This window comes from Mauremys reevesii, linkage group 8, assembly GCF_016161935.1.
Source record: "Mauremys reevesii isolate NIE-2019 linkage group 8, ASM1616193v1, whole genome shotgun sequence".
NCBI classification, from domain to species: Eukaryota; Metazoa; Chordata; order Testudines; family Geoemydidae; genus Mauremys; species Mauremys reevesii.
Window position 1 is genome coordinate 60105009 of NC_052630.1, and position 105550 is coordinate 60210558.

The window sequence follows — 105550 nt, forward strand, 5'->3', positions numbered from 1 at the left end:
CATTAGGTTTCATAAATTGCATGGAGAGCCAGTTAGGGAAGGGGGTTGTAGCCCGGCCCCCACCTTCTATCTGCCCCCCCCCGGAATCCTGCCCCATCCAACCCCCCCGTTCCCTGATGGCCCCTCTGGGACCCTGTCCTCTGACTGTCCCCAGACGCCATCTGGCCCATCCAACCCCTCCTCTCATTCCTGATGGCCCCCCGGGACCCCTGCCCATCCAACCACCCCTTCTCCCTGTCCCTTGACTGCCCCCGGAACTCCTGCCCCTGACTGCCCCCTGCCACTCCAACCAACCCGCTCTCCTTCCTGACTGCTCCCCGGGACACCTGCTCCCATTCAACCCCCTGTTTCCCCACCCGACCACCATCCACACCCCCACCCCCTGACCATCACCCCAAACTCTTCTGCCCCCTTACCACGCTGCCTGGAGCACCGGTGGCTGGCTGGCTTACCACACTGCTCTGCTGGAGCTGGGTCATGCTGCTGCTGCCACCGCCACCACGAAGCACAGAGACTGGGTCACGCCGAGCTCTGCAGCTGCGCTGCCCCAGGAGCTCACAACCCTGCTGCCCACAGCATTGTGCCAGCGGCAGAGCAAACGTGCGGGGGAAGGGGGGACAGCAGGGGAAGGGCTGGGAGCTAGCATCCTGGGCCAGGAGCTCGGGGGCCGGGAAGGACGATCCCACATATTTGGCCTGTGGGCTGTAGTTTGCCCACTCCTGGTTTACAATCTCAGATTTGTCAAGGTTTAATGAGCTCTCCCTAGGACACACATCATGACAAAAAGGGTATGAGGGTGATGGCTCATTTTCCAAATGCCCAATCTGGGGTTCCTCAGCAGTGCAGACAGAGAACCGTCCTTTCCCCTCATTTGTGTGCTGGAAACAAATGGCAGTATAGGGGTTAGAACTCCTTCACCCTTTCATCGTCTGCATCTGCACTTGGTTTGCGGAGTTGGAAAATGGAGAAGGGGCACAGGAGGCAGCAACTGAAGGTGGGAGGGCAAGGAGGAAGAGAAAAGTGGCTAGTCCTATACGAAAAGGGGAAAAGTCAGTGGAGATACCCTGAGAGTTCAGAGCCCCAGGAGGATACAAAGATTGCAAAGGAGAATAAAATACAAGAGGACTTGGAGCCAGAAAGAACAAGAGGAATGTTGGAGAATCACACCATCACCAGGACAGACAGATCTACATGACTGGGGACTCCTTATTAAGAATAACAGGCAGATGTGTCACCAGAGCTGATATGGAAAACAGAAGGGTGTGCTGTCTGCCGGGAGCGAAGATACAGGATGTGGACCTGAGACTGAAGAGGAGCAGGAAAGAATTGACTGATCATCCTTTACGTGGGAACAAATGATATAGCTAGATTCTCACTGGAATGTACCAAGATACACTATGCCAGATGGGGAAGACACTTAAGGAAATGGAGGCTCAGGTGATTCTACCTGTCCCTAGATGAGGAGAACAAAGGCAAGATGAGAAGATGATCAACAGGTGGCTGAGGAAATGGTGCTATAAGCAGGGTTTTTTGGATGTTTGACCACTATGATGCATTCATGGACAGAGGACTGATTTTATGGGATAGACTGCACCTGAGTAGGGAGGGAAATAGATTTCTGGGATGGAGATTGGCAAAACTGATTAAAAGAGCTTTAAACCAGGATCTTGAGGGAGGCAGCTGAGAGATATTCATATAATCTCCATGCTAGATTTTTAACATTGAGAGGGAAGAAAATCATGTAAGAAAGGAAACAATAATGCAGAAAGGACACTTTCTGATACCAAGGAAGCTAACAGTTAGGATTGTGATACTGGTAGTAGAATGACTGACTGTACCCAAATTGGGTGAGGAATGAGGGTGAAGCCAAGCAGCAACAATTAAGATATTTGTACACCAATGCAAGGAGCCTGGGTAACAAAATGGAGGAACTAGAACTACTGGTGAAGGAAGTAAAACCAGATATTATCGGAGTAACAGAAAGAGGATAGAATAGTAGTCATGACTGGAGTAAAAGTATTGAAGAGTATGTGCTCTTCAGGAAAGACAAAATAAAGGCAAAGGTGGTGGAGTATTAATGATGAGATAAACTGTAAAGAAATTAGAATTGATGGAATGGATAAGACAGTCTGTTTAAGCTAAAATAACTTAGGGGAAAAACTGAGAGGTTTCACTAGGCTAGTACTTGGGGTATGCCGCAGAACCCCAGGATCAGATTTGGATATGTATAGAGACCTCTTTAATGTTGCTAATGAAGTGAATGTGATTATGGGAGAATTTAAATTCCCAGATATAGTTTGGAGGACAAGTGCTACTAATAATAGTAGGGCCCAGATTTTCATGGATGTGATAGCTGACAGATTTCTTCACCAAATAGTCACTGAACCATCAAGAGGTGACACAATTCTAGATTTGTTATTGGTGAATATTAAGGACATCATAGAAAAACTGGTTGTAGAGGACAACCGTGGATCTAGTGATCATGAGCTAATTCACTTTAAACTAAATGGAAGGATTTAAAACAATCTACAACTAGGGCCCTTCATTTCAAAAGGGATAACTTTAAAAAAAAAGGGAATAAGGGAAGTAGACTGGACTGAGAAACTCAAAGATCTGAATGTGGAGGAGGCATGCAATGTCTTTGTCATAGTTCAGAAACTATCTGAAGCCTGAATCCTAACCAAGGGGAAAAAAATTATAGGGAAAGGTTGCAGACCAAGCTGGATGAGAAGTGGGTATTCACCCACAAAAGCTCATGCTCCAAAACATCTGTTAGTCTACAAGTGCCACAGGACTCTTTGCTGCTTTTACAGATCCAGACTAACACGGCTACCCCTCTGATACTATCTCAAATAGGTGCATAAGTGAAAGCAGAAAACATGCATGGAATAGAAGATGGGATGGCTCAGCAAGGAAAGCTACCCCTTGGAGGTCAGAAAGTGTAGGGATAAAGTAAGAACTGCCAAAAACCCAGCAGAGTTGGACTTTGCAAAGGGAATTAAAACTAATACTTAAAGGTTCTATAGCCATATAAATAAAAAGAAAAGAAGGGAAGAAGTGGAACTGCTAAACACTGAGAGTGGGATGAAGATTAAAGATAATCTAGGCATGGCCCAACACCTAAACAAATACTTTGCCTCAGTTTTTAATAAGGCTAATAAAAAGCTTAGGGGTAGTGGCAGGGTGGCTGTGATGCATGGCTGGAAAGGTTAAGCATCCTGCAGGGTAAATTATTCAAATTCAACCCTTAAAAACCTATGGGTAAATAATGTTTGTGTTTTTGTGTATTTACATATATATTGGTAGAGATAAACAATGTAATCAAATATTCCCTGTCTATGCTGTATTCTGTTAATTCAGAGATCAAAAGGACATCTTAACATTTAAACTGTAAACATCAGATATCGCTGTATTCATCTCTCTTTGAAATGTATAGCAAATCATCTGCAGATGGTAGAAAAACAGGCAATTGCCTTATGTTAATCTGTGTGAATAATTACCAGTGATGCTTAGGAAATGGGTCCACTTCAAAGTCCACATGAGTGCCTATTGTTCCCTGAAGGATTCCAAGCTGTCAAAGAAGGCCTGAAACTGTATAAAAGATATTTGGGTCCCAATCCTTTTTAACTCAGATCTGCTTGAGGCTTCATGCAGGGGAAGCCTAAACCATAAGGACTGAGATCCCAGTTCTGACTAGACCACCCTGAATACAAACATTGGACTATAACCTATGAAGTATTTCTGAAAGAACTCTTTGCAGCTACAACGCTCACCATCTCTGCTATGAATCTGAAGCTCAAGACTGTATTTATGTCTCTATGTATATTGACCTTTTAACCTATACATTCTCTTTTCCTTTTTAATAAATTTTAGTTTAGTTAATAAGAATTGTCTGTAAGACTGTATTTGGGTAAGATCTGGAATATTCGTTAACCTGGGAGGTAATGTGCCCGATCCTTTGGGCTTTGTAGAACTTTTTTATATGATGAAAAAGATTTTCAGTAATCCTCATCATTTTTACTTGGGTGTCTAGGTGGAGGTCTGAGGCTGGGTTACTTTAAGGGAACTGTGGTGTTGACTTCTGAGTAACCACTGAGGTATAATAAAAGCTGTTTTGTGCTGGCTTGGTAAATCTAAGTATTGAAATAACCACTAGCTTTGGGGATTGTCTGTCCCATTCTTTGCCGTTTACCCTAATTGAGTGAACTCATTTGGCTCCTCTGGGATTCCAATCACAGTGGCAAATGGGAATGAGGATATGGAAGTATAAATTACCACATCTGAGGTGAAAGTCAAACTCAAACAGCTTAATGGGACTCTAAATCAGGGGGGTACGGACAATCTCTATTGAAGAATATTAAAGGAAGTGGCACATGAAATTGCAAGCCCAATTGCTAATACAGTTCTTATTTTTAAGAAAGAGAAAAAATGTGATTAGGGAAACTAAAGGCCTGTTAGTTTGATCTCAATTGTATGCAAGGTCTTAGAACAAATTCTGAAAGAGAAAGTAGTTAAGGACTTAGAGGTGATTGGTAACTGGGATAAAATACAACATGATTTTACAAAAGACAGATCATGCCAGACCAACCTGGTCTCCTTTAAAAAGGTAACTGATATTTTAGACAAAAGAAATGCAGATTTAATCTGCCTGGATTTGAGTAAGGCATTTGATACAGTTTCAAATTATTAGTTAAATTGGTGAAGATGGGGATTAATATGAGAATTGAAAGATGGATAAGGAACTGCTTAATGGGGACACTAAAATGTGTCATACTGAAAGATGAACTGTCAGGTTGGAGGGAGGTTTTCATTTTGGTCTTTGCCAAAGAGTTGTTCTGTTTGGATAAAATTAGAAAGAAACTATCAAGTTAAGCAGCTTGGGGGGGGAGGAGGGAGTGATGTTTAAGGGTCTTCATACATTATTGCTTCTGAAACATGCAGATTCTCAGCCTTACTGACTGAGTGGTTCTTGGTTTTGGATTAATTGAGAAGTGCATGCCTTTTTCTTATCCTGTTATATGCAAAAAGAGGTTTTAGTCATGGTGTGTACATTTTCTGTCACTCATAAATTAAAATGAAATTATGGATTTAACCAAATTGGTCTCTGAAAGGGGCTTTCTTTCTGTGAAATCTAATAACTAGCAAAGATTTTCTTAAAATAGTCACCCAGAGCACAGCTGGGGGAAGAAAAATAAGCAGCTAGAATGAGAAACAATAAATAAATAATCTGAACCCCATCAATCACTCAAATAAGGAGACATTCAATAACTGGCTGGAACTCAAATATCAAAAGCGAAATCATGCTCTCATTTACAGATGTACATGGGAATCATTTCAAAGGAGTTTACCTGAATTTTAGACCCATATAATAGAAATCAGAATTTCATAGATTCAAAGGCAGGAAGAGACCATTGTGATCTAGTCTGAGCTCCTATGTCACACTATGTCACAAGCCATAGATTCTCCCCAAAATAATTCCTAGAGCAGAGCTTTTAGACAAACATCCAAATGTGATTTTCAAATGGCCAATGATGGGGAATGCTCCAGGACCCTTGATAAATTGTTCTAATGGTTAATTGCCCTCATTGTTAAAAATATGCATCTTATAATTTGCTTCATAGTATTGGAGCTTCCTTATATATCATTATTCAAAAAAGCAGTAGATACTAATACCAAAGACATTGAAAAACTTAACTAACCCTGAAGGAAAGATTCTTTGTTATCTTTTCCATTTAAAAGTAAATAATTGTATAATGGCTACACAAACATTCTCCATCACATGCATATTAAAGTTGGGCACATACATGCTACTGATAACTGCATTTGCATGATAATTTTATAGAAGAAAATTGACTTGTAAGAGTGCTGCATGTTTCAGAATTGATTTGTAATATGTATTTTAGTGTATTTAATGAAAACAAACATATACAGAATGCAATAAAAAGATTCATCATCAGATAAAATATACAGTATACAATCTTTCTCTAAGGCCTGGTCTACACTAGGACCTTAAATCGAATTTAGCAGCGTTAATTCGAACTAATCGCTCAACCGTCCACACCAGGAAGCCATTTAATTCGAACTAGGGGGCTCCTTAGTTCGAATTTGGTACTCCACCCCGACAGGTGGAGTAACGCTAAATTCGCACTTGCTAGCTCGAATTAGGCTAGGTGTGGATGCAAATCGAACTTAGTAGCTCCGGGAGCTATCCCACACTGCACCACTCTGTTGACGCTCTGGACAGCAGTCCGAGCTTGGATTTTCTGAGCAGCCACACAGGAAATGACCCGGGAAAATTTGAATTCCTTTTCCTGTCTGGACAGTTAGAATCTCATTTCTTGCTTTGACATCGGGGCGAGCTCCGCGGCACCTGCAACGGTGCAGAGCTCTCCAGCAGAGGAGTCAGCCCAGTGGAAGAATAGAAAGAGATCCCCAGCATGGACAGACCGGAAAGTCCAGGATCTGATCGCTGTGTGGGGCGAGGAGTCTGTGCTGTCGGAGCTGCGCTCCAACAAGCGTAATGCAAAGACCTTCGAGAAGGTCTCCCAAGCCATGACACAGAAAGGATACAGCCGGGATGCAATGCAGTGCCGCGTGAAAGTCAAGGACCTGAGGCACGGCTATCAAACAGTCAGAGCGGCAAGCGGACGCTCGGGCACAGCCCCAGACATGCCGCTTCTACGAGGCACTGCATGCCATTCTCGGTGGGTCTGCCACCACTGTCCCACCAGTGACCGTGGACTCAGTGGATGGCATAGTGAACCAGGACAGTTCCTACTCGATGTTCGCCGATGGGGAAGACGACGAAGGGTCCGTGGAGGAAGGCGCAGGCGACAGCGAACACAATGCCGCTTTCCCTGACAGCCAGGATCTCTTCCTCACCCTCACAGAGATCCCCTACCAACCCTCCCCGGCCGTGAACCCGGACTCAGAGTCAGGGGAAGGATCAGGCGGTAAGTCGTATAAACAAGAAAACATTTATTTGTACGAAAACATGTATACAAAAAATAGAAATTCTATATCTAAATACTATATCTAAAAGTTTTTAACGGGAAACTATACGAACAGTAGGTCCACACAGATTGGGATGGAACAATAGTCCTCCATGGACAATTCCACAAATGCGTCAAAAAGTTCCTCAAATACCCTCCGCAGGAGGTTTCTAGGAAGAGGTGCCTTATTTGGTCCTCCGGTGAAGCACACTCTTCCACGCCACGACATCCGTAGATACAGGGGAACCATCGCCTCAACCAGCATGGCCGCGTAGGGTCCCGGTCGGTGAAGTGCTTCCCTTAACATCCTGTCTTTCTGTACTTGAGAGACCCGCCTCAGGGTAATCTCATTCATGAAGTGCTGCATCTAATTAGGGCAATTAGCGAATAGTTACTGTTCTTAATGGTTTACTTATACTTTGCATAACAAAGCCCCTCGCTTAGCAGCCAGGTGCTGTAAGCCACAGAGGAAAAGCATACATTGATCTTTCCCCTGCAGTGTCGGGAGTGGCTGGAAAAGGGTCATAGTATCTGATTTCCAGATTGCCTTTAGCAGGAGGGCACAGCTATCCGTTAACTGATAAGCATAATGTACTGTAAGGCTTACCAGGACTGTCTGCTAGACAGATTCAGCTATCTCTCCCGACTTCTCCGCTCTCCTGTGCAATGCCGCAGCCAATCAGAGCGTAGCCCAAAATGTCGTGCTTCTCTTGAGACCACGTGAGACTTGTTGCCCGGTACGGTCTTGTTCATAGAAATTGACTAGACGGTGTTCACTGTTCGCAAAAATGTATCTGTTCAAGGAAATCACTAACTTTCCCCATCACACAGCTTCGGCTCTTTCCCGGACTGCCCCGGCATCCCCCTCGCAGAGACTGGCAATGATTAGACGATGAAAGAAGAAGACTAGGGACGAGATGTTCGCTGAACTGATGGCCTGCTCCCGAGCAGAGGCTGCAGAGCAGAAACACTGGAGGGAGACCCTATATGAGCAGCATCGCACACTCATGGAACGTGAGGATAGGTGGCGGCAGGAAGACCAGCAGACCACCCAAACGCTGCTTGGCCCCATGAAGGAACAAACGGACACGCTTCGTCGCCTTGTTGATGTCCTGCAGGACCGCAGGCTGGAGGACAGGGCCCCCCTGCAGTGTCTCTGCAATCGCCCTCCCCCGCCAAGAAGTTCTGGCCCCCCCTCACCCAAAAGTACAAGACGGAGGGGCGGTAGGGGACGTGAGAACTGTCACTGAACCAGAACAGAGCGACCGTGTACCCCGCACTTCTCACGTTAGAAATTTGTAGAAGTGCTTCCCTTATAGGCTCAGCCAGTCCCAAATCCAAGGTTCATCCCCCCACTGTTTATTAGATTAATAAAAGATGTTTGCTGTTAATCACTGTTTCGGTCATGTCTTTCCTGTCAGAGGATTTTTCGGTGTATGGGGTGGACAGGGGTTTCATACTTGCACGGTATAGCCTACAGTACCAGGGTACAGACTTGGGGAAAGGATCAACTGCGGGGCACACACACACTGCAGTCAGTAGGCACCAGGGTCATTCTGTGTTGTGTATGCTGCCCCTGGTCATTCCGTAATGTGTATGCTTGTCCAGGGTCCTAGCGCCTGCCACGCCATTAATGTAAAGGCAGGCTGCCCTTACCATGCAGTTCCAACGGATCAACGAGCCTATCCGCTGCCCTGAGCCCCAACAAGAGCCCTCATCCACGGACAGATACTCACCCTTCTCCCACACCCATCACCCCTTCCTACGCACAAACCTGCAGCCCACTGCCGTCATCCAAACCCCTATGCAAAGAAGGCACCACTCGCCCCTTCCTGCAAACCCTCCCCTTCATGCAGAACCACTTTCAGCCGTCCCCCACCCCAGAGACCTATGTAGGAGCAGGAGGATGTCAGTCCTCTATGGAGGAAGCGGACTGTACGTCAGTGCACACCGTGCCCAGCACAGTATGCATCCATGTTTCAACACCAGAACAGAAATGCAAAGTAAAACAAAGATTTATTAATAATGAGTGTAACAATTACTTTGCTTTAAAACGTGCTTTGGAAGTGGGGGAAACTTGGAGAACGCGGCATGTAGCCGCAGATCGAAATCGACACAAACAGACACAGGCCCAGGGTCAGTTTCTCTTGAAAGCAAGTGGAGAGTCATATGTTACCCTGATCTCCGAGGAAACTTGCTTTCAAAGCCTCCCGGATACACAGCGCTTCCCGCTGGGATATTCTCTCGGCACGGGTGTCTGGCTGAGCGTAAACTGCAGCCAGGCGATTTGCCTCAACATCCCATCCGGACAAAAAGGCCTCGCCCTTGCTCTCACACAGATTGTGCAGCACACAGCAAGCAGCAATAACTACGGGGATATTCTTTTCGCTGATGTCCGAGCAAGTCAGTAAGGTCCGCCATCTCCCCTTGAGACGTCCGAAAGCACACTCCACCACCATTCTGCACTTGCTCAGCCGGTAGTTGAAGAGTTCCTTCTCTCTGTCCAGGGCGCCTGTATAGGGCTTCATGAGCCAGGGCATTAGCGGGTAGGCTGGGTCCCCGAGGATCACTGTAGGCATCTGCACATCCCCAACCGTTATTTTGTGGTCCGGGAAGAAAGTACCTGCCTGGAGGAGTCTAAAGAGACCAGAGCTCCTGAACACACGCGCGTCATGAACCTTGCCCGCCCACCCGACGTTGATGTTGGTAAAACGTCCCCTATGGTCCACCAGTCCTTGCAGCACCATGGAAAAGTAGCCCTTTCGGTTAATGTACTCGCTGGCCTGGTGGGCTGGTGCCAGGATAGGGATGTGAGTCCCATCTATAGCCCCACCGCAGTTTGGGAATCCCATCGCAGCGAAGCCGTCTATGATGACCTGAACGTTTCCCAGGTTCACTACCTTTGAGAGCAGTTGCTCAACGATTGCTTGGGCTACTTGAATCACAGCAACCCCCACGGTAGATTTGCCCACGCCAAAGTGGTTCGCTACTGACCGGTAGCTGTCTGGCGTGGCAAGTTTCCAGAGGGCTATGGCCACTCGCTTCTGCACACTCAGGGCTGCTTGCATCCGGGTGTCCTGGCGCTTCAGGGCAGGGGCCAGCAAGTCACAGAGTTCAAGGAAAGTGCCCTTACGCATCCTGAAGTTTCGCAGCCACTCTGTTTCATCCCAGACCTGCAGCACTATGCGGTCCCACCAGTCCGTGCTTGTTTCCCGGGCCCAGAATCTCCGTTCCACACCATGAACTTGACCCATTGCCACCATGATCTCCACTGCCCGGCGTACCCTGCTTTCTGAGAGGTCTGCGCCACTCTCCTCACCGCGCTGCCGGAGCCTCCTCGCCCGATTTCTCAGCAGCTGACCGTGGAAGAGGTGGACGATAAGGTGCAAGGAGTTGACAACGGCCATAAGTGCAGCGATGATCGCAGCGGCCTCCATGATCGCAGTGCTGTGGCGTCCGCGCTGTAACCGACCAGAAAAGTGCGTGAACAGATTTCCCGCCGGCGCTTTCAGGGAGGGAGGGCGGTTGTGAGTGACGGTTGAATGATGACAGTTACCCAAAACCACCCTCGACACATTTTTCCCCCAGCAGGCATTGCGAGCTCTACCCAGCATTCCAATGGGCAGCGGGGACTGCGGGAACTGTGGGATAGCTTCCCACAGTGCACCGCTTCCTAAGTCGACGCTGGCCCCGTTAATGTGGACTCAGAAATTCGAATTAGTGTATTTAGTATGGATACACAAATTCGACTTCATAAGGTCGAATCCACAAATTCGAACTAAGTTGATTCGAAATAGTCTTGTAGTGTAGACAAGGCCTAAATGGTGGTGGTTTGCATGACAGGGAGGAGATTTTCAGCACTTAATTACTTAACTCTGCTCTCATTGACTCAGCAGAAGCAGACTTTGGCTAACAGTGAGTATTTTTGAAAGTCACATGTTCTAAATAGAGACTGGAATTTCCCAAACTGTTGAAGGATTTGGACACCCAACTCCCATGTAAAATGAATACAAATGAATCCCTTAAATGGCTGTGTAAGCCCCAATAATACTTTTTCTTTGTAGTTCCCTAACCTTTTTTAATCCTTTTTGGACAGGGATTCTGTTTTAAAGGCTCTCTTTTTCCCATCATGCCTTTCTGGTACTGGCCCTTTAAATTTGGCAGTGGCAAGCAGCTGATGCTCCTAAGTGGCCATCTCGTAACTTACTGCTGCTTACTATGTTACTTGCTCTTCTCAGTGGTAAGTGTTCTTAAATCCTACAGTATTTTCCCTTTACTCTTCCTATCTTATTCCTGAAAAGATAGTAAATTATTGTATATACACCACACATACATCACTCTGACTCCACTCCTATAGTATTGTGTTTTATGCAGTGGAGAATTAAAATATTTATAAGACCTTATGCATTGAAACAATGAGGGGAAAACCCCTCTTAAAAATTCAGTTAGGAATAGAATGAATAGGAGATAAAAGAAGGAAGAGCATTTCATTCCCAAATCCTATCACTAATTCACCATGGCCTATCATGTTTTTTCACTTTTAAGAGCCCTTTGGGGAGTTGAGTGTCTTGCCAATGCGTCTGATGAAGTGGGTATTCACCCACGGAACCTTATGCTCCAATACATCTGTTAGTCTATAAGGTCCCACAGGACTCTGTCACTTTTTACAGATCAAGACTAACACGGCTACCCCGCTGATACTTGCCAATACTTGTGATTTCATCACAAATCTCATGATAATGGGTGGTTTTCTAAAAATTCCACCTCCTGGAGTTCTCATCACCCTGGGGCTCCCTGACCGTATTTATGGAGTTTAAAAGGTGCAGCATAGTTTCCTAACCCTACCCCAGCCAGCCAGATCTGGTGACTCATGCGTAGGGATACAGTCATGCCTATGCCTCCTGTACACCATGTTGTTCCTTTTTTATCACAGCTCCTGTGTTCACCTGACCACAGGGGCTACAAACTTGGCTGATGTATACATGGGCCACACACAAGGGGGGAATTCTTTATTCCCCTTCCCTGTGCAGTCACATGTGGGTTTATCCCAATATAATCCCTAGTGACATTAATTATTTGCAAAGATTTTAATGGAGACTGCTGTAGATCAGCCCACCACGAAATCATAAATTAAAATCCCAGCTTTAGAGAAATATATGTAATTCTCCCTTAGCTGCATTTGTCAGGCTTTCCATCTCCTAGGCAGATGTGATAGTTTGACACTATATGCCAAGTAGTGGGATGTAAAGCATTTAGCCATATTCTTTATGGCATATCAATCTGCCATTAGCAGATACATTGCTGGCGTTGCTCTAAATTTTCCTGCTCTAAGAGAAGCACAGTAGCAGAGAGGAAAATATTGTACAAAGCTTGCAATGTTCAGAATTCTAGCAAAGACTAGAAAAAGATGAGCTTAGCACAGTGAAGAAACTTGGCCTCCATTTGTAAAGCACTTTGGGTAGTAAATAATAAAAACAAATAAAACAGCACATAGTCATGAAGACCTTGTGTGCAGAGCTGCACAGTGTGTGTATTTGTGTATGTATATGTATACATCTATAGCAATGTCTTTCATAGCAAGTAACACAGAGTACTTGATTGGATTTCCAAAAACGAAAATAAAAAAACAGATCTGTTTCACAAACTGTAGTAAAGGTGCTCTCGAAAAATTGTCTGAATAATTCAGCAGTGTGCTTCACTTAAAAAACAAACAAACAAACAAACAAAAACTATAGCTACTGTTTGTTTAAAGAAAAGTGGGCTGTGTAATAAATTGGCTTAATTGTGTTCCTAATTATCCATAAAGAATGTGTCCATCCTACAAATAGGAAATCCTATCCAATATAGGTCATGTACACGTTTTGTAATTGTTCCACCCACTATGGTGACACAATTTAGTGATTCTGAAGAGTTCATCCGATCTTTAAATTAGTGTAATTCTGCAACCCATTAGTTGGCAAGATTCCATCAATTATTGCTATCAATCCAGTAGTTGCCAGAAAAGGCTAACAACCTCCCATGTGAGTCATCATTATCAGGGTTCAAGCCCTCCCAGACTGAGCACAGCACAGACCTGTATTATTTGAAAGGTGTGAATAATTTTATTAGTTGGGAGCACTAGTTAGTTGTTTTTCTATGTGGACCAATCACTAGAACAATGTTCCCCAAACTATGGGGTGTGCCTCCGTAAGGGGGCATGGAGGAATATTTGTGAGGAGTGTGCAGCAGGGCACAGGCCAGCCCCTATGGGAGACAGGAAGGGAGCATCCCCAACCCTGCTCCGCCCCAGCCATAGCTCCACTCTAGCCCTGCCTTCATTCCTGCTCCACCCCCAGGCCGCCTCTAGCCCCAGCTCCTCCCTCCCCCGCCAGTTCTGCCCACAACTCTGCTTTCAGCCCAAGCTCCCCTGCTGAGCTAATTTTGCAGTAATGGAGGGGGGCACAGACAAATTCCATTACTGGTAAGGTGCAGGGCTTGACAGGAAAAGTTTGGGCACCACTACACTAGAAGGTTAGCATTGCTTGGAGGTGTACCTTATACCATCAGCTACATTGGATTTACCCATAACTTTTTTCTTCCTCCCTCAAAGGTAATGAAAATTGTTGGCTAACACTCCTGCAATGCTTTGAAAATTCAGGTTTAGTGAATTCCCACTTGGAGAAAGGTTTTCTTTCTTTGGTCAGTCAGACTTGGTATTAACCTCTTTGGATACTGAGCTGTCTGGATTTTTAGGAACTTTGAAAGAAGCACATCATGTAGCAGTCATTCAGTTTAGTGTGCTTTAAATAGTTATTTATTGTCACTGGTTACAGTCTTTTAAATTCCTTATCTGTGACAAGAAAGGCACTTTCCTTTCCTACTGCTGTATCCTCACTTATGTGTGTTGCTTCTCTCAACTAAGAATTGCAATTGTGTTCCTTGAAGGCTATTGTATTGTAACCAAGAACTTAACATTTTTATTAACTATGCTTCATAAAGCTGAAGAGAAAGGAAATCAGCAGTAAGTTAAATAAAAGTTTGGTGTTAGACTTTTAAATACTTATTATTTGATTTTGTTAAATTTATACCTAATGATTTGCTATTCCCTGTATTAATATAATCCTCGAGATCTGGAAAAATTATACAAACCCAAACAGGGTTATGGGGTTATAGTCCAGTCTCTAGGCTGAAATAATGTTGCTACTCAGGGGCTTTCCTACATGTTTTTTGTGGTGGGATGGAGTATTCATCTGACACCACCTTTTCAGGGGTTGAAGGTAGCTCAGAAGAGGCTAATTAACCTAATAGGCTGCATCTGTGGGAAGATTTAGGCTTGACTGGTGTTGCAGTGTGGAGCTCTACAGTCACAGTGAGGAAATAGAAGCCCTGGGATCCTGATCCTGAGGGAAGGGGTTTACCCAGAGGGATGGTGGAGTAGGAAGGTGGTCAGGGAATTGGCAGTAAGAATTGAGACCGTGCAGAACTTCGGTGCTAATTGTAGGGTCCTGGGCTGGAGCCTGGGGTAGTGGGTAGGGCTGGGATCCTCTATCAGCGCCTGAGAGAGTGGCACAGTCTTGAATTGGAAAACTGCCTGAAAAAAACATCTGGCCAGATGATCTGGTGAGACTTTGATGCTCCAGAAGGGGAAAACTGTACAGTGACCTGGCCAGAAGGTGCCAAACTATGAAGAGGAAGCACTGAGACTCCTAGAGAGCAAGAGGGATTGTGGTGCAAGTGAGCAAAGAAACTGGGCATCAGACCTGGCAGAACTAAGCCCGACCTAGCCACAAGGAGGGACCCCAGCAGTGAATAGTAAGTCTGTTACAAATGAATTCTACCTTTGCAACCTCTTATGGAGTTCCCTGTATGAAGCCTATCATAATATCCTCTTGCAGTTATGCTGTTTGGTCACTAAATGTTTAAGTGTTGTGTGGAAAATTCTACAATATGGAGTGGTGTCTGGTCAAAAATAAAAGATGGAAGACAACATGTTTCATCTGAAACTTCTTGCTGTTCTTCCTAACATATTCCTGATGTTGAAGGACTGGACTCCATAGATTGTGACAGAGCTCCATTCCACTGGCTTTGTGCTGGGAGGGGGAGGGGAAAGAGTGTTGTGCAAATTTCACCCATAACAGCCCTTGTTAAGGTACTTCATTTTGTTTTCATTTCAACAGGGGTTGCACATGATTGTGTTCCAAAGCTGATTTAAAATGGTAGAAATTTAAATGCTAACATTGTTATGTTTAACAGGATTATGCTGAGGGTGCTGAGCTTCTGAGTAGTTATGTATGTGATGTGATTTGTTTATGGATAACTTATTCCCCTTCTTCTGTATAAGGCAGAATTTTTCAGGATAGATTCAATAGCCATTTATTATTCTTATCACAATGGTGGTGTCTGGATTCCACTTTATTATCATTAGAGGCACAGGTGAGTCTACTGAACCCACTTGGTAGGTGCTGTCTTTGCCTGATGGAGCACTTCAGCTTCCAGTTAGTGAGATTTTTGTTCAATCAATACATAGTGCTGAGGTGACACATCCTGTTTCAAATTGTGCCGGGTATTTTTAAATATTCTGCTGTAATGTTCAATGTCAGAGTATGAAAGTGATATATTTAAATTTAAAAATGCCTTACTGGCTTTAAGTGCAATAAATTTACCTTTTGTGAGTGATAATTATAAGTTTGACTTTACAAAAGTTTGGCAAAGTCTTTCTTTTCTTCCAGCAAAAATTAAAAGTGAGTTGCTCTTTCTTTAATAGCCCATTTCCGTGCAATCTTCTTAGCTATTCCCAGCAAGTCAGCAGTAGATGTCAGAGAGTTCAGTTTTTATCATTGTAAACAAGCTGCGATGTGACTGTATTACTGAGGTTCTTTGGTTAGGACACGTTTCCTTTATGAAATGCAAACTTCTTGAATTTGGCTTCCAAACTCAGACAAACTGTTAAACAAATGTAAAACAAACAATAAATAAACACAAATTACCATGTCTCCCCCACCACAGACTTTTCAGTGAGTAAATTGACAGCTCACTAAGAACATCAAAAGGGAATAAATCTATAGGAGAGAGCTATTCATGGCCCAGGCTTGTAAGGTTTAGTTGCGGATGTGTGTTAACTTAATTCCCAACCAATGTTATAAAGGAGAAATTGCTCCTAGCTGTGTCACTTCCATCATTTTAAAACTTGAATTGAAAATGATCAGAAGTAAATATTAGGGCAAGTACAACTCTAGGTAATGTCATGTTACAATGCAGGAGAAATGATGTGTGAGATTCTTAGGTCAGGGCAAGCTCTGCTTGATGCGGGACTCAAAGGATGGCATATCAACTTTACGTTCCCACATCCTACTTCTGGGACAGCAGGGAGTCAGTTCTCCTACCCACGTAACTTGGAGGTGCTTCAGGGCTTCTGCTCTTAGACATACCACTGCACTAGCCTAGGATTTCTGGAGTGCAAAGTGGTCTGGTCACACTCTCAAGATGTTCCCTGAACATCACCTATGACTAAAGAGGGGTGGCCAGTACCTGATGGTGTAGAGCTGGTTTTCTGGCTTTATGCTGCCTGGACAATCCCCAGTGGGCTATGAAGCTGCCTTTCAACCAAAAGAACAACATAAAGTGGGTGAAAAAAGACCAAGAATTTAGCCAAGTGTTTTATGGCAGGTGCTGCTATCTATGTAGATAATATATGCTCTAAATAGGGGTTCAACATAAGTACTCCCTCATATATGTTAAAAGTAAAGAAAAAATAATTAACTCCATCTACATGCTGCACAATCATTTTGTATGCTTCAAGGAGACAGAATATTACCATGCATAAAACATTTTTCACACTTGAAGAGAGCATCTTGAAAGGGATTATTTTTTTTCTACAAAGTGATACACAGCAGGTACATTGTTGCTCTGTGTTGCTGACACTTCATCTTGGTGGTGGCGGTGTTTTTTGGGGGGGATGTTTGTGTGAAAGGTATGGCATTTTAGGGTTTTTAAAGTTTTTTCCCCTCATTCCAATGGGGGGGGGATTTTTTTTCTGTATTTATAATACATTTAAGGTGTCCTTTTGCTCATGTTGTATATTGCTCCTTTTTTAACTAGCAATTTTAGAACTCCTTCACTGTGCTTAACTTACTATGCATTTGTCCCAGCAGTAGTTGTTGGAAACAATGTGTTCAGATATTCTCCTAGGTACTTGTCTATACAACATGCACCTGTTCCCTGGCTGTAGTTAACATATCATGAAAGAGAGTGCCAACTCTTAAAGGGAGAGTCTGTGAGCAGATCAGCAGGATGGTAAGGCTCCACATCTGAAAAGTTAGCAGCATTGCAGCAGTTATAGTACTATAATTTTATCATGGAAGGGACCCTTTATACTGGGGGGTGGCAAGCTTATTGATTTTCCTACTGACTCCTTGTTCTTTCTCTTATTCTAAAACTTTTTGAGAAGAGAGATTTGCATTCTTTCATTGAATTTCAGTAGGCGTTTTAGGTGAAATTAATCTATTGGGTAGTAAGTAAGTGCAAGGCCCTCTGCACCACTTATGTCATAAGAGCATGGCGGGGGGCACTGCAGGTGGATCCCTCTGCATCCTGAATATGGTCACCTCACTAGCCCCATTGTAGGCTGGTAGGCAAGTTTATAGTCAGAGAAGGCCGAAGGAGAAGCTGCAGATCTGAATGTGTATGGATCTAGTGGTCATAAATCTTTTGCAACTGGTCACTGAAGGGGCTGTGACAACTTTATCTAAGCCATAGGCAGGAATAGCAGTTGTAGAACCACCCACCTACTGTAGCCCAATGTCCAGGTATTGGGATGGGGGACTAGATTTAAATCCTTTACCTTCTACCTGCATAAAGTCTGAATGTATTGTGTGGGTGAAAAGTATTGGCAACGTTGGAAGCCATCACTAGAACAGACAAGGCTTGAGTATAATCTCACTGGAGAAAATGGACAATGTATATAACTGCGGCAAGCAGAGGGTCAAATGCTGCTCACTGTACTGATGCAATAGTCCTGTTGACTTCAGTGGATTATGCTCTTAGAACCTTGTCTACGCTAAAGAATGCTCATATTGTAGCTGCCAACTGGGGATCTGAACTGGTGTCAGCAAAAGTGAATAAAGTTCCCGAGTACATGCTAGGAGTCTGGGATTTGGTCTGAGATCCAGTTTGTTGTGATCCCGTCCAATTGTGTCAGGTTTTTGTAATGGGTGACACCTGTATTTTCATAGCACAGTACTTCAAGTTGTATGGAATTGCATTTGGTGAATATTCCAGTTTATTTTCATTGCCTAAACTGAGTGAAAAACAAAATATTCTTTTGTCATTTTTGCTGTTTGTTTATATTATACTTTTAGAACTTCTGTGTTAATTATTTAGGGCTAGATGGAGACATTACTCCCAGCTCCTGGTAAGGGGCAATATGTAGCTATGCCACCAGTGGAGCAGTTCAGAGAACAAATTGTGAATCTAAGTCACAATTGCCTCCGTGGCTTCCCCTTTTCCCTCTAGCAGGAAGTAATCGGGTACTTGTCTATACCAGTGGTTCTCAACCTTCCCAGACTACTGTACCCCTTTCAGGAGTCTGATTTGTTTTGCGTACTCCCAAGTTACCTCACTTCTATACTACTTGCTTACAAAATCAGACATAAAAATACAAAAGTGTCATAGCATACTATTAGTGAAAAATTGTGTACTTTCTCATTTTTACTATATCATTATAAAATAAATCATTTGGAATACAAATATTCTACTTACATTTCAGGGTATAGTATATAGAGCAGTATAAATATTTCATTGTATGAAATTTTAGTTTGTACTGACTTCGCTAGTGCTTTTTATGTAGCCTGTTGTAAAACTAGGCCGATATCTAGATGAGATGATGTACCCCCTGGAAGACTTCTGTGCACCCCTGGTTGAGAACCACTGGTCTATATTACTAGAAGATTATTCTAGTGTGCTGGCTTAGCTCTGCCCATGCACCTTTCTGCATGTTCCCTAACCAACTGCAACTGATAGACAAGCAGAAATTGCTTTTCCCCCTTCTCGCATAGACTGTTGATGTAGGTAGCCCATGCTGAGGAATAAGTTAACACCATCAGTAGTGAAAATACACTGAAAAAGGAGGGGGAGCTGGGGAAGCACTACTTATGAAGTCAGGGATAGAAGATGGAGCTTTCTTATGTTTTAATCAAAGGCAGGGTTGCTGTAATAGGCCCCCATTAACACTGAACATGTTACGTGCCACTTGCTGCCTTCTGCGAGCTAAGAGGAATCTTGCCCTTAATGTAGTTATAACAGCAATAGTAGGGTATAAAAGATGACCACCTCTATTTGCCAAAACCAACCTAAATTTTATGTTTAAATATAGTTGGACTTGGATCTGAACTACCCAATGATGTTTTGTAAAAGGACAGCCACTCGGGCTTTGCCTGTCTCCAGTAAAATAATCTAAAATATTTAAATTACAGGAGGAGCTGGAATCACCTCCTATTATTAATGTTGTCCGGCATTTCCCATTGTAAGATGCTGCTTACAACTTTTTCAAACTTTAATTGTTTGGACAGAAAGTTTCCATGTTGGTTGTCTGCCTCAGGCTGATTTTTGTTTTGTTTTTAATTTCAGCCAAAACTGTTCAGGTGTTTCTGAGAATGAGATTCATTTCAATAAGTCGTTTTGCACTTGTTAGAAAATTCTGGTGACCTTTATTTGAAAAGCTCTAGTATCACCCATATTTTGGATCAGCAACTTGACATTTGTCAAAGGGGTGGCCTTTGTGTCAAGGATATGCCTTTTGCAACCCCTGTTAAAATCTGGTCAAGTTATAAGCCTTTGAATAAGCATCTTTTGCACATGCTAAGTAGACACTAATATTTTAGCAACTAAATTTCCTGATGATTCTTCTGTCACACTGGGCATGTTCCAACTTGGGGCAGAGCACGACTTTCCCTGCAATTGTGGCTCTGGTCTGCTGTAGGCCAGGCTGGGTCAAAGTTTGGGCACCTGAACTGAAAGCGAGGAGATTGCTTGTGTCTAGAAGGAGGGTTCATTGAGAGCATAAAAGGCAATGTGGAGAAGAAAGGTTTCTGATTAGAATGCTGAGGAGAACCACCACCACCCTCCCCCAGCCTGTGAAGAGGGTATGGGCAGAAGGAGAAGAGTGGGCAGGGGAGACTGGGATTGGTGGAGTGTAAGAGGGAAATAGACTGAGAATTGGGGTGAAAGGGTGAAGCCCCTTATGGGACTGAGAATTGGGGTGAAGCCCCTTATGGGACTAAAACTGGCTGGGCAAGGAGACTGGGACTGTAAGCTGTTTGGAGGGGCGGGGGTAGCAGTAAGGAGGAGACTGCACCTCTTAATTCTGGCATTTCCTAACTTTTGAATGCTTGTGTTCTTGTAACATTATGTATGTCTATACAATACATGTGACATCCTTTTAAGAGTCAAGGCAAAGTTACCAAATGTGATTTTGTTTGCTTTTTCATTTGCTCTCTGCTAAGGAGAAAACACAAGGACCAAGGAAACAATAATTGATTTGAGAATGGTAATACTATTAAAATGAATGGGAACTTTCCTAGAAAAATATTTAATTTTCTTTCTAGCAATAAATTATTTCCAACTCTTTAGTTTTCAGAAGATCCTGTTAGTAAATTATTAGTAAAGAATGACTTTAATTAATTCTTATTGCATCCCTTTGGGCTCAGGTTTTACTGAGTTATTAGAGAAACCCTTAAAGTTTACATTCGTGTAGATTTATTTGCCCTTGAACATGTTTTAATTAAGTTTGAAGTATGACAGGTTTTTTTAATTCCTTATGGATAAATAAGACAGGGGATATACATCAGTAGGGCCATCTTTGAACTCTAGTAAAGCATTTATATTGGAAATGTTTGATATTCCAGTGTTTTCCCCCTCTGTAAAGCTCCTTATTTTGTTTTTTAAATAATTATGCTATATGTGCCCTCTGAATAGAGACACTGACTGCATAGATCAGGAGTACATTGAACTTTGACAAATGGCTTCACTTGAGCCTTCCTGGAGCAAGATTTTGAGCTCACTTTCCACATCTGGGAGTTCTCAAAGTTAAGTCATTTTAATGCACAAAACACTGTTGTTTACAATTTAATGCCTTGAAAGGACAGGAAGATATTCCCCGGGAAGCCAGGATCTGCGTCAGAAAGGCCTTGTTAGATCACACGGAAGACACCAACACAACTTAACTTCAGTACTTCCCACCCATGGTAGCACTTGGAAGACTTTGATTTTGCTTACACATGTAATTAAAATAGATAACCATAAACAGAGGAACATTTTGCCTTTTGCTCCTGTTAGGATCATTGTTGCTCTCATTCTTGGCCACAGAGTCCTTTTAAAGCCCATAAGTAATTAAAGTCAAACCATTCATTTCTACTAAAATGACAACTGATTGTTGTTTTCAGCTCTGATTTATTATTGTCAGCCTTTGAAGGCAGGGAAGAGAGTTCTTTGGTAACTTGGGAACAAGGAGGAGAACGAAGCAGGCTCCTGATTACGATGGGCAGGATTCCAGCTGCAAGCCTGGGAACCTTTTGCAGACATAAGGGAATCTCTCTTGCTTGCTTCAGAGATCCGGCTCTGTAATGATTGAGGGAGAAAGGGGTGGGGCAGGGGAGTTAGTGATGGATGAGTTTTAAACATTTTGTAAATTTTTGTGTGGGAGAAGAGTTTACCTCACACAATACTCACCTTATACCATTTAAAAGTATTGAATAACTACAATAAGGAGTAAAATCTTTATCATCACACATAGCAGATTGGACACAACACATTCTAATAGGTTTTGTATGTGCAATTTGCATTAGAAACCAGAACAGTAAAAGTTTGATTTTTACAACAGGGTAAGAGTGAAAGTGGTGAAGAATGGTTTTGCTCTTCCAAACTTTGTTTTTGGAATTTCCCATATTTCTTTGCATTTCAGAATTCTATTTGCATTTCAGTTCCTTTTTAGTATGTTTTGGCGTTGGTACTATGAAAGAGACAAGGAGACAAGATTCCATCTTACTTTTCCCAACAGCAACTACAGACCAGATGAAAATTTTGTCTTGGCTTAATATAAATATCTCAGTAAAATATTGTTTGAAGTACAGAGAACTATTGCGATAAAGAGGATGACCTATCGTTCTTTGCACATCAATGTCTCTTCTTCCTCATGATCCTCCACTCCACTTCAATTCTTACCAATGTTAATTACAGTAGCAAAGCAGCACATTGTCAGCACCCCGTCTTGCCATTTATAACACAGTTGCCCTTGTACTAGCAAGGTGTTTATTGTGAGTTCAAAATGTTACAAACACCAGTGAATGTTTTGTTCTAGAATAGTCCTGCATACGTTGTAGAACCTAGGTTGTGCAAACAAAGTGGAATATTTTGCGCACTCGTGATAGAACTTGTCTTGTGTGCATATGTTGTATAGAGGACTATTGTCTTTGGTTATACAAGTCCACGGTAGGTTTATATTTTTCAAATGATGATGCCTTCTTTGTAGACTTTCAAAAACTGAAATAAAAAAGTCAGATGCTAGGGACCCATTCGTGTTCCCATTGCGTTTAGTGGCAACACTCTCAATGGCTTCAGCAGCACTGATGCCAAATCAGGCTTGTTACTGTGCTCAGGCTACATGCTGTTCTCCATTTGCATAAAGTTTGTGTGAGGATTCAGGTTCTGAAAGTCCAATGAAGCAGTGTATTGTCCCTTTCAGACAGCTTTCCTAGAATCCCAGAATGCCTTTCTGCTATAGCTCTTATTCATTTGTTTATCCTGGCTCAGGGGAGACTTTTTTTTTTTTTTAAGGAAGAATATACCTAGTAATGTGTTCTGTTCATTAGCACTATCCCTCATGCACACCGATGGTTCACTACTACTTGTGCTCTGCCTTTTAAAAATCCTGAAGTCTTCCAAAATAATATTCATGGGGATGAGAAAATTGTCTCTTCACTGCATGATTCCTCCTAAGCAATATTTTACAGAGCATAACAGCTCCTTATCTTAAGCAAAATAAAGAGAAGCAGAGAGAAGGTTTGATCTCTGGATGAAAAACCAAAGGGTAAAGTAAGGAAAAGTTCCTACAAGCCATTTCAGCTACTCACTGTCCCCTCAATATGCTAACTCTTATTCTGATGTGAATCAGGAACTTTCTCACAATGGTTACACATGTAACAGACCTTGTTGCTTAAATTTTGTAGCTAACATGGAGAGAGGCTTTTTACCCAATTTTTTTTACTTGTGTGTGTGCTTCAGGCATGCTGCAGAAGCTGTGCTGTGCTTGTTGTGTGTACATTATGGGTTGTACATGTGGTTATCTATTTTTTTTTCTATATTTCTTTTGTGGGTGAATAAACAAATTTGGGAGTGAGTAAGCAAATTTGTTCTATAGAAGATAAGATCTATTAACTAGCCACATGGCACAGACTGCTAATAGTGCACAATGAATCAGCTTATTTTACCTTACAAGAATGATGAATATTCAGAAATGGACCTATTTGGGGGTTAGATCAATAATCCTTATGGGACTGATACACATGAGCTGAGCCTTTATCCTGTTGGATAAAGTCTACCCCAGTGGAGAGGGCCAGCAAAACCCACTACAGCACATAAATCCCTTTCCGTTCTTATTTAAGAACTTGAGTGGTGCTTAGTCCTTTGTGCTGGCCTTTTGCATGGGGTGAATTTCACCCACTGAACTTCAGGAGATATTTTAGCTATATCATATTATTTGAAAGACACTTACTTTTTCTCATTTGTGTGCAACCCTATGGGCAGCCTAAAATTTCAGAGTCAAGGGAGAAATTCAGAGCACTCTAATGTATATTAATATATTATATTAATAAAATATATAATATTTGTTTGGTGAGAGTGGAAGGAAGCTATAATGAAGTTGGAGGGATCCCATCTTCAGTTCAGAAGGTAATACCTTGTCCAGATTTATAATAGGTGAGGTGGTTCACAAGGCTAATACATGAATTAGAGAATAATTCATTCTTGCTCTGACTCTAGCCCGATGATTTTTCAAGTATTTTGTTGAAGCTGTTCAACTTAGTATCAAATACTTGTACAGTCATTGGGGAGAGGGAGGGAGAAGGAGAGTGTTTGTCTATCTAGCTTTGTGTTTAGGGCATTCTGTTACTGTGAGAGAAACCTGGCTTCAAGCCCCTGGTCTAAAGAATATTTAATTATTTATACCATGTGGTAAAGCTTCATTAGGAGAAAATGAGAACCCTGTCCCACTGTATCCCATAGTCCAGTGAGGGCACTTACCAGAGTGGGAGGAGACATTGGTTCAAGTCTCTGCTCCAGAATAAGGGTTCAAATCTGTCTCCCCCAAGCCCTTTGTGAATGCCCCAACCACTGGGCTATAAGATAAGTGAGGGCAAAACTCCGTCCCCATCTTCCTCCTCATTGTGAATGTAGATCAAAAAATCCAAACATTTTATTTTGATAACATTGAAAGGATTCACGTAGACATTTCTGGGTATATGTGTGTGTGGGGGGGTAATTTTGACCTAAACAATGTGCCAGATTCAACACATTTCCAACATGTTTTGGTAAACACGAATCTGCTTTTTTTTCTCTCTCTCTTTTCCAGTGGTGGGGGAAAAAAAGTTATGACAGAAAATTTTTACCCAGCTCTAGTTTTTCTATATAAAGGAAATACATCATCACATCCATCAGGGTCTACTGCTTTGTGGGAAACTATACAGAAGCTGAAATTAAAAGAAAATGCACTACTCATATTACTTAATTTTTACAAGGTTTTCAGTATTTGAGATGCAATTCTGCAAGAGGAACCTGCCATTATATCTTCTTGTTGCTATGACAGTGGTTAAGTAATGGAAACTAATTAATAAAGAATGACTTTTAGGCTGCTGGTTTAAAAATGTTGGCCCTAAGGGCCATATTTAAGCATTTAAATAAAAATGGCTTGATCTTTCAAAGATCTTGAGCAATTGCTCCCCTTGACTTCACTGGAGTTTGTGACTGCTCAGAACTTTGGGAAATCAGAGACTAACTGAAGGCACCTGGGTCTGATGTTTGTTCTGCTGTGTGCAGGGGTGAAAAGCATATTAAAAAGTAAAGGTGCTACTCTAGTGTCTTTCTTGCTTTAGAGTGTAAGGACCAGATCTTGAGCTAGTCTAAATCAGTGTAACTCTCGGAGCTAAACTTATTTACAGTTGATAAGGATTTGGCCCTTAATTTTTCCACAGATTTGTACCATGATCTCATGTACTTCCTCACTCTGCTCATAGAAGTCCTTTGCGTTTGTAACTAACCATGTCTGTGCACATTCAGCATTTGTCCTTGGTTTTACCACTTTGCAGAAAAGCTGAGCATGTATTTGAATTGAGAATGAAAAATATCAAGAAAGGATGTTCTCTTCTATCATTTAGGTGTATTATATGAACTAGATTTGGGTATATTTATGACATTTCCAGAGGCTGAACAATTTCTACAGCTATTGTGAAACCTGCAGGAAAGAAGGTTTCAAGTTTGAATGTCGAGCTCATCTTTAAACCTTTGACATTTTCTGATATCAGTATTCATGCCAGTCCAATAAGTAACTTCCAACCTTTTTCAATAAACTCAAGTGCCCCGATAGAGATTGCAATACAAAGACATGTAGACCATAGCATTTTAGTAACTTGGGCACACATTTCATTTTGTACATTTCTTGTCCATTCTAGTTATAGCATTTAAAGTAAACTTTGTCATTTCAAATAGCAAAAATTTTACATGACATGATTCCCTGAACACTCATTCAGAGAATTATGTGTGTTTGCAAATATTCAGTATCAGAGTTGGTTTACTGAGCTTGCGAAATGACTTCTTCCCCAGTAAAAATGGGTGATATGGCTCAGTAACATCTTTATAAATGTAGCACTTCTCTGTTAGGTTGCTAATTGAATATAGGTGTTTTCATTTGAAACCTAAATGTATTTGGTTTTTTTGCTTCAAATTTATTTTTAGGTGCCTGACCCTTAAAGAGTTCAATGCAGTGCAGTTTTACTAAAACTATCTCAAAGTATTTCTTTGCTGCTCTAACCCCAGTCTCTCCCTTTCCACTATTTTTAGTTGTATCCTCTCTCTCATTCTGAATTCCTTCACCCCTCTCCCATACTTTCCTGTCTGCATCTCTAATCCCTAGTCAATATTTTGCAAATCTGTTCTCTTATCTCCAGTCTTGCTTTCATGCTACCTAATGACTTTGGAGAAAGTCCAGTGGATATGTTGACCTCTTCCATGCTAATATGCAGTTCTGCTCCATTGTTGTTTATTTGCTTTGTAGTAGTGCTTAGAGGGCCCAGCCAGGCACTGCACAAATATATAGCAAAGAGATGGTCCCGGCCATGAAGAGTTTGCAAACTAAGTAGTGTACTTTAAAATGTGATCATAGCAATATCATTCCACATCTGCTCCCTGAACATTTTCACAATAAGACTTGCTAGTTCAGTGACCAACATAAGTGTGTACCGCTGTCTGATCCTTTTACCTCAAAAGTGAGGCATTGAACAGGTGTAGCCATGGACCTGCTCCAGCCGCAGAACCCTTTTCTTTAAGGGGGAAGGGCATGATTATAAGCTGGAAGGAACCCAGCTTGGTTTTCAGGCCTCTAGTTGAATTTGCAGACTGACTAGTTCTCTTTACCTATACGTGGATCATGCTTGATATGAAAATCACTGAGATAAGAGAAAGGTAGAACTTTTTTACTGAAATAGAACCACACTAAGGAGGGGGTGGGGAAAAGCCTCAGGTTTCTCTCAGTTCTGCCCTCTTCCTTTCCAAAGAACTTTACTTCTCCCTAATGAACTCTTTTGCCTATAACCCCTGCTGACCTTTGTCTTCAGTTCCTTTCTTAAATCTTTTTTCAAACACCTTTTTTTTCCTTCTCCCCATCCTTTTCCTTCCTAGAATCTAGCCAATCTCAGCAAAACCAAAACTGACAGTAATAGGCAAGGAGGAGAAGAAACCTTGCCAATCCCCACTCTTCCTCCCTAGTTTGATACTCTCATCCTTTAGGCCTGTTTCCAACTGAGTGTTCCATGCATGCTTTGTTATTTGTATTGTGATAATGTCTGTACAAATATATGGCGAGGCATAGCCAGGGCCGGCTCCAGGCACCAGCTTATCAAGCAGATGCTTGGGGCAGCAACTCCGGAGCGGGGCAGCAGCACTTTCAGGTATTCGGCAATTCGGCGGAGGGTCCCTCGCTCCAGTTCGGAGCGAAGGACCTCCCGCTGAATTGCCACAGATCGCGATCGCGGCTTTTTTTGGCTGCTTGGGGCAGCAAAACCCCTGGAGCCGGCCCTGGGCATAGCCCTGGTTCTGATGAGATTACAATTAATTTAGAGACAGACTGTAACAAAAAAAAATTGGGAAATACTGAGGTGGTAACAATAATCAGTTAATCATGAGCAAAAAGGTGCTTCTGAATCATCGAAGTATTGTTTTGTTGTGGGGGTCTCATATTTTTTCTTGAAAAACAATCCACTCAGGCTTTAAAATACGTAAATATCAAATAACACAATCTGTTCTGCAACCTAACCATCAGTAGAATTCTTGTAGATTTCACAGCAAAAGTGGGTTTGAGAAAAGGGATTCGAAAGAGGAGAGAGTAGTGGTCTTTTTCCCTAATTCTTGTATTTATCCCCTTGACCCTACTCCTTTTTGCCTGCCTCAGTTACAATGGTCCTGATTCATCAAAACACTAGCATGAGGCAAAGTTCATCCCTAATTCAGCAAACCACTTTTAGCATTTTATTTAAGTGTTTTGTTAAATCAGGGCCTCTGTTCTCCTGGTACTTCTTACTGATCACTCCTTTAATAGCTCTTCATTCCTCCCCTCGTGTTGTTGGGTTTTTGTTTTGTTTTTTGTCCCCCCCCCCATGTAATGGTGACCCTCAGGGTTCAATTCTCAGTTCCCTCATCTTCTCTCCCTCCTTTTATGTATTTTTTGGTTTCACCTACCCACCTCTATAGTGATCTTTCTCCAGTGTACCACTGCATACTTGAGTGCTTCTATTTCATCCAGTTGCACAGCTCTAGCTCCCTTTGTGACATTTCCTCTTGGATGTCCAGACATTTCTGCACTCAGTATCATTCCTCATCCATATCACTTCACTTCTGTGTCACTCTACAGTATGGGATAGTAGATAGGGTACTGAAATTGAGGTAAATGGAAGTCTATGTTATAGAGCTTGATTATCTGTACATATTTTGAGTATATGGGAATGACCAGTAGTATTGAGTTCTTAACCCACCTAAAGTTAAACAGGTAAATTTTGGAGTTGGCTAATGTTGATTCACTCAGCATATAATGAAGTCCTTTTTTCTTCAGGCACAGGTGCTGGAACTAGAGGTTCTGGGGGTCCTGCCACACCCCCTGACTTGAAGTAGTAACAACCCAATACATGATTTCTGCCTTCAGCACCCCAACTGTAAAGAATGTTCTAGCACCACTGTTTTCAGGAATGTTTTGTATATTAACTATAATTAGGGTGACCATATTTCCCTTTGCTGAATACAGGACACCTGGTAAAATTACTCCTATTCAAATGAGTTCAACAGTAATCAATTGTACAAATGTTCAAATTATCATCCAGCTGACTGAGTCCCCATTAAAAAGACATACTGCATAGTTGAATTCTTTTTATTTACCTTCTTATCTGTAAGGCTTTAGGGTTCATGTGGGGAGGGGTCTCTCTCTCTCTCTCTCTCACACACACACACACACACACACACACACACACACAGACTCACACACACTCACACTCCCATACACCTCTCTGACGCGGGGGGGTGAAGGAGGGGATATGACCAACCAACCCAACCCTCCCTGCCTGGCACTCTCCACCCTCTATGCCTGGCTGAGCCCCCAGGATATACCCACCTCTCATGGTACCTGGCACCATGTCTTCCCAAGGCAACACATGGAGGGGCATTCAGGGCCACATGCCCCCTCCCCAGCTGGTGAGCAGGGATCCGTCCAGCAGCAGGACCCACCAGTAGTGATGGGGGGGTATGGAGATAGAAAATATGAGACAATTTGCCCATTTTTAAGAAAAAGTCAGGACACCTCCAGGAGGGCTTAAATACCTCACTGTCCCTTTAAAAATGGGATTTCTGGTCCCCCTAACTTTAACAGACAAAATCTTGCTTGCTTGAAAAATCAACTGAACAGTGAAATAACCAAGCAAATATTGCTTTTTTTCCTATCTAAAATAGATGTCATGTTTTGAATGTTGTTGGGTTGTTGTTTTTTTTTAACCCAACCTGGAATTTCTGGTGGGAACACTATCACTCAACAAATGCATGCTTCTTCAGTAGGGCATTTATAATTTCCTCACTTTTAAAAAAAGTTGCTTAATATCCTCCAGAATGATTCTTGGAAATGAGACTGGGAATAAGAGACAAACTACAATCTCCTAGCACTAAAGACGATAGTACATTTTTATTTGATATGGCACCAATATACCTAAATGTTCTTAAACACTTATAGAGATTTAACAGTGTTATGTTTCTAACATTAAAGTGTGTCACAACTTAATCAAATTAAGGTTTTCAGGCCTGTTTAAGAGGTTAATTCCACGACTTTAAGAAAAAAGGTATTCGAGAGGCCAAGGACTGTGAAGGCCAAAATATCTTCAGAATCAATTCTGCCACAGTTCTTAGTTGCAGACCTAAAAGTTTAATTCACTCCAACCTAAGAGAACAAGATGATAGGCAATAACTGTAGCCCAGTAAGATACCCACACTGAGATTTGGAAGGTGGTCTAGGGGTTTAGACAGCTGCCTTTCACTATTTTCAAGTAGAAGATTTCCCTCCAATCACTTTGAAAAGCTTGATCCTGGTGTGCAGACCCGTTAGGTCTCCATGAACATTTAGCTGAAAACTTTAAAATCATTCCATGTTTCAAAACACAGTGCAAAGTAGCAGCTATACTGAGTCAAACTACTGGATCATCTGAAAAAAAATATAAAAAATACAGCAAAATAGTCAAATTAGAAACATTTTTAGTCTGCATTGACAACTAGGTTTTATTACATTCATTGTCAATAGAAGTTTAACAAACTTTTCCCCCAAGTTTAAATAGATAATAGTGAATTTTATGTTTAAAAATATTAATCCTTTTTAATGAACTGAAATGGAAATGTCAAAAATAATACTTTCTTGGGTTAGACAAACCTAATTTATAAGATTATGGTTAATTTCTTAACCCACAGCTAGGTTAATTTTGGCATATTTAACTTCAAAATATATTTCTTCAAGTAAGGAACATTTGGGTGATTTAAAACAAAGCGTTTTCAGAAATGCATGGATAAACGAGCAATAACCTTTTTCTAGCGTAACACTACTGTACCCTTTAGTTAAAAAAAAAAAAAAAGGCGAGACAGAGAGAATTTGAATCTTAAGTAGTAATTAGCCAAACTAGAAGTACTCTCTTGTTAAATGATGTACCCCTGGATTGCTCCATGCAGTTTTCCCTTTCTTTTCTCAAGCATAGCCTTGAATTTAATTGCACGTTATAATTGCACATCTTTCCTTTTGAATTTCCTAAATTATTCCTGTAATTCTCTTTGTATTTCTCTTGATTCTGAGCAAAAGCATTCTTCAGAAACTCATTATTACTGATGCTGCAATTACAATACTTTTTTTTTTATTTTGTTTTGTTTCCACTTGTAAATGGCTAAAGAGCTTATGCTCAGTTTAGTGTGTGTGATTTGTCTTGGAAAAAAAACCAAATTAAAAAAAAAAAGTGCTGTAAGCCACATTTAAACACCACCACCACCACCAAAATCAACCTTTTAATTCTGGACTTATTGATACTATTTCAGCTACCGAGAGCACTACAATGACAATATACATTATGCAAAAACTGGTGATTCAGTTGAAGGTTAATGGCTAGCATTGCAGGAACACCAGTGTACAGGCTATAATTAGGAGTGTCTGATGGAAGCTCACACTATAATATAAACAGAAAACATCTGCATGTTCATGGTAATGACTGTCTCCATCTCTCTCCATACCATTTTTCGTGTTTTAATAGCATGTTTATCACTAAATCTTATTTTTCCCTATAGCCTGAGATTTAATGAGAAACTAAGTTCGAATTGCAGTTAAGTAAATGGAGGAGTATTGCTTCTTTACGTCCTTTCCACTACTAGCTAAATGCTACTAATGCATTTTGCTCTTCACGTTGTATTGTACAACTAGGCTATGGAATATGAAGGATTTCTATTTTTAATAGAGGTATATGTGCGTTTCAGTAAAAGCTTGTGTGGAGAGAGCTTTTCGTTCATTTAATTACTGACTGATTTGAGTGTATTTATCTGAGTGTTTCCTTTCCTCATCTGATTCCCAAAAGAACTGTTTTAGAAGGTGTGAGAGAAGAACAGTGACCTGTAAACCACACATTGGCCTAGATCCTTAGCTAGTGTTGTTCGGCATATATCCGTGGGAATTAGTCCAGCTAACTCTAGCTGAAGATCTGGCCATTTTAGGCTCTTAAGCAGAACTCAGAGTGTGCTGGATGTATTTATTTATTTATTTTTGGAAACTTTTCATCGAGCAAGCACAGTGGTGCAGAATTGCTTCATGTTATAAGTCTTGGGTTTCAGGAAAATTAAACCATTGGTGAATTTGGCCCATTGTGAACTGTAAAACTGGGGAAGTGAATATCCCCGTCGGGTTCCCTGAGTGCCTGTGCGGCGCTAATAGGCTGCTGAGCAGCTGCGCTGCTTACATGGAACATAGGTCCCAAGTTGGGCACCATAAGTCACTAATTGATTTTGAAAATCAGGCCCCATATTTTCATGAGATGGATTCATTTTCTGTCATTCTCTATCCTATTTATTAATTATATGACTGCAGGGCTTCAGCAATTAGTGAAGTTGATAGGAAAAAAGCAGTCAAAAACCAAATGTGTTGCAATGTTGAAATATCAGTTAATTTTCACAGTGATGCAGATGTAGATATGCCAGAAATAAACCTATGCAAATACTTAATTTGTCACATGTACATCCTATTTTCAAATCAGCTACCAATAGGGTTCATGTAACTTTGGAATGCAGCATTTAAGTCAGATGTTCAAAAACAGAAGAGTACCACATTGAAAAATATAAATCCTGCTGTGAAGAACCATGATCCTTTTAAAAAATATTGTGATAAACTTCCAATGAGTAACTATATCAAAAAGTTCAAAAGATCTTTTCAAATTTTTCACTTTTCAAATATATAATCAATGTGATAACATTTTTTTTGCTCCATATACATAAATATTGAAATGTAATGAGCTCACATGAGTGATGTGAACACCCCAGTGATGTGAAATGATGAAGAAAATAATCATGCAGGCATACTGTGTAACTATTTTGTCCAGCAGCTCAGTCCTGTCTGTTGTCCTTTTATTTTAGGATTTTCTTTAGCGCTATGGTATCTAAGCACTTAATATGTAACTTTTGTTTGGGACTCTACATATTCAAGGCACTATACAGAGGTTAATCCCAATACATTTGTAAAATAGGTGAAAGTTGTTATGTGCACTTTAGAGATAAAGAAACTGAGTGAGAAAGGTGAAAGTCAGTAGCAGAGCTAGGTTGAGAACTTGAGGCCCCTCCTAATCTTAATTTTGCTGTTCCAGGCCAGTGAAACTGCAACATTTTACACAGCTTTAATTTTACTCCAAAGGTGACTGTTTCAGCAATAGCTATCAAATGTTTCCTTTTGTTGATACAGCCTGGAAAGCATTCTGGGAGCCTTCTAAATGAAAGTCACTTTATAAATAGGAGTCATTATTGTTGTTTTATTGTACTGCATTAATGTCAGGATCATCTATCTTTGAATATACGAGCTAGCTGTCTCAATGAATTAATATTGATCTGCTTGTTGCTAATGAGAGACAGAAGCAAACCAGTACAATGCAGCAATGTGAAAGAAGGGGATGGCACCGATAATTCTGAAGCCCCCAGGAGACCCAAGCACTCAGCCCCTCCATCTATTTTTCCATCACAGCTTAATATCTTGCTAGATATACTGTCATTACTACATAGGCTGACCATTGATATGATCAAATGAGTTGGGGTCAGATATGTTTGAACTTTAGAGTACCCCTGTAATTGGAGCATGAGGTGAAGAGGTCACCATTAAACATCTATTCAATACTACCATTTGGACGAATTAATGTTACCACAATATTCATGATGTGCCCATATTGAGTATAAAGGAATGGCACATAAAAATAATTACAAGTAGCAATTGTAAAGAATGTAATGGTGACCACTCTTTGGAACCTTTTCTCTGTCAACTCAGACCTCCCCTTCCATATCCACTATATATTCAAAATGGGCATATCTAGTCCTCTCTTCTGCAACTGGGGAAATACCCGGTGCAGATGGACTATTACAGTTCTGTTGTTCAAGCAGGACTGGAATGTGAGGTAGCTGAATAAGGGCTGTTAACTGGACCTTGCTGAAGTTTTCTCAATGTTTTTCATTAAAAATGGGGTTTTGTCAAAAATGAAAACTTGAAAAATTGTTTGTGGTTAATGGGGAGGGGTGGGGAGGAAATACAACATTAAAATCCAAATTGATTTTTTGTTTTAATTCTTGAAAATGTTCATTGCAAAGCAGTGCAAAAATTCCCACTCTGTGGGTTTTTGTTTGGTTTGGTTTGGTTTTTTTTATAGCCTGCTTCCCTCCCCGGTTTTCCACTAGAAAAATAGAGAAAAAAAGTTTAAAAACAAAAATATGAGAAAGAAAAGGTGGGTTTTCTTCTAATTTAATTTTTCTCCTTTATAAAGGGAGGTTTTTTTAAATGGGTAGGAGGATAATGAAGTGCTTTCTTTCCCCATGTTCTCTTACTTTTGTTGCTTTTCCCCACCTTTTTTCTCACTTTTTTAATTTTTAAATATTTTTAAATGAAAACTGAAAGTAAACAATTTTACGCAAAATTAAAAAATGTTAATTTTCTTTTGAAACTGTGAGGGGAGGACCCAAATTTGAACCAGATCTACTGTACATTGTGAATCTCTATATGTGGCAGCAAGCAATTGGCAAATGGATACTGAGCATAGGTGGAGCAAGGAATCTTCTGCAGGACAGAAACTCAACACCTCCCTTTGGTGGGTCTCATGTAACATACTGCACCCACTAGTTCCATTATTGGGCTAAAGTGGCCTCCACGGTGTCTTGTACATCTTTAAGGAAAAATGTACAAAATTAAACTGGTCATAGAAGATTGAAAGTGTATCAGATTTGATTTTATTTCTCCCATGAATGGCCTCTGTTTCTATGGGACCCTATCCAACTCCCATTAAAGAAAATAGAAAGATTGTCATTCACTTCACTAACAATTGGGTCACGCGCTTGGTGATCAAGTGTGTATGTAATGGAGAGAGAAAGCATAGAGACCCTCTTCACCTCATGGGATCACCATGTTGGATTTCTTCAGCACCATTTCCTAGGAGAGACAAGAGGCTAATATACCTGCTAGAAATAACATGATGCCTTGGTTCTGTTGAAGTCAATGGGGATTTTCACATTAACCTGATTTAATCCAGCTTTTCACCCGCAAACAAGTTAAGCTATAGCTCCAGCAATCTACTGTAAGCCTATAGTTAGTCTAGTAACTTAGTTCATACAGAGTAAAATTAGAAGGGAAGGAATTATGGGATCTTTTTCACATAATGAACTCACTCTTTGATTCTCTATAAAATAGCTTCACAAATACAAACTCTCCTGAAGATTAGATCATTTACCCTTTTTATTACTAAAGGTAGTAATACACCAAAGTGAAGCTTTTAGAGATCCCCTCGTAGTTTTGGACTGTAAGTTGTAAGAGGTTTTTGTATAATGTTCCTAGCAATAATGAGTATGGGGTTCTTTCATATGGTATGAGCATTTGGTTTAGATATGTCAAACTGTGTAAACTATAAAGAAATACAAATAGTGAGATCAGTCCTTTTACTCAGTCACCAAACAGGAAGGAGTTTAATGTTCTGATCGAAGGAAACCACGTGCATGATTAGCTGGTGAAATGAGACATAGTGTCACAATTTCAAACCACCACCATTACCCTTATTGATTAGTAATATAAAACACATGAATAAGTCCAGTTCTGTCTGCAGTTGCACCTGTGCTAGCCTAAGAGCTTTAATACTGAAGCCATGAATTAAATTCCTTGATTCCAAGTCTGTAAGGAAGAATTGTGATCCTATAGTTTTGATCTTCTGTATAACATAGGCCATAGGACTTCCCAAAAATAATTCCTAGAGTATCTTTTAGAAAAACATCCAATCTTGATTTTAAAATTGTCAGTGATGGAGAATCCACTATGAACTTTGGTAAATTATTCAATGGTTAATTACTCACTGGTAAAAATCTATGCCTTGTTACAGTATTTGTCTAGCTTCAACTTCCAACCATTGTACTGAGTTCTGTCTTTCTTTGCTAGATTGAAAAGCCTAGTATTAAATATTTGTTCCGCATGTAGATACTTATAGACTGTAATAGTCACCCCTCAAACTTATATTGTTAAGTTAAATAGTTTGAGCTCTTTGAGTCTACCACTATAGGCATATTTGTAATCATTGTCATGGCGTTTCTCTGAATCCTCTCCAATTAATCAACATATTTATTGAATTGTGGGCACTAGAACTGGACACAGTTTTCCAGCAGCAGTCAACCAGATGTAAAATAACCTTTCTACTCTTACTCAAGATTCCCCTGATTACACAACTCAGGATCTCAGAAGCTCTCTTGGTCACAGTGTCACACTGGGAGCTCATGTTCAGCTAATTATTAGACACCTCTGATCTTTATGAGAATCACTGCTTCCCATGATATAATCCTGCACCCTGTTCAAATTGCCTACATTCTTTGTTCCTAGATGTATACATTTACATTTAGCCACCTTAAAACATGCGTTATTTGCTTGCACCCAGTTTATCAAACAATCCAGATAGCTCTGAATAAGTGATCTATCTTTATTATTTACCATTTCCCCCCATTTGTATCATCTGCAAATTTTATCAATAGTGATTTCATGTTTTCTTCTAGGTCATTAATAAAAATGTTAAATATCATAAGGTCAAGAACTGTTACTTCCAGTACCCTACTGGAAACACATCTGCTTAATGATGATTCCCTGTTTACATTTTGAAACCTTTCAATTTGTAATCCATTTAACATGTGTCATGTTAATTTTATATTCTATAGTTTAATCAAAATGCTGTGGTACCAAGTTAACACCTTACGTCAGCCTAAGTATAGCAACACTATTAATCAACAAAACTTGTATTCTCTAATATTGTTCCCAGGGTCATATAAGTATTGCAGCTGCCTCTTTTAAGAATTCCAACAGTCTGGTGTATCTAAATAGCTTCACTTTCTGTACTCCCTAATGCTCATGTTCATAGGGATATCTTAACAGGAGTGATTGTCTTGAAATAACATGATTCAGTAGCTGAGTTCTCTTCTGAGGAGTCATTTTTATTTAAAAACAAAAACTTGTTTCCTTTGATCTATGCCTTTTGAATGTGGGCTGATTCCACAACTCTCTCTGAAGCTTTCAAATAATTTTTTTCCCCTCACATTGGAATTATTGACTAAAACCTCATAAATACCTGTCTTTAAATATCACCAGTTCACCTATGACAGCCTAAAAAACTTCAAGTGGAATTGTAGTAATATCAATGGATATACGTTTGAGTGCTCTAGGTTTTGAAATAATATTTCTCTATCCTAGAGGGCTGGAATTCAAATGTTACAGGAGACCAATAGCTCACTGAAAGTCAAGATAGCACATTCCCTCTCTAGCTTATTAGTCAGTTCTTTTCAGGTAACAGATACATGTAGGATACAAGTAGGATTCTGAGGAATGCTAGGGAGCTAGTTTGGGGCAACATAATAAAGGAAAAAACCAACAAAGCACATACCTACATTTTCAAAAGTGACTTAAGTCCCTATTTTTAAAGGTATTGGGTGTTTCTCCAAACAGCATTGCAACTTCTATCTAACTCTGGAGTCTGTCTCATTTTCAAAAGTGACTTAGGCACTGAGCAGACCAATGCCTAAATGCCTTTAAAAATTTGAGCCTTAGGCACTTAATGGAATGATTCCCACTGAAAGTAAAAAATGGGAGTTAGGTGTCTGACTCACTTTGACTCTTAATGGGAGTTAGGCCCCAGCTTCCCTTTGTATATCTCTCCCTAGACTAGTGGCTCCCAACCACCATTAGTTTTGGATTCCATATAATCAGATATCAGAGGGGTAGCCGTGTTAGTCTGGATCTGTAAAAGCAGCAAAGAGTCTTGTGGCACCTTATAGACTAACAGACGTTTTGGAGCATGAGCTTTCGTGGGTGAATACCCACTACATCGGATGCTCATGCTCCAAAACGTCTGTTAGTGTATCAGGTTCCACAAGACTCTTTGCTGCATTTAATCAGAGTCTGTGGAAGGCTCTTGTGCCTATTCAGCTGCCACATGCTTAGTCATGAATATAACTTGTGCAGTTCTTATTGGGAAAAACTAAGGTTTCAAGCATCAGAGCAATAGTTGGAAGACTCAGCAAATCTCTTCACCTGGATATTTTCTGAATAAGTGTCACTCTGGGACTGGCCTGGTACAATTATTATGTCCCAGAGAGGATTATGTTTTGTTTGACTCTTGCACATTTTGAGATATTGGAAGCAAGTATTCTAAGGCATGAACTTCAGGGAGCTCCTGAGTTCCCAATAGATAGAGGTTCCCTGGAGTCTGTCACCATTGCAGATAGGACAGAAGGCCTGTGGTTGGACTGCCCAAACAATGTGGTGCTAAAAATATATTTTAAGATTGGGAGAGATTGGACTTATTCAAAAGAAGGAATATTGTATAAAGGGGAAGCATTGAAGAACATTTAGCTAATCATCCAAAATATTTCAGGCTTGCCCATCACTGCAGTCCTAATTCTGAACAGTGCCAATTGCTCGGCATTGCTGATTTTGGAGGTGCACCTACTTCCTGCCACACTGACAGATTTCTATAACATAAACCATGTCTGTTGCTGACCTCCTTGTTTTTTGTGTCCCTGCACCCTATAACATGAGCGTTTATTTCTCACATTTTCATATCCCATTGTGTGTTTTTACTTGATGAGCCATTTTCTCAGATAATGAAAATTGTTATAGATAAGTTAATGTAGCTGTGCTGATTTTATACTAACTGTAGTAGGAAGAGACATAAACCCTTGTATTAGAGGCCTGGTATGAAGCTGTTGTATCAACCAGCCAAGGTACTAACAAACTTCAACAGGACTTTATTTTTAAAGTGGAAACCTCTTTACCAAGCCACTGCTGCACCCTCTGTAATTCTCACTCAAACTCCTCAACTCCTCCCCGCCGTTCCTGTTTCCTGTTCTTTCAGACTCCCAACAGCCAGTGCTCCCAGTTCTAATAATCACAAGCAACATCTAAACACTACAGAAGCCTGAGGCCTGGGCTAAAGTAGCGGTCAAAACTTTGCAGATATAAAGTAAAATCAGGCTATGAGCTAGAGGCGGGCCCTGCTCACAGAATCTGACAAGAACAGAGCTAATATTGAAGAAACACACATTACTAAGAAGTGCTAGGCACAAAACACTCACAAACACATTCCAGAAGGGTGGCACCAGAACACCCCATTATCAGGAATGGTACAAACACATTCCCCAGAGATAGGGGCGGCTCTAGGCACCAGCAAACCAAGCTGGTGCCTTGGGCGGCAAAATCTAGGGGGCGGCAAAAGGCTGGGGCCCCAGCTCATCCTGCCGCTGCGAGCCGAGGAGCGGCCCGTCCCCTGCGGCCGGGGGGGCAGCAGGCTGGGCCAGCGGACCTGCCGCAGTCATGCCTGCGGGAGGTCCACCGGAGCCCCGGGACGACTGGACCTGCCGCAGGCATGACTGCGGAGGGGGCGCTCGTCCCGCGGCTCGGCTGGACCTCCCGCAGGCATGACTGCGGCAGCTCAAGCGGAGCCGCCAAACCCGCGAACCGTCCGCAGCCGCGGGAGGTCCAGCCGAGCCACGCGGGACCAGCGGTCCCTCTGCAGTCATGCCCGCGGGAGGTCCGCTGCTCCCGCGGCTCCAGGGCGCCTCCCGCGCATGACTGCTTGGGGCGGCCAAAAACGTAGAGCCGCCCCTGCCCAGAGATAACAGGATCACACCGACACCTCCTAAAGATAAGGTCAGGATGACAGTGTGATGGATAGAAATATACAAAGTGATGAGTGGTAACATCAGAGGGTGTCAACTAACTACATTAGAGCGGCCATACGTAACTTGTTTGCATCTGTATATAAAGATTATCTCAAAGGGAGTGTCTGTCTAGCCAGTGGGGGAACAGAAAGTCTCACCATTCACTGAGCTGGTCCATTGTTATGGGCACGCATGTAATAGTGGTCTGGTAGAGGCTGTGGGATACTAGTACCATGCTTTGTCAACAATAAACCTGGGTGGGTGTCTTCATATGCTAACAGATCTTGTGGTCATTGGGCGGGTCGCTCGAGGTCTGCCATGCCAGCTGTCTGTGCAGGGCTGGAGCGGCACACAGAGGGAACACACAGCCAGACATCTAACCACACTGGTGAAGGATGAATTCAAACTGGAACAGCTGCAGAGAAGGGCTATAAGGATGATCAGAAGAATGGTGAACCTGCTTTATGAGAGGAGACTTAATGAGCTTGCAAAATAAAAATAAGTTAGGGACTAATGTTGGCACAAGAATAAATGGATACAAATTGACTATCAACCAATTTAGACTTGAAATTAGACAAAGGTTTCTAACAATCAGAGGAGTGAAGTTCTGGAATAACCTTCCAAGGGGAGAAGTGGGGGCAAAAAGCCTAACTTGTTTCAAGACCGAGCTTGATAAGTTTTGTGGAGTGGATAGTATGAAGAGATTGGGATAAGGCCTATCTGCATCTTCTATTAGCAAATATTTCCATCAGCCTGAGATGGGGCACTAGACGGGGAACACTGAGTTACTAAAGAGAATCACCATATTTGGAGTTAGGAACGAATCTTCTCCCATGTGAGATTGGCCAAGACCCTAGGGGTTTTCACTTTCCTCTGCAGCATGGGGCACTGGTCACTTCCTGGTTTGAACTAAAGTGAATGGTAGATTCTCTGTAACTTAATCTTTCAAACAAGATTTGAGGACTTCAGTAACTCAGCCAGAGGTTGTGGATCTATTGCAGGAATGGGTGAGTGAGGTTCTGTGGCCTGCAATGTGCAGGCGGTTAGATTAGATGAACATGATGGTACCTTCTGTCCTTAAAGTCTGAGTCTATAAGGATCTGGCCCTCTATTTTTAAAGTTTTCTTCTCTTGAAACAGATGTTATCACTGACATTAAAAGGAGATTGTTTGTTTTAGATATCAATAATGGCATGACGAAACAGAATGTGCCTATCAGGCCTAGGCAGATAAAGTGAAAGTTTTTTTGGGGGGAGGTTAAGTGTTTTGTTATAAAATGCACAATTAAAATTTAAAGTAATGTACATGTGCATTCTTTAATGGAATTGGAGTCTTAAACAGTATTTAAAATTTATTAAAAAAATTTACTGTGAACATAGAATGACTGCAATTTAACTGCAGCATTTCAGACCCATAATCCATAATGTGAACTGCTCCTTCGTAGATATTTGCTTACAAAATAAAAATAAATTTAACATATCGGGGTTTAAAATGCAGCTGCTGTAAATTCTTCCTAAGTAACTACTTTTCATAAAGACTATTACTACAAGATTGATATTCTGGTCCATTACAAATACATGTGTAATGTAGTTCCATAATTTGCAGATTATGCTTTTGTTAATATTAATTCACAGCATACTCTCTAAAAGATTCAAAGGAGCTGCTATGCTGTGAATGCATGTTAAGAATAAACAAAACTTAGCTAAATGAATGCTCTAATTTGAATCCATATTTATGGAATACATGCTATTCATGCATATTCTATACCATAATTGTTCTGAAGGCATAAGCTATGAATGCATATAAGAGATTCAATTTGACAAGCTATTAATGGGTCACATTACAGAATGTGGGGTTAGAAGAAATTTTGCATGAGAATAACATTTTTTTTTAATTCTATCATAAAAAAGCTTTTGTTTTGGATTTGGCTATCTTAAAAAATTAGAGTGGAAGCAGTCATGATGTTGAAGGCCTGGTTATGTTGTGTAATTCTACAAGTATTATTTCCTGCTTATGTTCAGGTGGACTAATTTTATTAAAGGCAAAATTATCCCCTCCAAACTGCACTGTGCATCTTCTATTTTGTTGTGCCTGTCTTCAATGGGTATTTCACAGGTATTCCACACACAGAGATCTCTTATGTGTAAGACAGTTAAGTGCATGGCACAAGTAAAGTCACACTTTTACCACAAAGCCTACAAGTAATTAACTTATTAATACATTAAACTAAAACTTAAAAGGAAAATCCAAACCTTTGTTCATTAACACACAGCCAACTGCATCTCATGCCCACTTCTGCATAAGTCACTTTAGCTCTTATGTCTTCTCTTAACTTCAGGACCAAGATTTTCAAAAGTAATAGTGATATAGGTCACCTCAATTGTTGGGAGCATAACTAGATAAGCCAGAAAGTTCTGAGAACCTGCCTTCCTGTAATTGGGTCCTCTAGCCTTTCTCAAATTGAATATCCACACTCTCTACTCTCTTTAAAAATCTTGGCCTAGATTCAGTTACATTAGCCAGAAATCTTTCTAGCTTTCTGTTCTGTTAGGTGCCTTGTGTACATCTTTGGCTGTAGAACAAATAATAATTAAGGGCTTAGTTGTGTCCTATCCTTTCGTGGCCACATGAGGTAAAAATGTGATAGGAACTATCCCATCTTCCCTTCCTGCAGAAGGACAAAACTCTTTTTTTCCTCATCAGGGTCAGAATGAGAAGAAGGATGGTTAGGGTGCTTTCTTGGGACTTCAATTCCCTGTTCCCCCACAGATTTCCTCTGACCTTCAACCTGTCATTCTGGGCATGTCTACACTTACCTCCAGATCAATTGATCCAGCAGGGGTTGATTTATCGCATGTAGTGATGACACGATAAATCGACCGCTGAGCACTCTCCCATTGACTCGGTACTCCACCGGAGCGAGAAGCATAGGCAGAGTTGACAGGGGAGCGTCAGCAGTCAACCTACTACAGTGAAGACACTGCAGTAAGTAGCTCTATGTACGTTGACTTCAGCTATGCTATTTTCGTACCTGAAGTTGTGTAACTTAGACCGACTTAGGTCACACTCCCCCGACTCCCACTGTAGACCAGACCTTTGTCTGTCTGCCTCAGTTCCCTATGTCTAAACTGGGGGTAATAGCACTTCCTATCCTCCAAGGGGTCTTGTGAGGATATATACACTAAAAGACTGTGTGACACTTAGAAACTATAGGGCCATACACACACACACACACACACACAAAATAGAGGTAGATAGGTTCCCCAGTGTATAATCATTTTACACCTATGCAAATTATTGTATTTTTATTACTATTAACTTGTGTTAAGTTAAATACAGCAGCAGCATTGATGTGTCTGGATCTCCCAAGGGAATTTGGCTTGGAAGATTGTAACTGTGAAAAAGGGCCTAGACTCATAGACTTTAAGGTCAGAAGGGACCATTATGATCATCTAGTCTGACCTCCTGCACAATGCAGGCCACAGAATCTCCCCCACCCACTCCTGTAACAACCCCCTAACCTATGTGTGCAGTAAAAATAAGAGGTCTCATCAGAAAGCCTTCTATAAGAAAGAAAGAGAATTTCTTCTCTCTCATTTCTTTTCCTTTACCCTCTCAGCCCCACACAAGAATATGACTTTCACAATAAAATGATTGTGTCTGGCATCTGCAGTTCACAGGTCACATACAGGCTGATCCTGTTTCCACTGAAGTGAATGGTAAAAGTCATATTGACTTCAGTGGAAACAGGATCAGCCTACTTAGAATTACTTAACCTGGGCCAAAATTCTAACTTTTGGATGCATGTGCTCTGTTGCCATTCATTTTTGTGGGAGTCAGTCATGCCCTTTGGCCTGATTCTCTACTGTTTCACATTCCTGTGTAGTAATGGAGACTTCAAAGGTGTGCAACATACTACCATATTGATTTTGTTTTTATGTGTTACACATATTTTGAACATAAATAATTAGACAAGGAGCAAGAAGGTGGTGAATCTGGCCTCTTATGAAGAGAATAAGGATATTTGCTTTCTCTCCAAATGTAGAACTACATGACGTAACTGGCATCTGGGGTTATGTGTATCCCCAGTCTTTATTATGAATAAGATGTGACAGAAATTTTGCATAAGCATGCTTGTGTTCTTTTATAAATCTTTCTTATGCCTGTTTGTTTTTCATTAATTATGCAAGTTTCTCTGTAGAAGTTCCTCAATCTCAATATGTGGTAGTCTACATTCTAGTATTTATATTTTGATGCACAATGAGGAGGCCAACTCCTGTGGGTAATATTTAATATATCTGTTAGTTAATCCAGCTCAAATCCTCTTTCAAAGTCCATTCTGCCTTTGCACTATTTCTAGGTGTTTTCTTCTGGGCCTATTCAACACTCATCTAGGTACTGCTTACAAGTAAATTTTCAGGATGCAATATTAGTGGAATCTGTTTATGCTTTTAATTTGCATGTAACAGAGTTCAAGGTATTATGGGAACTTTTCAGCAATTAATATATTCAAATTCTCACTGAGTCATGCTCAGGGGCTTGCACAATGAATTCAGGTAACATTTTGTGTGCAGATGAATAAGCCTAGCTTTGTAATAATCTGTTTGCAGACTCCTGTGTTTTTTTCCTCTCCCAGTGAATAATTAATGGGTGTTAAGGATCATCACCCTATCCAATGGTGTATAAACCCAGATGAAAGAAGAGGCTTGTAGCTTTAATCTTAACAGAAGGCAGAAATCGCATGCTGTTCAGACACTTCTGGATAAAATGTCACTTTGTCCATGGTGATAAACTGCTTGTCTATGTAATGTAAGGATTCTCCTAGAAAATACTTGAAGCCAAGGCATAATGAAGTTCTTCCCTTGAAATGCAATATGAATTTTTAATGCCAAGTAGATGATGTAGCTTTCATAAATATAAAATAAATAAAATGGAGAAATGGTTCTCCCTAGCAACCTGATTAATTCCCGTGTAATTATTACTGCTGCTCAATACCAGAGTACAGCAAACCCCTACATTGCCAGTACCATGCCAGGTGTACCACAACTTTGAGGCAAGCACTGTAGGTGCTTCAGCAGCTAGGTCTTGTAGGCACTAGCCCTGGTGGGTTCTAATAACCACTAATACACATGGCTAAGAGAAGAGTTATTTTACTAAGGGTGGTAGGAAAAGAAAATATATGAAGGATGAATATAAACAAATAACACAAGTATGTAGGGGCAAAATGAGAATAAATTAGCTAGAGACATAAAGGGTAACAAGAAAACATTCTATAAATACATTAAAATCAAGAGGAAGACCAAGGTCTGTTACTCAATGAGATGGTGGCGAGAGAAACAACAACAGAAAATGTGGAAATGGCAGAAGTGCTAAATGATTTTTGTTGTTGTTGTTTGTTGTTTTCATCAAAAAGGTTAGCAGTGATTGGATGTCTAACATAGTGAATGCCAGGAAAAATGAGATAGGATCAGAGGCCAAAAATAGTGAAAGAACAAACAAAGTTACTTAGACAAGTTAGATACCTTCAAGTGACCAAGGCCTGATTAAATACATCCTAAAATACTCAGGGAGCTGATTGAGGAGATATCAGAGCCATTAACGATTATCTTCATAAAGTAATAAAGATGGGAGAGGTTCCAGAGGACTGAAAAAAGGCAAATATAGTGTCCATCTATAAAAAGGGGAATAAAGACAACCTGGAAAATTACAGTCCAGACAGTTTAATGTCAGTACGCAAAAAGATAATGGAGCAAATAATTAAGCAATCAATTTGAAGACACCTAATAAGATAATATTATAACTGATAAGTAACAGTCAGCATGGATTTGTCAAGAACTTCCCAACTGTCACTGGAATAAATTGACTAGTGAGACTGTGGAATCTCCATCATTGTCCAACATTGTCTTAAATATCCCCAAACTCTTGTCAGGGTTGAACTAAATATTATCTAGACCTGCCATGAGTGCAGGGGACTGAACTAGATAACCTCTCGAGGTCCCTTCCAGTTCTACAATTGCATACCAAAGGACAGAGGCTGAAACAGTTACAGTTCAAAGTGAGAGATGGTTATACATGTTTGGGTCCTTGGGGCAGCCCAATCAAGAGTCAGGGGTCTTCAGGGTTGCTGCCCTGCAAGGCCCTCTCCATTGCAGTCTATATTCAAAGAAAATAGGAGCTTTTGGGTTTCTGGGCCAGGCTCAGTTAGTGTCTCTCTTTGGGGCTTCTCTGCACTTTCTTCCTGACCAGCCGATGCTGCTTCTCCAGAAGCCCAAAACAGGCCTGCACTCAGCTGTATGTCTGGCAGTCAAAGCCTGTTCTACATATGGCTGTGCATCTGTTTCTGCTTCCAGCTTCCTGCTCACCTGAGCAGAGGAAATGTGAAGTTCGGTGAGGGCTGATGAGAGTTGTAGTCCTCTGCTTAGCAGATCCATCACACTACTTTCTCATCACTAAATGAGAACTGAGAGTTCAAATTTTGTCAGTTCTTGCACATATTTTAATCTAGATACGTTGTAGTAAAAAAAGTATAAATAAATCAAGTGTGGCAACACTTATGTGAACTTCAATAAAATCTACCCTGTGCACAATGCTTTAAACATGTCAAAGAGTTGACATAGAGACCTACCAATAGTCATTTAAAATAAATTTATCAGTTAGCAGCCTTCTAATGACAAGGATGAAAAGCATAAAAATAATATTTAAAAGATAACTTACAGCAACTCATTAACAATAATAGCTCACTAACATGAAGGAAACAAATTCATACTGTATTGCAGAAGACTTAGTAACTACAACAAAGCATTGTATTCCTTATATTTGTAAAAATAATCAAGAGCAAATACATCCCGGGGAGGCCTGAAAGAGCATTTGGGCTTCTATCAATCAAATGTGTCTACTTTCCTTAATATGGAATGTTTCCTACTTGAGAAAACTAAAGAAACAGTGAAGCCTGTGATAATGGGTAGTGCAGCATTGCTATTATAGATGAAAAATTAATGCTGATTCACCTATTTATCATCAGAAATGGGTTCACAAATCAAGAAACTGATTATAAAGGTCATATAATCACTTTGACTTTGTAGGGTTTCATAATTGGTCACCGACTTTCCCAAAAAAAAAAGTATTCTATTCGCTATGCAGTCATACATCTAGTGAAAGATTATGAAACTAAACTGCTGAGTATAGAAATAAGAAAATTAAACTTTGTATTGCTTCGGCCGCAATTAAATGAGTTTGAATATTGTTCCCTAGTCACATTTATGACAATGTCTCCCTACCACAACCACCGTCCGCTCACTTGCTCTTGACCACACACTAGCACCTTTATAAGACTGGGGATGCATGTGGGAATAATGTGGGCTTGGGTGAAATGGACATATCTTGTTTCATGCCCCATGAAGATTATCTAGAACATATAACGCGTCTTAAGGTTCTGCAGAGCCCTCTCTGCCTGGAAGTGCTGACTGTTAGAGGCCTGACATTGCAGCTCCAGTGCAGATGGCTCTACCCTACTAAGAATCTTCTAGAATCTGCAGGATTTTAGATAGACCCCATGACCGGCTCCAGCTGTGGGAGAAACCCACCCCCTCTGAAAAGGACTCTGAGGGAATTGTAGAATTTGTTGTAGAATTGTTGTAGAATTTCTTCTTTTAGAGCCCCTCTCAAAGCTTTTCTTACCCTCTAAGTCAGTGTATGTCTTATCTCTCCCCAACCCCTGCTAAGTTCATAGGCTGCGACTGTTACAATTGTCAGTAAAAGAGCCTTCATTTAGCTCTGCAGCTCCCTAGTTTAAATCCCCAATGTTGGCTAAGATGGAGGCCATCATGTTTTCATCCAGGGAAGAGTTAATCTGGCCCTAAGAAAATGAAAATGAGCTCTCTTCCAACTATGACAAAGTCTGTATTTGACATTCATCAAATTACTGGAATGGATATTCCCCGCAAATTGCTTATAGAAAATCTAGTATTAAAGGATTCTTTTTTCCATTTTCTTCTAGTTGAGAGGGAGAGATGGTCTGCTGTAGATGCTTTTATTCCTTTTTAGCTATAAAAGTTGCTAGAATCCAGTATGTTGTTTCAATGTAACATCCTTCATGTTTAAATTTTGTGTTTGGTTTTCTTTTTTTTTGTGAGTGTGCTCATGAAGATGAGTGACTAACAGAATTGTTGAAACTCAGGCACAGTATAAAATTCTCCACTCTGCTGCCCAAACACCTTGGCTGTGACCTGCAACGCACTAGTGAGTTCAGTCTGATTCTTATGGTTTTCCCCCCTATAAACCAACAGGAAAATGTGTATTTTTTTCAGTCTTTATTACTTATTTCAGATGAAGGAAAATGACAAAGCAGCAATATAAATAGGCTTGGAAAAAGAACACAGTGACTCATTCTTTTAGCAAATCAGTCTGTGAACTAAAACACACAATGGCAGTGGCATCTCAAACAGCCTACATTTAAAGGTATAGTACACAGAAAACAGAATATTTCCTCATAGTTAATATAATTTTGGTTGTTAGAGAGTTCAGGAGGCTAAAGCTATTTGTAAACATCATTCAATTTGTATTGATAACTTATTCAAGCATGGTCTTTCAATAAATATAGTTATTATAAGATATTCTATCATAGAGGGAAAACATCCTAATTTTTCTGAAAAATTAAATCTAATATTTCTTGCAAGTTTATCTTCTAAGAGTATACAAAACACAATAGACATACTCTAAAAATATTAGGTCATTCCCCCCCCCCCAAATTGTCATTGATTATATTTATTACAATAGTGCCTACAGGCCAGCCAAGAATGGGGTCCCATTACATTGATATCTGTAGATTTCATTTAAACAAGCTAGTAATACTGTTGTCCATTAGCTCAGTTGGCAGTAAGCTTGCCTTTGATACAGCAGACCATTAATTCAATTCCTCCTTAGGAAGTCTGCTTGCACACATTTCTGAAAGTGCTGAGCAATAGTGTGTGTGCTGCAATGCTAAAGGCATTGCTATCACTTAGATAAGCCAATTAATTGAGGCACCACCTTTGACTGTAAAAATATATATTTGAAATATTTTCTGGCATTTATCAAAAGACAGGCTACATGAAATAGCCTCCCTGTCCTGACTCGCATTCTCTCTCAGTGGAACAGTCCAAGTCCATTTTTTTTACCTTATTCTGAGCACAAGAGCTGCCACGTTCACTTACAAGGCCAATGTCTGACTCATTATTGCAAAGAACTTTGAGATGCCTTGTGTATGAGAGAGCTGCTGTATCAATCTTTCCTTTCTATTTGTTAAATCAACCCAACCATGCAGAAGACGCCATTCCAATATCCTTGACCATTGTCTGAGCAGAGGCAACATAAATGCTTATGTAAAAGCTGAAGTTTAGTCAAAATTTTCCACCCATTTTAAATGGTCTTTCAGAAGACAATTTATTGATAATGATGTGACTGTAATGTAAGGGCTGTCAATGGATATTGATATTTATTGTTTGTATTATAGTATTTCCTAGAAATCTGAACCAAATTGGGACTAGGTTTAGTGTACACACACACACATATCATAATCATAGAATCATAGAATCTCAGGGTTGGAAGGGACCTCAGGAGGTCATCTAGTCCAACCCCCTGCTCAAAGCAGGACCAAACACAACTAAATCATCCCAGCAAGGGCTTTGTCAAGCCTGACCTTAAAAACGTCTAAGGAAGGAGATTCCACTACCTCCCTAGGTAACCCATTCCAGTGCCTCACCACCCTACTAGTGAAAAAGTTTTTCCTAATGTCCAACCTAAACCTCCCCCTCTGCAACTTGAGACCATTACTCCTTGTTCTGTCATCTTCTACCACCGAGAACAGTCTAGATCCATCCTCTTTGGAACCCCCTTTCAGGTAGTTGAAAGCAGCTATCAAATCCCCCCTCATTCTTCTCTTCTGCAGACAAAACAATCCCAGTTCCCTCAGCCTCTCCTCATAAGTCATGTGCTCCAGCCCCCTAATGATTTTTGTTGCCCTCCGCTGGACTCTCTCCAATTTATCTACATCCTTCTTGTAGTGTGGGGCCCAAAACTGGACACAGTACTCCAAATGAGGCCTCACCAGTGCTGAGTAGAGGGGAATGATCACATCCCTCGATCTGCTGGAAATGCCCCTACTTATACAACCCAAAATGCCATTAGCCTTCTTGGCAACAAGGGCACACTGTTGACTCATATTCAGCTTTTCGTCCACCGTAACCCCTAGGTCCTTTTCTGCAGAACTGCTGCCCAGCCATTCGGTCCCTAGTCTGTAACAGTGCATGGGATTCTTCTGTCCTAAGTGCAGGACTCTGCACTTGTCCTTGTTGAACCTCATCATATTTCTTTTGGCCCAATCCTCTAATTTGTCTAGGTCCCTCTGTATCCTATCCCTACCCTCCAGCGTATCAACCTCTCCTCCCAGTTTAGTGTCATCTGCAAACTTGCTAAGGGTGCAGTCCACACCATCCTCCAGATCGTTAATGAAGATATTGAACAAAACCGGCCCCAGCACCGACCCTTGGGGCACCCCACTTGATACCGGCTGCCAACTAGACATGGAACCATTGATCACTACCCGTTGAGCCCGACCATCTAGCCAGTTTTCTATCCACCTTACCATCCATTCATCCAGCCCATACTTCTTTAACTTGCTGGCAAGAATACTGTGGGAGACTGTATCAAAAGCTTTGCTAAAGTCCAGAAATAGCACATCCACTGCTTTCCCCTCATCAACAGAGCCGGTTATCTCATCATAGAAGGCAATTAGGTTAGCCAGGCATGACTTGCCCTTGGTGAATCCATGCTGACTGTTCCTGATCACTTTCCCCTCCTTTAAGTGGTTCAGGATTGATTCCTTGAGGACCTGTTCCATGACTTTTCCAGGGACTGAGGTGAGACTGACTGGCCTGTAGTTCCCTGGATCTTCCTTCTTCCCTTTTTTAAGGGAAGACAGGTCCCATCTCCAAGTAGCAACATGAATTTGAAAATCAGTCACATTCAGATTCAAAGAATGCTCTAACACAGTGCTTAACTGAATACTATTTTTTTCTTTTTTACTGGATGTACTTTGCTTAACTTGTAATTTTTTTTTTCATCTTTACTCATAATCCTAAACTCAAGAGTGCTTGGGATTCTATTTGAACATGGAGTACTTTGATGACATTTGCTTTGAGAGAATTAAAAGCCTTTTATTACAAAAGCAGATTCTGAAAAATCAATGGTGCAGGACAATTAGCTGTTTTGCAAGCTCTGTTATCTAAGTAATGAGCTTATATTGATTTAAGTGACTTAAAATACCTTTTCATTGCAAACATAAACAATATTTTTTCTTAGAAACCTCTTAGATATAAAATCAAATGAACACATACAGATGGCTTCTGATTCATATTAGTATTTAAGATCCTCCCTTCAGGAGTCTCAAGACTACAACCTATACACCAATGCAATAGATACTCTACTAAAACAGAATGTTTCTATTAGTTTGACAGCAGAAAAGTCAAGAGTCTGGGATTTTTCAGAAACAGGGTTTGCATTTTTACCATATTCTCATTCTTACCTGAAAAGCCTCATCCTCCATTTTTTGGGGGGGGCGGGGTTGGATTTTTTTGGGGGGGAGGGGGAACGGTTACTGTAAGTTATAGCATTGGGAGTTTTCTACACATTGACCCAACAGATAGACGAAATAGACCCATACATACTTCAAAGAAATCATAGTATAAAATATAAAGGACATTTCAACATTCCCTAGTATAAAGAGATTTTTTTCCCGCTCAATATCCTTTTTCATGCAACAAAAAATTGCCACTTGCATTGAGTGACCTGTGGCAGGGGAGGAGGGGGGTTGGAAAAATAGGGCTAGGCCAATTTGATTTTTATGTTGTTGTTTTTAATAAAAGCCTAAAAGGGTTGCAAACAGTGGACTTTTTTGCTTGCTTGTTTTTCCATAGCATTATAAGGAATAGCAAGTCTTTCCCATGTGTGTCTGTGTGTGTGCTTTTCCTTGAGGGTTCTTTGAATCATAGAATCATAGAATCTCAGGGTTGGAAGGGACCTCAGGAGGTCATCTAGTCCAACCCCCTGCTCAAAGCAGGACCAAACAAAACTAAATCATCCCAGCAAGGGCTTTGTCAAGCCTGACCTTAAAAACCTCTAAGGAAGGAGATTCCACCACTTCCCTAGGTAACCCATTCCAGTTCTTCACCACCCTACTAGTGAAAAAGTTTTTCCTAATGTCCAACCTAAACCTCCCCCTCTGCAACTTGAGACCATTACTCCTTGTTCTGTCATCTTCTCCCACTGAGAACAGTCTAGATCCATCCTCTTTGGAACCCCCTTTCAGGTAGCTGAAAGCAGCTATCAAATCCCCCCTCATTCTTCTCTTCTGCAGACAAAACAATCCCAGTTCCCTCAGCCTCTCCTCATAAGTCATGTGCTCCAGCCCCCTAATCATTTTTGTTGCCCTCCGCTGGACTCTTTCCAATTTATCCACATCCTTCTTGTAGTGTGGGGCCCAAAACTGGACACAGTACTCCAAATGAGGCCTCACCAGTGCTGAGTAGAGGGGAATGATCACATCCCTCGATCTGCTGGAAATGCCCCTACTTATACAACCCAAAATGCCATTAGCCTTCTTGGCAACAAGGGCACACTGTTGACTCATATTCAGCTTTTCGTCCACCGTAACCCCTAGGTCCTTTTCTGCAGAACTGCTGCCCAGCCATTCGGTCCCTAGTCTGTAGCAGTGCATGGGATTCTTCTGTCCTAAGTGCAGGACTCTGCACTTGTCCTTGTTGAACCTCATCATATTTCTTTTGGCCCAATCCTCTAATTTGTCTAGGTCCCTCTGTATCCTATCCCTACCCTCCAGCGTATCAACCACTCCTCCCAGTTTAGTGTCATCTGCAAACTTGCTAAGGGTGCAGTCCACACCATCCTCCAGATCGTTAATGAAGATATTGAACAAAACCGGCCCCAGCACCGATCCTTGGGGCACCCCACTTGATACAGGCTGCCAACTAGACATGGAACCATTGATCACTACCCGTTGAGCCCGACCATCTAGCCAGTTTTCTATCCACCTTACCGTCCATTCATCCAGCCCATACTTCTTTAACTTGCTGGCAAGAATACTGTGGGAGACTGTATCAAAAGCTTTGCTAAAGTCCAGAAATAGCACATCCACTGCTTTCCCCTCATCCACAGAGCCAGTTATCTCATCATAGAATGCAATTAGGTTAGTCAGGCATGATTTGCCCTTGGTGAATCCATGCTGACTGTTCCTGATCACTTTCCCCTCCTTTAAGTGGTTCAGAATTGATTCCTTGAGGACCTGTTCCATGATTTTTCCAGGGACTGAGGTGAGACTGACTGGCCTGTAGTTCCCTGGATCTTCCTTCTTCCTTTTTTTAAAGATGGGCATTACATTAGCTTTTTTTCCAGTCATCCGGGACCTCCCCCGATCACCATGATTTTTCAAAGATAATGGCCAATGGCTCTGCAATCTCATCGGCCAACTCCTTTAGCACCCTCGGATGCAGTGCATCCGGCCCCATGGACTTGTGCTCGTCCAGCTTTTCTAAATAGTCCCGAACTACTACTTTCTCTACAGAGAGCTGGTCACCTCCTCCCCATACCGTGCTGCAGAGTGCAGCTGTCTGGGAGCTGACCTTGTCTGTGAAGACATAGGCAAAAAAAGCATTGAGTACACTAGCTTTCTCCACATCCTCTGTCACTAGGTTCCCTCCCTCATTCAGCAAGGGGCCCACACTTTCCTTGACTTTCTTCTTGTTGCTAACATACCTGAAGAAACCCTTCTTGTTACTCCTAACATCTCCGGCTAGCTGCAACTCCAAGTGTGATTTGGCCTTCCTAATTTCACTCCTGCATGCCTGAGCAATACTTTTATACTCCTCCCTGGTTATTTGTCCAATCTTCCACTTCTTGTAAGCTGTTTTTTTGTGTTTAAGATGAGCAAGGATTTCACTGTTAAGCCAAGTTGGTCGCCTGCCATATTTACTTTTCTTCCTACACATCGGGATGGTTTGTTCCTGCAACCTCAATAAGGATTCTTTAAAATACAGCCAACTTTCCTCAACTCCTTTCCCCGTCATGTTATTCTCCCAGGGGACCTTGCCCATCAGTTCCCTGAGGGAGTCGAAGTCTGCTTTTCTGAAGTCCAGGGTCTCTGTTCTACTGCTCTCCTTTCTTCCTTGTGTCAGGATCCTGAACTCCACCTTCTTATGGTCACTGCCTCCCAGGTTCCCATCCACTTTTGCTTCCTCTACTATTTCTTCCCTGTTTGTGAGCAGCAGGTCAAGAAGAGCTTTTCCCCTAGTTGGTTCCTCCAGCACTTGCACCAGGAAATTGTCCCCTACACTTTCCAGAAACTTCCTGGATTTGAAGGGGTAGAAATTTGGTGAGAACTTTCGGTACCACTTCACTGGAAATACTGATTACTTGGTTGCTTCGGGTTCAGTCTAATGCTCAGCCACTGGGATTTTCAAAACTTCAGTGCCATGTGAAGCTCTGCTCTGGTGCTGAAGAGTGTGTGTGGGGATGAGTGGGTGTTGAAGAGTGGGGGGGAAACCCACCCTATTTTGACACTTGCAGTTGTTCAACTTTTTCGAGTTGGAAAATAGTAAAAAAAAGTTGTTTATAAAAAAATAGGTGAAATGTGTTTCTTCCACACTTTGATCCTAGCTGAGAAGACTCAAGTGCATCTGACAGGTTCAAGTGCTATAAGGTAAATAAGAAGAATCCTTGATTTATTTATTATTTTTGGTTAAATGGAAGTTGAGATTCTGATGTAATCACATGATTCCAGGAACTGAGGCATCAAGAAAACATGAGTCTTGGCAATACTGATAAGGATTTACTTATTTCATGTGATCATTGGAGTACATCACAAAAGGTTTGCAATCATATTCCTCCTTAAAATTCCCAAACTCTGAAATGTTGTCCTAAATGACCCAAACTCAATCCTGTGTCTGTCTACCCAGTTTTGAATTATAATTCATCTTGTGCTGAGATGATGCCAAAAAGAAGGCCAAGGAGTCTGTGTTAGCCAAAATGCTTCAAAGTGGTTAAGGGGGACCGTCAAAACAATTTTTCTAATTTCTTGTTTGGCTTGCAAGCACCCTGAAGAACAGCGAAGCACTAATGTCTTCTAAATTTGGTAAAGGCGTAGCATAGATGACTTATTAACTAAGGCTGGGAGGGTCCTGTAGGCCTTGGGTCTGATTCTGATTTCCTTTACAAACTACTAAACCCACTGAAGTCAGTGGAGTTACAATGATGTAAGTATCAATTTGTCTTTTGCAGAGCTTTTCTACAACTATTTCGAGAATCAGTCTTTAGAGTGTCATTTAAATTATGACTTGCATCCGAAGAAGTGGGTATTCACCCACGAAAGCTCATGCTGCAAAACGTCTGTTAGTCTATAAGGTGCCACAGGATTCTTTGTTGCCTTTAAATTATGATCTTCATGTTTGCAGTGTAGTCTGATCCCTACTTAAGGCATTTAGGAAATGCAAGTGTTCATCTTTTCAGGTGCATAGACAATAGGACGGGTGATTGAATCAAGATAAAAGCAATGTTTTCCAGGAAATACCATGACTTAAAGATAAATCCATAGTCTATGAGAATATTGGGATTCATATTATCGATTGGATCTACATATTTTGTATATTCCTGCATACATACAAGCTTATACATGTATTATGAAGTGTTTTGCAAGTGCAAATGGTCAACATTTGCACATGCAGAATTGTTAGACCATTGAAAATTCTAATACATGTGCCTTTTAAGCAGGTGAAAATCCCTCACTAACGATCTAAACATTTGGTATCAGCTCCATAATTGGTTGTAGGAGTATCCACCTAGCAAAATGCAAGCTTCAGCATGATGTTTCTCTACATGCTTTCTAGACTGCTGAAGATACCTTGTACTTTAAAATTTTCATCTATGCACAGCATTGGAAATTGGAGTTGGACTTTGTTGAATATGTACTTTGATATTATAGGCAGCAGAGTCAGAGGTGCCGCGTGGAGAGGCATGGGGGGGGGTCAAGTGACCCCTAGATTGGCTGGGGGAGCACTTTTTTGGGTTCACTGGCTATTCTGAAAAAATCTAATTACAATGATTTGGAGTTGAACTGAACAATTTTTTTCTTAAATTTTCAACTAATCAAAAAATTGAGAACTATTTTGTGTCAGGCTGAACTAAGTACTTTGCCTTGGAACAAAGCATTTTGTTTTGATGCTGACCTTTTTAAAGATTTTTTTTAATAACTTTAAACATTTGAAAATTCATTTTGAACTGAAAAATCAAAACTTTAATTTTTGTGATTTTCAGAATGAAATGTTTTGATTTTTTCCCCCCTCAGAATCTTTTTAGGTTATCTTAAGAATTTGGCAGAATCAGCATTAATTCATTCATTCGTGTGATCTGAATCTGCATTTTTTTGCCAAAAATAAGTTTTGTTCAATAACAGCTACTTGTGACGTATTTGAGCATTGTTTATTATTGACTGTACAAATATAAACCCTCTTAACAATCAGAAACTTTGTCCTCTATCATCTCTTCACCTGGGAGTCAGCAGCATGCCCATCTTTGTTTTGGTCCTGTGTTCAGGCCTTGTTTGTTTGATTCTTCCTTTTAGCAGGTGTTAGAACCATGCCTAAAGCTGTGAGAAGTCTTGTTGACTCATTGTGAAAGATGCAGATCATTAATTCCATCCTTAATAAAAGCGTGTGTTGGGGGAGGGGCTGGCTTTCTAGTAAGGAGCTAGGTCAGAGGGATGTTAGAACAGAGAAAATGTAGGGACAGCGAAGCTCGCTGAAGATTAGGCTGAGGTTTGTGGGTGGTGGGTTTTGTTTGTTGGTTTGTTTTTGGTTGTTTTTGTTTTGTTTTTTGTAGTAATGAAGGCACATTGAATCTGGCTGCAGAAATGGGGCCAAACTGTCTATAGTGGGAGAACTGTGAAGCTGACTATCCACAAAGGACCATAAAATGCATGAAGTACGCAAGTGCAGGGGAAAAGGAAGAGATTGTTTGTTTTTTCTTATCTTTCTGAAGTATAGTAAATTTTTTTTGGGGGGGGAATAATAATTTTTTCGGGGGGGGGAGCGTGAAGTTGCCATTGTATCTAATAGATCACAATTTGCCACTGCAATTTAATATTCCAAGTTAATAAATTGGCTTCTCTTTTTTGTGCATTTTTGAGGAGAGGGCTTGCAGGAGGGTTCTTGGTTTTTGGTGTCTTTTTGGCCAAAAATCTTGGTCCACAAGCATTTAAAATGGAATAAACTGCACTTGATATTTCCAAATTTGCCAAAGGATTACCCGTGATCCTTCTATTTGTTTTTCTTGCCTCCCTCAAAATGGCACTCACTTCACGACTTTGTTTCCAATTTTAAAAGATTGATGGAGGTCCAGTCTGATCACAATGCCTTCTTAGAATTATCCCTTTTGCCTACGTTTTCCACAGTGAGGGCCTTTTGCAAGAGAAATTGATGTTCTTACCCATTATCTGCTCAATTTCTATGTCTTTGGGTTCACAAAGTTCTCATTGCTGTCTCTCTGTGGTGCATTTAGCTTTCAGTCTGTTTTTTGTTTTAGCCTTTATGTACCATTGCTGCTATTTGCATATACACTCTGAACTATATACCCCAGACATAGTTTGCAGCTGGTGTTTCATTCATTAAATCTAGATATATCTATTGCTTTTTCCACACATTTTCAAGGAAATATATCTTTCTATGGTAACACCGGAAGAACTTGTATCCCTAACAGCTTTCATTGCATAGTTAATTGTACAAATGTTTCAAAGACTTCTTTGGTTTCTTTCCCCTGGCATATGTGTCTAGAAAAAACCAGCTCTGTTCTTAGCATAACATATGCTCTATATTTATCAAAATATTTATTTTTTCATTACTTTTGCATTCTACTGGCTGATTTTTCATATGCTATAGATGTCTCATAAATCCACACTATTAATTTAGCTGCACTTTCCTTCAGATTTTGCTTTTTATGGACCAGAAACTATTGACATTAGCTTTGTCTGTACACCGTCTCCTTTCATGTTCCTGGAGACATGACAGACTCTGGGTGAAGGGAAGCTAGTAATAGCTGCAGTGTGCTAGAAGACAGCAGATTCTATTTGTTTCTGAAACCATAGAATATTTTGTATCTTTGTTTGAGCATGTTAGAAAGACACCAGTTGTTACTAGAATTCTAGCTTCCATCTGCTCATTCTTACTCCAGAACATAAGTATGGGTGATACAAAAAGCAAAGAGTGTTTCAGGAGAGCACAATGTAAACAATGAATGAGATTAATGCAAATAGCAGTCGCTCATTCTGTTACACCATGATAATAGATACATTTAAGTTACTTGCGATCCTAATGTGTATATGTGTCATTCTATTCAATATTAGGAGTGCTCTCTGCATCAACCACTGAATACTAATGAGGGAATCAAAGTACGTGAAGTTACTGGGACAGAAACATCTATGACTATCTCCCATAAAGGATGTCAATGAGTTAAAAGGATATATTTTACTGAATAAGCAGGAAAGGGTTAGGAACTCTAAATTGATTGTACAGAGGAAATTACATCTGCTAAAATGACCATTTAGAGAGTATAATGCCGAAAAGTGTAGTTTCAATCCCATTAAAGTTGTAGGACAAACTGACAAAATCAGAAAATTCAAGGGTAAGGTCACCACTCTGTCCTTAACTCAAGCTACTTTGATAAAAAGTAAATTGCAGGAGTCTCATGACCTTAATGTGTTTCCTTTAAATATAAGTGCATTTGGGGAGTTTGTATAAGTCAACATACTGTGCGTGAGCAATTGTACATCTACTCTAATATAAAAGCTAAACCATTTGCAATTAAAATGACTGAGACTATGTCAGATGGAAGCATTCATATCAGAATTCTAGGGTCTGAGTCTCCTCACACATGAATTGCACAACTTCAATGGAATCACTTCAATGGAATCACTCTAGATTTGCACCAGTGTAGGTGAAAAGAGAATTAGGGTCTTAGATTTTCAATACTACTTAACCACAAGCAAAGGGAAAGGGGCATATTGTACATATTTAATGCTTTAAGATAGTTGTGGGGGTTGATTCAAAAGTTGCCATCAAAGTTCATTAAAGTTGTGGGTTTGGTGACATCTGTGTGTCAGCTTGGCACTCTTCTGGGGTCTAGAATCAGGCTTCCCCTCAACCTGCTTTCTGAGGAGGTTGAGAACCTGCATCTGCATACCTTCAGAAGGAGCATCAGCCCTAAGTGCAGACTCACACATAAGCTCCAGAACCTTCTTCCAAGATGTGCAGCCTACCTTCCAAAGCAGCGCATCAGCACAGAAGAGATGCCATAGATGCCACTTAACTCTCAAGGGCTGGAGGGCTGGCCAGTCAAAATTTGAGTGGCGTTGCAACACCCATCACTCAAATTTGGCTATTCCTCCATAATTCAGTGGCCAGGCCAAATCTGAGCGAGTGGTATCTCAATGTGGTGCATGGAGTCACAACAGCACTCAAACTTCCAGCAACTATTAAAAAGTTGAAATGTTTATTAAAAGTTGCAGTTTCCACAACAAAGGAGTGGCCTGTGATTTCCTTACAGCCCTATGAATATCACATTCATTCCATTTTTATCAGGAAGTTGTTTAACTAATTATTTAATAAAAGACTTACCACAATAGTAGTTGAGTTTATCAATCATAGAGGAGAACATTCTGATACCCATACTTACATTTAACAGCACGTTACTCTACAAGTAGTCCCATTGACTTCAATTAAACTACTCATGAAGGAAAGTTCTACTCAGTGAGAGTATAAGGGGATCAGAACCTGGTGCATAATCTGGAGTTAGTAGATTAATTGTTGCATAAGGAACAATGCTGCTCTAGGACCTGGGAGAGCTTATGTTTCTGTCTCTTAGGCCTCCACCCAACATTACCACATATACTTCTGCAGAATTTTAGCTGTCTTTTAAAATTCAAAAGGAAAAAAAAAAAGCCTTTCTGGCTCTGAAGAGGGCATGCAAATTGAACAAAGGAAACCAGTCCCACCTCAGCAGTACTAATGGGTTCATGTAGTCATTGGAAGTCTGGTAATGTGTGTAATCAGTGTTGGTGGATGAATGTCAGTGGGGCATGAACACCAGGGCGTGTTGTGGAGGACACAAGAAAAGCTTCAAGTTAAACTAAGTGTTTGGCACCATAGAGCTCTGCTACTTCTACTATTCTTCCTCTGTATCTGGGTTTGCCACCCTCAGTGCTAGTTCTCTGCCTAGGAGAAGGGATGGATCGGTTCCATCTCTGCTTTGCTGTGAACTCAGAGCACTAGAAGTTGAAGATCTCTCTAAAATAATTCAAACAGATAACCTCCACAGACTTTCAGTTATGTCTCTAGCTAGAGCAATGACTGTTGGGAGAAAGGGGTGTCATTAAGGACTAGGAAGAACTGACCCAGGGCTGAAGGAGTTGGGCAGTCTGTGGCCAAGAAACAGAGAGGCGGTTGCCAGACCAAGCACTAATCAGTTTGTTTTAATAGTAGTAATAAGCATGCCCTGATAAACATGCTGCCTGGGTAGATGGTCTGTTTTTTTCTTTATGGACACTTTTTTTATTTTTATTATTTTCCAGGAAATTGGTATTTTAACCAAGCTGCTGGTTGTTTTTTTTTTCTGAAAGGAAAATCTCAGTGACATTTGGTTAGGGGAGGATCAATTACATGTTAGGTGAGATTATGATTTTGAGATGCAGCTCTGAACACCTGTTACTGTGTTATTTGTATCACCCTGGAGTATTGTCTGGAGGCACTACAACATATCTGAGTTCCAATCCCTCCCCTGATTCCTCCTTTCTTGAAGTGCAGTAGGATGGAAGAAGAGAGGTTTAGTAATTTGCCACTTTCTTTACACTATCAGGAAACTAAGGTAGACTCATGCTGGCTCAGTAGGGGAGATGGAGCCTAGGCTCCATCCATTCCCAACCTGTCCCTGCCCACTTGCTCTGGGTTAGAGAAGTAAGTGATTACATGGTGTTTGCATTATGGTTTTTGTTTGCTTTCTGTGCAAAGCTTTTACACAGCTCTGTTCTCTTTAACCATGATTCCATTCCACAGAGGCTGCAAAATTGTGTATAAGTAAAAGCCAGTTTGAAGCTCCAGGAAATGGCAATAAACTTGACTCGAATGTAGAATTTCTGCCCAATTTCAGCGTGAATGTGAAGAACGCATGAATTGACTTTCATATAAGAACTACTGTGGGAAGAATGAGGAGTGCTCCTCATTCTTTTTGCTGACACATACTAACACGGCTACCACTCTGAAACCCGTGTGAAGAAAGTGACACTTTTTTTTTTGTTTGCTTGTTCTAGCATGATTTTTTAAAATAGATCCTTGCATCTGCACAGTATGTCTGGGACTGGATTTCTATGCTAGACAAGGCAAGGGTATTAATATCATTAGGGTTGATATCCATCATAAAAATATCTGCTAGATAATCTATTGAACTAAATAACTTTGGCAGGTTTTTGCTAGCAGTTTCTTGCTCTTTGCTGAAGGAAATCTCTAGACGAGACATGAAAATTTGTCCTGTCCTCTTGGTAAAATGACTGAAGTCACTACCAAATTCTGAGAATATTGTAAAGTTTCAAATATCTCTCTAATTACTATTTCTCTGAAGTTTTATAGAACTTCTTATCTGAATCTTATCAGATGATATGAAAAGACTGAAACTGGAAAAGAAAAAGCAATGTATGCACAGCAAAAGGAAGAGTGCTCCAGTTTTGGTTTCCTTCCTATTTTTTTAACTGGCAGTAGTCAGAATCATGGATACTCATGCACATCCACCTACCACAGTCTGAGTCCAGACCAGGAAGACATTTGCATCCCATTTATGAGCTAAGGTAGTTTTGAAATTGTCAGGTATATCTGAATCTAAAAAATACTGGGATCTGTGCATGTACCCTGCTATCTTCTAGTGTGTTGGTGCAATTGTTTTGTGTTACTAATTTTTAGAAAACTCGTTAAAATAAAGGTCAGGCAGAACAATAGGTCAAATGTATCAGATGCGATGATAGGTAGAATATACTCTTGATTGCTACATCATGAAAAAACAAATAGTAACTCCCCATAAGAATGAAGAAACAGCATTACCATTCTGTTTCAGTTCATTGGTCCAAATCTAGTGAGGGGAAAATGAATGCTTCTGAGGTATTAGGAAATAAAACAATCTTCATAATGCAGCTATGCCATTGTGCAAAGCTATCCTTGAGGAGGGGTGCATGTGAAAAATTCCTTGAACCCCGCAATGATTATTTTATAAGCTGATGCATGGTTTAATTCAGACTCAGTTCTAAGGCTTGGGTGAAGGTTCACATAAATTCTCATTGTGTACATTTATATAAATATTTAATCATAAAGCATTAATTTCCATTGCTGGGTTGTGTACAGGTGAGTCCTGGTGGCCTGTGATATACAGGATGTCAGTGAATCACTTTACCTACCACAAAAGTGCAGCCATGTCTGAGATGGATGTTAATTACTCATAATGGCACTAAACATTTTAAGTCATGACGTGAAGAAAAACATAGTAGTTGGAGACTGCAGTAGAATGTAATTGTCATAAATGAAATTTGGGCAGGCCCCACTGGTTTAATATTCCTGCCCAAATAAAAAGGGATCTGTAATGACTGCAAGTGGTGAGGGGTTCAGTTTTAAACATGATCTGAAAGACAGTAGGAAAGTAAGGGCAGGTCTACACTACAGCTCGGATCAATGCTCTGAGATTGATCCACTGGAGGTTGATTTGGCAGATCTAGTGAAGACCCACCAAATCAACAGCAGATCACTCTCTAGTCAATCCCTGTACTCTACCCCTGACAAGAAGAGTAAGGCAAGTCTCCCGTCGACCTCCCCCGTGGTGTAGAACCCCTTAGGTAACTCGGCCTAAGGTACGTTGAGTAGCTGGAGTTGCGTAGTGTAGGTCGACTTACTGCAGTAGTGTAGACATAGCCTAACTCTTAATACCATGTCGGGACATGAGGTGATTCTGAGGGATGTACCACCTATGGAATCATCAACACCCCTTCCTGCAGACACTGAGTGATCCTTGGAAGTTTCCTATCCAAGCAGTGAACCAGCTTGACCCTGATTGTGTGGCTGCAGGGTGAAATATGAACTGATTTTTCCCATTTCCAGTTTTAATCTCTCAGCCATTTACTACGTCATTTTCCAGTATGTTTAGTTTTTTCTCAAGACATCTGAAATGTACTGAACCCTTTTGTAAATTTGTCCATATGTTTCTAGCTCAACATGCCATAGGGAGTTTTTAGGTGAGCTGGAATTGAACCTAATCTCCTCAGTCCCAGACCTATGCTTTAAACACAAACTCATCTGTCTTGTTCTTTTGTGCTGCTCCTTTTTTCTTTTTCTATTTTCAAAATAATTGCTTTTGGTTTTTGCAGGCACAGCTTGCACTTTCAGCTGAAATACCAATGCAAAGCTCAGTGATTGCATCTCTACCTTCTGAGTGTACAAACCCGGTAGATCCCAGACTTACCATGGCAGTTCACTTTTATGGACAAACAATCTGCAACTGAAAAACAGGAGTCTGGGCCTCAGGGGGATAAATAGATTATCTTGCTCTCTGACTGTCAACGCATCATTATTATGGTCTAATACATGCATTAAACATATTAGGAATTACCAATAGTTACCCAATGGTGATATCAGAAATATCCAAAGCATTTCCCCCCATTCTTTGGAAAGAAATAATTATGGGAGATGTGTGGACCATATTGTCAAATATTGACTTTTTAATATATTGCATGTAATGATTGATTTAGAATTTCAAACGAATCTCAAGGATTTAGATATATATTCCATTTAAAGGAATGGAAGTTATGCATCTATCCTGCCAAGCCCAATCATGAGTTTGCCCTCAAAATATTGAGATTTGCTTAAAACTCATGACATCTTAATACAAATGTTGATGCTTTTTATTCCTCTTGTGATCGTTGAGCCTTTAGCAGTCATATTTTCAAGTTTTTCTCCACAACTTGGAGGGCTAGAAATTTACTTTCTCTTCCTAGCCCCCCACCCCCACTTCCCGCCCCAAGTAAAAGATGAGATTATTCACATAATCAAAAGATTCCAGTTACTGGAATTTTAAGAAAAGCAACAAATCACAAGACTGCAGCTAGCTGTTTGTCTACTTTGGAAATAACCTAACACAACTTTTAAAAGGACACTGTAAGGTTAAAAATCCTATTTACTTGCCCATGGTAACAAAACACTAAATTATTAAAATGAAATCATTTTTAAAATGTAATTTACCTTTCTTTAACATGATTACTTTACTTTTCACATTTCCATCAGCTTGGACAACAGTTGTCAGTTTCCCTTTCGTTTGTAGTCCGTCTGTTTTGAGTCACTAACAGAAGACTGCAGTCTTTGGTTTTGTTACTACGGAGGGGAAAAGGTTAATTTTTTATATTGTTTCCTTTTCAATTAAAGTCATAGGAACACTTTTTTTATTACTGTTAGCGTTTGTTAAGGTTTGGTGGGTTAAGTTTAACTTGGCTGTATTTTATAATGCGTATAGAGTGTTCTATTTGGAAAAAAGAGTATAACATTATATAAATAGTTCTAAGTCCAGATCCTGCACTGGTGTAAATTGGCATACATCTACCAATGTCAGTTTCTTACAAGTACACATGTTTTCTAATAAAACAATATTACTGTAGTCTAGGGAAAAAAGCAACCACATATAAAGAGTATGGGCTAATGCTGCATGAAGCCAGGAAGAGGCAAAAGTTAGACTGGGAAGGTTGAAGAGGGAGTGTCCATTGCTTTATCCCAGTTCAGCAGTCAGGATTATTGTCCCTGTGCAGGGATGGAGGCACTAGGGTCAAAGGCACTTGTGTCTCAGGCACCTGCTACATTGGGTGCCATGCAGGACAGGTTGATGATTCGTCATCAAAAGGGCTGCTGACTACACTAAAGAGTAGGAAGGCAGAAGAACTACATGACCCAGCCTGTGTAGGCAGGTTGATGGCAGCCAATGTAGCAAGTGCTTGAGTCGCAAAGTAATGTGTGGAAAAAGGTGTACTGTAGGCCTAGCATAAGACTATGCTGACTTTATCAGCACTCTTGTGCCTAAGTAGCAAATTTCTGCAGATTCACTACTTTATTGCACCCCAAGTGTACATATTAACTGGAATGAGTGAGTGCTGAGTGGCTGATTATCTCTGTCAAAATGTTACTGGCAAGTATTTTGGTTTTGGTTTTGTTTATAATTGAGGGTGAGATGTAGCTAAAAGTAAAATCTTAATTGTTGTGAACATATGTGGGCAACAATAGAGAAACTAGAACTGAAAATATGAGACTATTCAGTAAAAGTAGATGCCAGACATACTCTGGCATATTCTGCTCCCATATATCTAGAAAACATACTGCTAACATGCAATTAGAATTCCATATAGGTAGTAAAAGAAGTCTTCCCCTCTGCCCTCTACAATGTGTACTGAAATTCATTTTGACGTTTTAATCATTTTCTTGTTTAAAAAAACCAAACCAATTATGAAAAATAGAAGTTCCCTAGACCTTTTCAAGTGATTCATTAAAAACGAAAAAGCATGTTTGCCAAGATGCCTTAAAATTGTGGGATTCCCAGGTGGAGCGTACGCTTTTGAAAATGTTTACAGACACTGACAGTTTTCCAATCTTGGATAAATGCCTAATCCATTTGTGGAACAGACTGCCCCAGTTTTCATTATTGCTGACATCAGTGGTTAAATTGCATGCAAGATTCATCATTTTCCCCCTGTTGTGTAAAAATCACTTTCTTTGAAAAATAATGTATGGAAATTACTTTCCAGTCAAAACTTCCCTTGAACGGGACCCTGTTGAAGGCTTTCCCCTTTATGCAGACCACCAAAATAGTGCTTAGAAAATGGGATATTATGGATTTCTTCGTCTTTATGGAGCCTTTTCTAAATGTACTCAGTCAATGGGAAAACTGTGTGAGAGCAAAAGAACACCGTGTTGGCATCTCCTGCTGAGAGGTCGGGTGTGACAGAATGGAGAGCCTAGAGAGCAGATAGTGAGGAGCCTATCTGTGGAGCCACTATGATGTCCTGTATCCATGCTCCAGGGAAGGACTGGGCTCCCCTCTTCTGCTCTTAGCCATGCAGAGATGAAGAGACAAAAAATGGTATGGCTAGGGAGAAAAGGGGCAGAGCAACACTTACATGCCTCCAACAAGAATGCTGTTGAGCTCAGCCAATTTTTCTGTGGATGAGGTTTTGCTTAATGGGCTAGGTTTTGGACGTCTGCACTGTAGATGACCTCTCCCTTCCTTATGTCCCCTATTTCCCATCAGTGGTGATGACTCCTAAAGAGCATTCATCTCTCTGGCAACTTTGGTGTCTCTAGATTCTCTCCATCTCCAGCACATACCTAGGTCCTATTCCTTTGTTTTCATTCTCTCAAACCCTCTTTCACTCTGGCCCAACAGCCCTTTGCTCCATCTCCCTTCATTTTGCCATTGTTCTGCTCCCCTCTCCCAGGCTAAGAACCCTTCACCAATCTTAGCCTGCTTCAGCAACCACCAGCTTAATGTTGCCTTCTTCCCCAAGTCAGATTCCCACCCTGTTTTCCACCTCCTGATCATATTCCTCATTTGGTTACACTTCAGATGCCTGTGATCCCATGGCTTCCCTTCCCTCTCTAATCTTCCATTTTGCCCGTAAATTTGGGCAGAGCCTTAGTCTCTTACTGCAGAGCCCTTAGGCTTCATTCACATCTTCCACATAAATAGAACTTTGTAATCAGCTTTCCTGGTATAGCCTTTATCCTATCTGTTCATGGTTTGAGCTACTAAAACCTTCACTAGTCTGTTTTATTGCTATGCATTGTGAAGCTCTTTGAACTGTTTTCCTTTTTAAAGGGGGGGGGAACTCTTATGTAACTGAATATTCTTCAGCAATACATCTTTTAAACCTATTTTTTAATTTATGGGTGTTGTAATGCCTGCTCCACTTCTTGACGAGCTGTCCACTGACAATTTAGCAATTAGCATAAAAGCCGTATCTTCCATTTTAGCTCTCAAGATGCCATTTGCTGTCTCAATTATTTTTGGCTTTTTCTTTCCCCTTTTACACAACCAGTCTCCCTTCCTCCACTTACATAAAATACATAAGTTCTTCTTCGGGTAGTGTCAAGTAGAGGATGCTCTACTGCAAGTGCACTTGTGCCTTTGATCGGAGGTTTTTTTGTAGCAATGCTTGATCAGCCCATACATGTGCCCCACACATCCTTGTGTTTCATGCTGGGGCTATGTGTGGGCAAACCATCCCCAGTTCCTTCTCAACAGCCTCTGGCCACAGACAGATGCCTGTTTGCTATAGTATTCTATAATTTGTTAGGTAACATTTAGTTAGATACCTTATAATGTGTGTAAAGAACTATTGTTGGAACAATTTTCCCCTTTTTTCTTTGCTTTTAACTGAAAGAAAATATATTACTCGATACATTTAAATAGTAGTTAAGAGCTTTCCCCCTTTTAGGGATCTTTCTTTGTTATATTACTCAAGAATGCTGGGATTGCTGGGATTCAAAAGATACCTCTCCTCCCTTGGGAAGATTGCCATCAATGACCGACATTCTCAGTGCTCTGCTGTTTGGGAGATGCACTTTCTGGGGACTTGTGTAAGGTCTAAACTCCCTTCAAGGTAGATGCTAAAAAAAATAAAATAAAAAATAAAGTTCAAACTCCTGAAGATGGAGCAAGCTTTATGACGAGCTTTGAATCCAATGGCTGAGCACCCCCCTGCAAATAGACCTCCCAGGTCTCCCAGTGCCCTGTGTCCATCAAGATCTCCATGACTGGAGACCGCTAAAGAGGTAGATGGTACAATGGTGCTGAGTACATTTAAGGAACCAAAGTCATCAGTAGAGGTAACCTTGACAGGTGCCTCTAAGCCAGAGGAGGTAAGGAATAAATCTCCAAGAAAATCTGTCCCTGATGCAGAAGACGAATATGGAGACCTCAGGTCCCAAGGAGAGTTCCGTGCAGACTCTGAGTGATGTCGGTACCATAAAGGCAAGAGGAGTCAGCTGTGTAAGACAGACTTGGTACTGAGTTTGGGTACCTGTACCCAGAGCAGCAGAGACACTGGTCAAGAAAGTTCTAATCCAGTCCTGAGAAGGAAGTGTGGAGGCCAATTTTAGACCTTGGCTCTCCAAACAGATTTGTAAAACAGCAGAAATTCAGGATAATGACCCTTGCAGCAATAATTCCCTATTAGATGTAGGAGATTAGGTTGCAACTCTTAACCTATAAAAAACACATTTTCATGTCAGTATTCACCTTTGACACAAGATCTTTCTTGGTTTTCTTATCCACAACAAGCCTTCCCAATGCAGGGTGCTCCATTTTCACCTATCTTCTGTCCCAAGGATATTTAGATTTTAGTGATAGTTTCCACCCACCTACGTATCCTAGGTGTAATCAGTTTCATGTGTGCGGATGATTGGTTGATCAGAGGCAAATTGTATCAGGAAGTCTTAGCAGCAGTGAAGATAATGTGTTATTTGTTTCACAGCCTGGAACTTCAAATCAATCTCAAAAGGTCCATTTTGACTCCATTGCAGTGTCTACATTTCATAGGGGCTCCCCTGTATGTAGTGACAGGCAGAGCATGCCTATCATCCAGCAGACATCTCACATTAATGAATCTCATCTAAGGGATTCAGGGCAGGCCTCAAGTTGCAGTAAGAGATTGTCTTCAATTTTTGGGACATGTCCTCATGTTTCTTTGTAGTGCAGCACGCCAAATTACATCTCTGAGGTCTATAGGGTTGACTTTGAATGGTTTACAAACCAGGCAAGCACAGCCTACGCAATTTACTATTGGTGTCCCAGTGAGTTCCATACCTGCTCAACTGGTGGAAAGACCTGAATAAGACTTGTGCGGGTGTTCCATTCTTTCAGAATCCCCTTACCATAGTGATAATATCAGACACTTCACTTTTTGGTTGAGGGGCGCACATATGTAATCTCACATGGTGCAAGGAAATGGTCATTCCAAGAGCTGCTTCTCCACATCAATCTTTTGAAACTGAGAGGAATCAAAAACATTTCTCTACACTTTCTACATCTAATCAGATGAAAGTCAGTAAAATTAATGACAGACGTGACATCCATCTATTATATCAACCATAAGGGAGGAGCACGTTCCTCATCTCTCTGTGCCAAGGCAATAAAACTCTGGAATTGGTGCATAGACAACCAGACAGTCATTCCAGCTTCTTACCTCAAGTATTCAGAACACCATGGCACACCCCTCAACAGACATTTCTCTTTAAATTTAAAATGTGAACTTGACTTTAAGTCCTCCATACAATATTCTTAGTTGGGGATTCTTGGAGGTTGATCTGTTAAGGCAGCTGACACAAAAGGGGGTCTCGATCCCCAGTCCCTCGGAGACACTTTCATCATCTCATAGATGAGGGGGCATCTCTGTGTGTATCTACCAATGCCATTAATGTTAAAGGTTCTCATCACAATCTGGCAAGAGTAATACTGATTGCATTAATGGGGCCAAGACAAGTCTGGTATCTGTATCTAATCAGACTCCTTTCAGCCTCCATGACAGCTTGCATTCATTCCTCTCCTACTGACACAGGATGGTGGTTGAACACTTCACCCCAATGTACTGATTCTGAGGCTCCAAGCATGGTTCCTTGATACTTCTCTGAACAGAGATATCCTGTTCATCAGAGGTACAACTCGTATTATTAAATATTAGAAAATACTCAAAAGAAATAGAGAGACAACGTGGGTGAGTTAATCTTTTACTGAACCAACTTCTGTTTGTGATTTAAAAGATATTACCTTGCCCATTTTGCGTCTTTAATATCCTGGGACAGACATGGCTACAACTACACTTCATCCACAAGAAATACTTACCTCCAGAAATGGAAAAGATGTTATCTTTGTAACTGTCATCAGTTTTCACTGACTTGGTCTTCTGGTCCCAGGGAATTGGATTACCGGTCAGAACTGAAAACACTGGGTCTTTCTATGAATTCCATTAAGGTACCCTTAGTTGCAATTTTAGCTTTTTATGCATCCATAAGGGATTTTTTGCATTCCACTCCTCCAACCACAACAAGATTTTGAAGATGTTTGTCAGATCTCTTCCCCAAAATCAGAAATCCTACTCCTAGCTGGGATTTCAACCTTGTTCTTAATTGCTGTGTGAAACATCCTTTTGAGACACTAGCTACTTATTAGTTTTGATTTATCTATGAAGTCAGCCTTCCTGGTAGCTATCGCTTCTGCCCAAAGGTTAGGTGAACTGGAGTCTTTAATGGCAGATCCCCCCTCCCCTACCCCCCATTGATAGTATTAATCAGAAAGTATGTCTAGGCACCCATTCCAGATTTTTATCTAAGTTGTCCTCAGAATTTCATATTCATGAAACCATTCATCTTCTGTTTTTCCCCCCAAAAGCACATCAAACTGCTCAAGGTCATATTCCATATCATAGATGTCAAAGGGCCATTAGCCTTGTATCTACAGAGGACCAAACCATTTAGAAGATCTCCTAGACTACTAGTTTCTGTCTACAATGGCTACAAGTGCTTGGCAATTTCAAAACAAAGATTATCAAAGTGAATATCTGGATTTGAGGTTTTTAAGAGCAGATTTAGACAATCACCTCTCGGGGTTGTCTAGAATAGGTAATACTTAGTTCTGACTTGAGTGCTCAAGATCCCTTCCAGTCATATGATTGTATGTATTAAGATCTGTTATGATGGAACTTGTGTTCAACCCCTTTCAAGAGTGGTAGCACATTCTATAGCCTTACTGTAGGATATACCAGTAGCAGACGTCTGTAGAGTGGGATCTTAGTCCTCTGTTCATACTTTAACTAATCATTATGCCTTGGTGCCTGTGGCTAGATCAGCTTCAGCTGTGGGCAACACAGTTCTCTCTTCTGCACTGGACTCTGCTCTGAACTTCCCAGCTCCTTAGGGGATATTGCTTGGGAGTCACCTGAAGTGGAGCACGTACTGAGATGCTGCTTGTGTAGTAACTGGAGTTCTTTTTAGATGCATCCCCCTATGGGAATGCTCGATGACCTACTCTCCTTTCCCTCTGCTTCATAGTCTTCCTTGCGGGACTTTATGGTGGAGAAGGAACTCAGGTTGGTTCACTCATGCAGACCCATATAGCCTTGGTGCAGAGCACAAGGATGTGTGGAGTGCCTGCATGGGGTATACAAGCAATGCTACCAAAAATCTCCAATCAAAGGCATAGGGTGCAGGTGCACCTGAGGTGGAGTGCCCACAGGGGGCCACATCTCAAAGAACTCCACTTAATGAACAAGGTGAGAATCCTGTCCTCTTTTCCTCTTGTTTGTTGTTAGATATCAATACATAACAAAACATATGATTTCTGGTTTTACTTGTACAAATGATATATTTTCTGTTTTTATACTGCAGCTTTTTTCAGTAGAGACTTAAACATGAATGCTCACAGAAAGCTTATGAACAAAGCTGACTATCTCATTTTATAAAGAGGATATAAAAAGGGTCAACATTCCTGCAGCAGAATTCTTTCTGTTGACTTATGACAAACATCCTGTCTGGATGCTGTTTGTTAAATGCATCCAGTGAGCTTAAAAAGGCATTTGCTTTGTTAGCATGTATTTTCTTTTTTATTATTCACATAAATGCATGTACAAAGTAACCTTCAGTGTAGTGGTGGCTCTTTATAATCCATATCTGAAAGCCATACATGGAGCTGAATATTTTCTTATTACTAATATAGAGCACATGGTATTGCGCAACTGCCGGATAACTTCACTGGATACTAACTATGCATTTATTGTATGAATTTTTGGGCACTGTCTAATTTAAGTTATAACTTTGTTTGCTATTACTGAGCATTACTGAGTTTGTTGTTGGTACTGCAAGCCATTGTGGATATTGCATTATGATCTCACAGTAGCGAGCCTATAATTAAAGTTGTGTCCGAATTTTCAGTTTTACAGTCTGTATTTCAGTGTTACATGTTTTTCAAACTCACTTTTTTGGTAAGTATTCCATAGAATATTTCAGCCACTAATTAATATGTCCAATGATGTCCAATATGTATTTTTTGCATTGTGATTTTTAGGAAATTTGGAAAAAAGGGAATTTCAAAAAAGCCTAATTTCCTATAGAGTGCACAATTGTTTCCACCTGCTGCTGCCTGAGCAGTCACATTGTGACATTAGAGATAACCAGCCATTCAGCACTCCCTCCCTCCAGTTAATTTGTACACTTGGGAGCAGTAGTATAGTCAAGGGTAAATTCTGTTTACCCACTTCTCATTTGGGGAATATGGAGTGCAGTTTAGGAGTCTGCCCACTTTATTTTGTTTACCATTGCACTATTGTTGGGGCGGGGGTGGGGAGTCACTACTGCCTTGATTTTGTCATGACTATGGCTGCCTTTGGTAACTGTTACCTCAAAAGACCATGACATAATTACAAAGAAGGTTCCCGGGATGACCTGTAATGAAAGGAGACTGGGTCGGCATAAGCCCCCTGCTGTTGTCCTGTGGATTTGCACTGGGATAAGTTACACTTTCTTTTCAAAGGATAATTGCTACATTAAAATAAGATACAACATCCTAGCTCCTCTTCCTGGATATACCGGTAATTTATATGTTTCTTACAAATTGCGGGCTGTGGATTTCTGGATGCTTTTTACCTTTTTTAAATAAAGCTGGGAAATTATAGGTATGAATCCCAACTGAGTTTTCTGTTTCACAATTAAAACCAAAAAAGGTAATTTAGAAACAGCAGTAAAACTGAAGTTGCATAAAATGTTTTGTCTGAATAGTTTAATTACTTGCAATATATTAGTCAACATGGCACTGAGTGGTGAAATATGGAGCTTCACAAGGATAACAATGGCAATAAAATACACCAAGGACAGCAAATTTGTTGTAAGTGCTCTATTATTTAAATAACACACATACATATGTAAAATATTTTGTTTCTATTTAAAAAAAACACCCTAAAGAAATTCATAAACCAACAAAAATCATTTAACCTTGGTTAAGGTTGCTCTCATCAATAAATTAAACCATAACAATTAGAACATATAAAATTAAGGATTTAAAAGGATTAAAAGAGTGTCATAAAGCATGTGGTCAAGGTAGCCAAATTATGGTGCATGGGCATCTTTTTTTCTGGCATTTCCTAATTTTAGAATACTCGACTTTGCAACCGTTTAATCATTAGCTTTAAATAATGAAAAATAGGAAATTCAGTTTATTGATTATCACAAATATTGATTAGCTAAACATTTAAATCAGTTCTTTTGTCTGTGAATATAGCTATAATGTATAAGTGCTGTGGGTGTATTTGAATATGCCAGTTGCCATGATATATAGTCTATGCTGGGTTTGTTTGCCAAGACTTCACATACAAAGTGTTGTATCCTTGAGTCCTATTAAACTACCTTGGCAATAAAATCTGTGCTAAAAGGACATCTGAAGTTTCAGTAGTTTAGACACTTTCAGATGAAACAAAAGGTGATGTAACTAGATCAATTCCACCTTCTCCCCTCAGTACAAGGCATTGTTTTGGGGGCTTAATAGGAGCCAAAGCAGTCGTATCTAGATTGCACTGTGGTGTGGTGCCCTTCATTGGTGTAATTACGCCTAGAGGGGCATTACATGTTAGTAATAGTTAAGGTGACTCTTTGGCTGGTCTAACTTGTATTGCAGGATGGTCCCAGGATCTGGGAAGGATGAGTGATGTTTGAAAACCACTTTTGCCTCCCTCCTCCTCTGCACAGTTGCACTGTGCTCTAGAATAGCTAAGGATTGTCTTACACAGAAAGTTGTGATATTTCTAGTACTATTGTTGTGGGGGAAAATGTTTATTTCCCTACAGGGCTGTGTGTATGGTCAGGTGTTGTACCTACATTGATATGATATTAATGCTCAAATACTGATGGAATGTGTCTCCATTCTTGGGTTCAGTAGACTCTCCAATATATTCTAGTGGTAGTTCAGTGCTTCATCATCTGAAAGGGATGGACTATGATATAAGTGGGGCTCCTAAGAAAATCCAGAAGGTTTCTTAAAAGCAGAGGCACGAGCTTACAAGAGAATCTCCAGCTTAGGAGGTTGGATATTGTAATGCACATACAAACTGGTGAAAAATGTGTTGTAGGGGCTACCATGTGCCATGTAGCAATATCTTGCTTGCAGCCATGAAACAATGATTTCCAGAAGATGCATGGTTGTATGACAAGCATTGCTAATAACATCTTGGAGCATATTTTGTTTATCTCCCAGTTACATGAAAGATCATGTATATCACTACTATGGTTCAGTATGGCAAATAAAATGATCCAGTCAAGATTGCTTTAATTTATTAGGATATATTAGGAGAATGAAGTGTATTTTTGCCTTGGACAAAAACTTCCTCAACACTTTATTTGCTGGTATCATATTTCTGAAAATGAACTATCCTAACTGTTTGTATAAAAACCCAGAGTTCCTTAAAAATCCAGATCATAACAAATTGTTGCCAGCATCCTGTTAAATTGAGGCATTTAAAGTTTTTATAGGCTATTATGAATTGTCTTAGCATAGAACATGTGTATCCATATCACTGTGGGGCGAAACCGCCTGCAAATCTCAAAATCACTGGGATGCTGTAGGATTTCATTTTGGTAATTTGGTATGAATATGCCTAAGCAACTGCTAGGAGCAAGTCTTGCTGTCTGGGTTGAAAGGCTTGAGCTAGTGGGGTGAGGGGTAGAGTGTAGATGTTAAAATAGTGAATAGCTGTGTAGATGTTGCTTTGACATTCAGGCTTGGCTGGAGCCCGGGCTCTGAAGCCCTTTTCTTGCCCCCCCAGTTTTCAGAACCTGAGCTGCATCCCCAGATATGGGGCCTCCAGCCCCATATTGTTATTTTTAGCACACTAGTCTCAGCCCTGTGGGCATAAATTGTCAACCTGGGCTGAGACTTGCTCCCAGCAGTAGTGAAGGCCATACCCAATGTTGTTCTCTTCCTTCTCAGTCAGTATTGAACCAATGTCCTAGTATGATGTTAAGGGGCATTGCACTACATCTTTTGACTGAGATGACACCAAATCTTGATCACTTGAGGTCATTAATATCTACTAGTACTTCTTGCTACTAAGAGCTTTTAACCCGGATATCCAGACTATTTCCAACCTAACTATAGAGCTTGCTATCAAGATCATCATTTGCCAGCAGTCACCACATGGTAGTATTTGAGATCACTACAAATGTTCCTTCAATTTAAAATAAGAAAAATCTTTAGTAGCTGTGTGGCAAATGTTGACTATTTAATGGCTCCTTTTATAGTTGCATTCTGCTTAAATACTGATGGAATGTGTCTCCATTCTTGGGTTCAGTAGACTCTCCAATATATCTCCTTACAGTTTGTTAGACACAGTATTTCTCGCTTCTCCTAGTAGATTAACATGTAATGTTGAGGGCTAGTCTACACTGGGAATTTACATCTGCATAACTAGATTGCTCAGGGGTGTGAAAAATCCACAACCCTTAATGATGTAATTAAGCTGACCTAAATCTCAGTGTAGACCATGCTAGGTCAATGGAAGACCTCTTGGGGAGGTGGATTAACTACAGCAATGGGAGAACCCCTCCTGTCAGCATAGGTAGTGTCTGCATTGAAGTACTACATTGGTGTAGCTATGGCAGCTGTAATGTTGTAGCACTTCAAATGTAGACAAGTGCTGAGTGTTTCTCCCAAGAGATGAGTGTATTTCAGAGAGGGAAAGTAATTCCTCCTACAAGTTTGCAAAGTTTTTAAGAGTCTTAGGGGCACTCTGGGTTGAAAGATAATATATAAGATTTTTGAAAAATGTTAGAACTTATTTGCAATATATACTTCTGTTCTGAATGTAGCTTAAGAAAACCTTCTTCTGCAATGCTGTAGTTAGACTGGATATCAAAATCACAATGTTAATTGCAATTTACCAGATCTGGGTTTGTTTGTTTTTTGTACTTTGCAGTATTTTAGTTTGGGTTTTATATCCAGTGCACCATTTTATATTCCTTTTGTTGACAGCTGCACCATAACATAGTAGTGTTTGCCACACAGAGTGAAACACAATCTGGTATATGTAATGTTTAAACCTCTGACTAAACTGAAATACATGGTTTAGTGATATAATAAAAAAATGTGTATGAGCTTGGCATTTCAAAAAAGACAATAAAATATTATTGCACAAGTAGGTTGGCTGAACACTTCTTGCAGACTTTGATTATTCTAAAAAGCAAGGACTATTTGCCGATATTCAGCTCATGGACTTTACCAGGAAGGGAATGTTGGCCGGAGGGTGATGTGTCCATGTCAGAATAGGGATGCAATCTTGAAAGAACAAAAAAGTATAAGAAGCAGGAAATAAAATACAAAATTTGCTTCATGCTGAGTTTTTAAATCAGTCTTAAACACAAAATGGCACCATAAAATCAAATTTTAATTTTCTTTAAATTGCATCAGCTTGCCAGAATGTTGAACTATACATCAGATGTGCTGAAATTAGTTATGGCAGAGAGTAAGATGTAAAGCAAGTGATCTGGAAATATCAGTGATTGAGAGAGCAGCTTTAAACACTGAGAAGTAGGAAACATGTATGGTGTCTGGAATAGCTGTAGTGAAGTAATTCACAGGGCATTTATTCTGTGAAGTTATCAGAACATGAAACAAAGCCATTAAGAATTTGCTCAGGCAGAAGACTACCACCTGATCTTTTCAGACTCCTCTAACCGTCATTAATAGCATTAACCACTTACTCTGCTGATCTTTTTGCATAGTTTAGTTTGTTTCTATCTGTACTGAAAGTGTCCTTGTTAAAAACAATATAACAAAACAAACATATATGACAATAAGTGATAGAGGAAAAATGAATATTTTCCTATCAAGGGACTGGATGCTATCCGCTTACTTTACTGGAAGCTAGAGACATGAGAACTGGAAGGGTGTGCAATAGGTCCTGCAACTAAGGTTAGGAGAACTGGATTCTGTTCCCAGCACTACTGTGGACTTGCTATGTGAACTTAGATAAATCAGTTAACTTCTCAAGCTGCTTGCACTGCACTCAAAAGGTGTAATTGGAAGCATGTGTGGGGATACCCAATATAGCTTTGATCTAACTAGCTCAAGTAACAATAGTGTAGATGCGATAGCATAGGCTGGCTGCCTGAGTACAATCCTATCTGAGATCCTGGGTACATACAGAGAAACTAGTATGTGCCACCACCCATGTAGCTGCAGCTATACAGTTATTTGAGCTATCTCTATATATGCTTTAGTCACACCACTGATTGCAGTGTAGACATTTCCTTAGTTTGGCAATCTGTAAAATGGTGATAGTCTAGTCTATTTATGTAACTCACCTCTCTGTTCTGTAATAGCTGGGAACCTCAAATCAATAATGGATTGCTCCTCACAATATGAATGTGAGGTAAGGTAGTATTGTCCTTGTTTCACAATTGAGACAATGAAGAAACAGGGAAATTAAGTGACTTTCCCAAAGTTCACAAAAGAAGACTGGTTGAGCTGGGAATCAAATTCAGATCTCCCAAGTCTCATGCTTGTGCCTTGTGCACAAGAGCATCCTTTCTTCTGCTGTGGGGAAAATATATGAATAAGTAAAGGGAGTTGCCCAGTGCTACACAGTGGTGCTTACGTCTTCTGACTTCCAATTCAGTGATCTAGTGGACAGGACACTGAACATTCAGATACTGTCTTGATGAGTGTTAGGTATAAGAATCTGAATAAAAAGACTCATAGCATTTAAGGTCAGAAGGGACCATCACGATCATCTAGTCTGACCTACTGCACATTGCAGGCCATAGAAACTCACCCTCCCACTCCTGTAATAGACGTCTAACCTTTGGCTGAGCTACTGAAGTCCTCAGATCATGGTTTAAAGACTTTAAGTTACAGAGAATCCACCACTTACACTAGTGACCCATGCTGCAGAGGAATGTGGGAAAAAAACCGAGGGGCTGTGCCAGTCTGACCATGGAGAAGATTCCTTTCTGACCCCAAATATCGCAGGCAGTCAGCCCCTCAGCATGTGCGCAAGACCCACTAGGCAGATATCTGTGAAGTAATTCTCTGTAGTAACTCAGAGCTCCCCCCAACAATGGGACATTGTCAGCAGTCACAGACTGGCTACATGCATTGTAGATAGTCACATCATACCATCTTCTCCATAAACTTATGAAGCTCAGTCCTAAAGCCAGTTATGTCTTTTGGCCTCAATGCTCCCATTGGAAGGCTCTTCCAGAACTTCACTCCTATGATAGTTGGAAACCTTCGCCTAATATCAAGCCTAAATTTATTGATGGTCAATTGATGTCCATTTTTTCTTGTGTCCATATTGGCACTTAACTTAAGTAACTCCTCTCCCTACCTGGTATTTATTCCCCTGATGAATTTATAGAGAGTAATCATATCTCCCCTCAGTCTTCTTTAGCTTAGGCTAAACAAACCAAGCTCCTTAAGTGGGCCACTCTCTTACCACTTCAGTAGTTATTTTTTCTCCCTTGGTATTCTGCTGTTAATTGATGTATCTCATTAGACTGACCTCGCACTTGTTAAAGCACATCCATCCTTTCACGTATTTATACCTGCTCCTGTATTTTTCACTCCATGCTTCTGATGAAGTGGGATCTAGCCCATGAAAGCTTATGCCCAAATAAATTTGTTAGTCTCTAAGGTGCCACAATGACTCCTTGTTGTTTTTGCTGATACAGACTAACACAGCTACCACTCTGAAACCTCTCATAAGATAGGCTTTCCATTCCTTGGATCATCCTAGTAGCTCTTGTCTGCACCTGTTCATTTGAAGAGTGCATCCCTTCCAATATGGTCTGTTAGCCAGTCATTTATTTTATGAGGTTTATAATTCTATTTTCTTCTATTTACTTATGTTAGCTAATCCAGCTCTTAGTGGGAGAAAAGTAGCCATTAATTAGACTTGGAAGCTCAAAATGGACTCAGCAAGATGCTCAAGATGGAATGTGTAGGGGCTAATGATTAATTTCAACAATCTAATTTAACACATTTTTAACTAAGTTTAGCAACAAAAAATACAGTTTCTCAATTTTTACTTTTACTACAGAATTTTGGACAACCTAATGAACTTAATATGTAAACTACAGTAGTAGTACCAAATAAAAGAATATACTAAAAGGACAAATCACTTGTTTTAAATCAATACGGGGGAGCGGGGGAAGCTTAGTATATTACATCATTAAACAACTAATCACACTGCAACCATCACCTGTGTGAATAGTATTTGAATATTTTAACCCACCATTTCTTTAGGTCTGAAGAATTTGGATTAATTTCCATGTGATTAAATGTTTTGAGTTAATGCCTGAATACAGTGTTTTATTCAGGTTCTTTGGTGTGAAGCAAAGCATTACTATGCTATTGCTTCCTGTTCATCAAGCCATAATGACATTTCTCAGACTGCTAATTAATGTGGTTTAAACTTTACATGTGCTTTGTAGAAGACAGTAACATACTACCAAAGAGCTTTGTCCTTTGTGCCATTATGGTCACCGGTATCTGCCTGAGGGTCTCAAGCAAGGGGAAAGCTCCTCATTTAAACCAGGTGGGAAAGGACCCAGTATTCTGGGATGTGTCCAGGCACTGCTGTGGTCGTGGACTCACCAGCACTGAGGCTATGTTGTTGTCATGAAAAACCTTTGAAAAGAGTTTAATCCAAGATGCAGGTACCCACCAAAAATGGAATTAAACAAATAATGAAACCTAGATTTTTGGTTCACACTCTCATGGGACCAATTTCTTTGAGGTGCCAACTGTGCCAAAGGTCTGAACTTTCAGGGACTTCAAAAGAACAGTGAAAAATATAATTAAAAGGACCCTCTTATTATTATGACAATAGTGCTGAAACGGAAAGGGTTGTACTACTTTATTATATTGGGTGGGTATTTTTCTGCCCTTCTTATGAAGTGCGCACGTATTTGGAAGCACCTCAATCTTCTGCTGGCAAGTCTTCACATCTGATATGGGTAGAGTAAGTAATAGCTTTTTAGTTGGCTAAATTATTTTACAGAACCTCAGATCTAATCTAATTTTGGGAAAAGTTGAGAATTAAGTTGTCTGAGTTTATTTTATTTTATTTTTTTCTTTAAAGTATATAGTTGTACTAGAGCTCTTTTTATAACATACTAACTCTTGGCCTGTAAGTTGAGACTCAAACTTTCATATTGTTTGACTCCCCTGTGGCTTTCGGCTCTATGCCCTTTTCATATCAGGTTACTCATAAAATAATATGGTCCTCTGACCCTAAGGACCAAACACATTTTAGATATTAAAGCTATGAAATCTTGTTTCAAACTGCCCTACTTTGATTGTTGAAAGAACTATTATTTGTGTGCTGATGAAACATCATTTTCCTTCATGCCTTTCTAGCCCTGTTTTAATTTGAAAGAAAATACCAACAATATATTATACGTTTTGTAGAATAAGAAATACTAATTGATTTTCCTTTCCCACAAACAAGGTAACAAAACCTTTGTTTTATTTCTCTATTTTATTTCTAGGCTAGCAATCGGAATAAGGCATAGCATGAATCACAGGTCATATTTCAACACCTTTCTCAAACCACCTTTTTGACATCTTGTTTTTATTGCAGCTTTAACAAAGCTTTCCCCTTAAAAATCACCAGTATAAGTTATCTTATTGTTGTACACCATGGTTAACTGTTAGATATCTAAAACATAAACTACTGTGATTTTAATTTACACATGCTTATAATGTGTATCCGAAATAGGTACACATGTTGACTAGGAATTTGATCATCTATTCAGTAGGTAACCCCCCAAACTAATAATTTTATTGTATTATAATTTCATTTCCTGCTAATCAGTTAATCCTGTGCTCAACATCAGGTTTTTGGCAGCTTCTTACATATTTATGAGGACAGTGCATAAAATACAAAATAATACATATATAGGAAAAAAAATCAAAGTAAAGAGTTTTCTTGTCATTCTTCAAAACAGATAATTACTTATTATCTTTTTTACCACAACAGACTTAATATAGACTTTAGCAGGCATTACAGCTAATGGCTAATAAGGGGGAAAGGAAAAAAATTCTATTGAAAACTGCTCTAATGTGCCAGAATCAGACTAAATACAACGCAAGGCAGAACTTTATTGAAAATTAGTTTGCTAAAATTATATTGTTGCTGGCTCAGGGCCTAACAGGCAGCATTCTTGGCTTTAGCCAGAGTTTTAGTCTTGCTTTCATCAGCAAATTCATACACATCACTTAAAAAAAAAAAAGAGAGAGAAAGAAAAAAGTGAAATTGAGTCTTTAGTTTATGCACTTAAATTGCTATTACCTCTTTTGAAAATACTCAGTCCTACATGTGGGCCAAACTAGTTTATTAATCTTTAGATACCCAGTGTCTTAAAAGGAATGGTTAGCACCAAAAGGGAAACTACCTAATTTAAGATCCTTGTTGGCTTGAATAAGCAAATGGGATATTTTGTGTCAGTGCCTCAATCTGAACTACTCCAAGAATTCTGTGGTCAACGAGGATGCCACAGGTCATAGTATTTGGGATTAAACTTGTTCTAGATGAGATAAAGCATTCTCTGAGAAGGACGCCTGGTCACAGAACTCCCTAGCACAGGACAGCAATGTCTTCCTTCATTCAGAGAACAATGCAAGATGCATGTGTTTGCCTAAACTGTCCCAGAAGTGATGCGCTTCTGACTGGCATATCCTATTCCCCTCAAAGAAATAACTCATGGAATCCTGCCCCTCCACATTCTTTGTTCAGCCCTTGGTCTTTCCAGGGTGGCACCATGCCTCAGTGAGTCACAGCTGAGAATACCAGCTTCAGGACAAACTGCTGACAATTAGAGCAGACTCACTGCAAATTGGTGATTATCAGTAAACTTATACCAAGCCAGTAGCAAAAGTAAACTTCCGTCTCACCACACTGGCTTACAAAAAGATGCAGTCTCCTTAGGCATTCCAGCCCTTGTCTCACCACCTGGACAGTGGACACTCTGAGTGGTTACTGAAAACCAATTTCATCAAATTTAGGGTTCTTCTAATCCCATGAGACCAGCCACTTAGCCAGGTCAATATATAACTCTGATCTTATCCAATAATCACACTGCTGTTAATCCTTTAGTAGCTAAAATCTAAAGATTTAATAATGAAATGCAAGAAAAAGAGAGTTAATAATAGTTAATAGATCATATACCTACAAATAATTGCAAAATCCTTATATCAGGTTGGTAACAGTGATAGAATAAACTGCAGGCTTGTATCTGGTATCTTCCAAAAGATTGGAAGGTCCTCCATTTATAGTTCAAAATGCTCCTTTTTATTGTAAATCCATAATCCAGACAATCAGGGCAGGGAAGAGGCAAGATGAAGATGTTTCAGGGGTCTTTTATATCCTCTGCCATGTGCCTGGAATTTGACTGTCTTAAACACATCTCACAGCCCATGTGCATGGAAAGTTACTGGCCCAAAATGGAGTGTCAGTTCACCTGAGTATATCATATATCCTTGCATTATTTGACTTTCAGGGGTAGCCAGTGCCCATTTTCTTGCTGAGGCATCCACAGGAAAGCTTACGGGGTGGGATGTGTTTCTTCTATGGCCCACTGTTAGAGTGAAGTGTCCTTAATGGGCCATCAACACATAGCTGTCTATCCTTACATAAATCTCATGTGGTGGGTGTTACCCACAAGAACACATGTATATGATGCCACTACATAGCCAGTATTCATAACTTCAGATACAAAAATGATATTTGCATATAAACAGAATAGTCATACTTGGCAAATCATAACTTTTCCATCAATACCTTACATGACCTACTTTGTACAAGATTTGTTGCAGTTGTATAACAGTGGCAATATCAGTTATATAAATGGTCATATTCAATCATAAAGGATCACATAGGGCCAGTTGCATTTTTTTGCCTAACTACCATAGTGTTTGGCACACTAAAAATATATAGGTAGATGATGGACAAATCTGCAGAATAGATGTGATAATTTACAAAAATGACTGCAAAATGATGGCGAATTTGCAAAATGTGATCAAAGTGGGAAGAGGGAGGCCTGCACTGCAAATAATTTTCCAAAGTGAAACTCATTTTTCACTGTTATGTCTGAAGAGAGGTTGAAATTTCCATACTTGACAATCACTTCAAACAGAGTAGACACTGTCTTTCTCCTTAATTAAATGGAATGCCAGCATTTTACCGGTGTTTTACTTGTGCTAGGTATTATTGTCATGGTTAAGTTGCATAACTTTTCAGTAGCATGTTCGTTCTCTCTCTCTCCCTTCCCTCCCCCGTCCCCCGGGTGAAATAAAAATGCTTGAATAAATGCAAGAGTAAATACTGTGGTTGGCATTGCATATAGTATGGATGAATATCATTCAGTACTGATAACTCCAAATGTTTAAAAATGAAAACATAAGTTAAAAAAAAATCATGAGATTAGACCCAAAATAATGAGATTTGTTTTTAAAAGATTAAATGTTCTTTTTAACAGACTTCAGAACTCCCTTCTCCCTCCCCAGTGTGTGTGACAGTTTAGTGTTTCTGCTTTTATAATGAGAAATGAGATTTTGGCCATTGCACTCTTATATCAGTTAATTTTCTGCCTCAGCTCCTAAATCAACTCTGCAACCCCTTCCATCCCAGCACATGTCTGCTGGTCCGGTAACTCTCGAGGTTCTTCACTCCCTTCCAGGCCTGGGGAGGAGTGCAGCTCCTGGGGATCGTCACACATCTGTCCTCTCACACCTTGTATTGCAACACTGGAGAGGGGAGGAGCAGAGAGTAACCACCCCTCCAAGGAGAGAAGAGGGAGCAGAACTACTCTTTATGGCTTTTTTTTTTCCGGCTCCCTCCTCCCCTCCTCCTTCAGCTGTTGTGAAAAGGGTTTGCATGCTTCCTCTCCCACCTCCCCCAAAATCTTCTTGGACTCCTGAGGACAGAGAGATGATGTCTTCCTGGAACAACTCTGATTGACTGTTCTTTCCCAGGAGACAGGGAAGTGTGTGAGGTCACCATTCAAAGCGGGGGGTTGATTTTTTTTTTTTACGGCGTCTCAATAGAAATTATGTAGGCTGGAGAAGTCCTGGGGAGACTGGCCCCAGCAATGGCTAAAATGGCATTAGTTGGAAGACTTGGCAATATATTGGGCCCGGTTCTCAGCCGGAATAAATTAGAATTGCTGTATGTAGCATAAGGAAAGCCCAGTGAGTAAGGCACTAGACCAACAGTTGGGAGACCGGAATTTAATTCCTTGGCCTGCTATAGATTTTATGGGTATCTTGTGCAAGTCTTTTTGTGCCTGTAAAATGGGAATAAATAGGAAAGTACTATCTCACATCTGCATTGTGAGAATAAATATGTTCTAGATTGTTAGGCTCACATATGCTATGGTAATGGGGGCCATATACCATGTGAACACCCAGCAGAGGAGCTGAGTATCTATCCCATTATCTTGAAGAATTACCCCTTATTCTCCCAATAAGGTCATCTGTCTTCATTATCCAGGGTGGTAGGTCCTCTCACTCTCTGGACAGGGCCAGGAGCAGAATGTTCTCGTGCATAAGTAGAGCTGGTTGAAACTCAAATTTCCATTGATCAGGACATTTTGACATTAAAATGTATTTACCTTCTAATTTGTAACTAAAACTATTTTTTAAAATTTACTACAAAATGGGAAGTCCATAAGAATTCCCTTTCAGAAACACAACACATAGTAGCTTCTGAAAAACATTGATATGATTCTTATCAATTTCACTGCTGCCGCCTCTAGTTACCGGGACTGAAACTGACAACTGCTGATTGACCCAGAATGTGACAGATATGGTGTCATAGGGCTTCTCCCCCACTTGGAGCTTTTGGGTTCCAAGATGGGGACCTGCATGGGCTCCTCTAAACTAATCCTAGTCTAGATCCGCTTCTGCTGCCACCAATTAAGATTAAAGTGGGTAACACACTGCCTGTCCACAAAACTTCCCCTGGGGAACCCAGATTCAAACCCCTTGAATCTTACCAGAGAGAGAGAAACAGCCAGTTCCCCTCCCCTCCTTCCCCCTCTCCAGCCTGCTCCGGAGAGATTACACACCGAGTCAAATCCTTGACTCAACACAAAGAGGGACTCACCTCCCCCTCCCCTTCCCTTGAAATGCAACCAAGAGAAGAATCAATCAAATCCTAAAAAGAAAAGAGTTTATTAAAAGAACAAAAGAAAGTACACTATCTCTGTAATACCAGGATGCAAAAATACAGGGTCTAACTTATAAACTTGGAGAGGCTATCCCCACCCCCTCCGTTCTCAGAATAATCAAAGTAACAGCAAACAGAAATAAAGATATTTCTACAGCAAACACACAATTGCAAATGTAGAAATCAAATTATAAGACTAATTCGCCTTTCTAATACTCATTATACTGGATAGTAGGAAATACTCCAGGAGAACTTGGAGACATGTCTGGCCTCTCTTAGATCCAAAGAGAGCACACAACTCAAACAAAGAACACAGACAAAGGCTTCCCTCCACAGAGATTTGAAATTATCCTGTCCCTTGATTGGTCCTCTGGTCAGGTGTTCATCAGGTTACTGAGCTTGTTAACCCTTTACAGGTAAAAGAGACTTTAACCCTTAACTATCTGTTTATGACATATGGTAATTTCCTGTATAACTTTGGGAGATCTTATTGAATTAATTGTAGGTATCTTTGGGGTCCATTGTACAGTGGGCCAGGATTGCGTGGGCCAGGATTCTCTTCTCTAAAGGAGAAATGTAATGTGCTTTCTTAGGGCTAGTCTACACTGGCTAGAGCTCTCTCAGTGCTCTAAAAAAACCACCTCCAGGAGAGGTGTAGCTACCAGAGCTGGGAGAGCAGCTCCCAGTGCTAGTGCACTGTTGACACTGGCACTTTACAGTGTTGAAACTTGCTCCACTCAGGGGTGTGTTTTTTCACACCCCTGAGTGAGAAAGTTGCAGCGCTGTAAATTGCCAGTGTAGGCCAGCCCTTAGAAAGAGCTGCATGGTAACCTATAACTGCGGCAATACACCGGTCATAGTCTCCGGAGAAAAAGCAAAGTGCAGATGTTGGCCTTTTAGGCAGTCTTCTTTTCTGGGGATATCACAGTGTAAGCAGGGAACTGGGCAGCCTGCAAAACCCTGTTCAGGAGGGAGTGAGACTCAGCTCTCCACCCAAGAGAGATGATGGCTGGGAGCTGAGAGGCTAGAGTGTGTGCCCTTGAGGAATCATGAGTGGGGGAGTACAGGTGTAGTTGCCCTGGACTGTGACACATGCTTTCCAGACATTGGGAGCAGCTGGTTCCCCAGACTGTGGGAATCAGGAAGGCTGGGGAGTCAGGGAGCCGGGGGGTCTGGAAACCCTGGGATCCTGGGGCAGTCTGCATGGTGTGGTTGCCACAGGCCCATAGACCTTGGAAGGCTTTGGATCCTTACCCCTAGCAGCTGTCTACCCTGGCTGCAGACACAAATAAGGGGTGTGGGGAGGGGCAAGATCACATAAGTTTAACTGTTAGAGATTGTAATACTGTGTACGTTGTAGCTTATTTGGAGATGTCAGTGATTTAAGGTGCTAGCCTAGAACTCTTGAGTCCTGGGGTGATTCCCTGCCCCAGTACATATTTCCTGTGAGAACAAGTCCCTTACTCTTGTTGTGTCTTAGTTCACATCTGTAAAATGGGGATAATAGTACTTCTCTACCACATAGGAGTTGAGGATAAATGTACTAAAGACTGTTGTTATACTAATATAATAAAAACCAGCAGGATCTTATTAAGAGGGATAAGGCAAAGATGCCACATTTATTGTAAATACCATAAGAAAACAAAAGACAGCAAAAGACAAAAGCAAACAACGTTGTTTTACTACTTATTTCTATCACTACTTATTCCTTATATACACACACACACACACACACACACACACACACACACACACACACACACACACATATATTCATTCACACAATTATTCATTCAGGTTCTGTATAGATGTTATAGTTACCAGCCTAGACGTTGCTCATGGCCAGGTATCTTGGTCATGAGGATGGAGCCGAGTCTGTGTCAGATGCATCTGATGCTCCTGGAGGCTGGCAGCAGAACCATAGACTCAAAGTCCTCAGTCTTTAGAGTCCAGTTTTATAGGAATTTATTCCTATGTCAGTTCATGAGAGTTGCTTCATTTTGCTGTTGCTAAATCAATCAGCAGGTGGCTGGCTCCATGTTGTCAGATGCTTTGTTTTTCCTTCCTTTGAGGTGTGGTGGGTGGATTCCGGTTTGTCCTCCGGGAGTCATCTGGTTGATCCCACTTGACACCTTCTTCAGCCGACACTGAATTCTTCAGGCTGGTACCTCCCTAACCATTCATTCACATACATTCTCTAGCTTAATCACATCTATTTCACTGTTATTTTTACCTTTTGGGGTGTTACCAATTTATGTGAGACTCCCTGTCTTTTAACAAGCAAAGATAAAGTGAGATGAAAACTTACAGAGGGTGGGGGTCTCTGTCTATACACTATAACAGCTACTGTTTTGGCTTACTTAAGAGTTAATTAATGTTTAGCAAGTTTTATACAAAGTATTTCTTTGAGCTTAACAAGTTATCTCTTTGAGCAGGCTTCACACAGACACAGCTGGTGTCTTGCAGGTTAGAGGCTAAATGTTGGGAATCACAAATTTACTTCTAACATAAACCTTAAGTTATAAAGTATCAATTAACAATAAATCAATAAATCATTTCTCATATAAATCATGTTTAATATAAACCTTCTTTAATATCCCTACACTGTAATGTGTTCAGATATATAATAATGGGGAGCTACATGAAATGATTATTCTAAAACTGAATAAAATGTCAGAGCTTGATACTTTCAGCCTTCTGTCCCTTTAAATCTGAGGATCCGCAGCACAGCTCTGGAGAATAGGAAAGGCATTCCTTTAGTTGTTTGAGTTGCTTATGACAATTCATGAGCATGTTTCCTTTGAGTTTACAAATGTACTAGTGTTCTGGGTCACACAACACAGTAGACTGTAGGTGCTACATAGACTACCTGTGTTTGGATTACTTAAATATATCTGCAAGAAAGTACTGTTGCTGTTTTCTAAACACTGAAATGTACTCTCCTCTTTATCTACTTAAGGGCCTGATCTTCAACTCTGACTCAGTCACAGTTTCCATTGGCACAAAAGATTGGGTCCCCTATTGGATTACTTTTTTAAAAAATCTACTCATTAGCTAATATTTAAGTTATCTGAAGACTGCAGAAGTGTGTAAAGCAAGAAATAAATTACATGCTTCAAATAAAAAATACAGCCATTCCAAAACACTGTGTAATAAACGTGACATTTTTTGTAAGGACACAAATTTAGCGAAAGATCACAATATATTGTGAAGTGTTTCAAACATGTGTGAAACACTTAAAATTGTTTGTAGTTTGGTTTGCAAATTCTCTTTTTTTGTTGTTAGTTTTGATAGAATTTTTCTGAATAGCAATTGTTACAATAACATCAAGATCCAAATTATTCCCTTAGTGATTCAAACTAGATATGCATTGAAGTCAGTGAGAGTTTTGTGTGTGCTTGTTTGACAGCTGGAATTTGGTTCTAAGATTTTAAATGGAGAAATTAAATCAAAAAGAGTGATTTTTATGTTTGTCAGTTTCACTAATACAGAATATGGTTTCTTTTATTTTGTTATTAATACAATTTTATTAAAATCTGGGGCATTTTTGTGCCCTTATGGGAGAAGAACAGCAAACTGGGCAGCTGTGAGAGCTTCTATTTCTCATGCAGCAAGCATCAGACTGAATGAAAATACGGTGGGTAAGCCAAGTATCACATTCACCACGAAATATGTTTTGAGACCTGACAAGATAAGTATGTAAAGAATGAAGAACCTGTGCCATCTTGTTAATTATCAAATGAAAACTAATCATAAGAAGTCCTGCTATAGACTGGCAATATTCCTTTCCTTTTTATTAAGATTACATTGCATGATAGTTCCTTTAACAATATATACAGTAAGAATTAATTATACTTTTTAAAGAGCCAATACCTAATGTTCAAAGGAACTTCATTTTGTACATCCTTTTTGTGAGGAGGGAAGAACTAATATATTTAATTAATGAACCATGGAGGAAAATGTATTTGAACTTTGGCTAGTTGCCTAAAGGATCCTGGGGTGTGGCACTGAGAAGATATGTCCAGATGTTTTTACAACTAAATAACTTATTGTGTTTATTATGGAGGCATGGTAGTATCCAGTAGGTTGATAACATGAGTTGTATATATTCTGATTCAGAAGATGTAGTTCTGTGGTACAGAATAAGTGGGAAATGCATTGTGTCCTAGCTGAAAGATCCAATCTTGATGGCTAGTCAAGGAAAGGTCCCACGAGACTCAGAACATCTTACTTCATCAGACCACCCTTACCAAACAGGGTAAAGTTTTTTTCAGTACTGTCATCCATGATGGCAGAACCACTAAAGCAATTTAAGAGCTACAGTGGGCTGCAAACAGCTGTTGCACACTTCGTGTTGTAATTTCAGGTAGTAATCCATTCTATGATATTGCAGTTTGTTCTATAGGGTCTGACCCAGGTGCCCTTGGCAAAATCCCACTGAAATCAGTGGAGATCCCGAGGCAACCAGTTGGAAGACGAAAGCCATAGTAATTGACTTTCAAAAATCTTGCTGCCAAATGGCAGTATTTAAAAATTTGTGAGCGGTATATCCTGTTTAATTTCTTTGTGGTAACTTTGGTATTGGGGGACTTTGTCAGGCAATATGAATGTGCCATAAGTTTCCTGTGTATCATTTGATTATTATAGGATGGTGATAGCAGATACAAGTGCTGTGACACTGCTATTCTAAACCATTATCTTCATCTGTTCATAGGTTTCTAAAAATTTACAAAGAGTGCCACCAAATTTGATCAAGAGGGTGTGTGTGTGTGGGGGGGAAGACTGCATATATGAAGCAGGGCCTCATTTACTTAGATACCTACAGATACAGACAGGTGTCTAATTGGGTTTACTAGAGCACCTATGTGAGTTAGGTGCCTAACTCTCCTTGAAAATAAAATCTTTAGGGACCTAAATACCTTTGTAAATCTGATCCACACTCCTAAATCTTTGTTTGATTATAGTGAATATAGTGATGTTAATTTCTCTTGCTGATGCTGGTAATTCACCTTACTATCTTCTTATCATTGATCTCAAAGCCGTATTTTATTATTGTAGTAAATTATTAAAAAGATATTAAGAGTTCAACAGGACTTTCTGTCTCTGGCTAGCCATTGCAATCTATTTATATGAAGAAGCAGAATCTTTCCTTTGAGCTACAGGTGATGTCCATCCTTTTGTTGTTTTTTTATATTAATTCCTATCTCCAATAAGTCATTCATGTGAGAGATGTTATGAAATTTGGAATTAAATATTTGTTTGGCTTTGTGAACATAAAGATCTTAATCCATTCTCTCTGTTAGAATTTAAATGAGAGGATTTGTCACTAGGCGGCCAAGTAATGCTGGAATTGACTCCTGGTAACATGGCCCAAAGTCATGACATTTTTGAAGTATCAGAGGGGTAGCCGTGTTAGTCTGGATCTGTAAAAGCAACAAAGAATCCTGTGGCACCTTATAGACTAACAGACGTTTTGCAGCATGAGCTTTCGTGGGTGAATACCCACTTCTTCGGATGCAAGTGGTGGAAATTTCCAGGGGCAGGTTTATATATGCAAGCAAGAAGCAAGCTAGAGATAACGAGGTTAGTTCAATCAGGGAGGATGAGGCCCTGTTCTAGCAGTTGAGGTGTGAAAACCAAGGGAGGAGAAACTGGTTCTGTAATTGGCAAGCCATTCACAGTCTTTGTTTAATCCTGAGCTGATGGTGTCAAATTTGCAGATGAACTGGAGCTCAGCAGTTTCTCTTTGAAGTCTGGTCCTGAAGTTTTTTTGCTGCAGGATGAGCACCTTAAGATCTGCTATTGTGTGGCCAGGGAGGTTGAAGTGTTCTCCTACAGGTTTTTGTATATTGCCATTCCTAATATCTGATTTGTGTCCATTTATCCTTTTCCTTAGAGACTGTCCAGTTTGGCCGATGTACATAGCAGAGGGGCATTGCTGGCATATGATGGCATATATTACATTGGTGGACGTGCAGGTGAATGAACTGGTGATGGTGTGGCTGATCTGGTTAGGTCCTGTGATGGTGTTGCTGGTGTAGATATGTGGGCAGAATTGGCATCGAGGTTTGTTGCATGGGTTGGTTCCTGAGCTGGAGTTACTATGGTGCGGTGTGCAGTTACTGGTGAGAATATGCTTCAGGTTGGCAGGTTGTCTGTGGGTGAGGACTGGCCTGCCACCCAAGGCCTGTGAAAGTGTGGGATCATTCTCCAGGATGCGTTGTAGATCCCTGATGATGCGCTGGAGGGTTTTTAGCTGGGGACTGTATGTGATGGCCAGTGGAGTCCTGTTGGTTTCTTTCTTGGGTTTGTCTTGCAGTAGGAGGCTTCTGGGTACACGTCTGGCTCTGTTGATCTGTCTCCTTATTTCCTCGTGCGGGTACTGTAGTTTTGAGAATGCTTGGTGGAGATTTTGTAGGTGTTGGTCTCTGTCTGTGGGGTTAGAGCAGATGCGGTTGTACCTCAGTGCTTGGCTGTAGACAATGGATCTTGTGGTGTGCCTGGGATGGAAGCTGGAGGCATGAAGGTAGGCATAGCGGTCGGTAGGTTTTCGGTATAGGGTGGTGTTAATGTGACCATCAGTTATTTGCACCTTAGTGTCTAGGAAGTGGACCTCCCGTGTAGATTGGTCCAGGCTGAGGTTGATGGTGGGGTGGAAGCTGTTGAAATCGTGGTGGAATTTTTCCAGAGTCTCTTTCCCATGGGTCCAGATGATGAAGATGTCATCAATGTAGCGTAGGTAGAGAAGGGGCGTGAGTGGACGGGAGCTGAGGAAGCGTTGTTCCAGGTCAGACATTTTTGAACATGCCTAAAGATATGGAAAAATACTCACTCTATGCAAGACTAGGATATAGAGATAATATTATTCTTGTGTATGTAGGACCTGATCCTAGGTAACTCTTGTTGTTGCAGCATTGTAAGGCAGGCTATACCTAGATTTGCTTCAGTGTACAAGTGGGGATATGCCACAAAGAGCTCCCCATTTACCATTACTCTGGAGAGTTAGAGTCACAATTCCATGTTAGAGCTGCCATTAGTGTTAGCAGCCCATGAGTAGTAGGAGAAGGCCTGAGGCCTGGTCCATCCTTGCTCCTCATTAGCCTGATGGCTGAGTCACAGAAGCACATTCCCAACCTAAAGGCTAAATGGTATCATTGGGCACAGTAACACACTAAGAACAGAGTGGAATCATGCAATCTAAGGCAGAGCACAGTTTGTGGCATACAGATTATACTGTGTGGATAGCCAGCTCCACTTGCCAAAACATAATTGGGTCCCGCCTCCTGTCCCTTTGTGCATTGCGTGTCTCCGATCACGGGAGTGGGAAGGGAAAAGTCCTTTGAGCACAGAGCTAAACCCCAGCTAAACCTGTAGGTCCCCCAAGATCAATGTGGATCTCAAGGCAAGGGCTATTCAGTGGTGTCCATTTTCTCCCTGCTATTCTTACAAGCAGCAGCCAAGCTCCAGGGTCCCCACTGATCATGGCTGCGTCTCCTCCTCAGAAGTGGCTCCATAATACAGAGGGGGAGTATATGTAAGATAATGCAGTCTGTGGAATAATTTGTACATGGAATTTCTAGCAGGCATGGAGGTGCGAGGGGTGGGACATGGGAGGGGTTGGGTAGAGTACAACCAGCCTCCTCACCTTCCACTTCTGTTACCCTCCCCATCTGAAGATCTGGAGTCTCATGGAGGCTTAGAGGAGAGGATGGCACACAGCCATCTCTCTTCATATCTGCCTTTCCCAGATGGATCCAAAATTTGTCTTCCCTGCTTTAGTGGATTTGGCTCCCATCTGTGCTGCCCACAAACAGCCTTCCAGCATGCAAGCCACACCCTGAGTGTCTGTGTGTGCAACTGCAGCCTGCCAGCCACACTTGGGTTATACTCTGGCTCTCACCAACCTTGCTTATACTGCAAGGTGACCCCAACACGCTCCCAATCTCGTATTTTCACCAGAATCTAAGTCATCTCCTGGGCCATACTAGTATTTTAAATCTGTTATTTTTTAAAGAGAATAATATGCATCTCAAGTAGTCCTTCAAACACTTTAGTTTAAACACAATAGATTAGATAAAACAGGAAGAGAAGTTTATTAACAACAAAGAGATAGCATTTAAGTGAGTACAATGAGGCACAAAAGTCAGAAATGGTTACAAGAAAAATAGATAAAATATTTACTAATGCCTAACTTAACAAACTATATTCGACTTGAGCAAAGTTTCTCACCATATGCTCCAGCAGATTACTGACAAAACTCTCAGGTCAGGACCCTTCCCTCAGTGTCTAATGAATACTTCTTTTGTCTCTTTTAGGTGTAGTCAATGCAATGGACGGAGAAAGAGAGGTGCCTTAGGGCAGTGCTTCTCAAAGCCGGTCCACTGCTTGTTCAGGGAAAGCCCCAGGTGGTCTGGGCTGGTTTGTTTACCTGCCGCATCGCAGGTTCGGCCGATCGTGGCTCCCACTGGCCGCGGTTTGCTGCTGTAGGCCAATGGGGGCTGCAGGAAGGGCAGCCAGCACATCCCTTAGCCCGCACTGGTTCCCACAGACCCCATTGGCCTGGAGCGGCGAACCTGTGGATGCAGTAAGTAAACAAACCAGCCCAGATTGCCAGGGGCTTTCCCTGAACAAGCGGTGGCCCGACTTTGAGAAGCACTGCCTTAGGGTGTTTGCCCTCCTTTTTTATAGTTTTGGTACGTCTCTGGAAAAACATTTCCAGCTGGGCACTAGAAGACAGAGTCTATGTGGAATGATGACCCCTGGTAGCTTTTCTCACCTGTTTCAGCTTTCTTTGTTCCACTCCTTACTTGATGACTCCATTTACTGTTTAAATGCAAATTAAGCAGAGCACACATTCTTTTGTTTATGATCGGCTTGTTTACAAATTTCTCTTTAGGCAGGACTGTGGGATTTGGAACATGTGTTAATAACCCTATATAGGGGAATCTTATAAATTCACATACAATGTTGCCCCAGATATTTTATCAGGACAATACTGACCAGCAAATTGAATTTTCAAATGATACCTTACAAACATTTTTATAAGAGTGGGTAGGGTGTGCATAAAGAGGTGTATTCTGTCACAGGTTCTGAGCAAGGACTTGAAAGATTTGGCCCAGTTTAATTATGCTGTTTATGGGCTCAATCATATATTTTCACAGATCCATGGATAGAGTGATGTGGAGCTACTGCATTCCTTTTGTCCTGGATGTTTACATCTCTAAACAGGGAACTGTGCATCAGCCTGACTGAAAACTCCTCATGTGCTGCAAAAGTACATTTCCTCCACTGATGTTTTAATTGGAACTAAACAGGAAGTGCCAAATCCTGCTCCCAGTGAAGTAGAAAGTAAAGGTACAGTGGACTTCAATGGCTGCAAGATTTGTTTCTGAAATTGTTACAACTTTGTTCTGGACTCGAATACTACTTGTGTTATATGGGGTTTCTAATTATTTCACAAGCTGGCATCCACCAACAGCTGGATCAGGAGATCATTTTAATTAAAATAAAAAACAGGCAAATACATTTAAGTCTATTTTTTGTGAGAAGAGCTTATAATTTCTCTGCTGATATTTTAAAAAGCCCTGTGCATTTGTTATATATAAACTTGGAAGCTGATATTTCTATTTTATTTTTGGAGTCTTAGTTGAATATTTATATCCCATTATATCAGCTGCTCACACCTGACCTTTCTTGCAAACTGAGTCTTGGGTCCAGTGTGGTGGGAGAAAAATACCTCCCCAAGAAATAGCCACACTACCCCAAGTTTCTCCTTGTTTCCTGGTGGCATAATGTACCCTTGCACATCAGACCCACCATTCTTGTCACCTTTGGCTGGGGACTTGCTCCCAGTCGAATGCTATGGTGATAGAAAATCACCCTTCTCCTGGATGCTCCTCAAATATCCTTGATTACCCAGTGCACCGTTAATTTGGCCCACAAGTGGATAAACAGTTCATGATGAAGGGTATTAACTCCCAGTGAGCATTCAGGACACAAGGATCTGTAAGATATTTTCATATTTTGTTTCAAAATAGCTGATATTCAGAAGAGAACTGAGGCTAGATTTTCAGTTGGAGAAAATTAAAATTGTTCCATTGAAACCATTAGAGCTATGCTTGTTTACACACCAATGGAAGATCTGGCCCTTTGGAAACAATACATTAGATGAGAGCCAAAATGCAAGTCTATAGGTGCAAAGAATATGGAACAATATTAAATGTAATGCTACTGATTAGTTGAGCTGTATGTATGTAATGTAATATACCTATTAAAACAGCATGTTGCCTTATATTTCAAATGTTCATCAACATGTATACTGTAAATTACAGGAAGTAATGGTAGTCCTTCAAGCTAAAATCCATTGCAGGATCTGTTTACAGCTGCTATTCACTAGAACCTATTTCATACCTGAAGCAGGAGTATAGGATGCAATGGTGTTTATGTACATAATGACTTATAAGCTACAGTGGACTTGTCTGAAAGTAGAAGCCCTGTGTGAGTAGTTAATAAGGTGCTAATTGGGTGACTGGGTGAGAATTAAAAGGAAGCACACAAGCTGGCCAGGAAGGGTGTATTGTGACTAATGCTGAGCTCTGTGATTGGCAATTAGGGTAAATTGAACTCTTTCTTTGATGTGGTCTTTATTACTTGGCTGCTGGCTCTTTTCTTTCTTTCTCTCCTGATACGTCATGTCATCATGCTATATCTGTCTATTTCTCCATTATGAAAGATCACAGTCTCAACCACATCAGCTGTGAAATTTGAAAACTCTTCTTTCTCAGCAGATTCCAGTTATTTTAAAGGAAAAGTCAACTATATGTATTACAAGGAGTAGTTGCCTCTGATGTTGTGGCTTTCCTTTTAGCACTTCCAACACTGTTGTAGCTACTGTCCAGTGATACCCATATACTGTATCAAATATTTGCAATCCTGTTGCAGTGCTCCATAGGATATCACTAGAGTTAACACTGAATTACTTTAAATAAAGGAAAAACACTGATTTACCCACAGATCTCCTTTTATTTATCAGCAGGTATATCTTTGATTTAGTTGTCTGACATGTGTTGATTGCTTCAGCTTCCAGAAGGCCGTTTTTGTATCTAAAGCCACTTCTGTATAATAAGGCCTATGCCATCTTAATCCTTATCTCAAGCACCGCCAAGTATGCCCTTCAAAGTCTAAGAGAATTCAGTAAAAGCTTCGTCTAACCCCTAGAAATGCATTTTACAATTCTATGCTTTCCTTAGTAAACTAGTGGAAAATGGGAAAAATTGACCGTGCAACTGCAAGTCGTCTTTTTCCCTAGGTTCGTGCTCCCAAAAGGCTTTAGTAAGTTAGGCATTTGGGGCGAAAAAAAGCCTTTAGTTATATTATTTTTTTTTCATCTCTGTAAAACCCCATATGTTCTTCAAACATTTCCTTTTTTGCTTAAATTGATTAAATAGATGAAAAGAAATACCCAGAAACAGAAAAATACAGGATATTTTATTAGTAATCAAATCTTTTTAAATAGATGGAAAGTTTCTAAGTGGCCATTATCCATATTGTAAGGAACCTGGATCATTATGGGGTGTGCAGAAAGAAGTGGGTAGCTGTTTCCTAGTGCGATAAGTATGGTTCTAATTAAAAAATAAAATAGTAAATACGCTATATGGACTCGATCTTGGGCATATAAGTGTTTAAAACTAGAACACCTTAAGATGGCATTTTACAATAAAGATGAAGGGCAGAGATATGGCCCTGTGAGAATAACTCGGGAACTGCCTCAAGAGCAGTTAGTGTTAGCAGTCTAAGGAAGGGAAAGTGTTGTGGGTTTTTTGTTGTTGTTTTTTTGGTACATTCAGAATATAGTTTAATATCAAATAAGCCAGATGTGTTAACCACACTTGTGTCATATTTTATAAGAAAATACATGAGCAAGTTACTTCAGTTCACTGAGGTGGTAATGAAACTGGGATTCATGTAGAAGACTCAACTCCACAAAAGATCTCAGAACATTTTGGGAGATAATTTGTTAGTGTTGACAGTCCTACTCTGAGTATTTCAAAGCTGCTTAGGCTACCAGGATACCCTTCCCATCAATTTCTCTCATGCATCTTTGAAAATCCCACCCTTGCTTTCCAGTCCATTATGAGCATTAACATTCAATGCACATCCGTATGTGCCACTGAAGTTGAGCTTTGGAATATGCACACATACCTTGAGGAGTAGCTGAATTCCTGAGATGAACACTGAGGCATTACATGTGTCGGAGAACGGGGTCAAGACTTTGGGGCTGGGAGGGCTGTCTGTTCCTGATCACAATCTATGCAGTGACAGTGGCAATGGACAGGAAAGCGATAGGTCAAGATGGCCAAAACTGGTTCAGAAAATTGTGAAAGCCTCTGGGTAATACCAAACTACTCACTGACTGAGGGAGCATTTGATGATCTGTGACTGAGATAGTTTAGCACTACCTATAGAAATGGACCTTGAAGGCAATAGTTTGACACAGATTTTTCTTGCATAGGAAGACAGTAGCTTGAGTTCTGTTTCTGTAAATCATTCAGTTTTAAATGGCATTGCAGTTTGTGTCTGGCATGGATGCAAATAACACTGCACGTGTGCAAAAATAAACTACTCTAAATCTAGAGGTGGTTTAGAGTTCCGATTATTATTATAATGGAGCCCATCTCTCACACACTTGTAGTGTTACCAATGGTAAAAACATTCATTTTTCTTGTAGTTTACCTCAGGAATATCCTGCCTACAACACAGAAGCAGACAGCGTATTCCAGGGTCTTGTTAGGACCTCATATATAAGAAACAACTGCATTAATTAATTTTCTCTAGCTAGAGCTAAATTCTTCTTCCTAGTGTATGAGCAATGTAGCTCAGGTGGCACGTGACCATGATTCATCACTGAATTTGGTCTGCTGGTTGGACTATTAGCTTGCTCGGACCAGGCAGGATACTGACAGGGAGTGTAATGTGAATGCTGATCCATGCCCCCCAAACTAAATTCTTACAATGTAGAGATTCTATAATAATAATAATATAATAATGCAGAGACTATAATAATCCACTTTGAGGATTTTGAATATTTCCTTCATTTATTTTTATTCATTACTTTGTTGTTTATAGTTTAACTTCTTCCAAAGTGGGGGAAATGCAAAAACTCACTGAAGAATAACCCATAATTGTAGTCTTTATTACAGTACAATTTATTTTATTTGTTTCAAATTTTAGGTAGTGTAGTGGCAGGGAACAGGGGACAAAGAAATGCCAGATAAAGAGGAAAATTTAAAATGGGAATTTTGCCACCAACTTCAGTGGGGAGGATTTCACCCCCCATTTTTAGTAAATATGTTTTCCCTAGTTTGTCAGCTAAAGTAGTTATTACACACTTGTCATTTGCTGCACTGCATTATCTTCCGAGAATCTCCTCTCTGCAGGGCATATCTGTTTGTGTTTCAATCTCATCATATCTACAATGTACAAATTAGGAAGAGCATATCTCGGCAGGTTCAGAAGGTGGGCTAAGATAAGGACACACAAGTTCACATATTGATTCTGAGCCTTAGCCAAACTATCCAGACTTCTTGCATCTGCTAACCTAGGTTGTAGTTTTAGACAAATAACCTTGATTTTTTTTAAATCAATACAAAATATTTTTATTTGAATAGGTTTTAAAAAGTAATCAGATCTATTTTATTTTTCATATTCTAGTCTTACTTTCTCCCCATTGTATAGCCATATGCTGCTAATGTGGATGTTTTGTATTTACTTGTTTAGTGTTGTAATTGCTAGTGGAGTTTTTTGTTAGATAATAGAAAAAATCTCAAAGAACTTTCACACTTAAAATATTTGTTTCTGATTAAAAGGACCAGTTCAGGTCCTCATGAACATCCTTACTGCGTAAACAACACCAGGTCATACACACAGCATTGATAAGCAAATAGCCCGTGCTATATTTGCAACCAACACATCATTTTCTGATATATTGAACTTCCACAAGCCAAGTAAGCTGGAAATCTTCAACCAGGCTGTACTCCATCCAGGTTGTCAGTTAAAAGTCCATGGGACTTGTCCTCTTCAGAGCCTAAATATAGACTAATATTAAAAAGTTTACAATAACTTTGTTTAAAATATTGAAACTCTAAGTAATGTTTAGCTGTTAACACTTTACTTTGCATAAAATCTATTTTGCTTCAACTAAAAAGTTTTTAATAAAAATAAATGTGGACCCTGATTTTGCAAATATTTCTGCACATGATTAGCTGTAAGCACATGACTGCTGTTGAAGTCAACAAGAGTACTCATGTGCGTAAAGTTATGTACCTTCGGAAGTGTTCACAGGATCACAGGCTAAATGTTGAAATATTCGTTTTTTACCTATAGCAGTTTTGTAAAATTCAAATAAAATATCCTAGCAGATTTTTGTTTTTTTGTTCATTATAAACTTTAGATTAAAGTTTGCAACAGCATAAATTAAAGCATCAAACTAATTTAAATCACTGATTTAAAAAAAAAAAAGCAGGTCATTTAAATTATTCTGCCCTGCTAGGTTGGAAACAAGAACAACTTGTGTTTTTACTGTACTGTGTTTAACCCATTCTGCTTAGGCTAAATATGCCCAGGATGTGGAATGGAAAAATCTCACACCAAAATAAAATAAAATACACTTCATTCTCCAGAAAGATTAGATTTGTGTTGGTTCCTATTTTATGCAACCCAATTTGCATCCCAAAATTGAAGGTCTGTGCTGCAAATTTAGCTGTTTGAGAAAGAGTTTGGTTAAAAATTAACTCAGTGGGATCTAGATTTAAAGTGCCATTAAATCTTACTTTAATCATGGGAACTTACAGGGGAACTGTCCATCTAGAGCAGGTTGTTGTTCTGTCTCTAGCAGTCATCTTCAAAGGAGACAGATAATTATGCAATAAAACATCTCTGAGGAAGCTTTATCCCATCCCTCTGCAATTAGTGGTTGGCTTATGTCCTAAGATATGAAGATTGATATCCTGTATAAATGTTTTATCCTTGGTTATGCTATTATTGCTCTGGTCGTTGTCAGCAGTATCTGACGGACAATCCATGCATTAACACTGGAAACTTGTTCTGTTGCCCACTGAGTGTTGTTTTCAATGTACAGCAGCATATATAAAAATGATTGTGTGAGGAGGAATTTCAGGGTGAAAAGAATGACTGATACATTTCTGTTTTCTCTCTTGATTAAAAGAACATTTGGGGTCTTATACAAAAACAGATTAGAACACATTTTAAAATAATACACTTTTCTGTGTTGTTGAAACGAATTATCTGCTACAACAGTAAATGACAAATTATTTCAATTGATGATTACTCAGTCAGAAGTTTGTCAGGTGCTCTCAACTATATCCAGACAAGGACTTGCCAGAGTTTTGAGGGCTACCTGAAATAAGCATGATACTGAGCTGTTTGTGACCATGATGGAGAATACAGATCCCAAGATGCAAAACTCCATTTTCATCCATGTGCAGCATTATATCTTGGCGCCAGTAGGTTGAATTTCAATACTATTGATGAAGGTAGTTAAATGCCACAACACGTTATTTCTAGGCAGCACATGTTATTTCTAGATGCTGGATGAGGAACACAAATACAGTGTGAAGCCTGCCACTTTCATTAGGCCATGTACTTAATGCGTGTATTTGTTACTTATAGTTCATGCTTCTATTCAAAATCAGGGCAGAGCTGTTAATGATGTATCCTGTGTATTTTATTGTTGGGATGACATATTGTACTCTTAACAGTAAAATAATGGAGTCATTAAACACTTGCTGCCCGTCAGTTAGCAGGGAACAAGATGCTGGGGAATCAGTTTTACCAGAATGAAATTTATTGAATTAATGAGTTTACAGTTATGTGAGGAAATGAAATTTGCTATACACATAAGGAGGATTTATGGGTATCCTGAAACAGTAACTGGAAAATTTCATAGGACTGACAATCATGACACATACTTTGATATCTCTCCATAGGAAGCAGTTGCACAGAGTATCTAAAAAATATCTGATGTAGATTGTGGTGATACTTCTTGTTCAGGTTTTTCAGAGGGAAGTTGAATGTGAAAGTATTTCAGTTAGGCCTTGGAAGTTAATTTGGGTGTTCTTACTATAAATATGTAAGCAAGTTAGTTGATGATAGACTTGAGTGTGCCCCTCAATAAAACCATTATTTTTGGACATATTGGTGAACTGACCATACTAAAATCTAGTTATGCAAACCCAAAGAAAAAATTTCTTGCCTGTATTAAGAGCGCTTCTGAGCTTGTGATCAATGCCTTCTTCAATATCTGTGTCCTTGAAAGTACCAGCCCCCAAGGTGACCTTCTAGGAATAACCTCAACACTGATTGGCAAAAACAATTTCTAGAGGTACATACTGTGACACTTTTTAGGAAAGGAACTTTCAAGCATGATGTGCACAAAAGATGATCTGTTTACAGTAATTTAGTCTGAGGGCATTGTCGGGCCCCAGTCTACTTGCTATTGACTTAAATGGGAGTTGGATCAGGCCCATGGAGAATGTTCATAGGCAAAAGGTTGACTCAAGCACAGTGGTTCTCAGATTAAGGAACATGGATCATTGCAAAAATGATTAAAGATCTACCAAACATGACCTACGAGGGAAGACTGAAAAAAATGGGGTTGTTTAGTCTGGAGAAGAGAAGACTGATACTAGACATAACAGTTGTCAAGTACATACAAGGTTGTTACAAGGAGGAGGGAGAAAAAATGTTCTCCTTGGCTTCTGAGGGTAGGACAAGAAGCAATGGGTTTAAATTGCAGCAAGGGCAGTTTAGGTTGGACATTAGGAAAAACTTCTTAACTGTCAGAGAAGTTAAGCACTGAATACATTGCCTAGGGAGGTTGTGAAATCTTCATCATTGGAGATTTTTAAGAGCAGGTTAGACAAACACCTGTCAGATAATACTTACTCCTGCTAGGGGACTGGACTAGATGACCTCTTGAGGTCCCTTTCAGTCCTATGATTCTATCACGGATGGTCCTAAGAATAGAATGCTTTGACAATCAAACACTAAGCTATTGGGGGACTGACACAGAAACATGGGCCACAGAAGGACTGATGTCTTATGAAATGCTCAATACTGTAACAAAGTTGGAGAAAATGTGAATAGTTGTTGAGTTCTATTCACTCAATTTCATGAAGCACTCTGTCAAATGCTTGAATACCATTCAGATATATTCTGTACTCTGTTTCTCTGACACTCATCTTTTTCAATGTTATCAGTAATTTCCTGAATGGCAAAAATTGGAAAAACATGCATATTTCTAATTTAAAAATAAACAAATATGTGAACTAAGTCATAAAGTAAGCACAAATACTATTTCAGTGGAGTTCTTCAGCTAACAGATTGTTTCAACTTTCTAAAGATGTTAACATTGATGTACATGACATTTTTATTTTCCTTTTTATTCTGCAAACAGTGGACATTTGAGTGCGGAGATCTTTTTGGAAATCTGGCCACTTCATTTTGGCACCTAACCAGGAGCTGTTGGCTGTTCAGTTCTTTTGAAAATTTTGGCTTGTATGCTTTTAAGATCAACTTGTTGAAAAAATTACAATATAAACTGCACAGGCAGCTCTGTAATGCACTGTCTTTAAAATGCTCTGGAATCTTTTGTGATTAAAGCAGGGAATGAAAGTTTTTAATATTTCTAGTTTTTAAATCTGTTCCCATGTAAGTAGGAAAATATGACTGTACCCATAGTAAGCATTGTTTGACTTTTAGACCAAATCTTTTTGTTTGTCCTCAGTTTCATCAATTTCTTTCCCATCTATCCTTGACCGGTGTTATATTTTGTTTATATAGGCAGAAAGCTTTGCAACCCCTGGAAAAGTTGAAAAATGTTTTTTTGTTAGGGCTTTCTTTGTCTTTTGTATCACCTGTGCTGCAGAAGACAACCATATTTTTGTAACTGAATCTTGCCCTCTGGTGGAATTCACAGTGTGAACATGTCTGAATAGTAAATAATGTACTTTAATCCTCTGGGTAACCCAGATACATTCATTGGCATTAATTTACTATAGCTTATCTATTTAACCCTAAAATTTTGTGTGGACATTTGACTAGCCACATTTTTAGCACTACTCATGACAATGCATTGTATAATTTTTCACTTTAAAAATCTTCATAGACTCATCTCTAACACTTAGCCAATTAGCTACTTACCACCACCACCAAAGCAGTTTTGGTGGTGTTTTTTGTAACTTACAACTGCATAGTATTGGTTTAGTGTTTGTGTCAGAAAAAAAATATGTGATTTTACCTATAAAATCAGCTTGTGCTCTACAATAGAAAAATCCTGTCATGATGACATACAATTTATCCTGTAGAGCAGCAAATGTTAAGAGATACTTAAAAATAAAATCCCTGCAGCAAGGGATTTGGAAGAGTCAAAAGAAAATTTGCATTACTACACATTGTTCCCTCCTATTTCCTGCAGAGGGATATTATGGAACAATTGCATTCCTCTGAGCTCACCACTTCAGTTACAATCAGTGCAAAAATCGTTCTCATAGCTGCATAAATAAACCACTTAAAAAGGACTTTTACAATGTCTGATGCATATTGCCTTTAAAAAATGGCACATTTTTTATTCCAGTTTAAGACTGAAGATTTTCAATGAAGTGCAAGTCAGCAAATGTTGACTCCTAAACAGCTTTGTCCAAGGGTGCTCACATCTGGTTAACTCACATCTGGTTTAATTTCTGGTTATTTGGAAGATACTACTACATTCCCCACCCCAACCTCTACCCCCACCCCCACCCCGCTACTGTGATGTAAAGCACTCAGGGAGTAAACACTATTGGTAGATTTTTTTTTAAATTGTGCATGCTGTTTGTTCACAAAAACTAGGTTTTGGATTTGAAAGAAGAGGCTTATGTACTGATGTAGACTAGGCTTAGAACAGTACATGCATGAATAGTATGTCCCACACTGACATTCTACTCATGTTATATTCACAATGTACAAACAGCAAAATTAAAGAAAAACATACACATATTTTTGCTTTAAGGTTGAAAATTAACACTACTTTGTCTCTAGAATCCAAAATGATCATACACAAGAACCCAAAACAGAGAGAGAGAGAAAGCAGGCTGCTTTGTAAAATGGACAGGCACAACTCACCTCACCATAATTTAGGCTGTCTGAATTAACTTTGATCTTGTGCTTCCCTACTGAGCTCCCGGCCTGCAAGCAGGACCAGGAAAACCCCATAGAATTTAAAGTGATCACAATTTTAACATAGTTTTCAGTACACCACCATAGTAGACTTACTGCTGGAGGTTTTACAGATTTCAAAAGTGGAAGGAAAGTGGGTGGAGCTAGACATTATAATCATATAAGTGCAATTTTCAAAAAAGAATTTATGGAGGCATCTTCCATTATGCCATGGCAAATGTAGACAAATGAAAATATTAACTAAGAAGAATCACTTCATAAATGTATGTACGCGTCAGCCAAAATGCCTGTAATTAACTTTTGTTTTCATGGTACCTGCAGATGTCTGGATTACAGAAAGCTCAGAAGGTAACATGCAAATACCTTTTTGGTCCTTGCTTAGGAAATATTCCAGGCAAATATATGAAGCTGTAACACTTTACAGGACCAGATCATTAACCCCCTCCCCATTCATACTGCTTTTCATTGCTCTTGTCACTGGGTAAAAACTTACTGAAGACTTGAGAATTTGGCTCATAAGTGATAATTATCTTAAACCATGAACAAATAATTTAGCTTTATGAAAGATGTAATTTTGTATGTTTTGCCCACTGCTATGACAGTTTGTGGGGAAAAAATATTAAAACAATAAAATAGTCATAAAGGTAAAGCCTAGAAGGGGACCACCAGATTATCTCATCTGACTTCCTGTATATTGCAGGCTACCCAGCACCAATTCACTAAAACCAACAATCAAACTTGAGAGGAATCCCTTCCTGACTCCTGAAGTTGGCCATTTGAAACCCTGAATCATGAGCTTTTAGAAACATAAGTCATAAACCGTAAGTGATCCTGTGACCGTGGTCGCTGGAGGAGCAATATTGAGAATGCTCAAACAGGGCAAACTGCAAAGAATAGGACAGACAATCCCTCAAAACTGGTGGTTTATGTTATGATTAGATTTCACCAAGCCAGTAACCATACAGCTTCTGTAATACCTTCCTGGTTACCAAGAAGAAAATGGGAAAATACAAACCTATGCGGATCTTAAAAAGACTAGATGAAGCAGTAATGAGAAAAAATATATCCTCCTAACGTAGTAAGATTTTGTCCCTAAAGTCACAGGAGCTATTGTATTCTCCAAACTAGGTGACTCAAGTGGTCTGCCAAATTCTTTTAGTCAAATAGTGTGCTAAACTTACTACATTATTTACACCATTTGGGAGATTTTGTTTTCAAAGTTTACCAGTGCTCTTGAAGTTTTCCAAGTTTTAACAGAGCTGCTAAAGAACATAAATGGAACAATAATTTTTTATGGATGACATTTTAGCATATGAGTCACCAGTGGAAGAATATGACAAAACCCTCAATGAAGTTCTGAGCTTAATCAATGAGTCCAGAGTCAAACTAACTAAAGAAAAATGTTTTCTGCCTATACCAAATTGTTTATGATCTGTCCCATCTTAGAAGGCCTGTGTTTAAAAAAAACAAACTGATATTTTCATTTTACAGTGTGGAATTCTTTGTAATGAAATTCCATTGTTTAAGCTTAGATTTCTTCTGAAGTTTTGTCCTGTATTGTAACCCAGATCAATTTCATCAAATTATTTCCTTAAAATTATGATACTATATTCCTATAAGCTAAATATTTTAGCTTGGGAGTATTCAGCTTCCTGGGAAGGCTGTATTTCAATCAGCTATATTTTTTGTGAAGTTAATATTCTTTCCATTTTACTAAGATTCAATTGATGTTGACTCTGGTGAAC

General features: G+C 40.1%; 2 long non-coding RNA genes across 2 annotated transcripts; one reads left to right on the top strand and one right to left on the bottom strand.

The window, feature by feature from the left end:
• The first annotated feature begins 14375 nt into the window (after nt 1–14375).
• LOC120370948 lies at nt 14376–95578 on the top strand. Its single transcript, XR_005584077.1, has 2 exons — nt 14376–14783; nt 93734–95578. It is a non-coding gene; the product is annotated as an uncharacterized LOC120370948 (long non-coding RNA).
• Nucleotides 21454–28388, bottom strand: LOC120370947. The gene is made up of 3 exons (XR_005584076.1): nt 28262–28388; nt 27973–28134; nt 21454–21584 (listed from the first exon to the last, which is right to left on the bottom strand). It is a non-coding gene; the product is annotated as an uncharacterized LOC120370947 (long non-coding RNA).
• Nucleotides 95579–105550: the final 9972 nt, after the last annotated feature.